Source organism: Corylus avellana, chromosome 3, assembly GCF_965113065.1.
Source record: "Corylus avellana chromosome 3, dhCorAvel1.hap1.2, whole genome shotgun sequence".
NCBI lineage: Eukaryota > Viridiplantae > Streptophyta > Magnoliopsida > Fagales > Betulaceae > Corylus > Corylus avellana.
The window spans coordinates 10,948,940-11,052,277 of NC_142492.1; the positions used below are offsets into that span (position 1 = coordinate 10,948,940).

The 103,338-nt window shown below is 34.4% G+C and overlaps 8 protein-coding genes across 10 annotated transcripts; 2 read left to right on the forward strand and 6 right to left on the reverse strand.

The window, feature by feature from the left end:
* Window positions 1–6,266: 6,266 nt before the first annotated feature.
* On the reverse strand, window positions 6,267–11,385 carry LOC132173972 (AT-hook motif nuclear-localized protein 5). Its single transcript, XM_059585683.2, has 5 exons — window positions 10,228–11,385; window positions 9,473–9,540; window positions 8,823–8,954; window positions 6,918–7,076; window positions 6,267–6,696 (listed from the first exon to the last, which is right to left on the reverse strand). The coding sequence occupies exons 1-5, from the start codon at window positions 10,670–10,672 to the stop codon at window positions 6,469–6,471; spliced, it is 1,032 nt and encodes a 343-aa protein (XP_059441666.2). The 5' UTR covers window positions 10,673–11,385; the 3' UTR covers window positions 6,267–6,468.
* An 8,949-nt stretch (window positions 11,386–20,334) lies between these two features.
* On the reverse strand, window positions 20,335–21,993 carry LOC132176682 (pectate lyase 1-like). Its single transcript, XM_059588955.2, has 3 exons — window positions 21,374–21,993; window positions 21,149–21,284; window positions 20,335–20,556 (listed from the first exon to the last, which is right to left on the reverse strand). The coding sequence occupies exons 1-3, from the start codon at window positions 21,976–21,978 to the stop codon at window positions 20,335–20,337; spliced, it is 963 nt and encodes a 320-aa protein (XP_059444938.2). The 5' UTR covers window positions 21,979–21,993.
* A 1,380-nt stretch (window positions 21,994–23,373) lies between these two features.
* LOC132175969 (Polynucleotidyl transferase, ribonuclease H-like superfamily protein) lies at window positions 23,374–27,321 on the reverse strand. The gene is made up of 8 exons (XM_059588069.2): window positions 27,187–27,321; window positions 26,039–26,187; window positions 25,624–25,681; window positions 25,193–25,261; window positions 25,022–25,117; window positions 24,552–24,641; window positions 24,030–24,097; window positions 23,374–23,605 (listed from the first exon to the last, which is right to left on the reverse strand). The coding sequence occupies exons 2-7, from the start codon at window positions 26,185–26,187 to the stop codon at window positions 24,047–24,049; spliced, it is 513 nt and encodes a 170-aa protein (XP_059444052.2). The 5' UTR covers window positions 27,187–27,321; the 3' UTR covers window positions 23,374–23,605; window positions 24,030–24,046.
* A 2,509-nt stretch (window positions 27,322–29,830) lies between these two features.
* On the forward strand, window positions 29,831–31,870 carry LOC132176687 (pectate lyase 1-like). The gene is made up of 3 exons (XM_059588960.2): window positions 29,831–30,657; window positions 30,759–30,894; window positions 31,649–31,870. The coding sequence occupies exons 1-3, from the start codon at window positions 29,831–29,833 to the stop codon at window positions 31,868–31,870; spliced, it is 1,185 nt and encodes a 394-aa protein (XP_059444943.2).
* A 1,966-nt stretch (window positions 31,871–33,836) lies between these two features.
* Window positions 33,837–57,242, reverse strand: LOC132175648 (transcription factor jumonji (jmjC) domain-containing protein). 2 transcript variants are annotated; one of them, XM_059587659.2, is made up of 33 exons: window positions 55,694–57,242; window positions 52,840–52,897; window positions 52,315–52,437; window positions 51,798–51,855; window positions 51,545–51,681; window positions 51,100–51,258; window positions 50,922–51,008; window positions 49,873–50,055; window positions 48,461–48,613; window positions 48,164–48,355; window positions 48,010–48,075; window positions 47,753–47,848; window positions 46,458–46,544; window positions 46,230–46,346; window positions 45,930–46,137; window positions 45,734–45,798; window positions 45,479–45,537; window positions 45,244–45,375; window positions 44,989–45,148; window positions 44,575–44,910; window positions 43,802–43,987; window positions 43,596–43,657; window positions 41,980–42,058; window positions 41,106–41,255; window positions 40,876–41,009; window positions 40,413–40,533; window positions 40,266–40,339; window positions 36,657–36,801; window positions 36,363–36,512; window positions 35,205–35,300; window positions 35,025–35,120; window positions 34,724–34,923; window positions 33,837–34,281 (listed from the first exon to the last, which is right to left on the reverse strand). In XM_059587659.2, exons 1-33 carry the CDS (start codon window positions 57,022–57,024, stop codon window positions 34,038–34,040), a joined length of 5,544 nt encoding a protein of 1,847 aa, XP_059443642.2. In that variant the 5' UTR covers window positions 57,025–57,242; the 3' UTR covers window positions 33,837–34,037. The 2 variants fall into 2 exon arrangements, with proteins under 2 accessions (XP_059443642.2, XP_059443640.2); XM_059587657.2 differs by having other exon boundaries at window positions 51,100–51,261.
* Window positions 57,243–63,454: 6,212 nt separating this feature from the next.
* On the forward strand, window positions 63,455–73,598 carry BSK7 (kinase with tetratricopeptide repeat domain-containing protein). Its single transcript, XM_059587654.2, has 11 exons — window positions 63,455–64,061; window positions 64,424–64,523; window positions 64,610–64,830; window positions 65,858–65,993; window positions 66,704–66,837; window positions 66,938–67,043; window positions 67,385–67,470; window positions 70,210–70,398; window positions 70,760–70,912; window positions 72,190–72,303; window positions 72,793–73,598. The coding sequence occupies exons 2-11, from the start codon at window positions 64,442–64,444 to the stop codon at window positions 73,036–73,038; spliced, it is 1,467 nt and encodes a 488-aa protein (XP_059443637.1). The 5' UTR covers window positions 63,455–64,061; window positions 64,424–64,441; the 3' UTR covers window positions 73,039–73,598.
* A 1,567-nt stretch (window positions 73,599–75,165) lies between these two features.
* On the reverse strand, window positions 75,166–78,145 carry LOC132175647 (tubulin beta-1 chain). The gene is made up of 3 exons (XM_059587656.2): window positions 77,405–78,145; window positions 76,489–76,758; window positions 75,166–75,997 (listed from the first exon to the last, which is right to left on the reverse strand). The coding sequence occupies exons 1-3, from the start codon at window positions 77,796–77,798 to the stop codon at window positions 75,333–75,335; spliced, it is 1,329 nt and encodes a 442-aa protein (XP_059443639.1). The 5' UTR covers window positions 77,799–78,145; the 3' UTR covers window positions 75,166–75,332.
* A 1,865-nt stretch (window positions 78,146–80,010) lies between these two features.
* On the reverse strand, window positions 80,011–92,866 carry LOC132173873 (glutamate--cysteine ligase, chloroplastic). 2 transcript variants are annotated; one of them, XM_059585538.2, is made up of 17 exons: window positions 92,695–92,866; window positions 90,990–91,336; window positions 89,975–90,125; window positions 89,631–89,738; window positions 87,749–87,841; window positions 86,811–86,894; window positions 86,582–86,650; window positions 86,430–86,500; window positions 86,260–86,328; window positions 85,113–85,206; window positions 84,871–84,960; window positions 84,697–84,777; window positions 84,083–84,175; window positions 83,521–83,601; window positions 83,370–83,439; window positions 82,690–82,779; window positions 80,011–80,254 (listed from the first exon to the last, which is right to left on the reverse strand). In XM_059585538.2, the coding sequence occupies exons 2-16, from the start codon at window positions 91,325–91,327 to the stop codon at window positions 82,691–82,693; spliced, it is 1,581 nt and encodes a 526-aa protein (XP_059441521.1). In that variant the 5' UTR covers window positions 91,328–91,336; window positions 92,695–92,866; the 3' UTR covers window positions 80,011–80,254; window position 82,690. The 2 variants fall into 2 exon arrangements, with proteins under 2 accessions (XP_059441521.1, XP_059441519.1); XM_059585536.2 differs by having other exon boundaries at window positions 80,011–80,264.
* Window positions 92,867–103,338: the final 10,472 nt, after the last annotated feature.

Below are 103,338 nucleotides of genomic sequence, written 5' to 3' on the forward strand. Positions count from 1 at the left end.
CCAGTGGATTATGTTCCACAAGTCACAAGTAATATATATCTCAGAGTTATATGTTTTTTCCTTTCAAAACATTTTCCATGAAAACAGAGCATTTTTTCACCATCCGGACAGAGCATAAATCCAATTATCCTTGGTTCCATTTAGAAAACTGAAGGTAAGAAAATGAAAATATAAAAATCTTAAGCTTATCTTCTTTTATTTTCAAAATGAAGAGAACTCTTGTTTTATTTATTTATTTTTTTTCTTTATAAGTAATTGGCCCAAGGGGAAGAGAATGAGATATTCGATCTAGTAACTCCTGCTTCATAAGACATGATTCCCAACATACCATTTTAAACCATGCTACTTCTTTAGATTCGTTTTCAAAATGAAAAGAACTAAACCATCAAACCATGCTAAATAGCTGTATTAGAGCATCACCAATGAGCTCTTTAAAGTTTAGCCAAATTTTAGCTAAAAAAATTTACTTTTGTTATTTTAGCTAACTACTTTTTACGAGCACCAAACATGGAGCTCTCCAAATATTTCTCTAGTTTAACTAAATATTATTTTTTATTAATTTTTTATCTCCATTCTCTCTATCCATTTGTTCAACTCACAACCCTCTCTGTTTCTCTTCTCTGTATATTCTCCAAAGTTTTTCACAATCCACGTGCACAAGACAAACCCAAACACCAAACAAAATCACTCAAACACCCATTCTCGACCGTGACTAACTTGGCTAGAACAAAATTAAAACAACTCAATCTCCAATCAACTTCACAAGATAAAAGAAGATATTAAACGAATATTATGTATATTCTCCGATCAATTTCCAACCAATTCAACCCATATTCTCTCACTGTTTGGTAAATCAAACAACCCAATCTAAAGCAAACAACCCCTTCTCCTAATGTTCATCTCATAAGAGAATCCAACAACCCAATCTCATAACATCTGAAGATTCAACCCATTCAGGTATCCTTCCAGACCCAATATTTATTCAAAACTCTAATTAACACCTACCCATACCGAGAAATCAAGAAAAACCCATGGATAAGTGAGAGAGAGAGAGAGAGAGAGAGAGAGGACGTAGAGATTACGTCTAAAATTGATGTGGTTTTTTTATTCTCCAATTTGCAGAGAGGGAGGAGAGAGAGAGAAACTAATATACAAGGCCTACAACAAATCAACAGAGAACATGGCCTTCAGCAGCTTCATTGGAAAAATGTAATATGTATGAACACTTTTCGTTTATTTCCTTATTTTCCAACATTTTCTCAGCAACGAAACAACCAACCAAACATGAACAATTAAATCTTTTTTTCTGGTTACAGAGAAAAAAACCTAATAAAACTTGTATCAAACTCATCAACACTTAACCACTTAAAAAGGTTTTATTTTATTTCATTCATCTTCTCCATTAATCTCAGCAACCAAAAAAGAGCCTCAACATTCATACCCTCTGTAAGGTTCCCGATTAAACTGAAAAATAAAAAATAAAATAAAACCTCACGCCCACCTAGCCAACAGCCTGCATTAGATCCACACCAAACAAAATATCACCGTTACTAGCTCCCATCGAAAAACAAAAACAAACTTTAAATTTCCCAACGTTATATTCTTCTCTCTTTCCCTACATTTTCTCACCAACCAAACAAAGCACACAAAAATACAAATATCATTTGTCCACGTAAAAACATTTTCCGTTTCTTTCTTATTTCCCCTACATTTTCTCAGCAACCAAACAGCCAAACAGAGCATCAACAATCAAAACATATCACGAATACAAAAAATCATTCCCATATACACGAAACGACGAACGTTAGTGGATCATACTTTATCTTGTTGTACGAAATGGCTCGCGGTTCACAAAGAAACCGAAAGAATTTGTAGAGGTTTGAAACTTTTTTACTGATTTTCCTTAGAGAGAGAGAGAAACCGGGGTGTCTGATTTTTTAGTAGTCGTCTTCCTCCCTTCCCATATAATGGAGGAAAGGAGTGGAGTCAGTAGACGTCTGCTTCCCTTCCCATGTAAAGCACGTCCTCGATTTTTCACTGCGTTCTGTTTTCGCGAGTGTAGATTTTGTGCACGGTGTGGACGAAGAGCGGGTAAGTTGATGTATCTGAGCGAGTATTGATTTGGTGTTGGGCGTTAGGGTTTTACGGGGCTTATCTTGTGGGCCCGCCGCCTGTGCCATGATCTTGTGGGGTCGGGAATCAGGAGGGACACTTGTAGGATTTTTGGTCTAGCCAATTGGTAGTGCAATTCCCTTGCACGGATTCATTATTTTATGGTTAATTATTTTTTTTATAACTTAGGTTTTTACTTCTTTTTTTTTTTTTTTTTTGTAGGTTTTTATTTGTATCACACATGGTACTTAATTTATTAGTAAATATCAGTTTAGTACCTCCATTAATATTCTGTCAATCAAATTAATAGACTGCAATGAGAATAGTTTTGACCACCTTGAAACCACTCCTAGACCACCCCCTATGTCTTTGGGGGTGGTTTTGGCTACCATTTTTTGGTCATTTGAGGTGGCTAAACCACTCCTAAGGCCCTTGGGAATGGTCTGGTCACCTCCACATGAGCTATAGGGATGGCCGAAACCATTCTCATGGCAATTCGTTAATTTGATTGACAAAATAGTGATGAAGGTATCAAATTAGTATTTAATCATTAGTACTATATGTGATAACAATTAAAACTTAAGTGAAAAAAATAAAATTAAAAAGTGAACTTAAGTACTAAAAAAATTAATTAACCCTTTATTTTAAATAAAAGGAGCATAAAAGAGAAAGGAAAAGAGCCATAGGGTGGGAAATATTTCTTTTACTCACATGGGTCATGGGTGGTTCAGCCGAGGCCATTGCAGGGTTAAAAATGGCCGAACCATTTTAGTAGCTACCCAAAGTTGTTTGACTACTTTAATGGGCCTAATGGCCACTCCTGTGATGCAAACCGTCATTTCCTTTTTCTTTTTCTTTTTCTTTTTCTTTTTTTCCTTATGTGTTTTTACAATTTGGGCCATTCTTTTAAAATTAACACCCATGTTATAATTATTGTGCATCCCAATCCTGCATTAAAAGGCCCTTCAAACATAAGATAATTGATCGAGAATAGCCAATCTATTGTATACCAAATGGATATTTTCTTTGAGAAAACTATATTTGCCGTTCTTCAACTATCATGAAGTGGAGGTCACTAGTTTGAATTCTCCCTCCCTTTTCTCTTGTGTAGACATGTCAAAAAAAAAAAAAAAAAAAACAATGAGTAGGACCGTTCGAATGCTGCCGCGTTTTTTTTTTTTTTTTTTTTTCATATTTCAGTCTCCTAATTGGTGTAATAAATCTAGTTTTCAGAGACTATAAATGTCTTTATTTAGAAGACTAAGAGGTTATGTTTCAGTGTACTAAGGGAGAGTTATTTCATTTTTTTTCTTTGTTTTTTTTGATATATCCGTACAAGAGGATGGGAGAAGGAAATTCGAAATAGTGACCTCCGTTTCATAAGACCTGGTCTCTAGCTAATTCTCTCGTCTTATAGTTATTTTGTTAAACCACACAAACCGTTTTTCTTCACAAAAAAGTCTTGAGCCTATCGGAGTTCTAGTAAAAGAGTAAAAGTAGAAGAATCGTCTAGAGATTCTTGGAAAACTACTATGGTAATTGACAAGTAGGTCGCTTTTATGGTACAAGGATGTATCAATTACCAAGATTTTGACTGCCCTTAAGTGATTTTACTTTTAAAAAATTATTCAAAAGGTTTCCACTTCATCATCAAATTACTCGTTTTCATTATATTTGATAAATATTTGTGTACTTACTTATTTTTAAATTCCGTATTATTTTTATAAACATCTATTGTCGAAGGTGGTCATGGTTACTATGTTTCGTCTTATTTACTTCTCGTCTATTCGGTTGTACGTCAATTTGGAGTCCATCGTTTGAATCAAGAGCTATGGAATTACTTGTTTACCATGTCTTTAGGATTTGTTGTGCTTTATGTTTGTGAATTGCAAATTTTATATTGAATCTCGGTGGGCACACGTTTTAGAGGGTAACCATATTTTGTTATCATTCTTTCAATTTTTTAAGTAGCTATTCCTTGATTCTCCAGTAATGGATCTCCATAGTTGACATCTCCTTTTGCCCTATGGAAATTCACAAGTAATTTTTTTTTTTTTTTTTTTTAGTGTCATCTAAGCTCATCTTGTCGGGTACTGCCCTTTTTAGGACCCCATGGTGCAGCTTCTCTTCGAGGGCTCCGAACCAAACTTTTTTAGTACTTGTTCTATTTATGCTGTAAAGTGTCTTCTCGCTTGCCGCAACTACTTCGTAGGTTGTTCTGTTTACGAAATTTTGTCTTTACAAACCTCCATTTGCGGCCGTCCTAGTTTTTTCAATGGGTCAGGTCATTTATTTGACTCATTCCTAATAATTTTAGGATTTATAAAACTGTTTTCGAGTTGTTTGAGGGCTCTTATTTGGGTTGTCCACCATTTGTTTTTACTTTTCAAGTCAAAACCCAAAAGGACATCTCATTGTGTACCAAACTATTTATACTTAAATGTGTAGACACGTTGTAGCTAGATTAGAAGGTTAAATATGGAGTTTCAACAATTATAATTATGGAATCAATTATGCAAATTCGAGTCTTTTATTTATTTATTTATTATTATTATTATTATTATTATTTTGACATGTTCATATAAGAGAAAAGTGGCAGGAAGATTTGAACTAGTGACCTCTTCTTCATAATGCATGGTCCTCAGCCAATTGAGTTACCCCTTGAGGACGAGTCATGCTTTTAGGATAACTAAGCGTGATTGGAAAATTTTTCTTATGTAGCTTCCTAAAGAGAAAAACTCTCATATTTCTCCTTGTGAGAAAGCCTCATTTGTGAGAGCCGGTGGGAAATGGGCTTTGCCCCTTTCCTCCTCCCTACCCCTCATTTCCCCTCCCTCACTCATTTCTCTGTATTTTCAGATTTGTTCTTTTTTCTTTCTTTTTTTTTTTATTTTTTTATTTTTTGCTTTTCCTTCTTTATTTTATGTGTCCAACTTTAAATAAATTGTAGTCTCTTAAACTTTGGCAATCGGGCACCCTCTTGTGGAACTTGAGTTCTCACTAAAACTCTATATCAGATCAGGATCCCTTATAATTTATTTAAAATTGTAGATTCTTAAATTACGTAATTTATGTCATTCTTAAGCATTAAAACAGTTGAAAAATGCTACATATTAAAAATGTGGCATGTTAGCGAGATAATTAAAAAGAATTTTCTTCCGTAAAGGCTTACTCTTCATTTGTGTAGAGATGCTTCTTCTTCATGAAATCAAAAGATAATTTTCTCAGAACTTTTTAACAAAATCGAGAGTAAGAACTTGACGAAAGTATACTCAATTCTCAACTAGAATATATCACATTTTTAATATGGCATTTTTCAAGCATTTCAATGTCTAAAAATAATCAAAATTACGTAATTTGATAATCTACTATTTTTAAAAAATTGTTAGGAATCCTAACTCATTATTTTTAGGTGACTAGAAAAACGTGCAAATGGTATTATAAAATTGCATATTGGAACTTTATACTCGTTGGATATTTGAGCCTTCTTCAAAGAACCAATATATTAAGAGAGTGGTTTAGATTGAATCATGTTTTGCAAACTTCAATATATTTGATTCCTAAAAAGTGCAAACTTCAACATATTCGGTGGATGTGAATCCAATTTGGTTATATTTACTCAAAAACGTCTAAAATAACTCAATTTCATGATTTCGAAACTCATTAGTATTTATGATAGGATGAGGATGAAGTATTTCAGGATGCAAAAAGCAATGACAAATTGGAGAAATGTTCATCATGATCGTAATTTGGCTATTAACCAAAGTCGCAATTGCGAACAAAATTTTCCTTCAAACTCGATAATCTTTTGTCCAAATCGGTGGAGCATGAAATCCCCACTTACATTTTTAAAAATGCAAATAAGAATTACACTCCTATAACAATTTAATGAAGTCAAAGAAATTTCCTCCAACTCACTTTGATCAATACTATCTGTAAGTCCATCACAGAAGTACATAAGAACAAAATCAAAATGATGAGTACTCTCTTTGAAATAAGAACTTGTCCAAATTCCAAAAGTAACATCAATGTTTTCTTTTGTTTTCCTCAAAAAGAACAAAATAAAACACTTTTTTTTTCTTTTTTTTTAACTGAATTTGATCATGAACGCCTAGGCATTCCCAGGAGTCGCCCACACAAGAATTTAACAACAATTGTCTGAATATCATCTATTTTTCAGTAAGATTGCTTCCTGATAATCTCCAAAATGATGGCTTTGTTACAGAACATGTTAGCACAAACCCTTCACCCTACTGCAGACGGGCAAACAAGTTAAGTTACAATTCTCTCAGATTCACTTCATGTACAACAACACATATATATACAAAATTGGCATGTGTCTGTTGCAACAAATATTCATCCGCGCGTCAAGTCAATACCGGTATGGGGGTTTCTCATCTCAATCGACCGTGAAACGGGCCAAATGCTTGCTGCGGAGGGAGTGTAATTTTGAGTAGAGCTAGCACTAGGCGGCGTAGCTAGCTTATTACTGTGATGAGCTTCAGAAATCTCATTGCCTTTGGCACCAACCAATTGTTTGGTCTTGGTCTTAGAACTGCCATGTACAAAACTGCAAACTACCACCTGCAGGGAGCAACATATTTATCATGAATTAGGCTTTCAAGACCAAAAAATGGATCCCCACCAAACCAAAATGTTATACTCATTTACTATAATGTAAATGAACCACGCCCCCACCACCCCCCAGGCCGCAGCAAATAAACATCCATTCCCACAGCCGACAAGCAGCACGCGTGTAAAATGACATTATCAAATGTATAAATTCAGGGCAACCCAGAGAATACCTGAACTGGGCTTGCTGCAATAAGTGTTGCAACAGCACCACCAACAACGTGGCCATCAGGACTTGAAAGGGAAACACTTACACCACCTGTTCGGTTGCGCGGGCCGCCATCTTCAGCAACCAGGTAAGAACCAGACAAGCATAATATCTGGAAACGACCCTACAAAAGACAAACCAAACAAATTTTCTCTGAGGTGTTCAAAAAATATATACAAAAGAAATGTAACATAAGGACAAAAACCTGAAAAACTGGTTAAACTATGAAAACTAACTGCACAGAGCCGAGTGGGGGAATATAAAAAAGTAGGAAAACAGTGCATAAGATCATATGCCACTTTTATTTCTGTTTAGTAGTATGATCATTCACCATATCCGTATTGATGACAGGTAGATATCTCTACAGCCAATGCAGCACAAAATTTGATAGCTAAAGACAATGTTGGGTTGGTAAAAAGCTTCACACAGTGCTACATTGAACCTAGGTTGAGTGCTAATCCAACCTTAATATAGATGATAGCTTCCTCTCCTTTTCATAAACAGCAGCAATGGTCCACCATAATATATATCTGGTTCAGTTCTTGTTTTGAAGTACACCCGGCCTGAGTTTCAACAGTTCCAGCCAGTGGAAATTCTTTCAACAATCAAAGGAGCACCAACTGATGCCTTTTCTTTTTACGCACTAAATTAACACAAGACAAACACAACTTGCACAATTCACCACCACCACTGCCATTTTAAACACGTCACTACCACCTTTGCTTCTGAGCTTCAGTACACTCATCAAAAGCTACTGATCCTATTGATTACCACGAACTAGGATCTCCTCATAACCATCTCTTTTTTTCCTTTTTTCTTTTTTCTTCTCTTTGGCTAAGTGGATCTCATTATAACCATCTGTAACGAACTAAACAAACCATGATGTCCAAACACCCAACTGCACCATAAAACTATAACAAAACTCAATAACCCTAGAGAAAGACTGTTGAATTTGAACCCACCACCATTTATCAATTTTACCTACCGTACACCATCCTTCAGAACCACCCTTCTGCCCCTATCACCAACCCGGTCCTTGCTGGAGGCATTCTCTATTTTAGTACAGCAACCGACAATACATATCAAGAAAGAATATTGGAGAGCAACTATTCAATAAATCTTCTCCAATAAAAGAATTAAAGACTATTTCTTTTAATCAGAAAGTTCATCCATTCAAAGCAAAAAACCACCATTCTCTGAAACCTGCAATAGAAAAGACCCCCTTTTCTCTGACTAATCCTTTGACCCTTTAACCTATTTCCTCATTTTCCCAACAATCGCATCCCCTCATTTTCCCAAAACTCATACAAAATAGCTCAGATCATATTCACACCCGAAACCCAGAACACAATCCTCAAACTCATACAAAATAGCTCATATCATATGCACACCCGACACCCAGAACACAATCCTCAAACCTTAGCCTAAAATGACAAGTTCTGAATGGACTAATGGAGCTGCAAAGCCATTGTAGTGGGTAAATGACAAACACGCAAATGCTCTTATTTCTCATTTGTTGGTAATGATTAAAACGATTAACAGTATAAACCATACTAAATACACCCACTATGAAAAGCACCATACTAAATAAGAATTAATACAAATGGAGAGAATAGTGTGCAATAGGCAATAGTTCGCTAATCAAACCATACTGTATACTAGGGTCCTATATGGTTTTGCATGAAATGGCTTTTTGCACAAAGAAAGGACATTTGTGACTTCATATCTCAACCTCAGAACTAAAATTCTCAAGAATTGAAATATATTCCAAGTGAGGAGGGAAGACATAAATGATGGAACACTTAATTCTGTGTGTGTGTGTGTGTGTGAGAGAGAGAGGGAGAGAGAACATATAATTGAATGTTTCAACCTCATATATGACACTGACACCCGCAGATGCAGGTTGCCGTAGTGTTACTGAAGAAACTGTACCACAGCCTGACAAGATGCACACAGCCCTTGGCCTCTGTTGTGAAAATGATAATATTTTTGCTGCAATGTCCTGCAAGGAAAAATACTTATAAAGAAAAACTGTCCTGCAAAGAAAAAGATAAAGCAATTACCCTAATAATTAAAGATTTGATTTCACGTGCCTCTGAGAAATAACTGTGAAGTGTTTGGTTGCCACCAAACCAGAGATTCAACATAAAAGGCCGTTAGTAAGAGCCACAGCTAATACACCAAAATTAAACAGGATGTAGGCTGATAACATGCAAGTGTACATGTTTGCAGCAGATTGATATGTATATGCACGTATTTGCATGTACATGTAACTTTCTTCCTCATCTGTTTTTCCTTGGCAGATCCTATCTACAAGTCTATAGGTCCTATTTCAATCTATATGCGTGTGTAACTACCCCATATATATTGAATCTATTACAAAAAAATCCATGTAGCTTTTATGTCACAACACTTATAATTGTACATAACCACAATTCTAAATTCCTCAAAAAGGAAATTGGTGAACAATATGCGCATCATATTTTAGATGTCTAAGAAATTGGAAAGGACATAAGCTACCTCCCCAACTCCAACTGTTATAACATGTGGTGCAAAAGCCACTCCAGCCGAACTGTTCATCCAATCACCTAGCAAAAAAGAAAAAACAAACTGAATAAGAATCCACAAACCTCAATGTACATGCAAAAATAAAAAAAGAAGACATAAATTTATCTATTACTAGTCACTCTAGCTATACTAAAGACTGTCAAGTATGGAAGCAACAAGTCATGACCAGGGCCTCTTATTTCTGTAATAATTGCCTCAAGTTTATAACTTCGAAGCATGTTTAGGAGATATTCATTTAAATGAGGTTTTGTTTGCTAATGAGAACATTGAGGACATTTCTCATAATCAACAATTTAAATTGAGAATTTCAGAGATCAACAGAACTGGCATATGCTAATCAACAATCCCTATATTCCTTAATCAAATTAACAAGAGTAGCATTGAAGTTATGAACAAACGTGAAAAGTACCGCCATTATTACATCTTAACCAAAAAATATTTTTGATAAAAGTGGTTCAAAGCAATGCGACAATATCCATTAACCCCCTAACACCAAATAATTTCTTCTTTTCTTAAGGGAAGAAAGAAAAATCAAACAGAGCCTAATTTGTAGCCAAAAAACCGTAACCAATCATTATCATAATACAATGTATGACAATCAAATTGCTCCCCGCAACACCGGTATCTGATTACAATAGAAACATTTAGTTAAACTACAGTTAGTATAGTGACAACATATCAAAATTAACGCAGGAACAAAATATTACCAAGAGCAGATAGTTGCTGCTTCCTCCCACTTCCAGGCGGCCGCCCTCTCGCCCGCTTCTGGCTAGGCGTGTTTGAATCTTGTATAGCATTAGCGGAAGCAGACAAAGGAGACAACCGCAAAGAAACTTGGCCATCAGGACCATATTTCCTGGGTCTCCCTCTTTTCTTCTTTACAGGCTCACCGGATGGAACTCCAGGAGACACTCCCATGTGAATGCCATGAGGAAAATTGGCATGTGAGGGCTCTACTGAAAATGTTGGTCCAACCGAGCTGCCCCGGGCATTGGACTGAGCCGGATGACCCGGGTTCGACAATGGTCTGAACCCAGGTGCTACTTGTAACACACCAGACTGTGTTCCAGGCACAGACCCACCAACGCTACCTCTATGTATGTAATATGAAGCTGACCCACTAGACAAGGCCATGGCTTCCCTCCCATCCATGCATTTACTGATTGATTTGTTACACAAACACCTATATTTTAGTGCCTAAAGATTGTATCTTTAAACCCCGTAAGCCTCAAATATTTAACTAAACTGCAGATTTATAAACTAACACCCAAAATAAAAGCATAAATGGAGATCTCAAAGCAAAGGGTTTTACAAGGGTTTTTCTTGAAGTGGTGAAAAGCTTATAGAAACAACAGAAAAAGTTGAATCTTTACAGTAAAAAATAATGAAAAACAAGGGAAACGGAACCCTTTCAACCCTAAATCATCAAATCAGAAACACACACAGAATCTAAACCAAGGTTTTACAGGGGGGGTGTCTTCTTAAAATGGGGAAAATCAAAACAAAACTTTTGACCTTTACCCACAAAAATAAACAGAAGGAGAGTGGTGCTAAAAGCTGAATCAGCTCCACCCCCACAAACCCAAAACAGAACTTATGCACACAAGAAATGTAGAAAAATCAAAAGCTCACAGAGCTACAGACACTCGAGCCCAACAACATGAAAGTGGCTGGATCATGACTCAACACACCAAGAAAAGCAAAAACCCTAGATTTGAAATGAAATCTAGGGTTTTGACTGCAAAATGCAGGAGGTGGAAAAGAAAAGAGAAAAAGACAAGACGGAGAGGTTGAGGGAGGAAAAAAAAAATACGATTTGAAACATGAGCTTTTGAACTAAAGGGCTTTGTGTGTGTGTGTGTGTGAACTGTGCAAGTATGAAGTAGCATTGAGTAAAGACCTTTTCCTTTCTTTATTATTGTTTTGCGGTTTTTGAGGGGTGGGGGTGGGGGTGGGGGTGGGGGTGGGTATCTCTGACCATTAGAAGGGAAAGACTTAATGGCATTGGAGGGACACTGTGGTGGCCTACCAAAAGTACCAAACTTACATGTCCTTATCAGATTGCCATGACTTAGGACACTGAGCCCTTCTCTCTCTCTCTCTTTTTCTCTCTTTTTTCTCTCTTTCGCTCTCTTTCTCTTTCCCTTTCTCTTTCCCTCTCTCTCAAATGGATACAGAAATGCTACTATTTACTCCGAAAGTGCTTGCTCCTTTACCTGATCATGAAATTTATTATTAGAGCATCTCCACCAATAATGATTATTTCATAGCATTCACACTGGCCTTAATAAATTAATTTTTTTTTTCTATTTTAATTTTTAACCAATAATGTAATTAAAAAATGTTTTACGTACGACTTAATAAAATGACTAAAAATTTGTTAAGTTGCTACAATTCCTAACAAATTTGCATAATAAAAGTGTAAATTTGCACGGTAGCTCAACAAATCTTTATTTATATTAATAATAAAAATAATATTGCTCTCTCTTTTCCTTAGGAATAAAAAAAGTAGATAAATAAATAATATTTTAAATAAAAAAGTGAGAGTAAATAACTAAAATGTTGAGCTGGATGTATGTGATTTGAAAAAATGAATAACTAAAATAGAAAAATATATTTTTTTAGTTAAAATATTTGTTGAGCCGGATGTGAATGCTTTTATATATATTTTAACTTTTTAATACAAATTTTAACAAGTTATCTATTCAATTCTTTTATTTTATTTTAATATTATTATTTTTATACAATTTTAATTATCTGTTAAGGGAAAAAGAGAGAGACTGGGCGAGGAAAGACAGAAATGATTGAAATAATTTTAAAATGTGCTATAAAAGTTTACTGTAGTAAAATCTTTAGAATGACTACTATGCTCAAGACAAAATAAAAAGAGTTATAATAGCTAAGTATAGTTATTATCGGTCTTTTAAAACACCGGCCGAAGATGCTCTTAGATTTTAAGAAATACTATTTACATTTTTTACTCTCACATTCTCAAACATGTAACAGCAAAAATTATCATTATATCTAAAATTTAATAGTAATTAGTTCAAAATTTAATTATAATTTTTACTGTCACGTCAAAAAATATATACTCAATAATGTAGAAGTGAAACCTTTGTAACATTTCTCTTAAATTTTAAACAAATTAATCTATACATCTCACAGATCAAAAAGTGAGCAATCAAAAATAGGTATTGGAAAGTGCATGCATGCATTTCTCAATGTATATTGGAGAAGCTCTTTGAATGGTACTTTGGCTGGTTTGGGTTTCCTACCCCTGTCAGAGCATTTTCAATTTCCATGGGGCTCTTTAAAATTTTTCTAAATCTAACTTAAAAAATGTACTCTTTTTTTTTTTTTAACTAGTCACTTTTTAATAAATATTTCTTAACTTTAATTAAATATTATTTTTTATTAATAAATATAATTACCATGAAACTCACTCACTTTGATTCCATGTGAGAGATTTACCAAAATGCCATCCTAACAACCAAAATAATATTAAAAAAATAAAAAGAATAAAACTTTTACCTTTGATGTCTTTATATTCGGAGAGGAGTTAAAACAAATGTTAAATTTAACTTTAAATAAAGAGTTTGATAAATATTTTTTTTTTTGTAAATTTTGTTAAAAATTTAGAGAAATGTTAAATATAAAGAGCTTGATGGTGATGCTCTTAGAGTATCTCCAGCAGTTGATGGCTATTTTAGCCACTCAAAATCAACTTTTTTAGTTTAGCTACTACTTTTTCATAATGAACTCCAGCAGACTATCTATTTTACAATCTACTTTATTTAAATATTATTTTTTAATCTATTTTTTATTATAGATAGAGGAGAGAGAGGGAGACAGAGGGAGGGAGAGGGAGAGAGAGGAGAGAGGAGAAAGAAAAAATAAAAAATGTTTAGGAGGTGCTACACTAAATGAAAGTTTACTGTAGCAAATTTTAGAAAAATTGTTATTTTAAAAGGTCTGTTGAAACACCAAAATTGTTAAATTTAACTTAAAAATTAGTTTAAAACCCTGCTATATGCTTGTAAAGAATGTTAGCGGAGGAGGACGGTGATGTGTCTGGTATTGTGGCAGTCTAGGAGGAAAGTTGAAACAGACAATGTTCAAAGTTCAAGAAGGGAAAGAAAAAAAAAACAATTAAATAATGAATAGAATAATTTAAATGTAAGAGTATAGTACTGTGCTTGATCATGGTGGGAGCTAGAGTCAAACTATTCAATGAGTAATCAACCCCTCCACCAAAAAAAAAAAACACAGATTATGTTAGATTGGAAGATTTCTCTCCTACTTTTTTATTCTACTGCTCTACAGTTTATTTCAACCTTTAGTCTATTTCTAAGATTTATATTTGTGCAAGTTTTCATCTTCTCAAATGAGTCTTTTAAACTGATTTTTAGATAGACTTTGCAATTGTAATTTTTATTTATTGGACCTTTTCCTGGGAGCCTCACAATTGATTTTCTAAGTTTTTATCTAAAATAGTTAATTAAAACTGTTTTTTATTTTAATTAATGATTTTTCAAATGCATTCTTAGCTGATTATCTATTATTTTTTATGCCATTTAATTTTATTTTTTTATTTTTTATTAATGATAAAGCATAAAGAAAGAGAGAGTGAGAGAGGGAGAGGGAGAGGGAGAGGGAGAGGGAGATATATATAATAAAGAAAGGGGAAAAGTCAACGTACCCTCTCAAACTACCACACAATTGAAAATGTCTACACCAAACTTTCAATTGTAACAATGTCTCCTCTAAACTACCAAAAATTGTTAATGTTCCACCTAATGACGAAAATACCCTTAGTAAAATAAAAGCAAAAAATACTAAAACTTCTAAAAAATAAATAAATAAATAAATAAAATCAAAGGGTGGCAAATTTAAAATTAAAAAAAAAAATCATTTTTATAAGAAAAAAATTAAAAAAAATTTGATTTTTTTGTTACAAAAAACAAAATTTTAAAAAATGTTTTTTTAAATAAAAATCTCCGTTTAAAAAATATATATATTCATTTAAAAATATATATTCGTTTTGAATTTTTTTTTTAATTTATAGGGGTATTTTTGTCTTATTGATAAATATATATGGATATTTCACAATTGACAATGTTTTGGTAGTTTGTGGGTGACATTGTCACAATTGAAAGTTTAAGAGTACATTATTAATTTGGTGGTAATTTGAGGGGGTATGTAGACTTTACCCTAAAGAAATAGATAATGGGAATGAGAAAAACATTTTTTTTTTAAAAAAAAAAAGAGGGTTAGAATGGAATGACACATAATATTTGATTTTTGAGAAAGAGGCTTGGCCTTGGGTGTTTGTCGCGTGGTAGTCTTAAAACTGATTGATAATTTCCATGAAGTGGAATGCTTGAGTAGGACACGAATCAATAAAACTCTATTTGTTTAGACATAATTTTTAAAAATATTTTTTGGTGCTTAGTGAAACGAAAAATAATAGTTAGCTGAAAAAGAAATTGGTTTGACCGAAAATGCTTCTTTTAACTTTCATGAAATTTATTTTTTAAAATCGTAAATTATTTTTCGAGTTTGAACTTCTCATTCTCAAATTATCGAAGTCCTCTAGATCGTCATCAAACCAACGACAGAACTCAAAATTTTAGGTTAATTTTTTTAAAAATTATTTTATATTAATATTTTTTAGGATATTTGTAATAAGTTTATGAGTCAATGCATAAAAACAGATAACACCCTCATTTTATTTATTTATTTATTTTGCCACTTTTAACTCCTTTTAAGTTCATAAAAAATATATTATAAACTCTTCCGTTACATTTCCTCCTAATTTCATAACGTCCGTCCATCTAACCCAAAGCGCATCGTTCTATGTAGGTTGACAGCAATGGCGGTTGCAAATTCTCCACTTGCTCTTATTTATGAGTCATGAGACCTCTATTTATCCCTTCCTTTACTCACACACTCTCCTCTTGTAGGCCAATTTAATTGTTGGCACACTCAACTTGGAAGAAAATTTGTATCAAAATCTTTAAGGCTGACACAAGAGTTGGGTGAGTGCTGGCAACGTGGGCATTAACTGAATGGAGACATGAAGAAATAAGAGGAGTACAATTAAAAGAATTGTAGGTGAGCTAACCTTTTTGTTTTCTTTCGTTTTTATTCAAGTTTCTCATTAATCATATCCGACAACACAACTAAGAACTTGACTGCAATAGTTAGGGCTTGTTTTGCATTGTGATTTTATAGACAAAAAAAAAAAAATTAAAATTAAATTATAAAAAAAAAAAATGATTGTTTGGAATTGTGTTCTTAAAAAAATTATAATATCTGTGTTTTCAAATTATGGGTAAGAAGGTATTTTTTTTTTAAAACAAAAAACACACAATTTTAAAGGTTAAATTACGGGCAATTTTGCTAAGTTCTTAATTGCGTTTTTAAAAATCACATTTTAAAATTGCTATTTTTAGATCCCACTTGAAATCGCAATCACAAACTGACCTTTACTTTTTATATCACATTAATCACTTTTTATTCTTATTTAAATAAAAAACTTGCTACAAAACAAAACTACAAAAAATTTAACTTGGGGAAAGTACATATACCCCTTTAAACTAACACTATATTGTCAATGTCCCTCCCAAACTACTAATTGTGTCAATCTCCTCCTTAAATTGCCAATAAATGTTAATGTTTCCCCTAAAGCTAACAAAAAGACAAAATAACTTTATAAAGTTTCAATAAGACAAAAAGATTCTTATAAATTAGGAAAAAAAAAACACATAAAACATAAAAAAAATTAAAAATTTTAATTTTTTTTTAAATATTATTCTTATAAATTGTTTTTTTTTCTCCTTTTTTTTTTAAAAAAAAAATCATTCATATATATATATATTAAATAATTTTTTAAAAATTTGTTTAAAAAAAAAACAAAAAAATAATCATTATAAATTGGATTTCGTTTTTTTTTTTTTTTAGTTTTTCTTATATTGTTATTATTAGTTTTTTAAATCCTTATAAATTGAATTTTCTTTTTTCTTTTTCTATTTTTTTTATAAAAATAAATAATAAAATATTAATTTAAAAAATAAATTTTTAAAACATCTCATTATAAATTGGTTTTTATTTATTTTTAAATAATTTGAAGAGTTTTTAATTTTGTGAGGGTATTTTTGTTCTTAGGGTGGACATTAACATAATTGATAATTTAAGGGAAAAATTAACAATAGGGTGGTAGTTTAATGGGGGAGTGGGGTATGCTTCTTTTTACTGTATATCACATCAATCACTTCCAACCAAAAATTCAAAAATTCATTATACAAGTCTATTGTCAAACACACCCTTAATCTTCTCAAGTGTTTTTTTTTTTTTTTAAATAAATATTTTAAAGTGATATAAAAATAAAATAATTTTAAATACTCTTTCAATCTACTACTTCAGTCTTCATGGTCAAAAAATATTAATTTTGTCAATATTCCTTATAAATGAAAAAAAAAAAAAAAAAAATATCAACGTCTCTCTTCAAGGCTAGTAAAAAGACAAAAAATAAGCTTAAATATTTTTAATAAGACAATAATATCCTTATAAATTTCCCATAAAACAAAATTAAAGCTAAAAAAAAAAAAAAACAAAATTTATTTTTTTATTTTTTTTTTAAAAAAGCCGGCCATCCCATTGTTATTCTTTTTTTTCCTTTTTTTTTTTAACTCTATTTTTTTTTTAAAAAAAAAAAAAAAAACAATAATAAAGTGATAGTTTACTCATTGAAAATAGAGTGATAGTTTGAGGGGATATGTATAATTTTCCCTAATTTTTAAGTATTTTATAGAGTATTTTATATTTGAGGTGTTTATTAATGTTTTTATTTTTTTAAAAAAAAAATAGAAATGATTTTTTATGTGAATCACTTAAAAAATTAAAAAAAAAATAAAAGTTATTTAAAATATGTCATATCAAGCACCTTAAATTAGAAAATGCCAGCTGGGGTCAAGTCTCAAATGTTTCATAACATTTAAATGCCACATCCAATCCCAACTGACCATTTACCACATCATGAATTAGACTCCTTGTCATGGTAGTTCACCTACACGAACTAAACTGTCGTACCACAAATTTAATTAAAACGTCATACCATAGAGTGTTTCCTTTTCTACTTTTTATGTGGGAGCAGCCCCCGTCGTGTTACGAACTTAATTGCTTAAACACATAGAAGATAAATAAGTGTAATTCGAAGAATTTAAAACCTTTCAGATCAACTCAAGAATGCATCATAAAGGGGAAGTACCCTTCCTCATAAAATGTGGTTGGCCTCCCTCCTCATAAATGAATGGTGGTAGCCCCTTCATGATTGGGATCCTCTTTGGTCCAAATGGATAGGAGGGGAGCCGATTCTTGTCCCCCTTCAGTCCATTTGGACAGGATGCAAATGCCTCATGAAGGGTTACTACTTCACCCTTCCCATATAAGGAAACAGTCGCCGAGCCTTCTTAAATGTGAGGGGTGACCACTTCTTACATATGAGTGGTGGCCGCCGCCACCACCCATTTTTATTTTCTGTAATCTTTTTGTTGATTTTTTTATTGAGAAATGTTATGGGTTAATAAGTTCTCCGTATTTGACCTATATTCTTTTACAAATTTAATAGATCAACCATTAGATTTGTGCGGTCCACATAAGTCCACAAATCTAATTATTGATTTATAAGATGAGATGAGCCAAATATATGAAAAATATTGACCCCTAACATTTTTTTTTTTAATTTCTTTTATAAATTTGATGCTGACATGTATGCCTTTTGCTAAGGGGAATGCTAGGTAGGGGTGGGTATCGGTTCAGTCGGTGTCGATAGGGGCATTTTTGCCTACCGATTCATAAACGTTGGTTAAGTCGATTAATTAATCGATTTCATACCGACAATGAATAGTTTTGACTTTTTCAAAATAGCTCTTCAAAACCTACTTTATCTAGTTTATCTAATAAATTTTTAAAGACCTCCTATATCCGATTAGCTGTATTTTTATCTATATCATTTAAATATTATTTTTTTACTCTTTATTGATTCTATTTTTATTTCTTTTCTAAAATTCGTATTTCACTCTTTATTTTTTAATGGTAATTCGTTTAATACAATAATTTTTCAATGATTATTATTTTCCAAATTATCATTTTTGTAACTATAATATTTTTGAAACAGTTGTATTTTATAATCATTATATTTGTCAACGGTTATATTTTTCAAATGTCTTATTTGCTAATGTTAAGCATGAAAACCATATTCTCATAATAATGTCAATCATATTTATGAAATATCTTTTATTTAAAAATTGTGAAAGAATATTCTCATAATGATCTCTTGAAATATAGGAAAAGTTTTGGGGAAAAGAGAAAACAGGTGAGAAAAATAATAAAAAATAAAATGGCTTTCTGGAAAAGTGCTGCTACATGTAACCTTTTTTTTGGCTAATCCAATCAAATATTCATTTTTTTTTTGCTAATCCAATGTGGGAAGTTTTTTACAAATCTGATTAGCTATTTTAGATAAAAGTATCGTTTGACTCATTCATTAGGCAAACACTAGTTTTATCAAACTTTGAGGCTCTTCAACGTTCTGCAGCAATTTAATTTGGAGTTCTTAAAGCCTTGGAGAATTAACGGTTAATAACCGCCCCGCTTATACAGTACCCCAACATTATTGGGCCAAGCTAGAACTTGAATTGTGACTTTGGTAGCCTTATAAGTGACAAGGTTGGGGATCGTGGTATTTAAGACAAGTAAGAGATCTTCATTGTGAAAAATCCACCTGGAGTGACGTATATCAAATAACCTTAGGTTTACACATAGGAAGACAAGTTGATTCTTGTCTATGTTTTTGTTCTGGTTTTTAGGTTAATTATTCATTCTAGATGGAGTTTATTTCAATAATTTTTTCCTGGAGAATTCTTTCTTTTAGGTCTCTAGCAATGTAAAGTATTTATTCCTTTCTAGCAGCCTCATGGAGTTTAAATTGCCTGCAGTGCATACCCAACATCTCAAGTGGCACTATCTTTTGGAGGTCTTACTTGTAGCTTCCCAATCCCAAGTATGAAGTTGATCCTATAATTATTTACCACTATTTTAACAATAATAATAATAATAATAATAATTGATATGAAAAACAATAAGTTCAGACTGAAATAATAAACTTTTCTTTTATAAAACTAGGGAAAATTACAGTTTACCTCTCTAAAGTTGACAGCTTTTTTCAATTCAAACACTAAAGTTTCAATTTTTTTTCAATTCGACCAATATTATCCCAAAATTTCCATATTGCCCCTAATTTTTATTTTTTATTTTATTTTTTTTAAAAAAAAAACAAATTTAAGGATATAAAAATGGCCAGATGACCAAAGGGATGGCCCTGAATATTTTTTAAATTTTTTTATAAAAAATAAAAAATAAAAAACTAGGGACAATATGAAAAGTTTTGGATACAATTGGTCAAATTGCAAAAATTTGGAACTTTGAGGGGGTGGATTGCAAAAATTGAAACTTTGGTGTTCAAATTGAAAAACGCTGTCAACTCTGAGGGGATAAACTGTAATTTTCCCATAAAACTAAAAGTGAAAATAAGATCATAAATTCAAGATCATTAGCTACCATATAAAATAACTTGCTAATAAATAAAAAAAAATATATTAAATATTCAAATACACAACAATTGAAGGGAGTATAAATAAGTCAACCATGGCACTGTAGATAAATATTGTTAAAGTATATATATATATACTTTGTTCAGCCTTCAAGCTGATTGCACAATTTTCTTTTTGATATGTGGCCTTCTCCTCTTTGACTTAGCATCTAAATTGTGAGGTGCATCGTAAAGCACCGGAAGATTTTGTCAATGACCTCACTGATCTTGCATCTGCAACTGGAAAAACTTGTTCAGGACTATAGTTTGGCTTTGCCCCACTAGCTCCTGACTGAACGAAAGAAGCTCCATTTTCAAAAACATCCCCCACAGAGAAAAATTTCCATGAGCCTGTTTTTTCATCGCTGCTCTTTCTCCAGGTTACCTATTTCAATAATTTTGTTACATGAGTCTGTTAGACAAATTCACTTGTGAGTGGAATAGTGATTGAAGGGTTAAATCTCATACCTAGCTACTAAAATAATTACATAATAGTTATAATATGTGAGTAGCAAATGGTTATAAATATTTTATGAAAGTCTCTCACAAATAATTAATTCTCAATGTTAAACTTCTAACAAATTAATTACTGCTACACCCAGGGACGGAGCTACGGGCCAAGGTATATGTGCCAGGCCATGAACTTTCTTCTGATTTTGAAATTGTTTTCTTCATTCGTATCCAAAAAGTCATGAACTATTCAGAATTATTAATGATCTGAGTGAATCATGTAAACATTATAGGCTGACCCAGGCCCGCCCCCTGGTTCATCTCTAGTTACAATTTTATTTTTGGAAAACGTTCACATACCTCCATCAAATTATTATTCAATTGACAATATCTCCCCTCCAAAACTTTTAATTGCAACAATATTCTCCTCAAACTATCAAAAAATTGATAGTTAATTAAGTACCTTAAACGGTAATGTATGCACTTATTAGTTAGACAATCAAATGACAAGGAAAGCATATAATTACCTCCTTGTTCCCTGATTTTGGTGCAATAAAATGGTTGGCTTGACTCTTAACACTAGGGTTCATGCTCCCCCCAATGGCATACTGCATCCAGCCCTGGTAAAGGTTGTTCACCACATGTGCATATCCATAGCGGATCCTGCAAATTAAGGTTTTTTGTGGATAAGACATGAATATATATGTGTGTGTGTGTGTGTGTGTGTGAAGCAATAATATTGAATGATGTACCTTGGCATCCGTTGGTTGCAATTAGGTCCAAAATGGTTGTACATGACAGTAACCTTCATGTTCTTGTCCCGCATGTACCCGTCATCGTGCCCAAGAAGCATGACTTTGTCCTGGTATCTAAACCAGTTGTTGGAGATGGTGATTTCTGTAGAACCCCTCGTGACATCAAGAAGACCATCATTGCACTTATACAATGTATTATGGTCTAGCCACACCTTTGATGCAGTCACCAACCTTATTGCATCTCCATCCACCTGACCCACTGTCATTATCTTTGACCCTGGACCCATCACTGAGCTTGGTGCTTGTGGCTTGCAATGGTGGATACGAAGGCCATGGATGATTATGTTGCTTTCCTTATAAATCATCAAGCATGCATTGCCGGCAATGTGAACTTCAGCCCCCCGACCATCAATGGTTGTGAAGCTACTAATGAGAAGCGGTTTCTCAAGCTTGATATTCATGCTCCTTTGGAATGTGATCCACTTCTTCCCTCCGATCATCGTTGCTCCATATCTCAGAGTCCCTGGTTTGGGGTTCAATGGGTTATCACTAGAATCGGTGACTACATATTGTATGAGGCCTCTTCCAATATTGTTTGTCATCTTCCCAGCAAAACCCACTGAGCATGTGGCAAGCTGTTGTCTGTTGCTCCTCCAATTGGGGTTCCATCTCCAGCACCGATCGATCACGTTCATGTTCAAGCCTGCAACCATCTTTGTTGATCTCTTAGCAAGAGTAGCATTAGGAGTGAAGAGCATGACAATGACAAGAGGCAATGCAAAGCGCCAAAGAAAGGCAATCTTGGTAATTCCCTGCAAAGCCATAGTTATGTGCATGCAAATAGAACAGAGGAAACTGGAAAGAGGTGAGATGGTGTTGGGTTATAGATGATTTGATTGAAGAGAAGTATATATATACATATATATAGGTGGAAAGATTAGTGATGCTTTGAAGTTTGTTTAGGTGGTTTTAATGTACAGCAATGGGGGTGGGGGGATGTAGGACACAAAAGAAGCTAACTATTAGTAAGTTTAGTAGTTTTGAGGCCTCCCCTCAGTTTCACATAGGCCATAGCTAAGATTTCATAGCAGCCAAACAGGTAGAGATGGCTGTCATTGCTGTAATATAGGACTAGTTACAATTGGTAACACATACATGTGCACCATATGTCATGATTATGAGAGTTTTGTTCTTTTTCATTTTCTTTTATGTTATTAGTTGTAAATGTATTTTACACGTGATTTATATTATAAATGAGTGTCACATACGGATTGAGGTTCCTTAACAACCGAAGACAAGTGGGCCCCTCATTTGATGAGTGTAATAATACACATTAATGACCTAGAACCCATCTACCATGTTGAATCGAAGGTGTCCATTAATTTAATTGGTTAAGTCTTTTGGCATCAGATTTAGTCGGATAATTGCACCCAATCCCAATCCCTTCATATCGTTCACTTATTATTATTATTATTTTTTTTAAAAAAAAAAAAGGAAAGAAAGAAGGTCTCCAGATATTGCACAGAAGATAGTCAAAAAGTAATGAAAAATGCTATAGGTCAATATTTTTCTCATATTTGGCCAATATTCTCTTATAATTAACTATTAGATTTGTGAATTTATGTAGACTGCACATAAGTTAATAATAGACCCCTCAAATCTAATGGTTGATCTATTGAATTTATAAAAAAAAAATATGGGCCAAAACATAGAAAACTTTGACTCATTTCTCAAACGTAGTTTATTCGAAAAGAAAGAAAGATGTTAAAAAGTTCGATGCCTAAGAGAGCAAATACACAAACATTAAAACATGTCCAGTTTAGGAAAGAAATAAGGCTACCGGTTGTGCCTGTCGTTTTCTCCGTCTTTCTTACTTTTTTTTTTTTTTTTTTTTTTTTTTCGTCTTTCTTACTTGAATAAGCACCAATGTAGCGAGTAGCATATATACTGATACTTCTAATAGTGATTAGTACAAGCAATTCTAACTTGGTGATAGCTGCAACTTGAAATTTTTGAGGAAGCCTCTTATATTTTTTCATAGATTTTAATCATATTTCATTGAAATTTACATTCCTAAAGTTCCAAAAAATTCATTAACATAATATACGGCAGATTACACAGCATGGAATGGAAAGATTTGAATGATCCACTTGATTCGTTGCCGTCTTTCACCAACGGTCCGGACATCGGTGGTTCCAATTTTTTTCCAATGCTTGCCTTGTTAGTGAGCTGCAGTAGTTCACCAGATTAAAAATAGCAAAATGTTTGAAGTACTATAACTTTTACTACAACCCCCTTATAAACTCATGTGACACTATCTTAAAGGTGAAAAAATAAAGCAACAACATTTGACTAGAAAATTTAATTGTTTAGTGGTCACGCTGAATGCCACGTTAGTTTGTAAGAGACATATAATAAAAGCTGTAGCACCTTTAGCAACATTCTTAAAAATATTAGAATGTGTAATTTAAGGAATTCAATTATTTTGAAAGTTATGAGTTTGTTTTCAGTAGGGCCATTGGTTTCAGGGCAAATCAAGTGACAATAATGAGAAATACACTTGAGCTGTCACATAGTAGGGATTCATTAAAAATTTTGTTAGTACAACATTCAGAAATAATGCCATTATGCAAATGAATAACAAGCCACTTACATCCATTTGGAGACATCTTACTCTGCCGCTTCCAACTTCATCTTCCTGTTAACATAATCTAGGTATCCCTGCATGCCCACATATAAGTAGATTTCACCACTACAGTCTAAATGGCTCTTCTGAAAATAGCTTTGAAATCAATCATTGCGTAAATACTCTCAAATATCTTCTATTTAAGACTTCAAATATCCTAAATATTCAGAATGCTGAAAGTTCTGTAAGCAAGATATGAAAGGTTTTCAAACATCAAACATTTTAGTCACCTCTTGGCTGAATTACAATATATATTGACTGTTCATAACGTAAATCTCTAATCCTACCAGGGAAAATCTTGAACGAAAAATTGTAAATCTCTAATCCTACAAGAGAAGATATTTATTGACAATTTTATATTTGACAGCATACTGATGAGTCCATTGTGCTTTACATTAGGAATTGAGAGGAGCCATTGTGTTTTACATCAATCAAACACACTTAACCATTTGATTTTGATGGAACATATAACAAGAATGAGAGCATTACCTGGAGTATTCCAACAGCAGCAAACTTGTCAATTATTGTCTTTGCTTGAACTGGATGCAAATTCAAAGGCTTTAACATTAATTCCACATTCTGCAAACAGTAACATAAACTTCAGGACTCTGGCACTAAGCCGGAAGAATATGGATAACAAAATGTGCAGTGAGATCCAAAATCTGTAAATCATAATAATTTTCCAATTTTGATTGGCAGTCCATTAATAACTTCTCAAATAACTTATCAAATAATTCTTAATCCAATCACAGTCAAATTGTAGCCGACTATGGATTCTTGTCAACTAATCCAGGATACCTTTGTCATTCTATCCTATCTAAATTATACTCTTTGTGGGTCTCCCTAATTAACATATCCTTCTCAGATAACGTTGGTAGTTCAGGTACCATACTGAAAGGTGATATTGTTAACATTTTGGAAAGGAAAATTAGAAAGTTCATATAGCTATATGCACCGACCTTTGATGTAAAGCGCTCGTCCCAGTAGGTGTACTTCAAACCTTCGAGTTTCTTCGTTTTACAGAGATCATCAATGAAAATCTTCACTTGCACTGCCTAATCAAAGTGGAAAGATAAATGCAATCAGGGAAAGAACAAGAATCTATATATCATGACTCAGGAAAAACTCACATCTGGACAGGTTCGCAGTCTGTCGAAAGGGCAGCCAACAACAAAGCCCACAAGAGAGAGTTCAGAGATCTGTGTATGAACAGAAGAAACAGTTATGACTCGTGACTCTGGACTGAAGAAAGCTCAAAGTTCAAAATCATTTAACATAAACACCCAATTACCAAGATACAGAACTTTTTGCGGTAAAAGGAAGCCTCTTGAGTCTTGATAGTTCACCAAACAGACAATACCATTTGTTATGACATAATAATAGGATTTAACTCGTTATTCCACAACAGTAACATTACTGTTCAGTTCTTTTGATCATACAATACTCTTTTGTGATTTAAGATGACACTGTCTGACAATCATTTCCATTTAAACTCTTACCCTGAATTTACAAGAATGGAAAAATAATATTGTAAAAACAAAAACCAACAGAAATTACTCACCAGACATTGAAAGTCACTGGCCATTAGATCAATGTTTGATTTCTTCCTTAGCAGAACACTGCAGCACCAAAGATACCCACATTTATGCCATAGAAAAAAACATAATCAAAGTTTCAGTGAGAACTCAAACATCAAATGGAAAACAGATCCTGAAGAGGGATATACTACTTTAATATCAGGTAGCTCGGATATGCCAAAGCAATAACCAAATTTAGGCATTGTCTAACAGAAAAAGCTTCAATTTTTAATGGGCAAGAAAAATTTATTAAAAAGAAAAAAGAAAAAAATGCTGACCCCGAGTACAAAGAAACTAAACACAACCAAACCATCCCGTGAAAACTAACTCAATGGCCTTTAAAATGCTTACTCAAGCACAGTTTCATGGTATAATCATCACTACAAAAAAATAACATACCTCAGAGGAGAGGCAATTTGATTGCAAGGGTCTGAAACAGCTATCCCCACATACTTGTCGCCCACATCCAAACCAAGCAAACGACCTCGTTCTACGGCATTCGACTTAAGCAAGTCATGGAACAAGTTCCAGGGCTTCACGTACCTCATCTGACCAATCATACCATTCAACAAACACCCTTATTCGCCACTTTGTGAAGTAGTACTCTTACACAGATTAACAAGGCAAAAGGGAATAACATGGGCTATGATATTTTACTTCCAAAAATGCAAAAAAATAGTTTTTATTTTTATTTTTATTTTTATTAGAGAGTACGCCATTATGAACCAAGAACTCAAATAGTACATGCATTGTATTCAGCTTTCAGGCACAAAACAAGCTGGGTCACTTCTTTTTCTATGTGTAAGCTTCATTGTAGCATTTTCGCGAACAGTACGTCCACATGGAGATTGAACTTTTTTGTCACAATACTCAGTGTGACATTTTCACAAACACTTTAGAGAACCTAACGTTAAGCATCCACATCAAGCTCTTGAAAATTTAGTTAAATTTAACTTTCATAATGTACTTTTTTAGATATAGCTAGTCACTTTTTAAGACTACCAAATATCAAACTCTCTAAATATTTTTCTACTTTAACTACATAATATTTTTTATTGGTAAAACTAACTACCATGCAACTCACTTTGAGGAATGCTCACATACATGGAATTATTTATTGTGCCCAACTGCATCTTTAATTCAAGAAATTTCATTGATGAATGCAGAAAACAGGGCATACATACATGTCTGTAACAACAAGGCATACATTTTCACTTATCTTTCTCGACTTTAGAAAACAGGCATAGAACCTATTTGGTTACTGAAAACAAAAATTAAGAAACTACCAGAAAATGAAATCCTAACTATGAGTAACATGGACCTAAAGCAAGTAATAGGCCTAGAACAATTTTACTCAGGACCCAGATAACGATAAGCTCAGAGGTTCAAAATGATGATATCTTTTTTTTCGTTTCTTCTATTTTCCTACGAGGATTCTCAGTCCCCAAACACAACATTCAACCATTGAAACCATAACAAAAAAGGAGCCAAATACAGTATAATGAATGAACAATAACGATTGATGAGAGAAATGGGCATTGGCTGACCTTGAAGATGGTGGTGTGTAGATCTGCACTGCACTGATCCCCGCTCGCGGAGGAGAGAGGGGTCGATAGAGAAATGCTCTCTTTGTGTGTGACGAAAAGAAAAATGGAAGGGAGAAAAAGTAGAATGGGAGGGGATGAAACTCTGGAGGGAAAGAAATAAAATAATCAGATAAAATAACATTTGCTTTTGGTCGAGTTTGATAAATGACTTTTTTTTTGTTTTTTTTTTTTTTAGAAAAATGTTAGAAATAGAGAGCTTATGTGGATGCTTTAAGGCTCTCTCTCTCTCTCTCTCTCTCTCTCTCTATATATATATATATATATATATATATATATATATATATATGAGTCGTGATACACAGCACACAGTGTGCTGTGCACGCCTATGCAAAACAAATTTTTTTTTTTTTTAATTATAAAAAAAAAAAAATTTGCACACGGCGTGCCTCTTTTACTTCACCCACATATATATATATATATATATATAGAGAGAGAGAGAGAGAGATTACAATTGAGATTTAAGACTGCTATAATGACAAACAACACTACAAACGCTACTACGTGGAACATTTTATTTTCAGTTAGTTATAGTGAAAGGGTATTTGTGTATTTTCATTTTTTGAGTGGACAAAAATATCTTTTCACTCTAACTAACTGGATGTTCTCTAGTCCAAATGAAATGGAGAAAATCTAATTCCCTCCTACGGCATCAAATGTTAAAACTTAAAGCGGCTTTGACAACATGTTTTCACTTCATCAAGGGATATGGTACATCGTTAAGGCTAATTACCCCTAGGCTTTTAATTTGGACGGCTAGGATGGCTTAAAAACAATCTAAAGGCCTCAAAAGTGCCACTTAATAAGCAGCAACTTAACGGGCGCTTCTATAGGAATAACAAAACGTTGAAGTTAACAAAGCTGAAATCCCTATCCCTCTCCTCTGTCCTCTGGGGATGATGGAAGAGGGATTTTAACACTCTTTTAAATTCAATTTTAGCCCCCCGAATTCTCGTTATTTTACATACAAACTTTTGCAAGCTATTAACCATAAACCATTGTGTGAAATGTGAATAACATCAAATTGCGTCCTTATAGTAACTCCTCAAGGTGTTATAGTTAAGGTGAAATTATGACATACAAGAGATATTAATTTTTTGGGAAAAATATATTTTATCCTCCTGAATTATTACTCATTTTGTAATTATGTTTTCAAATTTTAAAAAGTGACACAAAGCCCTACATAGTATTATTGTGTGTCAAATTAGACAATTCTGCATTTTATCCTAAAATACTCTTGAAGTTATTAATAGGGAAAATTACACTCTACCCCCCAAAGTTTGGGGCAATTTTCAATTTGACCACCAATGTTTCAATTTTTGCAATACACCCCCCCAAACTTGCAAATTTTTTTCAATTCGACCAATTTTATCCAAAAATTTCCATATTGCCTCTAATTTTTTTTACTTTTTTATTTTTTATAAAAAAAAAAAAAAAAATTGGGCCAATATGAGAATTTTTGGATGAAATTGGTCAAATTGAAAAAAAAAATTGCAAGTTTGGGGGGTTGCATTGCAAAAATTGAAACATTGGTGGTTGAATTGAAAATCGCCCCAAACTTAGGGGGTAAAGTGTACTTTTCAAATAAAACTTAAAATATATAAAAATAACCATTTGAAAAAAATTAAGGGGGATACTGTGAGGAGGGCCACCGCTTTTTGGTGTTTTTATTTTTATTATTATTATTATTTTAATTTTTAAAAAATGGTTATTTTGTAATAAATTTAGGGATATTTTGAAGAGAAAAATGCAAAAAAGTGCATAATTTAACACACGGTGGTAGTATGGGAGGCCCTAATGTTATTTTTTAAAGTTTGAAGGTGTAAGTGTAAAATGAATTATAGTTTAAATGGCTAAAGTGTATTTTCTCCTAATTATTTCTTTATAGTTTGGATTTTACTTTCATTTTTTCGGGCAACATAATTAAGAGTTTGTTAGCTTGTTGTATTTTAAGTATCTCAAAGTTCTCAATGAGTAACTCAATCAGCTGGGGACCATGCCTCATAAAGCGGAGATCATTGGTTCAAATTCCTTTCTTCTCTCCTCTTGTGCGGACATGTAAAAAAAAAAAAAAAAAAAAAAAGGGGTATCTCAAAACTCACTTTGCCATAATTGTCTTTTCTTCATGTTGTGGATATCAAATATATTAATACAATGAAAAATCACATGTGCGGGTTATATGCTAGTAGAATATAAATCACGTGTAAAATACATTTAACAGCTAATAATATAAAAGAAAAAGAAAAAAACTCTCATAATCATGACATATGGTGCACATGTATGTGTTGCCAATTGTAACTACTCCTAGATTAAAGCAATGACATCCATCTTTACCTGTTTGGCTGCTATGGAAATCTTAGGCTTCTTAGCTATGTGAAATTGCCTTAAAACCACTAAACTCACTAAAAGCTTCTTTTGTGTCCTACACCCCTCACCCCCATTGCTGTACATTAAAACCAACTAAACAAACTTCAAAGCATCACTAACCATTCCACCTATATATATTTCTCTTCACTCAAATCATCTATAACCCAACACTATCTCACCTCTTTCCAGTTTCCTCTGTTCTATTTGCATGCACATAACTATGGCTTTGCAGGGAATTACCAAGATTGCCTTTCTTTGGCGCTTTGCATTGCCTCTTGTCATTGTCATGCTCTTCACTCCTAATGCTACTCTTGCTAAAAGATTAACGAAGATGGCTGCAGGCTTGAACATGAACGTGATTGATCGGTGCTGGAGATGGAACCCCAATTGGAGGAGCAACAGACAACAGCTTGCCACATGCTCAGTGGGTTTTGCTGGGAAGATGACAAACAATATTGGAAGAGGCCTCATACAATATGTAGTCACCGATTCTAGTGACAACCCATTGAACCCCAAACCAGGGACTCTGAGATATGGAGCAACGATGATCGGAGGGAAGAAGTGGATCACATTCCAAAGGAGCATGAATATCAAGCTTGAGAAACCGCTTCTCATTAGTAGCTTCACAACCATTGATGGCCGGGGGGCTGAAGTTCACATTGCCGGCAATGCATGCTTGATGATTTATAAGGAAAGCAACATAATCATCCATGGCCTTCGTATCCACCATTGCAAGCCACAAGCACCAAGCTCAGTGATGGGTCCAGGGTCAAAGATAATGGCAGTGGGTCAGGTGGATGGAGATGCAATAAGGTTGGTTACTGCATCGAAGGTGTGGCTAGACCATAATACATTGTATAAGTGCAGTGATGGTCTTCTTGATGTCACGAGGGGTTCTACAGAAATCACCATCTCCAACAACTGGTTTAGATACCAGGACAAAGTCATGCTTCTTGGGCACGATGATGGGTACATGCGGGACAAGAACATGAAGGTTACTCTCATGTACAACCATTTTGGACCTAATTGCAACCAACGGATGCCAAGGTACATCATTCAATATTATTGCTTCACACACACACACACACACACACACACACACATATATATAATACATGCCTTATCCACAAAAAAACTTTAATTTGCAGGATCCGCTATGGATATGCACATGTGGTGAACAACCTTTACCAGGGCTGGATGCAATACGCCATAGGGGGGAGCATGACTCCTAGCGTTAAGAGTCAAGCCAACCTATTTATTGCACCAAAATCAGGGAACAAGGAGGTAACTACATGCTTCCGTTATCATTTGATCTTTGCACTTATAAGACACACACAAACACACAGATATACATATATAGAGACACAAAAACAATATGAAGAAAGGACGATAGGAAGAAAAGAAGTACAACACTGAGCAATATAGAACATTTTGAATTTCTTATAGGTTTAGAAACTACTGATCATATAAGGTTTATATAACCAGAGCTCGCGAAGGTTAAGTCGAATGGTCGTTCGTTTGGTGTAATACCACGTGGTTTATTGTTCGAGTTTCTTCAACTACCTGATACATGATTCTTGTAGGCAGGGTTGTGTATCTGGGTGTACCCAACTGGAATTGATCCCAAAGGGGCCTTGCCTTCAAGAGGCTTCTCATCATTTAAAAAAAAAGGTGTAGTCTGACGAGCCAGGTTGGCCTAGGATCAACCCATACAAATCATTAATAATTCTGCATAGTTCATGACTTATTGGATAAGACTAAAATAAAGTTTTCAAAACCAAACGAGAATTCATGACCCGGCACGAACCTTGGCCTTTAGATCCGTCCCTGGGTGTAACACTAATTTGTTAGAAGTTTAATGTTAAAAATTATTTTTTTGTTAAGAGACTTTCATAAAATATTTACAACTATTTACTGCTCCCATGACCATTATGTTATTATTATAGAAGGCATGGGATTTAACCCTTCAATCACTATGCTACTCACACATTAATTTGCCTAACATATATCTACTTATGTATCAAAATTGTTGAAACAGGTCACATGGAGAAAGAGCAGTGAGGGGAAAACGGGCTCATGGAAATTCTTCTCTGTCGATGATGTTTTTGAAAATGGAGCTTCTTTTGTTCAATCAAATGCTGGTGGGACAAAGCCAGGCTACAGTCGTGAACAAGATTTCGCAGTCGTAGATGCAAGATATGTGAGGTCATTGACAAAATCTTCAGGTGCATTACGATGCACCCCGCGATCTAAATGCTAAGGAATCTCTTGTCTAGATCACACCCCAAGGAATCTCTTTGTATTGATAGTTGTTTTAGGCCGTGTGAAAATGTACGAGCTACAATCTTTGTGAAAATTCTCAAAGACCAACGATGTAACTCTCTTATGATAATCAACAACTCCTTCCATAAAAGTTTGTTATACCAAGGCAACTCACTCAACGCCATGAGATTGATCTATAAACTCTACCAAGTCCACTTTACCAGCATTTAATTACTAAAAGAGAATCATTTGTTTTTCATCTTTTGCTCATCTCTTGTCCGTCTACGTAGAATAGATGAGCAAATACACAAAAAAGATAGAAAAGAGATAAATGTGTAACGATTCTCTTACTAAAAATGCCTAGGTAAGATCAAGAACCCCAAGTAGAACCATTTAAGTAGATTGAATCTCATATTCTATATTAATCATTTCTATCATGTGACTGCAATACAGATCGAAAAACATTATCTTCATAGGGTAAAACATTCATCTAATGATATACTCCCCTCATTCTTGACGGCCTTTCATATAAAAATGTTTTAAAATATTACAATTAGGGAGGGATAAAAACTTTTTTCCAAAATAAAACATTTTTCACAAAATATTATAAAACAATTCACATTAAAAAAAAAATGTAAATAATTTTAATAAAAACCTCATTTCCCCATCCTCCCCAAGAATACAAGTATTTTTCTTGACTCAACCAAACCAAAAAATTAAGATCCTTAATTTTCATCCAATTTGGAAATTACTTGTATTGAAATTCATATTGTGCCAACTAAAATAGATGGCATCATAGGTCATGGAATATCTCATCTTCTTGCATATTGTGCTTAGTTTGATTGCGGATAGCGGATTTCTATCTTTTCGGCAATGATAAAGATCCTCTCTCCATTTCACTTGACATAGAAAGAACCATTGTGGTCTAAATTAGATTCTAGAGATCTAACCGTGTACATGTTGCCACATGGTGAATATATTGCTATGTAATTTAAAAAATGCAGAACGTGAAATGATTTCTCTACATTTCACTTGAAATTGAGAGGATCTCATTCCTTTCAGCAAAGTTTTGAGCAAGCAATAATTTCAAAGAGATTGCATGCCACATGAAACAAGGCTTACAGCTATGACGTGCAACCCCTCTCCCACATGAAACACTGGTTGACGAAAACCTGCAATCCCATGGATGATGAGCAATGTAACCAGCAATGTCCTCTGTAATTAATGATTACTGCATTAGATGTTTCAGATTACTCCAGAATATAATTTGTCGAACCAAGTCATGATGAATTCCAATGCAGCAAAAAGTGTATCAGCCACATGACAGTTGAACTAATAAGAGAGTATACAACAGTTAACTGCCCTTTTAAGGGTGACCCTCTTCCAAAACTTATGGAGCACTTACTTTCCATAGATAACTAGTTTCAACCACCTTTTTCACCTGCAAATTTGAAGTTGCTTAGAGACAACCGAAGAGAATAGTAAAGTTGGCCCTTCAAACCTGCTCTTGGAAAGTAAACCCTAGATACACGACTCCACTCACCAAAACCATGTATTAGGAAAACTCCTAATGTGGAATCGAACACAGGATGTCCGAGTTTACGGATTATCCCAAGCCCGCCCTTTGATCACTAGGCTGCACCTTGACAGGTACTAAAACTGATATATGGTGTGAATGAAAACGAAAGACCATCACACTAGTTATTTGCAAGTCCAAAGGAACAGGTTGAGGATGCAGACAACCAACAATTTCCACCGAGGCCAACTCTTGCACTGGTGCCTTGTCTAGGATTGGTTTCTCTTGCTGATCAATTACTATAGTATAGTAATATTCCAAGTGAGAAAAGGAGCTTCAGCTGATGCCAGAGAGGTTAAACATCACAAAGACATTCACACGCCCAAGAGAGAGAGAGAGAGAACAGCAACATCGATCATACATCTTTTCAGCTTACCAACCAACCATATCAGAGGAAAAAGGAAGACTAAAACAGGTAGGTTAATTTAATTTCAAACTGTAGGATCTCAAAATTTTCACGCGCAGATGAGCGCGTATAAATATGAAAGTATCCTCATTATTTCTTAAGGGGCTGAAAACAGATAATTGAGCTAAAATCATAAGAATCAATTGAATAAATTAAATGATTGATAACTATCTATTTCCATTTTTATTGTTGTGTATGGAAAAATGGAGAGAGACTGGTAACCTCAGCACGTTTTTTAGCTGCTCTTCTGAAAGGCTTCTGATTACGCCACCGTATCCGTTCAATCCCAATACCCAAACTATTATTTTGATCTGTAATTGGCTGCATCTTTTCCCTTAGACTAGACTCAGCTTTTGTTGTTTTCTTTATCAACCTCGTGTGTTTAAGAGAAGGTGTTTCAGGCTCTGCCAATCTGGCACAGATTGATCTGTCAAAGCATTAAGAACGAACTACTTACTAAAAATAGGAAAGAACATGCAAATATTAAAAATGATATTATGTTTCCAATAGATGATAGAAGTAACAAATAACTCATTCATTTTTTTTTCAAAAAAATCTGGTAATAATCTGTCACCAACAGAATCAAAAAACCCCTGGCAAGATTTTATCACCCCCAACTCCTTTCTCACAATTTTATTCATTTAAAGAAAAATTCTATCATTTGATAAGATGTGCTTCAAATGCTTATTTGGAACGCATTCATATTCCATAAAAGCCATGTCAAACAGCATTATCAGCTCTGCATTTTGTGTTTTATTGACTAATTTACATTCCCAAACCCAAAATAAGGCCTCAACCATACAGCAAAAATAAAAGATATGCTGATGTAATTACAATTTTCACAAAAGGAATTTTATCTTATAACTTACCTATCATGATCCACTGATGGTGTTGTAGATAAGTCTTCTTTTTGAGGATTACATGCAGGACAGATGTAGACCTTTGGTGGGGATCGCAATTTAATGCAATCAAAATGGTACCATTCATCACATTGATCACAAGCAATCATTTTTCTTTGATCATACGGCTTTCGGCAAATGCAATAGAGTATACTTCGAGCTCTTAGTAACTGCAACCACCAAACGGTAGCTGATCAATTAAATGCCAAGGAAAATATCTCTTAAACTTAATTTCCTTCTCTGCGTAACACAAAAACAATTATCTCTTTACCTTAATTTCCTTCTCAACATAAACAGGCAAACTTTCACCTTCCATGATAAGTTCAAAAACTTTATCTAAGCTGAGAGCTCCAGAATCTGCTGCAACCTGTGCATAAAACAAAAGAGCCAGTGAGAGAGAGAGAGAGAGAGAGCATGAGAGAGAGAGAGAGAGAATCAGCAATTTCTAGACCTTCTTAGCATGTTCTGCCCATAGCAAGGCAATTCGCTTTGCTTCTGTCAGTCTTTGCCTGTAGTAATCTTCAGGTGGAATGTTCATGGCCAGACCCTGCCACACAATATTGATCGAGTTTATATATGCATAAATGTAAATATGTATATATGCATATATGTACCAAGAGCTGTATATGTGCATATATGTAAATAATCAAAGAGGTATTCCTCACATGCCAGAAAGCATCTTCCCAGACAAAGCTCGTGCTTGAGGAATATATATTAGGGTACTAACACAACAGGTTCATTTTTGTTCTTTCAAACTAGGTCATCCGTTGCCAATGTTTGAATCAACTATGTTTTGTCCAATACAGAACAGAAATTTGAAAGTAATGTACCCCTTGTGGGAGGGAGGGAAAGAATTGATTGATTAAGTAGCAACTATTTGTCCCAGAGAAGGCAAATAATAAAAAGGCAGCCCTTTCAATGAAGAAGTATATATTAAAAATGTAAACCATATTTCATTTTCACAGGAAAGCTGTGTTACAAAAAATTCTCATTTAACAAACTGAAAACTCAATAACAAGTAATCCGCAGCAAACCAATAACATCTTGTAGTAATAGCTTGAGCATCTGCACAATGGATGCTGAAGAATTACTGAGAGCTATATAAGAACTAATACATAAGGATTTGCTTGGATTGACTGCCTATACCAACTACCTATAGGCTCAAACTGAATCTACTCCATTCTATGAATGGTTGAAAGTAGTCTTCACTAACACAAATCAATTATATTACTCCAGCCCTAGCCAAGTCTCCTATTCCACTTTTCCATAAGATTTCAATTCTTTGTTCCTCCATAGAACCAGAGACGCCAAAGCCAGTGGATGTGCAACACATCAAGAAATTTGCAGGAAGAACATAGGCATTAAATCATTCTGCGTACTAGTGGAATCGATTTACCATGTCTTTCTCATTCCTTTTTATTTAGTAATTCTCAAGCCGAACAAATTTTAGTTTAGAATAATCAATGGACATCTTGGCAGATGCTATCCCCATGTCAACTACCCCACTTCGATAAATACCACTCGTGAAAACCCTAGAGAATTCTACATCAAATAACCCATCTTAAGAATCTAGAATACTCCCAAAAGCCAAGTAGTCAATAAAACATACCTCTTTCAAATGCTGCTGAACCTGTTGGATCGTGGGCTTTTGTAAACCCTCTAATAATCTATTGACTTTGAATCTCCATGAGTATCTTGCAAATGCCAGATCAAGGTTGCAATTACCTTGATGATCATACAGACCTGCCACTTCAATGGCCTGTGTAACAAAACCACTTCAAATGAGTAAGAATATATAGATTTTAGGATATTGCGGTTTTCTCTCACAAAATACAAAAATTAAAATCAATTATGCACGTACAGCTTAATATATCAACAGTAAATGATGTAAAGTCTCAAGTACCTTAATAGCAATAGTTAGCTTTTCAGAGACAATGCCGAGATCTTTATCAAAATAAGCTAAAGCGAAATCAAGAATTTCTGTCAAGCAAGTTCTGCATGCCAAAGCTTGATCCACAAGTTGTTTCAATACATCTCTTTCCTCAATCCTGTAAAAACCAACAGCAGTTTCTCAATAAATGAAGTATTCACCTTAAACGATTCAAATTTATGAATTTGGTAACCCATTAAATAACCTTAATTAAAAAACAATAAAAAACTTTTTTTTTAATAAGGAAAGGGTTTAAGGTAAATGCAGGTGTAGCGTTTTGAAAAAAAAAAAAAAAAAACCCTTATCAGAAGCATGTGGCAAATTCCGTTGGAGAACCATTATTTTTTTACCACAGTCAGATCCCCATAGTAGTTACAAAATTCAAAGTCCAATCAACTTCAGGTAAAACAACTTATTACCATTCTATTGTCTGTAAATGCAAAAGCAATTACATGGTATCCGGCTAATCAACAAGCCTAACAAGAAAAAAAGACCCAAAACCAAAAACATAGGAAAACCAAAAGCCAAATATAAGATGGATCAGGCAAGCCATCCTTAGTCAATATATGAATCAACTGAAGATGAAGTGAAGACACCCAGGTTACAGGGCACATCATCAAGTTAGTTTTTGGTGGCTAACAAACTGCCCAGTGTTAGCAGCACCTTGAAATCAAGCAAACCTTGAAACTCAGAAGTCTGTTAATTAAAATTTGTATGCTATATATAATAGGAGGAACTCCCATGTTGATAGGTTATTCTTATTTAACGGGATGGCGATGAACTACTAGACATCAGTCTCAGTGATCAAATTTCACAACAGAAGCTCTCAAGCCATCTTAATTACTTCTCTGATGGCTCTAACTTCAGCTGCTAGAGTTGAATCTGTTTGAACAGAAAAGTATTTTGCATCCAAAACCTGTCACTGATCATTTCTTGCTATATTTCCTTTTTTTGATAAGTAAATGTATTTCATTAAAAGCACAAAGGCACAACCCAAGTACACGAGATATATAAAAGAAAAATCTAACCATAAGGAGAAAAAAAATCAAGAAACCCACAAAAGCTACAAAAATGAAATCAAGGGCAACTGTCCATTAGTAACAGGTATTGAAGAATAAAGCTTTTAATTCCAGCACCATGCTCTCACGGTCTTCAAGACTCCATTCATTTCTTTCTCTCTAGATTCACCACATCAGGTAGGACAGTACCAACTTCCACTCAGTTGCACCATGAGGAGTCAAGACTGCTAGATTGCCCTCTCCAACAGGTGAAAAGGTCTACCACTCATCTGGGCATGACCTAATGTAACCCAAAAAGACTAAAAATAGAAGTCCATAAAGCACGAGCAATCTCACAGTGGACTAAGAGATGATCAACAAACTCCCTGCTCATTTTACACATGCAACACTAGTCTACCACTATGATGTGCCGCTTCCTCAAGAGTAACTGTAGCGAGAAACTTCCCTAGCATGGCCGACCAAACAAAGAACATTGCTCTCAATTAAACATTATTACGCTAAATACTATTCCAAGGGAAGCGAAAAGGTCTACTACTCATCTGGGCATGACCTAATGTAACCCAAAAAGACTAAAAATAGAAGTCCATAAAGCACGAGCAATCTCACAATGGACTAAGAGATGATCAACAAATTCTCTGCTCAGTTTACACATGCAACACTAGTCTACCACTATGATGTGCCGCTTCCTCAAGAGTTACTGTAGCGAGAACCTTCCCCAGCATGGCCGACCAAACAAAGAACATTGCTCTCAATGAAACATTATTACGCTAAACACTATTCCAAGGGAAATGAGTACTCTCACAGGGTACCTTATAGAATGATTTTTTATTTTTTTTTAAAGGCCGGCAATCCGGGTTCATGTCAGGTCAATCGACCCACCAACCCGTTAAGGGTCAACCCTAACACGATCCATTTACTTAAATAAGTCAAACCCCTCAACCCTAATATGAACCATTCAAATTAACAGGTGGCACAACCCGTATGATAAACAAGTCGTGTTAAATTGACCCAAACACAACCCGTTTAACTCATTACTTGAAAAATAATTCAAATAAATGAATGACCCATTTGACCCAATCCGCATAACCCGCTTACTTTAATTTAGGTTTAGTTTGTTTTTTTTTTTAAATGTATATGGGTTAAACGAGTCATCCATAAGTTAAGTGGGTTCACCTAGGATTGACCCATTTTTTAAACAGGTTAATTCAGGTTGACCTTAACCCAATTATACAAAACTTTAACCCGCTAATTTCGTGTCAAATTCGAATGTCGTGTCAAAACCAGCCCTACTTGGAAAGGGCCAAACAAGGCTCATTTTCATCCTCTCATCTTAGTCTGAAGGAGTACAACAGAATAATAAATATGATAAAGAAATCCACCTCCCCGTCTTGTGCCACTCAAATAAAGCTAAAGATCCATTAGTGAGAGTCAGTAGAAATTTCCAAACAATCAGCCACGAAAGCATAGAGCGAGCAATACTGAATAATTCCAAAAAAGCTATCTTAAGGGACTAGTCCCCACACCACACATCATGCCAAAATTTAATTTTGGAGTCATTACCCACCTCAAATCTAGTATGACTAGAGAACTCCCCCCAGTTCTTGATATTTTTCCAAAGCCCACCCCATACCACCCAAACATTCCTTTGGCGTGATAAATCATGGAAAACATTCATGATATCTTCTTTAGGAACATCCCAACATGCTTGGAAGAACACCATAGAAAAATTGTAGGCCTTGTCACTGTTTAGGACTTTCACCAACTCAAAGACCTCATCATCCTCAAAAGCTCTCCAACCAAATGGCCTCATCCTCACCAATGGAATAAAAAGAAAAGTCATCCAACCTAGGCCGCCAACTGAACATTTTAGTAAACAAGCTATCATAGAACTACACAACGTATTCTTTGATCACAGTATGATCTGAAGACATTGTACCATTAAAACAAAGATTCAATGGAATTATTCCTTCTATTTATTTGATTTGCTATATTTCCTACTACTGCCACCTTAGTTTTAGAATCATATTCTCCAGCTTAGCTAATCTCAATATTACTTGGGGAAGGAAAACTAATATAGCAGCAAATAGAGTTCAAATTATATAGTGCTAGAGGAGAATAAATGTATATCATGCATGTTCACCATCATAACAAAGTTTACACAATTCTTCACAAGATGCCTTCGTTTTGCCAATTTTAATAAAAATAAATAAAAGAAAAAAAGAAAAAAAAAAAAAAAGAATAGAATGCATCAAGTATTATTTCATAACTCATAAAATAACAAAAAGTTAAATAAACTATATACACAATCCATAAAATACATGAGCTAAAATATGATTTAGAGAAGCCACTAGACAATTGAATTAAAAAATAGGGTTTAGCCACGTTATTCATCTTATGAAAATAAAGGAGGAATAAATTAAAAGAAAAATATATATATAGAACAATAAGATGGGAGATTATTACATTATTCACCAGCATAAAAGTAACTAAAAATCCAGCGGTTTTATAAAATAGTACTGGTCATGGAGAAACAATAGAGAGCCTCAATAGTGCAGTGTATTACCATAAAAAGAAATCTTCAGCATCAGATAGAAGTTCAACAAGCATTTGTAATTCAGGACGCTTCCCTCCAAATCTCTGTACACACAGAAGAAGTGAGATGGGCTACAAAGGTTTCTTATGAACGAAGCTTCAAAAATATATTGCATACCAGAGGACCGCCTTTAATTTGACAAATTGATCCGCCTTCCAAAAATTGGCAATAAGGGCATATATACACTTCTGCACCATTTGAATTTGTTGCCATTGATCCTAGGCACCGCAAATGATAGCTGTTCGTACGAAAGAAATCTAAAACATGTGATAACCAGAACATAAAAACTGAAACAGAAACAAAAGAAATTATGATACATGGGACAACAACTAAAGTAGTAGGGATGATCATTATCAGATTATTCAGTAGCCACAGGAAAGTGGGGAAAGAAAGGAATCTGCAGAACAGGAATCAGAGTCATGTAGCTCAAAATCCTTCAAAAGAGCTTAAATGATTACTGGAAAAATTTGACATTGAAATAACAACCTATAGTGTGGAATACATATTATAAATCCTGGTCATCTTGACCTTGATAGACAGATTAAATAAGTAAATGCTAACAAGGTAGCAAATACCTTACCAGTCCTTGCACGTTGAACAAGTAAGAATCACCAGGTTCTCAGTATCACTGGAGCAGCAGACACATAAATTTCTCGCTTCAAAAACACGTGACTTGTCATACATGTACAAAGATCTATCTAGAGTCTGCTTAATCTGTGCAATGAAATACATTTTAAATATATCAAATTGATATTGTGAACAAAGCATCAAAATTGTAGAAGAAAACAGATAAGACAGACAGGTTGAAACCTTTCGTAAAGCATGAAGCAAAGAGTTCTCATCCCCAATTGAAGTCCCTAAAACATCCATGCAGCGCTTTGTCCACTTCTCAACCTTCTCAACTTTAGATAAAACCATATCAAGTTCTGAGCAACTGAAAGCAACAGCACTTCCAAGTTCCTGCAGATGCTCACATAATATTAGGCTACAAATGATACGTACAAGTGATGTTAGCCAACACACTTCAAGTTAGAAAGAACAATTTTGCCAGTGCATAAAATCAAACAAAGAAAGTACAAAAAAAAAAAAAAAAAAAAAAAAGAGAGAAAGAAAGAAAGGATCAAACTGACTGAAGCTTTTTAGCCACGTTGTTCATCCTATGAAAATAAAGGAGCAATAAATTAAAAGAAATATATATATATATATATATATATATATAGAGAGAGAGAGAGAGAGAGAGAGAGAGAGAACAGTAAGATGGGACATTATTACATTATTCACCAGCATAAAAGTAACTAAAAATCCAGCAGTTTTATAAAATAGTACTGGTCAAGGAGAAAACAGAACTCTATGTCCCAACAAGAGTTCAAAGTTATTAAATGCAACACCTCCATTAAATGTAAGTAGGTTTGGGAATCTCATGCAGCATAATGATACAGGGCAAAGACTTTCTTGTGTTCACTGAAAACTTTTTTTTTTTTTTTAAAGATAGAAGGAAAACACTACCTTAGTTCAAATAAAGAACTCGCTGATATTTTAACAAATTAGCATGCAGACCCACCAATATACTTATGAACATGCAGACTTGCAACACGCAACTCTTATATGGATTCATGAAAAAAGAATATGAGTAGAATTATCCAAGGCAATACAAGTAATTAAACTTTCCCTAACACATGCATACCTTGAGCTCTAACATCAGAGACCAAGATCGATCCTCATATTTTCTATCGAAAAACTGACAAACTTGTTCTTGCCACAGCCTACATTTACAGTTAAAAATGTGATAAGCATCAAGAACTATTAAAACAACAAATAATTGAGAGAAACATATCAGATACATTCCCAAAGCTCGGTCAAGTGAGCTTTGGGAATATATGTCATCAATCTTTAGAGAATAATTGGGGCAAATATATGTCATCCAATTTAGTTTTGAACAACATTGAGAATATAATAAAGACTATGGTGTTCATTTTTTTTATTAGTAATCGAAATATTATTAAAAGTGCAATCCAAGTACATGTATACAAGAGAAACACCTAGCTTGCAAAGGAAAAACTAAGCAAATTAAGATCTAAGGCAGTTGTCCAGTGGTAAAGAAATTTGAAAAACAAAGACTTAAGTTTTACCATCGTCATCTCGTGGTTTTCAAAACTTCTATCATTTATTTCCCTCAAGAGACTACACAAGAAAGAACAGAACCATCTTCCACATAGCTGCACACTGAAGACTACCTCTCAACCCTCCACAACAAGTGAAACGGTTTACTACACTATTAGGCATGCTAAACTGTTGATTAAATAATTAAATTTATCATTTTCTATCAAGCTTTTAGAACAAATGGTGATTTAACATATAATCTCAGAGCCAAACGTCCTAAATTTGAACTTCGACTCTGTTATTTACCTCTCATTTCAATTAAATGTCTCACATATTAGGCCTCACCAATTAAAAGGGAGTTTGAACCCAAGTGTGAAGGGAAGAGTTAGAATATAAATTAAATAATTAAATTCCATCTCTTCTATCAGCTTAAATTTTTGGGATAAGTGGTAATTTAACATAGTATCAGAGCCAGAGGTCTCGAGTGTGAGCCTCGACTCCGTCACTTCACCCTCAATTTAATTAAAATATTCCACATGTTGAACAACCTATTAAAAAGGAGTTTGAGCCCATACTTTAGGGGGAGTATTACAATGTTGATTAAATGATTAAATTTACCCTTTCTTATCAGCTTAAACTTTTAGGACAAGTGGTGATTCAACAAAACATAACCCAAGCTAACTCAATCCAACAAAAGATAACACCCCACGAAAGGTCAAATGTGACAAGAAAACTCATTTGAGTTTGACTGCAGTAGGGTTATAGGTGAAGAGAACCTGATCAAACTACAAAGAGAAATAACAAAGTACTCAATGATAAAGAAACCATAATCAGTGAGAATCAACAGGCACATACAAAATAATCTTCCAACATACTTAAACAGATAAAAATGAGAGGATAGATATTGACTCCTATGGGCACCATTTTTTAGTAAGCACGGGTTGCAACTTTCAAGTGGAAATCAAGCTGCATCAGTGGTTTCACTAACATCTAAAACTTTCACAGCATGAAAACACTATCAGAGCATTTAGTTACATATCTGAAATGACGCTTGAAATTAAAGCTACATATATATACACACACACATAGTATACCTACACAAGTGTGCGGTTCTACTACAGACCCAAGTGATGTATTACAAGTCAAAAGGCTAGAAATAACAAAAAGAAAACAATAGAATGAGACAATCAATTTGCTCACTTATGTTTATGGATAGCATTTTCAAGTTGACCAACCATCACCGGAAAGGAGACATCAATACTCTGCAAATAGAGAAAGCTAAAAGTCAATTCTATATGACAAATCAACTTTAAACAATAGGATAAATAGAACACTAAGCATTCAATTCATAAAATGGTAGATTTGAGAAGATATGAAGAGGTAACATAATGAGCAAACACAAAAACCTGAGAGTCTGCAAGAACTTCTTCAGCATCACTCAACTTGCATCTTTTGAAAGTCAAATGTGGCAAAGAGATTGCCTCTGACGCTTGCTTAAGCCATCTGATCCCAACAATCAATGAGCTGCATAAGGGGCCAGACACGCATGCATGGGGAAGTTGCTCTGCATCCTTCACCAAGTCCTCAACATCCTACAAGATAAAATGTGAAGAAAGCCCTTCATCAAAATAAACCACTTGGTAAAACACCTAAGAAGAACAATTTTATACAACTCGACTAAGCCTATACATAATTGAATTATCTCACACAAGGAAGAAACAACTCAAAACCAATAAAGTTGTGCAAATCCCAACTATTCTATTCCAAAAAAAAATTGATTGCATTAAAACCCAGGGGTTTGATTAAGACAATCTCGAAGGTGAGGATACTAAAGCAAAACTAATTCCCTCATAATGCAGAAAATGTTTTTGTATCTACACTTCTTTTATAATCAAAACAATCTTATTAAAGAGCAGAGGGCGCAACCCAAGTATGTTTATGTACCTATACTTCATTCATTATCACTTCTTGAAGTAATAAACAATGGCATACATCAATTTAATTGCAACTTGCACTGTTTCACAAATCACTTAGAAACAACAAAAATAAATTGCAAACAAAAAGAAGCACAAGTTTCTTTATAATCATCAAAGCTTCGAAGAAAGAATAAAGGAAGCCCATGTAACACCTAAAAGCATCAATATATAATATGACCATGTTAATTAGTTTAAAATTTCACCTCAAAAGAAGGAGCACCGGAGCAGAAAGAAAGGGCCTTCTTGCACCATTGCAGGGCAGAACAGTTACCTTGAAGTTCTGGAATCTCACGAAAGTTGAAACCAAGAGATAAACCACTTTTTGTGACACATTCCATTTTAGAAATTATACATTCCATTTTAGAAATAAGACAGTTGACTATTCCATCGCCTATATTACTCGAACCAAATATGCACCCAGCATCTTGCAGAAGAGAACGTGCTTCTTGCTCCCACTCCTCACAGTTCTTCAAAACTGTTTCTAGTACCCTGCTTTCTTCCAAAGATATCTTCAGAATCTTCGACTGAGAAACTAAATCCTACAAAATATAGAGGATATCATCACATATACAGTCCAAATTTAAGCAAAGTACCAACATGCGGGAAAGAGCAAGAACCTGCAAGGCCTTAGCTTCGAGTAAAGAACTTGAGGCGGGAGCTGAAGACGAAGCAGACATTAAAAAAGGTTTTGACTTTTTTAACCAGGACTTGGCTATTAATACTGTATCTTTGACATCATCAAGAGAAGGCAGAATCACAAATATGTCCTCTGAAGCCCTGAAGAAGTTCAATGTCAACTATTATTACCAGCAGGCAAAATAAGCCATAAAAATCAAAAAGTCAAAAACAAACAAGCAAAGTGCACTTAATACCTTATGACATCCTCAAAGTCGCACATTGGAGCCTCATGTGCAAGAATATCTTTTGCTCTTTCCTCCCAATGTACAGCAGCAGCAAGTACTCCAGTCATATCAACATATAATTTTTCTCTCTCAATCTGAAGCCTGAAAAAAGAATGAAAATTGAAACACAAAGCTGTATAAAAAATATAAAGCAAAAACCTTTGGCACTCCCAGTTTTTTAGGGGTATCAAGGAAAAAAGCTTACACTGTAGCCTCCATCATCAGTTGCTGAATGCAGTCCAGACACATTTTAGTATGGCGTGCCTGTTTCAACGTAGCATAAATGAATAAAGTTCCCCAATGAATTTCCAAAAAATGCTTGACACACAAGCACCAAAACAAATTAGAGTGTTGTTTTCATTTAATTAACGTAATCTTGAAATTTAAAACCATCAAGTACATGAGGAGGAGGGGGGAAAGAAGAACACCCTGAAGACAAAATGGGTTCATATTGAATTACCTTAATAGCTTTTTCCCTGCAACAGGCCTTCTTCAACTCAACCTCGGCTATAGGCAATTCATCAACTGCTCAAAACAAACACACCATCAGAACAATATAAAACAAAATCAAGAATGATGACTCTAATAATGATCTCCATAAATATCCAAAACAGAAAACACTAAAACAGAAAAGTCGCATGTCATCAAAAGCGAACCTTGAATTGTTAAAGATCCTCCATCTGTGACAATGCTATTTAATTCATCAACTACATTGTGATAATCCTCCCGCTCATTAATGTTCACCAGAACATCATTAAACCGGGAGATCCACAACAGTGCATCAGTGTGGTACTGCCTCAGAAGCTTCAACTCTGGTATGTTCACAGTACAGCCATTCAATTCTTGAAGAAGCACTTCGATAGTCTGAAAAAAGTTATTGGTTAAAAAGGTAGGCCTTAAACTCCAATGAACAGTTAAAACCACAAAAAACGACAACAAAACCCCACAAAGCCAACCTTTAGACTGATAGGACCTTTTAAAATCTCAGCACATTGAGCACGACATAGTTCAGCTTGCCTTAATAAATCAAAAAGCATTTCTGTCTCTGGGAGTTTAACTTGAAGCTCCAAAATCTGTTCAACATTGAGATTAAGATCATAGCGTGTGGATACCTAAAGAAACAACCACAGAAATTGACAAAAAGAAGATAATAGCAATTGGAAATATGTAGAAATCGTAATCACCTCTGACTCTAACTTGTAAATGATATCAACCTCGATTGTGCCAGGGCATTTCTCAGTGATGCATTTCCGTACACTTTCTATCCAGACCTAATGGTTCTCAGTAATAAACCGGATTAGAAAGAAAACAAATGGAAAAAAATACAAAACACAAGAGTAATGAAATCCAAAAGCTAGTTACTTTAATTAGCGTATCATGGCTTTGGCCACAACTGAACTTGCTTGTAGCACGCTTACTAAGTGAAAGACAAATACCTTTTACCATAGTAAAGTTTATAAGTTGATATTTTCTTGAGAAAAAATCATCGAAATAAAATTATTTTGAAAACAAGAAAAATGCATGTAGGTTCCATGCGTAACCAAACTCAAGATCAATTCCCAAAGAACCAGTACAGACACCACAGGATTTACATTGTTCAATCCTACGTGGAAATCTTTAGGGCAAAAACAGATGTCAAGGAGAGAGAAATACATTTAACTGTGAAGAATTATTATCAAAATTTCCACATTTCACAAATTAAACCCCAAGCATTTTGAAATATAACCCTAATGTAGTCCCCATCTATTAAGATTGAATTACTTATCAAAAAAGTATAGTTTTTAGGCCATTCATAGCATCAGTTTGGAAGCATGGCTTTTCACTGCTGAGCATCCTGCAAAAAGGGATTCTCAGAAGTTGAAGCCATTAATTAAGCGTGTCAAGGCCCAGACTAAATTAGGTTATCCCAACAGTTCTGAGGTACTTGACCCTGTGAAGGCCTTGCCAGGTTATGCTGGAGTTCAAAAGTGTGTTGCATTAAAATCATGACCTTTCACCATATTAAAATCCAGTAATTTACTGGGAGCTCTCCACTCAACATAATAGTTGTTTTCTGCCTGTGGCTTTCCCCTCTTGCACTTTAAGTTATTAATTTTCACTTGTGGAAGCACCCATAAGTTTCTTTCCCTAGGAGTTTTCCATATATCCGACAAAAGGGAAAACCAGAATTTAAGCTGCTCTCAAGCAACAGAGCCTATCAATCCCATCTAAGTAACAAATGATAAAAAACATTTAAAAAATGAGAAATATTACTGAAGCAGCAAATGGAAAGTAGAATACCCATCCTACACCCAAGATCATGTGATATCCAGGCAACATATGAACATTATTTTGCAACTTTTATCCATTGAAAAATCTAATAAATTATTAGAAATAAATGGTAAAAGAAAAAATATTGGCCAGATTGCCACAAGGAGGACAAGCAACCCAAAAAACTAAAAATATCATACTAAATCTGCATATGTTCAAAAGGAAATACCTTTACTGCAGTAATTTTCTGTGATAATTGCTCACTCTCTTTTACATAAATTGGTAAGCCACAAACTCTGGAGTACAAGAATTCCAACTCAGAAATCTGCAGCGATAAACATCAATCAAAACAAATGGAGAAAAAGGAAACACCATAACTAATTAATGCTGCAAGCTGCCAGAAGACAATTACTTTCAATATAATCTCAAAAATTAAAATAAAGTAAATGATAAAAACATATAGTCAATTTTTTCTAAAAAAGGTACTTTTGAGCATGTTGATAGAGCATCATCAATTTCTCGAATCAACAGTCTTGCCTCTGTTGCACACTCCTGAATGTCAGAAAACAAACAGCAATAAGTTCAATTTGGCAGATACCCACACAGTGGAAACAATATTCACACACTAAACCATAATAACCTTCAACTTGAGATGCCTAGGCTCATTACAGGGCACAGGGTTGATACTCAGTAACTCATTGACATATTCAAAGTGAATTTTCTCTAGATCCCCACCACAATGACGTGACCAGTTTTCAACTTTAGCTAGACAATCTCTTATGCCTTCTGCCCATTTCTGAGCTTCAATCAAATTCTTTACCATGTCCCGTACCTGTGTCCAAAGTGTAACTTTTTTATTAAGAAACTACTGCTGTAATGTCCAATTTTAAGAGCAACAAGAATGAAAAAAACAGAAAGATGGAGGCTAAAAGCTCACAGGATCCATTTCAGAACCAGCCCAAAGAAACTGTTCAGCTTCCTTCAACACAGCAACATAGGCTTCACTTGAAAATGGATTCTGAAAAATCTTGCCCGACTGCAAAAGCCATTGGGCTGCAAGCTGATCCAGAGTAACATGGCCACCTTTGATCTACATGCAAATGGTCCAAGAAAACAGTCATAAATACCCCAATTCATCAATCCTATCATACTTAATGAAACAAACTACATTATAACCAGATCTGTAATTCACTTAAAGCACAAGGCTGGTTAACAGGGCATCATCTGCTCATCAACAAAAAAAAAGTAATCACAAACAGATCCCACTTGCACAAGGAAACAAACATAACTTCAACCAATACTTCCTACATCATAAAAAGTTAAAACTAAACCTCACAATTATTACAATACTATCACCATTATTCAATGCTTCACCACCCTCATTTTTGGCATTCAGGGGTGATCTCCTAGTTCCTACCAGATCTGTAAGGATTTAGTTACAATTAGAGATACTCCCTTCCCTATTTATCCATGGATCCGTTACTCGTGCTCATTCAATTGGAAGTATTGATCCAATTCAAAATATTTATGCTTCATAACTAGAAAGCAAATGGTGTTTTTTATTTTTTTTTTCTTTTAAAAAAAAAAAAAAAAATGAAACAAAATGGTGCTTTAGGTTTTTGCAATTTTTATGAAGTGGCTTCGTTCTTTTTGGTGGCTTTCAAGAAGCATCCCAAGAATAGATTCTCAAAGAAACTTCAATTTTTCACATTTTGAAAAGCTACAGCCCTGCCTAAATGGCCTTATTATATCTCTCTCCAGTCTCATCCTGCATTTTTGGAATAGAATTAACCTTTAAGAGCTGGAACCCAGCATATCCTTTTCAGCCCAATAAAAACAGAGACATGAAAGGATATTCTGATGAAAGGAACTTAATATGGAAAGTAGCATTCATACAATAAATGTCTAATTTTTACTGTATCTCACTTCCACTTTGGATTAAGTTTATCATAGCCATAATAAATATCAATTATATTACTTGAAGTGCAGGTGTTGACTTATATTACTCAATACTTACGCCTATTTATATTGGGGCCAAAGGGTAAGGATATCCAGCAACAATCCCTTCTAGACAACTCCGAAAAACAGGTATATTGGAATTGTACAAACTATCTGTCTGAATAAATCATAATATTCCAGAGAGGAAATTCATGGTAATAATAAAAGTAAAACACTAAAAGACTGATTCAGCATATTTCTTAGTGATGATCAAGGGCCAAAAGCAGAGTGGGCAAAAAGAATTTGAGATTTACATATCTATAAAATTGTATAATTAAGATAACCCAACCAGACGGATAGCAAATGAAATTCCAATATATCAAGTAGTAAACAAAATATCAAAAACTAAACCTTTTTAGTCAAGGTATTTAGTTCAGTGGAAATTGATGTTTGCTTCCTTATACTTCTACTCTCTTCCATCTCTTCACAACTATATTTATCAACTGTAAGCACCAAGTCATACAATTCTGCGAGTGTGTGACGATAAAGAAGACACAGTCTACTGGATTTGCATTCACAGAGGCGTTCCCAGTGCTGCATGAGAGGCATAGATAATCGGTCAATGGTAGATAATATAATTCAAATGCACCAAGCATTAGATATTTACAATCATAAAACTTTGAACAAGTCCAGAATAATTTCAAATCATCTTCATAATCAAGTTCTCCATTAAAACAATTAGAAAGCCACCATTTAGCAAAAACAAAATAGGCTACAAAATAGATTGTCAAAAGAAGGGATATATGAAGAATAAGATTAACATAAGCCTAACCCCCTTTTCCCCCCCTTTGAATAGGAAAAAGAGAGAGAGAGAGAGAGAGATTAACATAAGCCAGTTCCAGAGTTGAGAGATTCTTGAAAATTGAGTTTTTATAAAAATATGCAATTAATTGCACTTTTTATTATGCATTCCAAATTTCCAATCAACCTGCACATGATAATTGACCTGAAAAATTTTAGAATAAACGGTTTTTTGAAAAGTCAAGCCTTTCTTCTTCAAATTTGTTTAGAAAACAAAAAGGAATTATAACTACAAACAATACTGATATCTCACAAAAGAAAGTAAAATGAATGGGTTCCAAAAACAAAAGCCTACACATTTCCACTGATAAATGAGACAAGTGCACCACTATTTTACTTCGCATTTTGCAATCAATTGAAGAGCACTCCAACTCAGCATCAGAAAAGCAGAGCAATTATGAGAAAATTTCTTCTTGCCAATGAACTCGAGCTTAGGAGGCAATCAAACTTACCACCAAGTCCAACTTAACAACATTAGCAATCTCTCTTAAACTTAACATTCAGAGCAAGATCGATGCACTCAGAGTAGACTTATAGCTCATGTCAACGTACACTTGGCATATACATTTTTTAAGTCAGGAATTATGAATGTCACATACCTCCAGACATACAAAAGCAGATGGCCTACAGCGGCAAACAACAGCAGAAAGATAGAGATACTGCTTGCATATAATACATGTTGGATCCTACAAAACCCACCAGGAGATTTTGAACACCACAGAGTATATCTTCATAAAATGAAAATCAATAAGCGTGTGTATGCTTTAAGGTAAATACCTCTTCAGTACCCACATATTCAGGACATTTCCGAGGGGACATGGGAGATGACTTTATGATGCCATTTTTCCAAAGCTGCTCTCTCAAATTTTTCTCTTTATCATATATTCTAAGCAATTCTTTCTTCAAATAAGGTGATACTCGGCCATTGCAGTCATTCTGCTAAAATCAAAACAACATCAAGCAGAAGAAGCAGAAAAGTTACTGGAGTAATACCAAGATTCAATTCAAGAAGCAAAGAGCGAGAAGCAATCCAAAGTAATAAACAATCAATGATTACATATGTTGAGGAAAAAACAAATACACAATCATTGTATATGATAACAGGGGGAAAAATTGGTGCAGGTTACACTCAACTTTTTAGACAAATATTGATGATTGGCCTAATATCAAGTTATCGTGAAATTTTAAATAAGAAAATAAGTTCCAGGTCAAAATTTGCAACCTTGGCTACGACGCAAAGAAGCTCCTCATGAGACAAAACAGCAGCTTTGTGATACTGCTGATACCGCTCTGCTCCAACGCCACCATGAGGCAGCCAGTCAGCAGGAGCAAAGTTGACAGCCTCTGCACAATTTAAACCTGAAAAGAACAAGCATAATTATTATATGCCACATATGATTCATTACAATTTAATAGAGCACAAAGCTCTTCAATTGATCACCACTAGCTAGTAAAACTAAAATGGTGTGGCCTACCAAGATTGAAACCTCCATGGTATGATCTAGGGAAGGTGATGACAAAATTACCAGGCTCCTGGCAGATAGCAAGCATAAAGAGAATCGTATCAAACAATTTCAAGGATTCAAACAAATGAATCAATAGCCACCAAAAATTTAAGTATCATCAAAAAATATCACAAGGAGATGCTATAAAAAACAGTAGATGTAGATATGACAGTTTGGACAAGCAGCCTATGCCAGAATGTCCAGTTCTACTCATATCCATTTCTTCTATAGGTGATACAAAGAAAAGGACCCTGAACTCTCTTATTGCTTCAAAGTTCCAAAACCCAACCCGCTTCAACATTCCTCCCACAAATTAAAACTCAAGCAAACATTAAAATTATGAGTTTCTATTGTATATTCCCCATGAATAACCTTATTCAGCAAAAATATAAGACACTTATATTCACCAAACCATTCAACTAATTTACCACTTGGTGAACAACAAAAACAGGATGAGGGGGAAATGAAAAAATATTTCAGGTCACACCTGTAATATGCTATAGACAGGAACTCCATGTTCTTGCAAGACAGATGGATTCAACATGGTGACAAGCTGGAAGAGTAGATCTGGTTGTGCATCAAAAAGATCAGGAAGACTCTTCTGCATAACCTACAGGAAAGTGGAATAAGTTGGTCACAAGCATGTTTTATTGATAAGAAGAAACCGAGTAGTCAACACATAATATTCATCAGGGACCCACATAATAGTGAAACTGCTAGATAATTGTCAAAGTAATATACTAACCTACTACCACAGGAACAGTGGAATGCATCTCTTAAGAATATGAAAAGGAGATAACAAAAAAAATCACAGAAATCGAAGTATACAACTAGAATTAATTCCTAGAAGCTAATAAGGTACATAAATTATACATCAAATTGTTTCATTGCAATGAATGATGGACAATAAAGATACCATAAAAAGAGAAAGAAAGGACATTTCAAGGGGTGAAAATGCCTATGGACCCAAAGAAGAATGTCAAACATTATTCTAAAGAACTCTGAGAACTACCTTTTCAAAAGCTTGGGCTTCACTACCAGGGACACTGTACCAACATTTTGGCTCTCCCCTGAGACAACCACAGAAATGAGAAGTGAGCATCTGTTTTGTATAAAACTAAACTAAAGTGGTAGAAATCCAAACCACAAGAACTGTTATAGATACATATGTTATACACGCGCACACACACATATACGTATGTGAAAAATACACATATAAAAGAATAATATAATCACGGGCACCTGAATGTCTATTTAATGATTCACCTGGCAGCAAAATGTGTAGACAAAAGAAAGAAACTCTGAGTCTCACTTATACCAACAGTACCACCATCTAAAGAATAGCTGCTTCTAACAACCCTGAATAGAACATAGTTTACCAATGCCAAAAAAAAAGAACATAGTTTACCAATGCCAAACTGACTTGGATTTCTCCCAAAACACCAACCCCAACGGCAATCTTTTCAAACCCCAAAGAGGGTAGAATTGAACTGCACAGTACACCTCAATGTAATTTAATGGACCAGTACAGCCAATCACAGTTCAAACTAAACTGTGATTCATCAACACTCCACCAAATTCCCTGAGAGACAGCTCAACTCAACTCAACTAAGCCATAATCCTAACAAATAGAGATGGCTAAAGACACAAAAACATGAAAAAAATAAAAAGCAAAGAACTTCAAAATAAACCAAACACAGGATCCAATTAAATCATTCTTCAGTTTTTATCTGACTTTTTTGTTCATTTGGAGGGTCCGTTGTCAAGTGAAATGGAAAAAGCCTCAGGCTGCCAAGCGCAAGTGACGACTTGATGCAAGAGGAATTTGAGAAAATTGTTATTTTAATTATGCATGTGTGTTTTAGTTTTCCTTTTTCAATAAGGATTTGGTTTTTCCTTTCCTATTAGGATTTGTCTTCTTTTTCCTATTAGGATTTGTTTTCATTTTCCAATTAGGTTTGCTTTTCCTTTTCCTTGTTAATTTAGGAGGTGCATATCCTATATAAAGGCATCTAGTCTTTGTTATTTTTGAATTCAGTTTATACTACAAATTAAATTTAAGTCTTTCAGAGTTATTTCTCTGTTTGCTTATTTCGAGCACTCAGGGACTTTCTCTTCCCTATTTGTTATTTTCTCTCTTCTTGAGTTCCCTTTTCTATCTTCAATTTTTAGTTTCTGCTGATATCATACGCTGTCAGAACAATCTTAGTTCTGCTCGGTGTCAATTGGTATAAGAGCTTAGCGCCTTCTTGCGATGAATTGTTTTCATTAGTTTTTCATGACCGGTGGTCATGGTCAACGTGGATAGGTTCCGAATGAGGAAGTCCCTTACCATGAGCGCAGTATACAAAACGTGATGATTGAAGATTTGCAGAGGCAGGTTGCGGAGTTAACCCAGCGTCTAGCGGCGCAAAACTTGGAGATGTATTGCGATATTGACAGTCACAATTCAAAATCCAATTTCAAGAGCCCGTATCACAAGCCTGTTCTGTTTTGGGAACATGTTCGGGATGAACGACATGAGGACTTAGACTTCAGAGTTAAGTTTGTTGATGAAGAGTTTCAACATGAAGAAGACGTTGAAAATCCTTCTCAATGTTTCGTGGATTGGAATTCTCCACCAATTTATGATACATATGTCGATGATGAAGATCTTATAGAGGTGGAGGAAAATTTTATTTTCAAAGAGGAAGAAATAGTTGATCCTTTTAGGGAGATTTATATGCCGCACGAATGGGAGAAGATAAATGAATACTGTGTGAAGATTGAAATATCTCAATATGATATGAAGAATTTTCAAAATACTATTCGCAGTCATGTTGTGATAGGTTGTAAATTGTTTCTCTTCCGATATCAAGTTGCATTGATGTTGAGAAGTATGGGATGGAAAGAATTAATTGGACATCCAAAAGATCGAGGAAAAGATGATTTTAACTCGAGGGTGAGTTCTTTCCAACCCGAAGAAACTGATGCAGGAGGAATTTGAGAAAATTGTTATTTTAATTATGCATGTGTGTTTTAGTTTTCCTTTTTAAGTAAGGATTGGGTTTTTCCTTTCCTATTAGGATTTTTTTTCCTTTTCCTATTAGGATTTGTTTTCTTTTTCCAATTAGGTTTGCTTTTCCTTTTCCTTATTAATTTAGGATGTGCCCAGCCTATACAAAGGCATCTAGTCTTTGTTATTTTTTAATTCAGTTTATACTATCAATTAAATTTAAGTCTTTAATAGTTATTTTTCTGTTTGCTAATTTGAGGCACTTATGGACTTTCTCTTCCCTATTTGTTATTTTCTCTCTTCCTGAGTTCCCTTTTCTATTTTAAATTCTTAGTTTCTGTTGCTATTATACGCTGTCAGAACAATCTTAGTTCTGCCCGGCGTCACCACTTCATGCAAAAATGCTGAAGGGCACGACCATATCCAAGACATCCCTCCCAAGATCCCATTTAAGTGGGACCAGCATTGTGTAATGACCCTTTTCTTTTGTTTAAATTGGGTGCAGTCAGCTTTTGATAAATCAACAAATCAAAAACTAAAGCAATAACCATACCTTGAAAATGGTCCAGCTAATACTTTGGATGCTTATTTAATCATTGTACACTACTGATGTGATCATTAGTTTTTTCTTCACATTTAATCTCAATCTATGTAGTGGATTTTTCTTTTATAACTCAATACTAGTAATAAGCAACTTTTTTGGGTTATCACGTCATGCGTCTAAATACACCCTCTCATTTTCTAAAACAAATACTAGTTCTCAAACAGAAAAGTTGACAAACAAATACAAAGAAAATGAGCCACAGTTACATAGTCACAAAAATAAAATAAATAAATGAAAATGATAGATAAGGCACAATTAGATACATACCAGTGCAGATAATTCATCGAGTACAAACAGTGATCTTCAAAATGCCAGCAAAAAGCCGAAAACAGCATCCCCATATACAGCCAGGGCACCATAACACCAGTAATGTTTTGATGAACAGCTCGAAGCATTGACCCTTTCAATTTGGGCAAGTTATTAATATTCCAGGGACTATCACAGTATTCACCCCAAACCTTAGCTTCAACTGTTTGTGGTCTCTGGTCATTTGCACGTGGAAAACCACTCCCATAAATGGAGGTATCCAAGTCACTACCATACATAACTTCAACCTCACCCACCAATCCCTCCACAATTTCCCAGAACTTTTTCTCTATTTGCACCCGTGATGCAGATACGGTCCCAAACCATCTCTTCTTGGCGCGATCAGCCACACGCCTAAAAGCTTCCAATGAGTACCGTTTACCAGGCACAAAACCAAAGCAATCCTCGTCAGAATTCAAGCACTCTAAGCAATACCAATTACCTTCTGGAACTTGCTTTAAAGGTGGGGAAAGACAATAAATATGCCACCCCTTGTTACACCTATCACAAAGAAGCATCACTTCCCCATGCAGTCCACTTCTGCATTGTTCGCATATCTGATCATGCTCTTCCTCCTCTACCTTACAAACCTTAACTTTATCACCACCATTACTTCTACGTCTCCTTTTTGAGCCTGAAAATTCAGCCTCATGTTCACTCTTCCTCTTCTCATGCGATCCTCTCTTATACCCACTACCAGCCTTTTGATTCAACCGATTGTAATAATTCTCATAATCAAACAAATGCTCTCGATACAACTGACACAACACATGCTTCGCACACTCTGAAATCTTCCTTGCCGACCTCACAAACCACGAAACCTCCCCCCACTTCTTCTCCTTCAAAACCTTATCGTACCCACCATACCGCTTCACCCCATTAAACAATTTACACAAATCCAGCTCCTCCCCCTCAAACACCACCTTCTTCCTCAACTTCTTCCCACAATGATCCTCCAAAAACCTACTGTACTCCAACTCAAAAGTCTTGGAATCACACGCGGCCGGCCGCGCCTGCAACTGGTGAATTGCCTGGGTTTTCGTGGGAAACGTAAACGACTCCCAATCCAACGCAAACGGGGGCTTCCAACTCTTCGGCGGAACTATCCTACAAATCCCATATCTCTCAGCCTCTTGCCTAATCTTATTTATATACTCCAAAGGGTCCCTAAATTCATCCTCAGTTGGGTAATACACAGGCCCAGATGGAATATTCAATGACCCAGATAACGAAACACCACCATTTTGCCCTAACACCCCCTTCTCCACAGCCCTAGGTCTCCCTTTCCCCATTACCCCCCACCACACATACAACAAAACCTATACACACACCATTACTTATTCACATATCCATACATATACATAAACATACACACATGTATGTATATATAGAGAGATAGCTACAAATAGATTACAGTATTGCAATTAGTGAAAATCAAAGAGAGTGGTTTCTAGGGTTTCAGCGTACCTTTCTCTTTTGAGTGTGGAACTGTGCAAGTGAGTTTGGCTTCGTTGGTTGAAAATGAATATGGTCGTTAAAAGTAGGGATATTTCAGGTTATATATTTAGGGGTCTAAAGATGGTTAAATTTACGGAAATTGAAATGCCCTTAATGCCCTTTTAGGCCTCACTTTAAATGGGCCGTACCATTTCGTCGTTGTTGTGTTGTTCATCTCTGCTTTTGGTCTTTTTCCTTGCCGTGCGTGTTGGGGCTAGGACCAGTGGGGACTCTACGCGCGGAGATGGGTTGAATCAACGGGTGTGATTGTGTACGTTGATTTCAGGTGCGTTGACTGCGAGTGTGGTATTTGCTGGTCCACTGCCTTCTCGGTTCTTCATTCGAGTACACGTGTCAGAGACGATTGATTAGATCAGATGTAGTACGTTAAAAGGAGCAGTACAATGGACGGACGAGATGGCTTGCTTAGATCCTGTTGTGCAATTAATGGGCTTGACTTTGCCCGAACGTGGTTTCAATTTTTCTTTTTTTGGGTCATGCATGAAATAGTGATCTCCCCATAAGTCACAATCTATGATTTTATGCCCCTCAAAGAAAAAAAAAAAAATCTATGATTTTATGATTTATTGACTCCAGATGAAATTCGAATTTAACAGTACACCAAACGTTGGAAGATACATCTCGAACGTTCAACACGTGGTAATAATATGAATAAAGCTTATCCTTATTCTCAGAGTCTTGCAACTCTATAAATACACATTTTTCCTATGCCCCTTCAGCTTAATTATTTCCACCATTTCTAATCATTTTTACTTTAGATCGAGTGTGTGAGAGTGCCTTGGTGAATAGAAAAAGCCTCTTCTTAGTGCCTTGTTCTTCAAATGAAGCAACTTTATTAGCCTAGTTTGTTTTAGTTATATTAATAGGTTGCTTATTTATTGTTTAGTTAGTTTTGTATCTTAGCTTTGAATCTCTAATTGGTTTTGGCTTTAATATTATATTAGCATTGGATTAGTAAAAATAAGACGAGCCATGCAATTCATGAACCTGTCACGGGGGAAGCTATGGCAGCTCTGCACGCAGCAAAATTTTGTTGGGAGTTTGGTTTTTTTGAGATTCTGCTAGAGGGAGATTCGATATCGGTAGTCAAGGCCATTGGGGAGAGAACTCAAAATTGGTTAAAGTATGGGCAAATCGTGGAAAACACCAAGATGGTTATGAGATCCCTTCGACATTGGAAAATAGGCCATGTCAAGTGCGAAGCAAACGAAGCAGCTCATGTTTTGGCAAAGGAGACATCTAGGACCGACACAGATAATATTTGGATTGAGGAAATTCCAGCTTTTATTTTTAATATTGTTCATTTAGAGCTTAATGCTCTTTTTTCGTAGAGCTAAGGCTCTTGTATTCTTGTTCAATTATGAATAAAGAGTAATACCATTTTTCACAAAAAAAAATATATATATATTGGATTAGTAAATTGATAATGTTGGACGTGTCTTTTTCTACATGAGTGTGTTATTGTGGCTTAGGAGTCTGCTAGAGATCACGTTAAGATCTTATAACTTGCCTAGGAGTGGTTGGATGGGTTTTTATTTCATAAATGGGTTTCTACCAGGCATGAATGTTCGACCTCCTTTGATCAAATGTTTGATGTCGTGGCCGAATGTTCGACCTTTTTTGTCTGAACGTTCGAGGGTCATGTGGAAAACTTGTTTTGAGTATATTAGGCTTTAGGGCTTGTTTTAGCTCCAGTTTTTGACTAATTTTATGTATTTTCTCATATTTCAATGTTATAGAGCCTCATGATGTTTTTGTGGAGGAGTCTTACGACATGGATGAGTAAAACTCGCATAGATACTTGTTATTATTTTCTTTCCTTATAACATGGTTAGTTTATATGCCAAACATACGTATTTACAACACTCGTGAAATACACTTTAGATTACTATGAACTATATTTTGTGAAATGAATGCTGAATAAACAAGATAATGAAAATGATAAGTTTGTAAATGAATGCATGTAAGAGACTGTGAATTGAAATGTATCGTATAACATGGTACACTAGTACGTATGAGATAACAATCATGAGCTTACTATTATACAAGTTAAGTCTATGATCAAATATTTACTTTTATTGTTTAGCCTTTGATCAAATTGTTGTTTTGTAATTGTCATAATCATGTTTGATTGGTAGTCATTATAGACAAACGTTATTAGTAACATGGGCCACCCGAGATTGGATTCGGTCGGATTGTTAGTGATGGACGATACAAGTATAATATCCGGAGTACCAGTATTGTATTATAGGTCTCTCGGATAGTTAATATATCCAGTAAACCATATGGTGTTTAACTATGACATGATTATCTTATTACATCATATATATATATATATTGCATTCATAATGATTATGTCAAATGAACTATACCTTATATTGCTTAATGTGATTTATAAATAACTAAGTTTACTATATAATAACTTGTACACCATGTGAGAAGTTGCCCATCATTTAAAAAAATAATAGTAATAATAAAAAAAAAAAACCAGGCTGATACTTTGAGTTTGATGGAATGTTAGAATGTATATGATATTTTTCATATTAGCCTTGATGTATTTTTTCTTATAGGTACTTACCATGGTAGTTTATATTGATTACCTTTCCTAACCCATTATCTCACCTACCATTTTTTTTTCTTGAAAAAATATCAAGATATAAAGCTCTGATAAATTATAGTCAAAGCTATGAGGTTACAATGTCATAGAGACAAAACATAAAAACTTACAATCATATCCTATCTATGACTTTAATATCTACTAACTCATGTCCAAACTTAGTTATAGAACAGATATGCTCTAAGCAGACTCAATCTAATACATAAGTTGCTCATATTTTCAACTTCTATTTTTTCCGGCCATGGGAGCAAAACCTTTACACTGAAACTAATCCTCTTCGACCCAAAGGTCATGACAAAAACCTTCACAAAAAAAATCGCTAATGAAAGTAGATCTAAGGATAAATCAAATAAAAAAATAGCAAACAACTATAACAGCTGAGGAGAGGGAGGCGAAGCGCACTGGCCGATGGGTGGTGGACGAGATAGAGCCGTTTTGCACCAATGGGCAGCTGAAGAGCAGGGGAGTACAATGAGCCAGCGTGTGGCTGACCGAAACCAGTTAATGAGACTAGATCTAGATTTGAAAAATTAGATCTAAAGCCCAATCAATTCTAGGGAGGCAAAGAACGACGCAACACGGTGGAGACAGAATGGAGGCAGCGCAACATAAGCAAATGGATGTCTGAAGCAATTGAACTGATCGGAAAAACAAAAAAAATAAACTGAGAAAAGAAAGGGAAAAAAATAAAGGGAGGAGGAGAAAAGAAGAGGGGAGTAGGGGGGAGGGGAAAGGAGGAGGGAGCAAGACCCACGTACACGTCTGGTTTTTTATGAGAAGAAAACACCTACCATATTTTTCTCATAAACAGATAATGTCATACAATTATGTAATTAAGTCAATCAATAAAAGATATAATTGGGTTATTTTTAACGGTAGATGTAGACTTCTATGGTTGAATCACCTCAAAATTTAATGTTCTATTTATCTCTATCGCTTCCGCAATTTTCTTATACTTTACATTTTATTATAGATTTCTACTTTATCTTTTGGTCAAGTAACCTTTTCTTGACCAAGCCTTTAGTGATAATTAGGCTTGAAGAGCACACTGTTATTTATCGTTTTAAATATAACAAATACAAGAATTTGGATGATCTATATATACTCAAAATGCATGCCATAAAAGATAAACTGCTGGAACAAAGTGCATGAAAAATAGAAAAATTCTCTACCTCAAGCTTCACGTCTCTTTCATAGCCAACCTAGTCTTCTCAATCTTCTGTCCTTTGTCGCTACAACTTGATATAAATCTAATTTGTTGCAATAGTTTTTTGTGATATTTATTAAAGGGCAATTTGGGATTTGTATTTTAAGGGATTTATTCCAAATTTTGTTAAAAATGTTTATAAAAATGTTTAGCCAATGCTATAAACCATACATTTTATTTCATCACCATTTCACCTTTTGACGTAATAATGCTAGTTAATCTTTGAATCGATCATCGTTAAAATAAGAATTCAAGAGTTGATTGATATTGTGACGTCAGCAGAATAAAATGGTAGTAGGTCAAAAGTGGGATTTTTAGCATTACTCATTAATAAACATTTTTATTAATACTTAGAATCCGCTTGGCTGTGCGATTCCACAAATTTTTTTTTAAAAAAGGAATATATCGTTTATGAGTGTATTTTATTTTATTTTTTAAATTATAGTTTAAAAACTTTAAAAAATAAGTGCTTTCAATTTGTAGGCAATAAGATATGTTTTTAAAAATGCATGTTTTAAATGATAAACTATAATTTTAAAGGTCAAATTATAATTTTATCAAACACTAAACTACATTATTAAAAAACCATAGCTTCAAATCACACATTTTAAAATTACTATTTTTAAAATCACAAGTTCTCAACAAGCCACTTACAACTATGGGCATGTAATATCATAAGATGTCTTGCCATTTAGAATGTTTCATATCTAGAGATTCTTGAATATAGTAGGGTTCTTGTAGGCTTGTAGCTTCAATTATAGCATGGTTTGGTGCCCATCTCTCTCGCTGTATTTGTCCTTTTTTATTTTTAAGTTTCATAAAAAATAATTATCAATGTTTTTTTTTGCAGCAAATAATCTTGACTTTGTGTCCTATAAATACACATTGACTTTGTTTGAAGAAAATTTTGTAAATCCTTTATGAGAGGAAGAAGTACCTAAACTTATTCTACAAGGACAAAAAGCTGCTCCACCTTAAGGCACCCTTTAGAACAGAGTTGAAGGTAGTAATTCTTGAGCTTAATTATTATTATTATTATTATTATTTTAATTTTTTGGTAAGCAAAAAGGCAAAAATTGGAATAAATTTCAATTATTAGGAAATCCTATTGAAGTATCAACAATCAACCTCATGGTATAATATGAGTATTTTTTTTTTATAAGCAATAATCAGTGTTATTAAAAGTGTTAGGTGCCTCAAAGGTCATCATTCAACACGCATACACTTTTTAACCTTGAACTCCTCCCACTTGTTGGGAGCTTATAGTTTTATGTTCGATCTGTTTCACTTTTTGGTGGAGGTTCTTTCCACCATTCCTTGTGATGTTACTTTATTATTGGTTATTTTAAAAGTATTTAGATTGTTTTCATTTTGTCGTTGCTATTACGGGTATCACCTGTTCTTTCTAATTTATGTTCTTAAAACAAAAACATTAATAAATAAATTAAAAACACAAAATACTTCTTAAAACACCCAAAATACCTCCTCAAAATACAGACAATTTTCACCTTTATGTCGCATAAGAATACAATTTTTTTTAAAGCACCATCCAAAACAAATTAACCATCCAAAACAAATTAACAAAACTGTACTTTAAGATGTCTCAATTGATAACAGTCTACTGTTTGTCCATGAAATCAAGAACAATTTGGAAGGTTGACCTATTTGAGAAGGACAACATTAATTAGCAACTTGTCCTATATGATAATTTCTCTTTTTATTGATCCTATAAATATTCAGAAAAAAAAAAAAATTCCACGTCTAAAAGGTCTTATAAAGGCAAGATTGCGTTAAAATTTTTGTTTATTGTATTTTTTTTCTCAAAATAAAAACTTAAATAAAAAATCCAAACATAACATACTCTTAAAAATACAAAAACATATTTTACTTTTATATCACATTATAATATTTTTTCAAATAAATTAATAAAAAAGAAAAATACTATTCAGTAGACTATTATTAGCATTATATAACTGTCAAAAGACTGAGATGACGTAATAATAAAAATTAATTATTAATTTTTTTTTTACAAACCTTTCTGATCTCAAGATTAATTTTTATTGTTACAATCATATAAATTATCTATCAAATAACGTTACTCGATAAAAAATACCCATCAAAACACGTTAACAAACAAAAAGCTCATTCTTGTTCACATATATTTGTCTCACCTTTTATAATTCAAACAAAGGAACTATGGTTTTTTTTTTTTTAAAAAAATCTTTTATTAATTTCCTCTCACCAAACATCATTGTCCTTTTTTTTCCATATTTTTCTATTTCATGTAATTGATAGTGGGGGGCTTAGGTGTGGAAAAATTAAAAAAAGAAGATGATGTCGGTGGAAATAGGAAAAATGTAGAACAAAAACTAAGCAGTCAGACACAGACACACGCCCACAGCAAACGCATACTCGGATACATAGGAAAAAAATATTATTTAATTGTTTTTGTAATCCCACATTTTCCAATCCGAATCTCAAAGCTCTCAAATTTCTCATTCACACAAAAGCACCAAAACAACTCAAAGATCCCCGATTCAGACTCTCTCTCTAACTCTTACTTTCCAAAACCAATTATATATTCTAAAAACACTGCAAAGAAAGAAAAGAAACCAGGCAAAATTTGGGCTTGCTTTTTCATTCCTTTTGACCGAATCGAGGAAGTCGATTTCTGGGTTCCCTCAGGTTCTCAAAGCTCCAATCTTGAGTGTCTTTTTGGTGGGGATTCAATACTATTCCGTATAGTACTTTCTCGTGCTTTTTGGGATGCTTGATTTGGTTAAAAGGTGCGGTCTTTGATTGGCTCTAGGACGCACGCTTCGTTTTGTGTTTTTTTGGTATCTGGGTTGGTGCGCTTGATGCGAATAAAGGAGCTTTTGGAGCTTCACAGAGCTGAGATTGGTCTAAGCTCATAGCTGGGGATTGGGAATTCTGTGAAGCTAAAGGTCAACCAAACTAAGTTCACTTTGACTTCAATCGTAGTAAGGGTATGGTTTCTTTGGCTATAATGCTGAATATTAAATCTTGTACTGCTTGCTTCTTTTTGATGTTGTTCTAGTTTGAGTTCAGTGTTAGTATTGGTATTTTTGTTTTTATTTGAGGCTTTTGAAGCCGTTGAAGCAAAATTGGAGTCAAACTTTCACATGTGTACCTTGAAATCTCGAAGTTAACACTACTTGTTGTGAAAATGAGGTTTTACTATACAGTAGTAGATTCTATACATAGATTTGTTTTATGGGTTTGTTCAGTGTAAGGAGCAAGTTGGGTTCATATGTCAAGGTGAATGGAGTCTTTGAGCTGTGAAAATTAGTCTAAAAGTTGACGCCTCACGACTTATTTGTGTTTGCAGTTAAATTCTGGGATTGGGATGGGCTGTGGGTGTTCCAAGCTGACGGCGTGTTGTTTGGGTTCGGAACATAACGGACCTGTTGCTGAGACCCCCAGCATTGGTAAGTGGAAGTGTGATTTTTGTTCATTTACATTTGTTGCAAGAGAGCAATTGCAGTGTGTGAGTTTGCTGTGTGTTTGCATGCAGAAAATGAGGAGACGAATGAAGTTGGTGATTTGCCCACATTTCGTGAATACACAGTTGATCAACTTAGACAGGCTACATCTGGGTTTGCGGTGGAGAATATAGTTTCTGAACATGGGGAAAAGGCTCCAAATGTGGTCTACAAAGGGAAGCTTGAAAATCAAGTGCGGATTGCGGTCAAACGATTCAATAGATCAGCTTGGCCTGATGCCCGGCAATTTTTGGTGAGTAAAATTATGTGCCGATTCCCATGCGTTCTGATATCCCGTTTGCTTGTTGCAAAAATTTCTTGTCCTATTGCACGTATTCATTCACAAATTTCACCATGTTCTTTCTTGGCAATTGCTTTTACTCCAAGGTTCACAAGAGGTTACCCAGAGATGATCTTGACCAGGTTCTTGATTATACTGTATGTAGTAATATGATTAATCAAATTTGTTTGTAGCTGATCTTCGGGCGTCCCTAACCCCTCTAGAACTAATTCTTTCATGAGAAGATGCATGACGAGCTCAAAAATGTGTTGGTCAAGACCCTACTCAATTGGGCAGGGGCTTTTAATGTTTTCCAGTTTTCTACTTTGTCTCAATTTGTGAATTTTTGTTCTTCTTTTTGCCTTTAGTAGGGTCTTTCGTTGTATACATCATGTGGATTAGGGCTGCGCTTTTCAATGAATTAATTATTTATCAAAAAAAGTCTTTCACACCGAATGGTTTTTCTTTGTCTCAATCACATTTCTGTACTTGTCTATTTGAGAAGGGACTATATACCGTGCTCTACTTATCAAAAAAAATATTCACAGTTTGGGGCATGCTTGGTTGCCCCTCTGATTTTAATGGCTTTATTATGTTTGCATATCATGCATGACTCAAAGTATCCAGAATGGAACCATTACAAAAACAGTAGTCCCTTTTCTGATGGTTAAATTAGTATTTGGAAATACCAGAGATGCTGCCACTTCAAATTAGTTTCCTTTAATTTTGTTGACTGCTGCCAAGGCTGTAACTTTTGCATTTATGATGATGGTCTGGTTTAATTGCAAAGATAAGAAATACATAATGTTTATCACATAATCACATCACATGCTTAATGATGTGATAAACTTAAGGCCAATTGACTTAACTAGTCCAGTTAAAACTCTAATTCACTGTGTGCATGTTATTTTGTATTATAAGTATTTCTCAAAACAATGTATCAATCTTGTTTTCATTGCAATACTTTAGCTCTTTTAACTTTGTGCTTTTACTACTTCAGGAAGAAGCCAGAGCTGTTGGTCAGCTCCGGAGCCTTAGACTGGTAAATTTACTTGGTTGTTGCTGTGAAGCTGATGAGAGGTTACTTGTTGCAGAATACATGCCCAATGATACATTAGCAAAGCACTTATTTCATTGTAAGTTTGTTGAACTTATCTTTGGTGTTGTTGCATGAGCTCTACTCTATATTTCATCGTATATGATCCTGTAATAACCAAACCCACTATTCATGTTGGTTAATTTCAAAAATATATTTCATTATGTATCAAACAACTACGTATTAATTGGACTGACTCTTTTGTCTAATTATCTACAATTGAATGTGTGTGGTTTATAATTTCTACACTCTATAGTAGCTTTGAGTGATTTGATTAAAAAACACCTGGTTGGTGGTGAGTGGTTGCAACTGATTCTTTCTTCTTCTTCATCTTCTTCTTTTTTTTTTTCCAGTTGTGTGTGTGTTGTTTGTTTGTTTGGGGGGTTGGTGGTGATTGTAAGACATGTATTTTCACGTTTTCCCCCTAATGCCATTTATTCCTTCGCATCTCAATGTCTATTGTGGCCCATAACAGAAACCACATGTTAATAATCATAACTATGTTTTGCATAAAGGAGCACAAGGGAAAGGTAGAGGGACCTTCCTGGATCATTTCTCCAGAACTCATTTTCAATTCTAGAAATTATGACGCAATTTCTTCCTTATTTCTTTCAGAACCGTGTGGTGGAATCTGATTATGCCTCTATGCTGCATGCTATTGTCTTTCCAATTTGCTTACATTTGCATATGGATCATCACAGGAGGTGAATTCTTTGGAACTTATTATTGACATTTAATTACATGACACAGGGGAAACACAACCTATGAAATGGGCAATGCGATTAAGGGTTGCTTTGCATCTTGCACAAGCTCTGGAATATTGTACTAGCAAAGGACGTGCTCTTTATCATGATCTGAATGCTTATAGAGTTGTCTTCGACGATGTTAGTATCTGTTTATCTTATAGCTCACAAGCCATTTGTGTTTTGTTGTTGAAGTTGGGATTTGAAATATGTCAGTCTCATCATTGGTGTTATTCCTCAGGATGGAAACCCGAGACTTTCATGCTTTGGTTTGATGAAAAACAGTAGAGATGGGAAAAGCTACAGCACAAACCTGGCATTTACTCCTCCCGAGTATTTGAGGACAGGTACTTACCCTCTCAGACAAGACGTGTAAACATGATGATCATTTTTGTTCATCATTTGGGGTTTTAAACTTGCTATTTGAGTTTTAAATAACACAAACTTATAGGGAGATGTGCATCTTACATATATACACAACTGTTCTATGTCAAGGTGAAGGCATTTTGTGATTTTTTACTATATTGTTTGTTTTTATACACAAGTTTGGTATATTGTAAAAACATGTATTGTTGATTTTTCTGTCTTCATGTACTTCCTCTCATTCTCATAGATTTCATGATCATTATTTGCACTAAACTTTATGTCCGAAATAAGTCATAATTCGCACATCTCATTTTTCCTGTAGGAAGAGTTACACCTGAAAGTGTAATGTATAGTTTTGGCACTCTTTTGCTTGATCTTCTCAGTGGAAAACATATACCTCCAAGTCATGTAAGTATTCTCCTGGACGAGTACGTTTTGATACAACAAACTCGGTGCATTCTGATAGTTGTTTATTGCATACATTTTTTTCACTAACAGTTTCCATGTCATAAACCGAATGAGAGAGAGAGAGAGAGAGAGAGAGAGAGAGGCTCTCTACAACATAAAATAATACTAATGATGAACAAAACAAAAAAAAAAAAAAAAAAAAAGAAGAAGAAGAAGAAAAAACACTAGTTTGTTGATCATGGTAAAGATTGTTGAACCATTTCCAACTGGTTGCTGTTTATAAATACTTACAAATAGGTATTTCTTAGATAATTCATGCAACCTTGGGGCTTCTTTGTTGAAGTATAAAACATTTTTGTGTTGTGTAAGGCTTTTAGTGCTAGATCTTTTGGCATGAAAAATTTGGGCTAAGATTATCTTAAGAGTATGGTTTTTGACAAGTACTGCACAATCAACCAATCTTGACCTGTGACTGGCAATCTCGAGAACTATTGAAAGAAAAAAAAAAGAAGCAACTATTCCCAAATGCTTGGAGCCTTACCAAGCTAGCTTGAGCAGTGTGTTTTCTGGTTGAGATTCTCAGTTTGTTGACAAATTGCCTACTGGGTTCTTTACCTAGTGTTGAAATTCATAGATGTGATTCACGTTGATGATGACAGTCATGGTGGGAATCTATTTTCAATAAAATTGGAAAAAATAAAGTAAATGTAAAAATTGAGAGAGAATGGAGAAAAGGGGAATACGGGAGAAGCAGTTCTGAAGAAAGGAGTTGACAAAAAATGCAGTATATAAATATAGAGAAATGTTTGCTTTCATTTTCTTGCACATCTCTTATCCATCTCTTTTGCAAATGTATTGAATCTATGGGACCTACATGTGGGTTCCACTTATCCAATGGAAAATTTGCACATCTCTTGTACGAAGATGGACAAAAAATGACACTAAACACTTCTCATAAATAAAAAAAGAAAATAGAAAATTGAGAATGGGACCATGAGAGAGCAGATTTCTGATCTTGGCTGCTGCTTCTTATATGGTTCAGATCTTAACGAGAAGAGTAATGTTACACTTCGCACCCATTTCACACCGGCTGATGTGACGTGTTTTAAGTGGTTTTTTTTTTTTTTTTTCAAAGTGTGACATGAGAAGTTACTTAAAGCACACGTCAGCCAGTGTGAAATGAGTATGATGCGTAGAGAATAACATATTTCAGTTTGCTAAATCAGGTATGGGTAAACATATTTTAGGGGAAGCTTCATTTGTATCTCTCGTTACTTGTCCTTATCACTGTAAGCATCTTACTCTTGTCTTCCATATGGCACAACCCATCACCCATGCACTCCCTGGCTACCGCACCATCCTCTTCAACCAGGAGATCATCATGAATTTCTCTCTCCCTCTCTCTCCCCTGTAGTTTCTCTACTGTTTCCTTCTCTCATTCTGTCCGTTTCTTCTTTTTTCTTCATATTCTCTCTCTTTCTTCTTTTTTTTTTTTTTTTTTTTTTTTTTCTCAGTATTATTTTGTTATTTATATTTGTTCATTTTGTTTTACCTTTTGCTTTCTTTTCTCCTTCATTCTCCTTAATACTATGTAGTTTCAATTGTCATGTGCACTTCATTTGATGTTAGATGGCAATCACATTAACAGAAGTAGCAGGTCTTAATAGATGAAAATTTAAAAGTATAAGGTTGGCATTGCTAAAATTAGAACCATTGGGACTAATTTAACAACAACCTAAGACTTGGAGGGACAAGATTCTATTTTGGCATAAATTTGACTTTCTCCTTTGCGTGTGTGTTCAGAATGGCTGACTGGATTGCAAGTTTTGAAAATTGGAATGATATTTCAGATGGTTGAACTCTAGATGATGAGAAGAAATACATTAACCTATCTTATGTCTGAACCATGGCACTTGAGAATTATCGGGAAAATGAATTAGAATGAAATACCTATAAATCAATTTCCCCTAGGAAAATGTTTATGAATAACAAAATGCCAAAAACAAAAGGTGAGAACATTTTGAAGTACAATGGCTTTGTGCCTTTTGTGGTGCATGTGAAGAGAAATGAATAATAACAGTTTTGAGGACTGTGAAAGGACTTTAGTGTAAATTCAGCTTCAAGAGCTGTATAGTTTATTAAAAAATAGTGTATGTGGGTGCATGGGAAGAAAAGTTGAACAGAAAGAAACTGGGAAAAGTAAGTACTTGCACACATGCATATGCTCTGTACCCTATTTGAGATTCCACGCAGTAGCAGCCCGAACATGTTGAGTAATTACACCTGTTTTTGGTTTGTATCTGATTTTGGTTCTTAAAGTTACTTTGGCTGTCATGTCTAATGGGAGTGCTCATGAAGCACCATTACATCCTTCGCCTTGAAATTTGGTAAATCCCATTAAGGGTTGCTTTGAAAATTATTCACTTCATCTTATTGTTTTGTTTAATCTTCTGATGGAAGTTGACCTCCACCCCATTTTTCTTTTCTCTCTCCTTCGCTTCCCACTTTTCTGTATTTTTCTATCCCATCCAATTGAACACATCTTTAGAGAAAATGAAAAAGTGGCAGTTAATGGAATGTTGTTCTTCCTAAATGCCGCTTGTTGATCTCCCAAGAAGGTTGAGTATATATGAGTTGCATTATTAGGAACTCTTACGGCCATTCTGTTTTTCTTTTTTCATTTGAGCATAGAGTTCTGAATTTGCTATAATTGCACATCTAATTTTCATAATTTCTCAGGCACTTGACCTAATACGGGACAGGAATCTTCAAATGCTTACTGATTCTTGTTTGGAAGGCCAGTTCTCAAATGATGAGGGGACTGAATTAGTACGTTTAGCTTCGCGATGTTTACAGTATGAGCCCCGAGAGCGTCCAAATCCAAGGTCTTTAGTTGCTTCTTTGATTCCTCTTCAGAAGGAAAATGAGGTTAGTTATCTTTGGTTTTTAAGAAAAAGTACATATTATTCTTTCTGAAACTGAGTTTTTCTAGATCTCATTCTGTCAAATACTTTAACCTACTCAAACCTTTTAGAACTTAAAAAAAGAAAAAGAAAAAAAAAAAAGATATAGCTATTGGGATAAAAAGACTTTCTGATAAGGCTGCAGTCAGGGACATTAGCCTAAGTGTAACGCCATCTGCTTGTGGAGTCTATCACTTGGCAGAAGGGCTACACTTCATTCTGTCTCTCTCTCTTGCCCTCTCATGATGTCATTCTTTTGGTTGTTTGTTGAGAGTTGAATGGTACTTTTTGTTAGCTCGAATGAGCTTTTGGAAATTGTTTTGCAGGTTCCATCGCATGTATTGATGGGTATACCACATGGTGATGTAACTTTACCTCTATCACCTCTTGGTGAAGCTTGCCTAAGAATGGATTTGACTGCTATACACGAGATCTTAGAAAAGCTTGGGTATAAGGACGATGAGGGTGCAGCAACTGAGGTCTGTTTTTTATATATCACAATTATAGGAAATTAACTTTTGTTTTTACTTATATACATATATATATATATATATATATATATATATATATATATATATCACAATTATAGGGTTACTCAATGATCTATATGAATCATTTGGGCTTTTAGTACTTTTTCCTAATCAGCTGGACAGAATAGTTTTTGCTCGTGGACCATGTTAATATTTTGCAAATACTATTAGTATCTGAAACCGATTTTTTTTTATAAGTAATAAGAAGTTTTATTAAAGAAGGAGAAAAGCGAGAGGCGCCCCTAATTACACATGGAGTATACAAAGGGGGCCAGAGCGAACCCAAAGAAAAACCCCAGCACACCCACCCAGAAAAACCAAAAAACCACCCAAAAACCCTCAAACAAACACACCATCGCAAAGCCACTAACCAAACACCCTCATTCCTTCACAAAAGACTATGATACAATAATCTTGCCCTTCCTTCTCCTGGAGGACGCACTAGCATTGCCATAGTTAACGGAGCTTTCTAAATTTAACAGCTCTATTTTGCCCTTATTCCTAGGCCTTTTTCCTTTAGCCCTTGGCCGGGCGACGTCCATAACCCGAAGAAAATCTGTCGAATAAGGATCCTCCTCTTCGTCGCAAACCAACACCCAATCAAGGGGATTGGGGGACAGCTCCCCAAACTTGAAAGCTTCATCCAAAACTGAAGAGTTTCTACCCACTACTTCGTTGCAAATCAGCTTCATCCAAACCTGAAACTGATGTTCAACTATGTTATATCAATTTTTTACAATTTAGCATCTTAGTACATCATATATTTCTTTTTTTAACAATACATAGTTTGATAATACAGTCCTTATTTTGGTGTTGCCATATTACAAGGGTTTGTGGTGAAGTTTGGCACTGAATTGTCGCATTATTAAACAACAGAGAGTCAGTAGTGAGCTATTTTTATGGGTTTTTTACTTTATTCCCACTCATGATTGTTTTTAATTGCAAGTGTGTGCTTAATAGTTATGGCTTACAGATTGGGTATTAGCGTATTTACTTCAGTAGTTTGTTGAATTTATACAATCATACTTTCTCTGTCAAACAGTTATTAGCCATAAATGAAAGCTCTGTTGAATTTTTAACCCCAATCTATAAGTTTATCAATACAAAATTTGTCTGCAGCTGCATCATGCCTCTTATATGCATGTCATTGATTCCTCCTATTTTGCAAAGAATGTTTTTCCGTTCATGGTCTGCCTTTGTAATTATAATTTTTCTTTCTGATGCAGCTATCATTCCAAATGTGGACCAACCAGATGCAGGAAACATTGAACTCAAAGAAAAAGGGTGATGTTGCTTTCCGGCATAAAGATCTCAGAGCTGCAATTGAATGCTACACCCAGGTCAAAGCGATTTAACTGCCCTTTTGAATTGCTTACTTTTCTGAATAAATGTCTATAATTGGCAATCTTATGCCTTGCAGACTAAAGTTGTATCTGTATATCCTTAGGTTACAGACAAGGATGTTACAAATTACAATCTCAATTTTTTATTTTATTTTTTAATTTTTTATTATTATTATTTTTTGTTTTCTGCTCAAATTACCAAAAAAGAAAAAAAATAAAATTGCGAGCACCGTTTATCTTTTTAACAGTTAAATAAAAATGATGAGTGTGCCAAACAAAGTTGAGAACAAACTTTTTGGGTAAAAATCATAATGTTGGGGCTCGCTTTGCACAAGTACTGATGTATTTTCTGGTTCCACCATAACGTGGTACCCCAAAAATGTGTTGACAAATTATGCGATGCAGAAACAAAGCGGCCTCTGCAATTTTGCATCTTCATGGGTGCATTTCCAGCATTTTGCTGACAGATTGTTCATTTTATTGCAGTTCATTGATGTTGGAACCATGGTTTCCCCAACGGTTTTTGCACGCCGTAGTCTATGTTACCTCATGAGCGATATGCCACAGGAAGCTCTTAATGATGCGGCGCATGCCCAAGTAATATCCCCTATCTGGCATATTGCTTCCTATTTACAAGCTGCTGCTCTTTTTGTAATGGGAAAGGAGAATGAAGCTCAAGTAGCGATCAATGAGGGTTCTGTCCTTGAAAATAAAAAGAAAGCAAATGCTTGAGATTTAATGAAGGTTGATATTCCTTCTGTTGAATTGCTCTTTTCCTGAAGATAGAGCACCAATGAGCAGACACAGGCATCTCACTTTTTGCGGAAAAAAAAAATGATAAAAGGTTTTAACAACCTGAAGCAAACCATAAGGTTGAATGGAGAGAAATGGTCCCTTTCAATTGTTTGCATGTCTGGTTCGTCGTTGTCATCTTGAAGCATTCTTTTGCAACATTATTGGATCGGTTGGTTTAGTGAGTTTGCTGGGAGTATTGGAGACACTTCCATGCTTATGTAATCACAAGCCTGCCTCATTTGTTCTTTACTGACTTTTCAAATACAACAACATTGGGAAATAATTAAGATGATATGGACCAAATTATATGTTTGTAAAGGATTCAACTGTTGTTTTGAGTTGGATTCAAAGGGTGGAAATAGAAGATGCTGTTGCCATGCTTGTAATTTATGTACAGTGCAATTGGTTATGGCTGCTCTGACTAATATTCTGTTTTTGTATTCTATTATTTGTCCCTTTCTAATAAAATTATTGCTTTATCTTGGAGTTGATATTTAGCTTAATCATTTTGTCTGCAGTTTGGTCATGTAGAGCCATTACTAACCAAAAAGTTTTTGTACCTTCCTAGTGTACTTGGTTCTCCTTTTTTTTTTTTTTTTTTTTTTTTTTTTTTTTTTCTAATTAATTGCTATGTAATTATTTTATGAGTAAGGCTTATCTTAAGACTATTTTATTTTGCTGATATTGTAGTCTCAATTAATTAATTATTTTTTAACAAAGGTAATTGATATTGTCATGTTAGGATGAGATAGTAGTATGAAAAAAATGTAGCTTACTCAAATATTATATATTGGACTTTTTATTCCATATTTATTTCAATCCATGATGTGACACTGTTAATTAACTATTTGATTTTTTTTAACAATGGCTAATTCAAGCCCCGGTGGCTCGATTAGTAGTGTCACATCAGCAAAGTAGAATAAGTATGATTTTTAACTTTTCTCTTATTTTTGTCGCAACTTTATTGAGCTATTCTACAGTGTTATATATGATGTTGGAATCTATAAATTTATGATAATTTGGTAAGTGCAAAAGAACACTACAAAAATTCAAAGGATTTGTGACTCACATATAATGACATTTTTTGCCCAAAAAAGGTCATTATATGGCTTGTGACATTCAAATAGTGACCTTTTCAAAATGACAAAAAATGCATAGACTAGAAAAGGGGATAGTGCTGTTTGAACAGTAAAAAAGGCACTATTTGGTGCCATTTTCAGCAAAGCGACACCTTTTAGAAGCTGTCGTTTGAACAGCGCACGACACCTTCTAAAAGGTGCCCTTTTGCACTATTCAAACGCCATTTTGCACTATTAAAAATAATAATTTTTACCAATATATATATATATATATATATATATATAAAATTTATTTATAATAAATATTGAAATGTTTTCAAATAAAATTTAAATTAAAAAATAAAATTAGAGGGGTCGACTCCCAGCCTTGAGGGTAGCCCGCGAGCCACCCCTTCCCCATGTGGCTGCCGGTTTGTAGCCACATGTTTTTTTTTTTTTTTTTTTAGATTTATGTGTGTGGGTGAAAGTGAAATTTTTTTGAAGTTTTAGGGTGTGAGTGGTTGTTTTAAATGCAAATTTTGGGCGCCAGTATTTTCAAATTTTGATACGTTTTACTGTTCACATGCCACTAAGCGCGTGTGAATAGTGTGTGAATAGTAACACTATTCAAACATCACTATTCAAGTTGCAATTTAGTGACATTTTCTAAAAATGTCACAATTCAAATGTTATTAAACCCTCGAATTTTTGTAGTAGAAGTAGGGACAATCATCATGATCAAGAAGTTAAAACTAAGCTTTAGATTCTGACATCGTAAGGTATAGCTATAAAATTTTATCGGTAAACAGGAACCTCTTTTGTTTTTAGAAAGTTTTGAAATTGCTATGATATATGGGGCCAGTCACATTGTTCTCTTTTTATCTCTGCCATTTCCTATAAACTTTCATAATTAGAAACAAATTAAAAAAAAATAAAAATAAAAATAAAAACAAATAAAAGAGTCAATAAATTTTTTGATATACATACAATTCATACTCACAAACGACATTATTTTCTCCGTTTTGTCACCTCACAAATTCACATTTACATAAATAATGACAATCACAAATTCACAACATAAATAAATACACAAAACAACACATTATTCACAACCAAAGAACAAATGAGAACTTGCTCCAACGTAAGATATTCTTCTTGCCATGACTCATGGCCTTAATTCTCCACCTCCTCCTCCTCCCCCTCCTCCCCCTCTGCAGCAGCCTCTTGGTATTGCTGATACTCGGAAACCAAATCATTCATGTTACTTTCGGCCTCTGTAAACTCCATCTCATCCATCCCTTCCCCGGTATACCAATGCAAAAATGCCTTTCGCCTAAACATGACTGTGAATTGCTCCGAAACACGCCTAAACATTTCTTGAATCGACGTCGAATTCCCCATGAATGTGGAAGACATGGTTAACCCAGTTGGTGGAATGTCACAAACACTTGATTTAACGTTATGAGGTATCCACTCAACAAAGTAGGAAGAGTTCTTGTTTTGTACATTTATCATTTGTTCATCAACTTCCTTGGTGCTCATTTTGCCACGGAACATAGCAGAGGCCGTTAGGTACCTTCCGTGGCGTGGATCAGCGGCGCACATCATGTTTTTGGAGTCCCACATTTGCTGAGTGAGCTCAGGGATGGTGAGTGCTCTGTATTGCTGTGAGCCACGAGAAGTTAAGGGTGCAAAACCAACCATGAAGAAGTGCAGGCGTGGGAAGGGGATCAGATTGACGGCTAGTTTGCGGAGATCAGAGTTTAGTTGGCCAGGGAAACGAAGGCAACATGTTACTCCACTCATGGTTGTTGAGATCAAATGGTTGAGATCACCAACTGTGGCAAAGATATGCACATATATATTAGAGAAAGAAAAAGTGGAGTTATTAACATGTCAGAGTCCCAGTATGTTTAATATGATCATTTCTTAAAGGTATGTTTGGGTGTGAGTTTGAGGGGCCTAAAAGTGCGTTTAATACTTAAAAAGTTCGTTTGAAGAAAAAAGTACCCGTTTGGTAAAAAAAATTAAAAGCGCTTTTAAGGGTTGAAAAAACTTAAAAATGGCTAAAACGCACTTTTAACGAAAGCTTAAAAATGAAGCTTTGCCAAAAAACAATTTTTAGCTTAAAAGATATATTTCTCAAATACAATTCCAAATATGCTCTAAGTGCGAGTGGTTCAATTAATTAGCAGGCTCAAACCTATATGCTTAAGCTTATTATATCAAATTTTCAAAGAAGCTCCAAGTGGCACTAAAATTCATAAGCCAGAAACATCACAGACTGCATAAAAAAATGTGACGAAATATATAGTAAGCTTCCACTTACAGCTTGGATTTGTGAGCTTGAGGGTTCTGAAACAAATATCATAGAGGGCTTCATTGTCAAGGACCATGCACTCATCTGCATTTTCAACTAGCTGGTGCACAGAGAGGGTAGCATTGTAGGGCTCAACCACAGTATCAGAGACCTTTGGAGAGGGGAACACTGAGAAAGTCAACATCATCCTATCGGGATATTCTTCCCTGATCTTTGATATCAGCAGTGTCCCCATCCCAGACCCTGTTCCACCCCCCAGGGAATGGCAAATCTGGAACCCTGTCACATACATAAACAATCCATGAAACTCAGCATAACCTAACAATATCTGAGAATATGCTAAATAAATAGTCAGGCTCAATAGTTTCTTGGCGTACAACCCAAGAAAGAGGTCACTGAAAACGACGGTTTTTGAGGTAGTGGCCTGCTATGGCTAAAATTGGTGCAAGATTGCATGGGAAAGAATGTGAGCATGACACATTCCAATCTCATTCTGTTGTATGTATGTTAAGTTGGATAAAGTTTTTCTCTAATTTGGGTTGCAGGAATTTCCTCAAATCCAGCCTATTAAACTAATATGTGTTCAAAATGCATTTGATTCTCATATCCATTTTTAATAAAGCGTGTGATCCCTCATTCATTTTGGACATATATCAGTTTAACAAACTGAATTGGATGATATTTCTCCATCCGGTTAAGTTTGTGCTTTTAAATCTAACAAATATTCGGATTGAGATCCGGTGCACTTGCCTATTAGGCAAGTGTGAGAGGACTCTTATAGAACCCATGTGCTCGCGCGAGACCCCATAAGGAGTCCTCTCACAATTAACTACCCGGATTACTTACTCGGGATCCGAACCCCGAATAATTAGTAACAGGATTTGGTTACATGACCTGAAAATGAAGAAATGATAAGATGGATTACCTTGTAAGCAATCACAATTCTCAGTCTCTTTACGAACAACATCAAGAACAGAGTCGATGAGTTCAGCTCCCTCAGTGTAATGGCCCTTAGCCCAATTGTTTCCAGCACCATTTTGACCAAAAACAAAGTTGTCTGGTCTAAACAGTTTCCCATAAGGACCTGTGCGCAGGCTGTCCATGGTGCCAGGCTCAAGGTCCATCAACACTGCTCTGGGGACATAGCGCCCACCACTGGCTTCATTGTAGTAAACATTCACCCTCTCCAGTTGAAGGTGAGAATCTCCAACATAACTTCCTGTGGCATCAATGCCATGTTCCTCACACATAACCTCCCAGAACTTGCTACCAATTTGGTTCCCACATTGCCCGGCTTGAACATGGAGAATTTCTCTCATTTTTCAAACTAATAGGTGTTCTTCAAGAAAGGTGGTTGATTTTTTTTTTTTTTTGGATAAAAAGCTAGAGAAGCATAGAGATATATAGGGCTTGAAGCTAGAGACTATGATGTTTCTGTCTCTCAAAGAAAAAAAAAAGAAAATAAATAATAAGGTTCAATTAATACTTTCATGTGGGTTTGTTTGGAGGATGCCATGTCAATCTCCAACAAGAGTTCTGAGCTGGATATGGAAGGTGACAACAAGATGCTTGCTAGTTCCTCTGGCATTATTCCAGCTGAAAATTACCAACCCATCCTCTTATTTGATTTCCCATCTGTCATTAGGATTCTAATTTCCAAACATATGCCCAATTCCTATCTTGGTTCCCACCCTTTTCATGAATATGTTTATCCTCAATGATTTGAGGGAACGAATATGATTTCTCATCCAAGAGGATGGCCCTCCTAGGGCTATATATGAATAATTACTTGCACGAACAGCTTCAGGCTCGGCTTATATTAGTTCGGCTTGAGATAGATTCATTTATTTAACGAACAAAGCTTGAACAAATTTTCAAGTTTGTCTATGAAACTAGCCGAACTTGTTTAATTTTATTTTTATTACTTTTAACTTTGGAATTAGAACGTGTTAGTATTTAAAAAGATATAAATGAATTCTTTTCGTAATGTAATAGATATAGTTTGAATTATTGTAATTGTGAGTCTTCGTATAGACATATGGGCATTTGTTTGTATGCATATATGTGTGTAATAAATGTATATACATACTATAAGACAAGCATATAAACTCGAGATTAGATTATTTTTAATTTGAGTTAATTTATCTAATTACTCAAATAATGAAATCTTAACAATAACTAATTAACTAACAATTAGTATAAATTTATGAAAAATTATATAATCACAACATTTGCTTTATATATGGAATGAATAAGTTAATTGAGTAACTCATGAACAAGCTTGAATTTGTTAGAAAAATAAATGAAGTGCGCTTGAACAGATTATCTAGCTCGGCTCAAGTACAACCTTTCCTTGGTTCCGTCCCTTATTTGACATAATATTGCTTCTTCTTTTTTTCATCCTTTTTTTTTTTCCTCAAAAAAAAAAAAAAAAAAAAAAAAAAACCAAACATTGTACTATAAGCAAAGCTTGAGTTTTTATTGGTTTATCACTTCAAAAATATATGATTTTTTAGTTACCAGAAATGGGTGATATGACCAGATACCACAGATTAGAGAGCACATCCTCATCAGCCATAACAACAACGTAAGGGGTCTCTTTCTAACATCAACACGAAGGCAAAGTATGATTCCTGAATCATACTTTGCTTTCATGACATGAACAACAACATTTTACATTATCCGCTGCCCATGTAACAACCCATGTCGGCAAAATGGTGCACACTAGTTGATATTTTAACATACTTCCGTTTATGTTCTATGTCTGTGCTTTAAGTATTGAGACATCTGAAACAACGTACAATAGTTGTTTTGAATTAAATTAATGTATTATTTACTCTTATAATTCTCATACGTTACATAATGATTATGTAACTCTTCTAATTCTCATAAGTTATATATTGATTATGTAACTCCCTTAATTCTCATATGTTACATATTGATTATGTACTTACTGTATTCTTGGCATCATTCAACTATGAATAGGCCATTTTTATTGTACAATTTCTATCAAGTGAAGGAAAGATGTTGCTAAGAAAATACTGACGTCTGGACGTAGGCCATAGGCCGAAACATCTTAATCTGTATCTTTCTTTTTTGCCTTTTATCTTTATATTTCTATATACTTTACCATTAAGTGCTTACACGATACAAGCTGGGAGTGTCACACATTCTCAATTACTGATGTAATACTCTTAACTTGCGTTATGTGCTCACAAGACACGAAATGCAAGCCATACTCTTTTTGAATAAGAGCAAAACTACAAAATGATTAGCAAAACATTTGTGAGAAAATACACTTACCCCTATGAACCTACACCTCTTTAACACTTATCCCGCCAAACTACCATTTGTAACACTTGACCCCATTCAGCTACTATTTAAGTTGCAAAGAACCCCCCTTTATTAGTTGAGGGCGTTAAATTCAATTGAAAAATAAGCAGGTGACATGCATTGTTCATTTTTTTTTTTTGATCTGAAATGATAAAAATGCTCTGCAAGTAAAAAATTATGAAAAAGAAACTAAGATAATAAAGTAATAGAAAATAGTACATAAACCAATTGTTAATATGATTTTCGGATCAAATTAGGTAGGTCTTGGTAATATACAATAGGGGTGAAGACAAGGTGAGAAAAGAGAGGTAGGAAGCCTCAATTATGAGAGGCATGAGAATCCCCCGCCAGTCCATCTCCTGAAATGACTTATTTCTGGTCCTCTCTCTCCAGCACCCCACAAGGACTGGTTGGGTACTTGCTGGTGGAATCCAATGTGGCTCTGCAGAAAACTAAGATTAACATATGGAGATTAGAATCATGTCATCTACGCTGAAAAAGTATGGGATAAAGTAAATGTTAAAAACCTGTTACATCTTACTACCTTGTCTCTGTTTTGTTAAAAATTTTGTTCTGTTTTATGTTTTATATAGGGGTTGCAATTAGTGTTTGTGTTGAATTTGGATCGTGTTAATGCATAAATATAAGGCTATATAAATCAACCATAATCCCACTTATTTAACTAAACAAGTTAAACCCTTTAACCATAACTTACTAATTTTGTGCTTGATTTGTGTCAGGTTCGCGGACTGTATCAAAAATTACTAACCCTAAATGTTATGTGTCGGGTTTGAATCGTGTTGACGCATGAGTATAAGATATATAGGTCAACCCTAATCCAATTCAATTAATTTAATTAAATAAGTCATAACCCTCAATCCTAATATGCCAATTTCGTGTTCGATTCGTATTAAGTTCTTAGGTCATGTAAAAAGTTACCAGCCCTAAAAACCATATGTTGAATTCAGATTATGTCAAGATATAAGTATAAGACTATATAGATCAACTATAATCCAACCAATTTAATTAAACGGGTTAAACCCCTCAACTATAATCCGCTTATTTCGTGTTTAGTTCATTTTGAGTTCGCAGATCGTGTCAAAAATTACTAGCCCTAATTTTCTGCTCCCAACACAAAAATATTAACATACAACAGAACACAAAACACTATTCAAAACTTTTATGTTAGAACATAATACTTTTTCAAACAAAACGTGGAAAAATCCTCCAAAACACATTAACAAACATAGACTTGTATTTCCTCTTTTTTTTTTTCTTTTTTTTTTCGATGGCATATCTTGCTATTATTCTAAAATATAAAGTAATTAACTAAAAGACAAAAGTGAAAAAGTTCAAAAAGGAGGGCTATGATGGAGTTATGGATATGCTTCTACAAACGAGCTGTTAGAGCAGAGTTTTCAACTTATTAGTGGGATATTCAAGAGTTGGTATGAGAACAAGAGCAAGATAAGCTGTCCAAATCTGCATAATAGCCCAATGATATTAGAATATGTTCCCTCCACAGCAACAACACACCTATCAATCCAGTAAGATGATTTGACACATCCCCTTGTTCATCTAAATTCTAGCAATTGATTACACTCGAGAGCCATCCCAAATAAATAGCATAGTCATTCTTCAACTATATATATATATATATATATATATATATATAGAGAGAGAGAGAGATTCCAGGGAAAAAGAGAAAATCAACACATTTTTCTGCTAATAATCTGATGCAATAGCCAAAACTCTCCACCTTTTACTAGCAGAGAAGGAAAACAAAAAGGACAAAAGAAAGTAACCCTTTTTAAACACATATGGTTGTAAAAGAATGGCAGGGAATCACTGGTTGGGGAGGGGAGCACATGGTACATGTTGGTAGTCACATGGCTTGTGGACAGCCATGACAGGCAATGAGATAATAGAGCTAGGTGGATTTTAATATCTTGAACCACAGGGAACATCATTATAGGCTAGCTATAACATTGATATGATGATTCATATATTGACCTTAATGCAGTTTAACTGTTGGAATGTAATCTATGTTGGTATTCTTGCTAATTATTGCAATGAATCAACAAAGTATATCCCTTAATCATATCTATTAAGTTAGCAGGAGTAATGTAGAACCAACAATAATCACAAAAATGGTGAGAGTAAAAAGAAGCTAAAGGCAGAGAAAGAAAAACAATGAGAATCAATTCCACATTTATTTTTTTTATTTTTTTCATTAAGGTCTGCCTGGAAACCTTAATCTAATTGACTTTGGGTAAAACCATTTATTGAATTACAAAAATACACTTGACTCTTTGAAAATTAAATCTAATATAACCCAATGAATTAATAGGAACTAAATAAAACTACATGGACCAATATTATCAGAAAATTAACAACTAAAATTTGTCTCTAAAATTAAATAAGACTAAATTACAGTAAAATTTGTGGCTTGCCACTTGCATCAAAGAGGCATGACCTGAAGTTCTTGGAAGGGATAACCAGAATGATATGTGCCACAAAAAAGTGTCTGACATCAACCTATCAATACTTGTTACCAACCATATAAACATTATTCAGTTGCCATTTTGGCAACTCAATGAACAGGTTTCAACAACTTACTGTCTGCTCTTCCCGAAGTGAGCGAATTATTGTGAGCATTTAGGAGATAAGATGACCAGAGTTTGATCTGGTTATTTTCAATGAGATGCATGAGAAGCCTTCTGTCGAGGATTTACATCACAATTTATTACTCTAAGATGTTAAATCTATAACCACAAGTTAAAACCAGCTTGAAATAAGAACTAGGATTACAACCCGAAAAATAAAGGTTTTTACACACCAAAGGATCCACCAAAGTGTCTCAAGAATCTAATTCACCTCAGTAGAGTAGCTCCTCAAAAACAGGATCTACAGACTGTCCCCATTTCCCGTTATACAACTCCAAAAGCTTCTCAGCTGGTGTGACACCTGCCACAAGAATATGATCAATCATTGCAAAATAGATCATAAGCGCAAGAACTGAATGCCTTTGAAGAAGACTATTGCATAAGCATTTCTTGCTAAGGAACATCTCCAGATCATGTTTTATATTTCCAAAATTGAACATTTAAAAAAGTTCTAAAAGCATTTCTTGTTTATAAGGACAAAAACAAGATGCATGGTATTTAGAACTCCTAATTTCTAAATGCTTCTAATCTTTTCTCACTCTTTATGTAAAAGAAACCCAAGATATCATCTCAAATCAAATTCATAGATTAAACAATCTGTAGGAGATATGTTGAGCTACAAAGGCGTTATCAAACTTATGCGATATCAATAAGATGGAGAGTCTAAATCAGCATAATAGGCACGTAGAGGAAAACGAGCATACAACTTTGTGTGAGCAGCAAACATATATTCATATATGATAAGGGAAACAATAAGAGAAGTAAAAAATGAACATATGAAGTATTCATTAAGATTTATAAGCCTATACCTTAGGGTATTGAGGTAGTGAATGCCAATACCAGAGAAAAAGGGTAAATAAAAGTTTAAAAAAAGAAAGTCTAAATCGGTACCTGTTCTAACTACTTCAGTCACTTCATTCAGGAAACCTGATTCCTTGAAGCCTCTCCTCTCCAAACCATCCTGCAGAAGAAGAGAAGTACATTCTTACAAAATCAATAAAATCTAACATAAGCAGCAACAACTGCAGTAACCCCAACATACCTTTGCCAACTGTACAACATCTTCAGCAACATGCCTAAGTAACCCATCCCTAAAAGGCGTCTTTAGACCAGTCTTTGGAACCTATTGAATAGATTTTGTAATTAGGTAGGCATCTTGAACATCATAGAAAGATATGATTGGAGCTAGTTTCATAGAACAGAATAATAGAGGATGCAATTTTATCATTCATATTTTAGCTAATATTTCTTAAGTTATAAATGTTAGGCTTAAGACAGGAAACAATAGCAAGTTCCCTAACCCTAAACAAACATGCTGCTATGACAAACTACAAATGTGGGTCCATCACATTTACAAACATAATCAAGTATAAAATTCATAGTAGGGGGAGGGGAGAGGAGACAAACTGAGGTGTCTGTTGTAAAAAAAATTTCAAAATAGAAAAGATCACTTACTTGCCTCAGCCAGATTAAGAAACCACAAAAGGCAGCATTTCTTAATGTGCCTAGTTCCACACATTATCTTCCTTTTCTTTTGTTTTTTTTTTAAAAAAAAAATTGAGAGAGAAGATATAGATGTTTGTTGTATAAATTTTTTCAATTACCTTATTCCTTAGCATCTGTCTTTCTTCTGCAGTCCAATCGGCTGTCATGTCTAGAACTTTTTGCAGTGAAACCTCATCATATAATAAACCAACCTGACATTTGATAGAAGATCACAATGAGATGAAATCACTGGAATGAAGCAGTTTCTAACATAATTTAAACAAGTTAGACACAAAGCAGGCTGACATGTTTTTAGGGTACATAAACTACATACGAGGTGATATTGTAAGCAACTGCATAAGGGGAAAAAAAGGACTGATCATATAATACACCAACCTGACATTTGATAGAAGATCACAATGAGATGACCTCACTGGAATAAAGCAGTTTATAACATAATTTAAACAAGTTAGACACAAAGCAGGCTGACATGTTTTTAGGGAACATAAACTAAACACACGTGGTGATATTGTAAGGAACTGCATAAGGGGAAAAAGGGGGTCTTTATGAATATAAATTGCAATGCGTCTTGTTCTTAGACAAATATAAATAATCAGAAGAGTGTCACAAAGACAAAGCAATGACATGTACACCAAGGAAGCTGTTACACACATACACAAAGAGAGATTATAAACAGGCTAACTTTGTAAAAACAGTCAGAGAGGGCCACTACCCAAAATGCAGGCAAAGCACATAACCTCCTCCAAGGTCCTCCATCAGCTCCCCTCATCTCCAAGTATCTCTTCAGCCTGACCTGAATAAAGAAAGTAAGATACAACATCAATTTAGAGATAACATCAGACAAACCTGAAAATTAAGAAATTTGATAAGAGAGGCATGCACGAACCTCGGGAAATATTGTTGTCAAATGATTCTCCCAATCATTGAGAGTTGGCAATTCACCTGGGATACAAGGAAGTTTCCCAGCCAAAAAGTCCTGCAAAAAAGTAACAGAACAAATCTTATTTCTAGAACAAATGGACGATTTGAAATCAAATTTAGCAGTAGAAGGGAAAACAAATGTTGAATAAAATAAGAGCATGGCTACAGGAAGCCTTAAGTTACAAGATCTTAAGGATAGATGGAAACCCGGAAAGTCATTCCAGTACAGTCAATATACTTCTTTTGCCGATAAACGAAATACATTGGAACATTGAGAGCGTAATCAACATACTGCTCAAACCTTCATTAAAGAAAAGAAAGGAAAACAAAAGTCATAAAAGAGTCAGTACATTAACAGGTAACTTATAGAAGGAAAAAAAAAGTCATAAAAGAGTCGGTACATTAACAGGTAACTTATAAACTGAAAAAACTCAACTTATCAAAGAGTCACGCACGCACGCACACGCACACACACCCACACACGCACGTATTAATGTACGATGTACCCGTGTATAAAGACACAAGTATGATTTAACTCTCACATAGGAACATATTTTTTATTTTTTATTTTTGTAGAAATGACGTCTCACTTATAACTTAATTTTTTAATCATAGTTTTGATCATCATAATGACAGTCCCAAATACGAATGCCAAAAGAGACTATAATAGAACAGTAAACCTATACTTTGGAAACAGATGCAGATGGGTGTATACCAAGATACAATCAGAATGCTGCATGCATTCATGTGTATATGAACATGTATCCCAGCATAGCTAAACTTTTCACGCAGCAGCATTCATGTGAAAAAAAAAGAATAAAAAAGGAATTGAAAAGGCAAACAGAGCATTAGATTAAATAACAGTCCAACAACACAGTCCTTGTAAAAGAATGTGGCTTATAAGTTACGTTCTCTACAATAAGAAGCAAGACCATCAAATTATATTTATTCAAATTGCTGAAGGGCAATAAACTTCAATATTCTAGTTTAGGTATGACTTTTGAGTTATAACTAGTCAATTATGATAATCCTTCATTCCAAACAAGCAAGAAGATATCAGTATAGGCATAGATCACACATCCTAGGATTATCATTAAAGGGGTTTTCTCTTGTATACATCATGTGTACTAGAGTTGTGCCCTTCTGTGCTTTTGATGAATTGCATTACTTATAAACAAACAAACTTGATGCTCATAGTTCATGTTAACCCATGGATGATCAAGTAAAATGTTCAAAAGAAGCTCAGAAACAGAATGCTAGTGGATATATTCAAGGCGAGAAAGAACAATAACTGATATTTTATTAATAAGTTGAAAAAAGAAAATTATTAGAGAGAGAGAAGAAGGGAACTCACCCAAAGGAGTCATCAAAAACAAAAGGAAGCATGCCGGCACGATTGTTATCAGTATCAGTCCAAATGTGGCTTTTTTAAAAGAAAAGAAAAGAAAAGAAATTAATTCAGAACCCTGGAGAAAGCAAATAATAGACATAAAAGCTAACAACTATAAGAGAACTTTTGGCAACCTCCTCTTGCTGAGATAACCATTTGGCTTTCCCTCAGTGAAAGGTGAATTTGCAAATAGAGCTGTTGCTATCTGTCTTATTTGTAATAGTTGTTAGTTGCCATACAATTAGAAAACTTTCCACCAAAAACAGAAAGGACCAAAGTTTCTTACAGGCTGCAAAGCAAGACCAGCACGAAATTTCCTGATCATGTCAACTTCAGAAAAGAAGTCCAGATTAACCTATAAAAAGTGAATTAAGATGCACCACTTTCTAGTCAGAACACATGTGATGGGGTTTGAATTAGAAGTTTTTCCTTTTCGTCTGAAATTATGAAATCTTGCAAGCCTTCAATTGTGTGCTTTAGAACGACCTGATCATACATAATAACATTCATCTCACCTGTACAGTGCATGTCCTAAACATCATATCAAGTCCTAGCGAGCCAACTTTGGGCATGTAATTCTTCATGATCTCGTATCTTCCCTGAGCCAAAATATTCTGTCAGTATGCAAGTAATTGAAGTGTACAAAGGGTAAAATGAATTACAGAATGAAGAATCTTGGCATTATTAAAAGGTCAATTGCTGGACGGTAACTAACAAGGAGAAGTTGGTTGATATGTCTGTAAAAATAAATTCATTCAGGGAGTTTCAGTTACAGAGTCAAATGCTTTGAATACCAGTAGCTAACAACATAATTTCTGGAATTTCCCTTCATCATATGTAACATGAGAAATGCTACATTTACCAAATTTTCTCTCTATAACTTGGTTCCCAAGTGATGTGTTACCATCCCATGAGATGGTGACACATTTCCCAAAATAATAGATCTCATGGGATTGTGACATCTCACTTACGAACCAACTTTTGGAGAGAAAATTTGTAAAGTGTAGCATTTTTCATGTAACATTACAATATCAGTCCGAGTAAATGCAACTCATAGATATCAAAGCTTCAGTTGAAATGGTAGAGTCTAGATAGTTCAAGAAACATGTCTAGAGGAGCGAAATTAATTAACTCTCAAAAGGGGCACTACAAGATGTGTGACACCCCATAAAAAAAATTATAAAACATTAGCAACAAATTAAAAATGAGCCAATTTTTATGATCATTCTATTCTTCATTGCATATAACTTTAACCATGTGCCAATCCCAATACAGGAGCCAAATTAATCATAATATGCGCGGTTGAATACAAATTATGGTCTTCTCTGTTTCTACCACTTCAGTCCATGAGGTTCCTTTCAACAATTGCTTCACTCCCTCCCCCCTCTTCACCAATTCCGGAATTTTTGCTTTTTCATTGAAATGAAATAGTTGGAAAGAGGATTAAAAATACCTTGGGCATTACAGGTATGTCTTTAAGTCCCCACTTAGGCTGGAAACCAATTCCTAGAAATCCGATTCCCATTTCCTCTGTAACAGCTTTAACCTATCAAATGTAGCATTTGAAGACAATTGATAAGTTCAAGAGCATATAATAGATACTTTTCATGAAATCTCCCAAAAACAAGGCAAAAAAGCCCCTAACTTCAAATTTAGATGTTCGCTATAAAAGGTTATGATGCAAATGACAATGGACAAGAATGATGAAAATGACTATAAGATGATATAATGTTACAACAAAATTTATTGAATTTGAATATGCATCATCCCAAGTCTTTTAGAAAAATTACATGAAATGACTTGAATCGAAGATCATTTCAGATGTATTTGGTGGACCAAGGCTCCCTCAAAAGTGTGGCTTTCTTTGCTTGGTCGGCGGCTTTGGGGAAAATTCTTACTATGGACAATCTCAGGAAAAGACAACTTATCGTGGTCAATCAGTGTTGTCTATGCAAGCTGAATGGAGAATCTGTCGATCATCTTCTTCTCCATTGTGAGGTTGCTTGTTCCTTATGGAACGCTATCTTTAGTCGCTTTGGACTTTCCTGGGTTATGCCTAATAGTGTGGAGGATTTGTTCTCATGTTGGTGGTCTGGGGTAACTCTCAGAGTGCGGTCGTTTGGAAGATGGTGCCCCTATGCATTATGTGGTGTTTATGGAGGAAAATAAATGATAGAAGCTTCGAGAATCTAGAGAGGACCTCAGAGCAGCTCAAGTCCTTTTTCTTTTTTTTCCCTCTTTACTTGGGCTGCTGCTTATTTAGCACCTTTAATTATTAGCTTTTCAGATTTCCTTGTTCCCTAACTATATCTAACCTAACGTAATAATATATTGACTGCCCGTAATACAAACACAATGTACAGTGCTCCCAGTCATTTCTTCTCTTGGCCCTAACACACATCATGTGTCTTGACAACAATGAAATCTTAATCAGCTAGAAAACAGACCACAAATAATTAAAAGTGGTAAACACCAGGCAGGAAAAGACTTTACCATTAATACCTACCTTATCCTTAATAGTTAATAAAGGGGTTTTTGTTTTGACAAGTAATTTTTTTTTTTTTTTTTTTTGGATAAGTAAAAAACCAAAGGTTCTTTTTGGAATATATATATATATATATATATATATATATATATATATATATATATATATATATATATATATTTCAACCACACAAATAAAAAGAAAATAAGTTGATTTTCTTGCTTGTTTAAAGTACTTCTTTTTCATGTCTGATATTTGCTTCCACCAAAAAAACACATATCAAATAGGTTGCTTTTGTGGCTTGTCAAAAGCGCTTCTAAATAGCATGCACTTTGACTATATAAAAGAAAAATACTTATAGAGCAATACCAGAGGTAATTATATTATCAAAGGAAAATAGTACGTGTGTAATATACAAGTTGGAACGCTCAAATTAATTCCCAAATTTAGAAGTTCAATAGGGTTTGTAGAAGCTGTCCAACCAAAAAGTGCTCTAAAAAAAACTGGAATTTGAGCTTCACCACTGATGTCTCATGGCTCTCGAAAATCTGAGCATTTTCCCTCTCTCCAAATGATTTACATAACACAGCAAGGAACCGAGTGAACCAGATAAGGAAAACATAAGAAATGGGAGCTAGGGTTTCATTGGTTTCATCAAATACTGTAGAAGTTCAAGAGGTTATTTTGTATAATGATATCAACAGACATAAAAGAAGTATATTAGAATCAAAGGAAACAAAGATGGTGATAATTATGATCACTAGACTTCAAAACGAAAAGAAAAAATATACTTGAAAACTTGCCACAAGCTTTTTCATGCATATGACAAAGTATAATTGTTTCAACCAACCTGATAAAGGTGTGAGTTAACCTCGGCACAAGTTTGATGCAAGGTTTCAACAGGTGCACCACTAAGCTCAAACTGACCCCCAGGCTCCAATGATATGCTTTGCTTTCCCTGGCTCACATAAAATGTAATTTTAATTTTTTGTCCCTTTTGCATAAAAAATTCACTCTCAACAATCGAAAAGTTTCTTGGAAATTTCCTTAACAACAATTCGTTTGAGAAAACAAAATTAGAAAACTATTACATCTCTAAAATAACTCTCAAGCATTACCATTCATATGATAAAAATAGACAACTATATGCACAAAGTTTAAAAATGATATACATACAAAAGATAAGCAGTTAACCTGTTTGAGTCCTATAATTTTGTCACCTTCCATTACTTTATCCCAATCAAATCTCTCAGCAATCCCATTCAGCAACTCTGCAATTTGTTCATACGTCATAGGACGTAGAGTTCCAAGCTCAAAACCAAACTTCTCATGTTCTGTTCCTATTCTGCAATGACCATATAACTAAGTAAACAAATTACTAGTGTTGACATAAGAAATTGGTTCTAAAAGAAGGAAAGAATAAGATATGCTAATCAACAAAATCATAAACCAATAGTAAGACTTTTAGAGAATTCAATTCAAAGCAAGGTTAACTGAAAAGAAGAAATGAATAGCACAAAGTTCATACTAGGACACCTAAATATTTTTGATAAGTTACTACGACACCTAAATATTGCATGAAGAAAAGCCATGAGTAGAAAGTTTAGGGACAGATCAGACGAAAAATGCATCAAGAAAGTCACTTAAGAGAATATGCTAAGTAAATAAAACATAGAATCCCAACCATGACTATTGACCTTTTATCATAGTACAAGGAATTGCCAATTAATCTGGTAAAGCTCAAAGTAACTAATTCTGCAGCTCACAAGAATAACTTACATAATCGAGTAACGCTAGAAGTCACTCTTGTGTCTCTCTAAGAACGATGTGCCTTCTAAATTACCATTGGCCTTATGATTGATCATTATTGAATTTTGATCATATGATGATTTTAAAAGACACCTCATTTTTAGAGTGACACAAGAGGGATACAAGAGTGACTTATAGAGTTACTCTCAATAATCACCTATTCGAGACCAAAGGAAAGTTCATACAATCCTAAAAAGCAGCATGGTAACGTTAGAAATAGAACCAAATTCATAATCAATCATGTAAATCATGTTAAACAGTAAACTAGTCTCTGAAACTAAAATATACTACATTTGAAAAATAAGACACAGTCACACAGCTCATGGTAGCATTTTGAGTAGGACATATGGCATAGGAAAACCACTCTGATTAAAGTACAATGTAGAACTGGTCACTGTACCTCCATTTTTCTTTAGGCTTGCATCCAGAGGCAAGGTATGATACAAGATCCTCTTTCGTCAATGGCTCTGTAGCAATTACAGAATCCTCAGTAGGAGGGCTTGCAGCAACAATCACTTGATGACCTCGTTTACATCCAACTCCAGGGCCATCTATGTGCATAATCTGTGCCTTTTTGGCAGAATTACACGATGAAAACAAGAAACCAGCACGAGGTTCCTTCATTTTTGATGCCTCCACATTGTTTATCTTGCTAAATATCACATTGTTCCCAGCTTTATATCTTAACACTTCAGCGTGGGTGCAATATGATTGACTTGTCTGGGAAATGAGTGCCATGTTGTGCCCCTTGCATAACACATTCACAACTTTTCAATTACAACTTATAATGCCAAAATTATCCACCATCCATCATGAACATAAACAATCAATTAAAATCAAACAAAACCTGACTATAGTGATTCCAGCACGGACAAATTGCCTCTTACCCAACAGTGAAATACTAGAAGATTATATTACACAACTGAATCAAGAATGTATGGGTATGCACGGAAATCGCATGGAAGTTGAATTTCTTCATTGTGTTTTACATGCATTAAAACTACACATCCAGCTGATACTGGACTATCGTAAGGGATGATCATTTGGAATTGGATTTGAAGATTGGCCTCAGTTTAAGTTTTAATTATTCTTCATGATCATGGCTCCCAAGTATTGCAATGTGGGCCTATTCACAATGGTAGACAAAGCAAAATGGGGCAATTCGAATACATTGGAATTTCAAATGTGGTGGTAAACTTAGAAGTGGTAAACTTGCAAGTTTGATTCTTTTCATTCCTTCGTTTTTTTCTCTCTATTAAAATATTAGCTCTGTCATAACCCCATTGAATCAATTTTTAATTGAAACAACCTTGGTTCCATTTGTTAATGCTTTTTGGAGGGTATTTTTTCTTTTTTTGTTTGAAAAGTGTTATGATGTGACATCAAGGTGAAGACAATTTTGAGTGTTTTGTGTTTTAGGTTGTTTGTTAATGTTTTTGTTTTGAAAACAGGAAAAAAAATTGAGAAAAAGAGTGGTTTAACAAACAAAGCCAAATCTTTTGTTTTCTGTTATCAAAACCAAAACATTATTACTTATCAAAAAAAAAAAAAAAAAAAAAAACCAAAACATTAATAATCAACTCAAAACACAAAATAGTCCTCAAAACACTCAAAATGCTATTCAAAACGTCATAACACTTTGTCAAACCAAAACAAAAAACATCCTTACAAACTCATTGTCAAATAAAGCCCTTATATTTCCACCAGTAAATTTGACAAATATGCATGAGAGTTGCACAAGTCTATGATTTCAAAAACCAATAACAATCATATAAATCACCCAACCCAGATCAGTTTTACATTCATAATATGCAATAATCACCACAAAAAAATAAATAAATAAATAAATAAACTATCGCCAGAAAATTTGAAGTGCCAGGGCAAATTCAAACTCAAATCAAAAAACATTTCATTGGAAAACAAAATCACCATATAAAACACAAACACAGAACTTGGCACGCTAATATGAATATCCAAGAGGCTTCCACATAAATCAAACAATCATGGTCAACATGAAATGCAAAAAAACAGCTCCCACTTGCCCAAGCAAATGGAAATGAACCTAAGATGAGCTAGACTTTGTACAGAATAAATAAAGAGATTACCTTTGAATTATGGGAAAGCTATGGCCCTTAAGATGACGAATAGGGGTTTGGTGGTTCTGGGTTTGCTTGTTTCCACTGTGAGAGAGAGCGAGAGAGGAAGGACGAAGGACGCAGACTCTCAGCTTTCTCGTTGGTGGCCAGGGGACTGGAATCATGTGGTGCTGCACTATACTACTTTTTATGGTCCACTCGTCCGATATATTGGCACGTCATCGCTTTAAAGCTTCTCCTTTCCCATCATACATGTATGTACATAAAATATATTTTATAACTACTCCCTCTACCCAAAAACAAAAATAAGTATTATCTTAATACTACGGAAGAATTATTAAGTATACGAAAAAATTGTCACAAATGATAGAGGCAACGATATGGAGCGCATTTGTGAATGCATGTTTGTAGTAGAGATAAAAAAGTCATAAATCACTGTCTAGTTGAAAAAGTCGTGAAAGACCCGAGCATTGGCCATATAAGTGATTCGTCGGAATATGTTATATATTGAGAAACTGAAGAAATGGTGACATTCAAAGAGTTAAACAAAACATAGATTAAATTTAGATAAAAGAAATTTCTCATTGTATCTATGGTATTATTTTGTTAGAGCAACACGTTCTATTTTTATGAAATGAATAAAGAAGAAGTATTGTTGTAATTTTTTTTTTATTATTAAAATACCTTTACTTATAAAAGTAATATTTTCAAAAAAAAAAAAAAAAAAAACCTTTCTTTTTTTAAGGTACAAAAAAAGAAAATCATTCGTATTCATAGTCAAACGGAATTGTTTCCTACTTTTTCATATTGTGAATGTTCTCACATGAAAAAAAGTTTAGGACCATGTCTTTTTCTAAGTTGGGTTAAAGATTTTTTTTTTAAATCAATCTTTTAAATTGACATTTTTCATTAGAGCATGCATTTTATTTTAAAATACTTGTGAGAATCACATGTTCTAACACACGCTCTAAAAGCATATATATGTCATATGCTCTGTTAATCTTAAATCTTAATTAATAAAAATGTGTGAAATTAAAGTATGGTAAACAGTATATGTGTGTTACTTAAGGTAGGGAATCGATGATAGACGTATAAGGAAACTAAATCAAGCTAATATGGAAATTATTCTAAAAAACTGCACGTAAGAATTACATACTTTAAGGACAAATAATAAATTAATTAAAAAAAAAAAAAAAACTCTTCAACTCAATTTAAATAAAAAATTTATTCACAACTTTATTAGTTTTGGTAATTGCTCCTTTTAGATGCATGTAACATCAACTTTTCTTAGTCCATTGTCTTTAACCCTCTAGAATTCTCATTTATGCTAACCCTCTAGAATCACCGGCGATGACCATTGGAGATGAGAGAGACTAGAGATAAGGAATGAAACAGAGGGTTAAAAAACAATTAAAAAATAATGTTTTAAAAAATAGATAATATGTTAGAATTTATATTAAAAAAATTAATAACTAAAATTAAAAAAAAATAAATATTTTGAATAATTAAAATAGCAACCCTACTTAAAATACTCTTATAAATACTCATGTTTTTCGCCAAAAAAAATTGAATTTTTTTTTTCTAATTTAAATGCCAGTCTTGGTGACTCACTGTGACTATTTTATCTGGGCGTTATTATAGTAATATCTACTTATTAAAAATTGTTCAGGAGGGGCTAAACGGCGAGAACTGGACACATTTTCTCAAAACCAATTAAATAATAGTCGGATCCAATCCCACCATAACATCAACATATTTCTAAAGCCAATTATTATGTCGTAATCCATCATGTACGACCAACAACAATATATTACTTGTCATTTTCGTTTACTCTTGTCGGGGAAATTTTTTTTTTTTTTTTTTTTTTGGAGAAACTTGTCGGGGAAATTAATGCAAGCAGTACTCATTCAAAGGCAATGAAAGGATAAATGAATTGATACTGCAAAATAAATATTTGTTTGGTGATATTACTTTGTTATCCTTTTTTTTGGGCTCCCCTCAATTGAAAAGTAGATATACTTTCTATAATTTAAGATATTTTTTAATTCGAACTTCATAATGTTTAAAAATTGAAAATACTTCCTAATGTTTAAAAAAATTTTAATTTTTACCCTCTATTAATAATTTTCGTCTAATTGGATTGAAATCATCTCATGTGTGTCTCACATGAAATTTTAATGCCCTCTATTTCAATTTTGTCCTTATTAAAACTTATGAAATTACGTAATTACCCTTAATTTCATAAGTTTTGATGAAGGTAATTATGTAATTTCATAAGTTTTTAATGATGACAAAATTAGAATAGAGGGTATCAAAATCTCAGGTGAGACGCACGTGGGATGACTTCCGTCAAATTAGACAGAAATTAGTAACTCTGAATTGAAAATTTTTGAAATATTAAGGTGGTATATTGCTAATTTTTAAATATTAGGATTCGAACTGAAAAATTCCTGAAATTTCAGGGGTAAAGTAAATTTAGCCCTTTTTTTTTTTTTTTTTTTTAATAATACTATTAAAAAGACATGTGAGATTCTGAGAAGCACATATTATTAAAACACTTTTAGAGACTAAATTAGAATAAATTCTTTGGATTTAATTTCCAAGAAATTTTTGTCCTATTTAGTTTTTTCTCCTTGTAAAAAAATGACTAATTTGGTGTTTTTCATTTTTAATATATCCAAACCGAATATTTTTTATGTATACAAGGTTCTCAATTAATTATTGTATGCCACGCCTTATAGTGCTTTTTCTTAATTTGCGGTGATTATGATGAATGTGTTCATTATTCTTTGTTTTTATCAAAAAAAAAATATTGTTCTTGATTCCTTAGTATATGTTTGAAATTTGGTTTGAGAGACCTAAAAGTACCTTTAACACTTAAAAAGTTCATTTGAAGAAAAAAGTATTTGTTTAGTAAAAAAAATTAAAAACGCTTTTAAGGGTCCAAAAAATTTAAAAATAGTCAAAATGCACTTCTAACAAAAGCTTAAAAAATTAAGTTTTGTCCAAAAGCTCTTTTTGACTTAAAAGCTTTATTAATTGTTCAAACGCAATCCCAAACAAGTTCTTAGGCTCCGTTTACTTCGACGTAAAATGGTTTCCAGAAAATGATTTTCGTACTTTACGGTGTTTACTTCGACGTAAAATAATGGTCAACGGAAAATATTTTCCTTTTGACTGAAATTTTTTCTTTAATTTTCGAAAAATAGTTTACGATTTTTAAAAACTGTAAACCATTTTCCGACTATGAGCATCTCATTCTTAAATCGATGGACCTTGCCAAGACCCGCCCAGAACCTTGTTGGGACTTGACCGGGTCCCACCCGAGACTTGACCGGAACTTGCCCGGGACCTAACCGGGACCCTCCCGAGACCTGCCCGAGACTTGACCTGGGCCTGCCCAGAACCTGACCGGGACCCACCCAGGACTTGCCCGGAACCCGCCCGGGACTTGTCCAGGACACGCCCGGGACCTAACTAGGACTTGCCCGGGACCTGCCCGGGACTTGCCCGAGACTTGATCGGGAAACCCCCGAGACTTGACCGGGACCTCGGCGGGACCTGCCCGGGACTTGACCGGGACCATTCCGAGACTTGCCCGGGACCCACTTGGGACCTGCCTTGGACTTGACTAAGACCCGCTCGAGACTTGACCAAACCTGCTCGAGACCTAACCGGGATCCGCCGGGACTTGACCGAGACCCACTTAGGACTTGCCTGGGACCTTGCCGTGCCTGGGACCTCGCTCGAGACTTGACTGGACTTGCCCGGTCGTGTCCCGGGCGGGTCCTGGGCAAGTCCCGTCGGGGTCCCGGTCAAGTCCTAGTAGGTCCCATGCAGGTTCCGGTCAAGTCCCGGCGGGGTCCCAGGTAAGTCCCGGGCAAGTCCCGGTCAAGCCCCTGTCAAGTCTTGGGTGAGTCCCGGTGGGGTCCCGGGCAAGTCCCGGGTAGGTCCCAACGAGGTCCCGGACAAGTCCCGGTTAAGTTCCGGCGGGGTCCCGGGCAGGTCCTTGTGAGGTCTCGAACAAGTCCCGTGCAGGTCCCGGCAGGGACCTTATTGGAAAAAATATATATATAAAAAGATATTAAAAAAAAAAAAAATTTGCTGTGTGCAAGGTAAACGTCGTAAAATGTTTTCGACAGGAAATATTTTCAGAAAAATGGCTTTCTTGAAAATATTTTACGAAGGAAACCATTTTACGTCGAAGTAAACGGAGCCTTAGTATCCGTTTGATTTACCGATTTTAAAACATATATGAGAATTAATGAAAACATAGGCAGTTTCGTAAAATTGTAATTTAATTTTAAAAATCGTTCATTTTAAAAACTCATTCTTTAATTTGGTCGTCGAGCAAAAACATTGATATTTTCATATTTTTAAACGATTTTTTTTTTTTTTTCATTTTTTTTTTCAATACGCACTTTCTAATAGGACACTTTCTATTATTTTGTTTAAAAACACGTATTTGGCAAGTAGGATTGTGGGACAAAAACACTCTTACTTCATTCTTGATTCAAGTATGAATTACATCAATTCCACAATTTAAAATATTGTAATTTCGTTGTGAATTGAAGTGGATGTATGAATTACTAATAGTTGAGAAATGCTATAGTAACGTGTCACCGTCTTATGTAATATCCAATTTTAGTAAATAAATATATAATATATAGGATGAGATGTTGATATATCATTTGGTAACCAAATTTTTTCAATTTAGACAGTCAATTATATTGCTTGAATTACGCACAATTTTAGCAACTAATTGTAGGAGATCTCATATCCTTCAATTTTGACATTATTATGCTCTAAGAGGATCCCTGCAAGTGTGTATTCTTTTTTATTACTTTACCTCAGCCATACAAGTGTGTGAAAACTTTTTATTATTATTAGGGGTAATTACCTTTCCTCATGAATTACAACGCATTTTAATTTTGCTTCCATGAACTACCAACACTACTGCTCGACCGCCATGAACTATCATTTTGTAAAATCTCTCTTTTGTCAGTCAAAAGTGTTAACTCAGATGGTCAAAGTGACAATGCGTTATAGTTTATGGAGGCAAAGTGGCAATGCGTTGTAGTTCATAGGGGGCAAAGTGACAGTGAATTGTAGTTTATGGAGGTAAAGTGACGGATAAACCGTCTAAGTTAACGCCTTTGACTGGCGGAAAGGGAGTTTTGGGTACAAAATGATAGTTCATAGGGTCGGGCAATAAGGATGATAATTTATAGGGACAAAATGAAAATACGTTGTAGTTCTTAGGGAAAAAAATAATTACCCCTTATTATTATTTTTTAGCGAAAAGGGAAAGTTCCTTTAAAGATTTGTTTTGTCGTAGTTTGTTTATAATAAAACCTGTCATTATTTTTCTCTTTTGGTCGTAGGAAACCATAAAGCAAAGAGCAGCCCATGGAGGCATAATCATGTCTTGAGATGAATAAAAAACCAAACTGCACATGGCACAAGGTTGTGAAGATTCTTACTTTTAAGCCATTACAATATATATATCCAGCCTCCTTCACGTGTTGTTTCAAGTGTCCAAAGCCAGTCCACGTCAAAAACCTTATTAAAGCATTCTCTTTCTACTATTTAAATTTACTATTTATTTTAGCCAAAAAAAAAAAAAAATTACATTTTCTTATTTTAGAGGACAAATTTCTTACAAACTAATATTAATTTTTTCAAAGTACTTACATTCGGCTTACCGAATTACGGAGCCAGATGGAGAGTCAAAAATATGCATTAATTTTAGCATTTTGGCTCACCAAACTAAGGATTTTAGTAAAACAGTGAGCGAAGGAGAATGCTCTAAGTTCCAAACCATAGTATTAGCGCGCTAGCAATGGACTCTATAAATCCTATTCCCATCCTTGATGGTAGGGAAAACTCTTAAAAGGTCTTATACAAAAAACTTCTTTGGTTTCCCTAAACCAAGGGAAGCCTAATGGAACCAATTAATAGGATAGCACTTTTGGTTCCCTTTCCATTATTTTAATAATAATAAGGGTTAAATTCACTTTACCCTCCTGAAGTTTCAGGAGTTTTTCAATTCGAACCCCAATGTTTAAAAATTGGCAATGTAACCCCCTAATGTTTCAAAAATTTTCAATTCAGACCCTTCGTTACTAATTTTCGTCTAATTGGGCTGAAATCATCCCACGTGCGCCTCACGTAGGATTTTGATGCTCTCTATTACAATTTTGCCCTTATTAAAACCTATGAAATTACGTAATTACCCTCAATTTCATAGGTTTTAATGAAGATAATTATGTAATTTCATAGGTTTTAATGAGGGCAAAATTGAAATAGAAGGCATCAAAATCTCACGTGAGACGCACGTGGGATGATTTCCGTCAAATTAGACAGAAATTAGTAACGGATGGTCTGAATTGAAAATTTTTGAAACATTAGGGGGGTACATTGCCAATTTTTAAACATTGGAGTTCGAATTGAAAAACCCCTGAAGCTTCAGGGGGTAAAGTGAATTTTCCCCTAATAATAATAATAAAAAAAGATGTTTCTTTCCTCTCTTTCCACCTAACATTTGTTTGAAAGAATATTTATAAAATATTTAAATAACTTTATTTCTATCTCTCTCCCTCTCTCTCTCTCTCTCTCCTTTATTGTTTAATTGAATGAATATATATAAATGATAAGAGAAGCTATTGCGGGGATTATTTGAATAGGGAATCAAAAGTAGTTTGGTTTTCTAAATTTAAGGAAAATTTAAGAGAAGTTGCTGATAAAATACAATGAGGAAATACATAAATATAAATAAGAGAGACAAGATTAAGGTGGTTCAGCAATATGCCTACATCCACACACTAAAACCCTATAGGATACATTTGGCTTTTATTGAATGATTTGATTGTACATAAGAGCTTCATTATATAGGAGTTAAGGAGAGAAAAACTCCTTGTATCTTAGCAATGTTGACAAGAAGATGGGGCTTTTATACAAGCCAATAGCTAAAGCCTCTCTTCACTTGGGCAATATGGGACAACTCACATTTATCTTTAACATTCCCCCTCAAACTCAAGGTGGAAACTTATGAAATCTTGAGTTTGCTTTTGGATTGATGACAGTGGAGACTGGAGGTAATGGCGCTAGAATTTGAAACATCGGCAACATTTGGCCTGAATGGGCCAACTATGGGTCTTACATAAAAGCCAACTGGGCTGAAATGAGCCTGGGTTTGCAACAATACCACAAAGGTCAGGTATGCATTTTAAACAATACCACAAAGGCCAAAATACATGGGGCCAACTATGGGCTGAAATGGGCATGTGTTTGTAACAATACCACAAATGCCAAACAATACCACAAATACCATGAGAAAATACAATGCAGAAATATAAAGTAGAAATATAAATAAGAGAGCCAATATTATGGTGGTTCGGTAATATGCTAACATCTACATACTAAAGCCCTATAGGCTACATTTGGTTTTTATTGAATGATTTCATTGTACATAAGAGCCTCATTATATAGGAAGCTCCTTGTATCTTAGCAATGTGGAACAAGAGGATGAGACTTTTATAGTTGCTGGTGGTGTTTGTTAAATTACCAATTATCCCAAAAGCTTAAACTTATGTGATAACTGGTAATTTAACATAGTATCAGAGCCAAATGTCATAAGATCGAACATTCACTTCGCCAATTCACCCCCCATTTAAATTAAATGTTTCACGTGTTAGGTCTCACCTATTAAAAGAGAGTTTGAACCCACACGTGAGAGGGAGTGTTAAAGTAATGATTAAGTGATTAAATTTATATCTTTCTATCAACTTAAGCTTATAAGATAAAGTTTAAACTTTTAGGATAACTGGTAATTTAATAGTGCTTTTATAAGTTAGGTTCCTTATGTCATATACATAATAGCCCACACTAGTAATCTTGTTTGATGGGTGATAGTGGTTCCTTTCGCAGTTGGGGTAGGGATAGTGCGCATGTATGGATTGTAGGCTCCTTTCACAATTGAAGTACGGATGGATTTGTACATATGTCATAGATCGAACCTACATAGCCACTCAAGCGATCCTATAACATATAACATTGGTAAAATTTTCATTTGAGGGGGTTGTAGTGATATATGGTGATAAAATTGCATGTGAGGGGATGGTGTACGTATGCATGAATTGTGGGTCTCTTTCGCATTTGGAGTAGGGACAAATGTGCTTTCATGGATATAGCCCACATAGCTCACACAAGTGATGTTAGAGATATAGCCTATAAAATTGATGAAACTTTCTTTTGAGGGGGAGTGTACGTATACGTATACGTAGTGATTTATGATGATGAACTCATCGTAAGAGAGAAATTGTTAAGTGTATAATTAACAATGAAAAGATGCCACAAGTGTGAGTTGTTAATCTAACATAATTTGACTTAAACTTATAGGTTTAAACTTTTGGGTTGAGTAGTGTTCCAACATGTGATATTTCTTACCAGAAGACTTCTCAACATATTAATCTTCATAAGAAAAAAGTAGCATTTTACACATACTCTATTTAGATTATGTACATTTATATTTTACAATAAACATATATGGCCCCGCGACACATAAGACTTACTCCTAAACTTTATTTGAGAGGAAACATGGAAGAGTAATGCTAAATATCCCCATTATGTCCCTCCAAAAATTGTAAGTTTTATATATATATATATATATATATCACAAATTTAATGATAATTTAAAAAATCACATCAATTTTGAGAGACATAAAAGTAATACAAGGACATGTAGTACTATGCCAAAAGGAGCTTTCAACTAGACCTAGTTACACACACATATAAGAGATCTATCAAATAATGGCTAACTTATGGAATCCATTGCACAACTTTTCATAACCACACTACAAAAATTATGTTGATTAGTAACGTGTCAAAGAGTGACACGTTACTAATTATTTTAGTAACGTGTGAAATTCCACACGTTACAAATTTGTAACGTGTTAGTTTGACACGTTACAAATTAGTAACGTGCCAAAATGACACGTTACAAATTAGTAACGTGCCAAAATGACACGTTACTAATTTGTAACGTGTGAAATTCCACACGTTACAAATTTGTAACGTGTCATTTTGGCACGTTACTAATTTGTAACGTGTCAAACTGACACGTTACTAATTTTTTGTCAAATTAATTAATACCATTAATATTATTTGGTTACATATTTGTTATTTTAAAAATATATATATATATATATGTATTTAAAAAAAATACTAGCAACTCTGTATATAGTCTAGAATATTATTTCTAAAAATCACAATTAAATAGTTTAATTATCATTACAATATGATAAATATATCAAATGGAAAGCTTTATCTATATACTAGTGCAGTAATATGAATAATTTAATTTGTACTTGAGCAACAATTGGATCTCTTCGTAGCTACTTTAGTATATGTTATTATAAAATGTAACAAAATTATTATGAAAACTAAATAAATCATTTTAGTATATGCATGTTGTCAATTTATTTAAAAATTTGAAAGAAAAAAAACAAATCTTGAAACTAGCTAACACTCACTTTTTAATATCTCTCAAATTAAATATTGCATTAATATCTACTCAAACTACAAAAAAAGTTTGTAAGGTAACCCTTTTTGAACTAAAATGATAAAAATACCCCTATAAAAAATGTAGGGAAAAATACATAAAATCAAGAAAGACATTATTAAAAAATTGGTAACCCATTTCAGCGAGTAATGGGTTAGCATAATTATATGACCATGGGTGGACTCACATATACCATTGGGGGGCCCCAAAAGTTTTAAAATTCTTCTTATAATATGTAAAAGACAAATTATATATTTCTATGTGATTATGTATTTATTTAAGTTCGTTTCCTCAAGTCGAAACAATATAGTTTTAGTCTCTGTATATGACAATTTTATACATCCATATGGAAGAAGTTTTTCCGACACAATTTTTTATAGAATAAAATCCTAGTCCAACAAGTGTTTTTCCGGCACTATATATATATATTTTTCGACACAATATACATTTTTTGACACTATATATATATTTTTTTTTAAAAAAAAAAGATTCAAAAAAATTATTTTTAGCAACTTAGTAACGTGCCACGTGTGGCACGTTACTAAGTTGCCAAAAATTATTATTTTTGAATCTTTTTTCCCCTGCACGAGTACTTCTCCTCCAAAGTTCTCCTCTTTTTTCCCTCTTCTTTTTCTTCTTCCTTTTCTTTCCCTCCAGTCCAGCGCGCCAGCACCGTGTATCCCTTCCCAAACAGTTTTTTTTTCTCTCTTCCTCCTCCGGCCGTTTGGTTCTCCTCCGGCATTGCTGCATTTCTGCTTCTAGCTCCTCCCACGTGTGCGCCCTGCCTCCTCTCTCCCTCGCTCGTTTCCTCTCTTCTACGTTGGCCGGCGTTGTCTCCCTCCCGGCGGCCTCTGTCACTCCGGCGGCGTCGAACCCAGGTGACTCTCCGACACTCTCCCCCTCTCCAATACTATACTGCAGCTATATACTCAAATTTCTCAAATTTGATGTTTGAGAAATTTGATATAGGAGTGAGAAGAAACCCATTTTAATTTCTCAAATTTGTTTAGCTTTTGTTTGATTTCCTGCAACCATTATTGTTTGAATGGCATATTATTTGTTAATTTTTAGGCTTTTGTTTGATTTCTTGA

What these genes read in the sequence shown, in the direction of transcription:
- LOC132173972 (XM_059585683.2), bottom strand. Translation starts at nt 10,672, where the DNA reads ATGGATGGGAGGGAAGCCATGGCCTTGTCTAGTGGGTCAGCTTCATAT. An exon ending in TAACAGTTGGAGTTGGGGAG is followed by an intron (nt 8,955 to 9,472) that starts GTAGCTTATGTC and finishes TTTTCCTTGCAG; the next exon opens with GACATTGCAGCAAAAATATT. An exon ending in GTGTCAGTGTCATATATGAG is followed by an intron (nt 7,077 to 8,822) that starts GTTGAAACATTC and finishes TGTCTTTTGTAG; the next exon opens with GGTCGTTTCCAGATATTATG.
- LOC132176682 (XM_059588955.2), bottom strand. Translation starts at nt 21,978, where the DNA reads ATGACAAACAATATTGGAAGAGGCCTCATACAATATGTAGTCACCGAT. An exon ending in TGCAACCAACGGATGCCAAG is followed by an intron (nt 21,285 to 21,373) that starts GTACATCATTCA and finishes CTTAATTTGCAG; the next exon opens with GATCCGCTATGGATATGCAC. An exon ending in CAAAATCAGGGAACAAGGAG is followed by an intron (nt 20,557 to 21,148) that starts GTAATTATATGC and finishes TTATTGAAATAG; the next exon opens with GTAACCTGGAGAAAGAGCAG.
- LOC132175969 (XM_059588069.2), bottom strand. Translation starts at nt 26,187, where the DNA reads ATGAGGTACGTGAAGCCCTGGAACTTGTTCCATGACTTGCTTAAGTCG. An exon ending in CCAGTGACTTTCAATGTCTG is followed by an intron (nt 25,262 to 25,623) that starts GTGAGTAATTTC and finishes GTTCATACACAG; the next exon opens with ATCTCTGAACTCTCTCTTGT. An exon ending in CTGCTGTTGGAATACTCCAG is followed by an intron (nt 24,098 to 24,551) that starts GTAATGCTCTCA and finishes GTGGGCATGCAG; the next exon opens with GGATACCTAGATTATGTTAA.
- LOC132176687 (XM_059588960.2), top strand. Translation starts at nt 29,831, where the DNA reads ATGGCTTTGCAGGGAATTACCAAGATTGCCTTTCTTTGGCGCTTTGCA. An exon ending in TGCAACCAACGGATGCCAAG is followed by an intron (nt 30,658 to 30,758) that starts GTACATCATTCA and finishes TTTAATTTGCAG; the next exon opens with GATCCGCTATGGATATGCAC. An exon ending in CAAAATCAGGGAACAAGGAG is followed by an intron (nt 30,895 to 31,648) that starts GTAACTACATGC and finishes TTGTTGAAACAG; the next exon opens with GTCACATGGAGAAAGAGCAG.
- LOC132175648 (XM_059587657.2), bottom strand. Translation starts at nt 57,024, where the DNA reads ATGGGGAAAGGGAGACCTAGGGCTGTGGAGAAGGGGGTGTTAGGGCAA. An exon ending in TCGAAGCTAAGGCCTTGCAG is followed by an intron (nt 44,911 to 44,988) that starts GTTCTTGCTCTT and finishes TATATTTTGTAG; the next exon opens with GATTTAGTTTCTCAGTCGAA. An exon ending in CCGGTGCTCCTTCTTTTGAG is followed by an intron (nt 43,988 to 44,574) that starts GTGAAATTTTAA and finishes TTTATCTTGTAG; the next exon opens with GATGTTGAGGACTTGGTGAA.
- BSK7 (XM_059587654.2), top strand. Translation starts at nt 64,442, where the DNA reads ATGGGCTGTGGGTGTTCCAAGCTGACGGCGTGTTGTTTGGGTTCGGAA. An exon ending in TGCTGAGACCCCCAGCATTG is followed by an intron (nt 64,524 to 64,609) that starts GTAAGTGGAAGT and finishes GTTTGCATGCAG; the next exon opens with AAAATGAGGAGACGAATGAA. An exon ending in CTCTTCAGAAGGAAAATGAG is followed by an intron (nt 70,399 to 70,759) that starts GTTAGTTATCTT and finishes ATTGTTTTGCAG; the next exon opens with GTTCCATCGCATGTATTGAT.
- LOC132175647 (XM_059587656.2), bottom strand. Translation starts at nt 77,798, where the DNA reads ATGAGAGAAATTCTCCATGTTCAAGCCGGGCAATGTGGGAACCAAATT. An exon ending in GAATTGTGATTGCTTACAAG is followed by an intron (nt 76,759 to 77,404) that starts GTAATCCATCTT and finishes TGTATGTGACAG; the next exon opens with GGTTCCAGATTTGCCATTCC. An exon ending in CAAGCTCACAAATCCAAGCT is followed by an intron (nt 75,998 to 76,488) that starts GTAAGTGGAAGC and finishes TCTTTGCCACAG; the next exon opens with TTGGTGATCTCAACCATTTG.
- LOC132173873 (XM_059585538.2), bottom strand. Translation starts at nt 91,327, where the DNA reads ATGGCACTCATTTCCCAGACAAGTCAATCATATTGCACCCACGCTGAA. An exon ending in ACATACCTGTAATGCCCAAG is followed by an intron (nt 86,895 to 87,748) that starts GTATTTTTAATC and finishes ATTTTGGCTCAG; the next exon opens with GGAAGATACGAGATCATGAA. An exon ending in GACTGAAGTAGTTAGAACAG is followed by an intron (nt 82,780 to 83,369) that starts GTACCGATTTAG and finishes TTCTTGTGGCAG; the next exon opens with GTGTCACACCAGCTGAGAAG.